Source organism: Trichomycterus rosablanca, chromosome 1, assembly GCF_030014385.1.
Source record: "Trichomycterus rosablanca isolate fTriRos1 chromosome 1, fTriRos1.hap1, whole genome shotgun sequence".
NCBI lineage: Eukaryota > Metazoa > Chordata > Actinopteri > Siluriformes > Trichomycteridae > Trichomycterus > Trichomycterus rosablanca.
In genome coordinates this window covers 52,674,514-52,818,692 of record NC_085988.1, presented here as the reverse complement: position 1 = coordinate 52,818,692, position 144,179 = coordinate 52,674,514, and the positions used below count along the sequence as shown (strand labels likewise).

The window sequence follows — 144,179 nt, the reverse complement described above, 5'->3', positions numbered from 1 at the left end:
GAAGCACTTAAGGCACAGTTCTTTAGTGTATTATTAATTTTGTTCATTCCTATTAATCTGTTAATAATTCAATTAAACACTATATTTCAAGCGTCAGACAAGCTGAAAGACACATATTTGAAGTGTTTAGTGTTTTTGTTTATTTCTAATACTTTGTTGATAGTGACATTGAACAATGCATTTTCAGCGTCAGATAAGCTCAAAGAAGTGCTTTAAGAACAGTCCTGAAGGGTTAAGTGTTTTTAAACATTCATAATACTCTGTTTTTAATGACACTTAACGATGCTTTAATTATGTTCATTACCAATGCTTTGTTTACAGTTAATTTTAACATTTAATTTTAGGCGTATGACAAGAAAACAAAGAAGCACATTTTAAACATTTCTGTAGTGTTTTAGAGATTTTGTACCTGACTATTACTTTGTGGATTGTGACATTAAACTATGCATTTTCAACGTCAGAGAAGCTCAAATAAGCACTTTAGACACAGTTCTTTCGATTCTCATTATTTTTCTTTATTCACATAAATCTGTTTTCAATTATAGTAAACACTATATTTTAAGCGTCAGAAAGCTAAAAGACATGCTGCAAGCACATATTTGAAGTGCTTAGTGTTTTTGAAACAGTTCTTTATACATTGTTTGTAATTACACTGAGCAATGCCATTTTAGCCGCAGTCAAGCTCAAAGAAGTGTATTTTGCACGTTTTTATAGTATCTTGATGAGTTTGTACATTTCTCTTACGTTAATGAAAGCGAAATTTAACAATGCATTGTTATCGTCAGTCAGTCTCACAGAAGCACTTAAGGCACAGTTCTTTAGTGTATTTTGTAAATTCTTATTAATCTGTTAATAATTCAATTAAACACTATATTTAAAGCGTCATACAAGCTGAAAGACATATTTGAATTGTTTAGTGTTTTTGTACATTTCTAATACTTTGTTGATAGTGATATTGAACAATGCATTTTTAGCGTCAGATAAGCTCAAAGAAGTGCTTTAAGCACAGTCCTGAAGAATTGAGTGTTTTTAAACATTCTTAATACTCTGTTTTTAATGACACTTAACGCTGCTTTAAATATGTTCATTACCAATGCTTTGTTTACAGTTAAATTAAACAATGCGTTTTCAGCTTCAGACAGACTCATAGAGGAACTTTAGGCACAGTTCTTTAGTTTTTTATTAATTTTGTTTATTCCTAAAAGTTTGTTAATAATTAAATTAAACACTCCGATCACTTTGCTGATAGTGTACAAAAAGTTTTTTGAACATTTTTGTTACTGTATTGAGAGTGACATTAATCAATGCATTTTTAGCGTTTGAAAAGCCCAAAGAATCGCTTTAAACACATTTCTGCAGCGTCTAATAAGTTTTTTGTACATTCCTATTACTTTGTTGATAGTGACATTGAACAATGCATTTGCAGCGTCTGACAAGCCTAAAAAAGTGCTTTTAGCACAGTCCTGAAGTGTTGAGTGTTTTCAAACATTCTTAATACTCTGTTTTTAATGACACTTAACGATGCTTTAATTATGTTCATTAACAATGCTTTTTTTACAGTTAAATTTAACATTTAATTTTAAGCGTCAGACAAGTAAACAAAGAAGCACATTTTATACATTTCTGTAGTGTTTTAGAGATTTTGTACCTGACTATTACTTTGTTGATTGTGACTTTAAACTATGTATTTTTAACTTCATTTTCAGCTTCAGACAGGCTCATAGAGGAACTGTAGGCACAAAAGTGCTCATAAAAGCACTTAAGACACAGTTCTTTCGATTCTCATTATTTTTGTTTATTCACATAAATCTGTTTTCAATTTTAGTAAACACTATATTTTAAGCGTCAGAAAACTAAAAGACATGCTGCAAGCACATATTTGAAGTGCTTAGTGTTTTTGAAACAGTTCTTTATAAATTGTTTGTAATTACACTGAGCAATGCCATTTTAGCGGCAGTCAGCGTCAGATAAGCTCAAAGAAGTGCTTTAAGAACAGTCCTGAAGGGTTAAGTGTTTTTAAACATTCATAATACTCTGTTTTTAATGACACTTAACGATGCTTTAATTATGTTCATTACCAATGCTTTGTTTACAGTTAATTTTAACATTTAATTTTAGGCGTATGACAAGAAAACAAAGAAGCACATTTTAAACATTTCTGTAGTGTTTTAGAGATTTTGTACCTGACTATTACTTTGTGGATTGTGACATTAAACTATGCATTTTCAACGTCAGAGAAGCTCAAATAAGCACTTTAGACACAGTTCTTTCGATTCTCATTATTTTTCTTTATTCACATAAATCTGTTTTCAATTATAGTAAACACTATATTTTAAGCGTCAGAAAGCTAAAAGACATGCTGCAAGCACATATTTGAAGTGCTTAGTGTTTTTGAAACAGTTCTTTATACATTGTTTGTAATTACACTGAGCAATGCCATTTTAGCGGCAGTCAAGCTCAAAGAAGTGTATTTTGCACGTTTTTATAGTATCTTGATGAGTTTGTACATTTCTCTTACGTTAATGAAAGCGAAATTTAACAATGCATTGTTATCGTCAGTCAGTCTCACAGAAGCACTTAAGGCACAGTTCTTTAGTGTATTTTGTAAATTCTTATTAATCTGTTAATAATTCAATTAAACACTATATTTAAAGCGTCATACAAGCTGAAAGACATATTTGAATTGTTTAGTGTTTTTGTACATTTCTAATACTTTGTTGATAGTGATATTGAACAATGCATTTTTAGCGTCAGATAAGCTCAAAGAAGTGCTTTAAGCACAGTCCTGAAGAATTGAGTGTTTTTAAACATTCTTAATACTCTGTTTTTAATGACACTTAACGCTGCTTTAAATATGTTCATTACCAATGCTTTGTTTACAGTTAAATTAAACAATGCGTTTTCAGCTTCAGACAGACTCATAGAGGAACTTTAGGCACAGTTCTTTAGTTTTTTATTAATTTTGTTTATTCCTAAAAGTTTGTTAATAATTAAATTAAACACTCCGATCACTTTGCTGATAGTGTACAAAAAGTTTTTTGAACATTTTTGTTACTGTATTGAGAGTGACATTAATCAATGCATTTTTAGCGTTTGAAAAGCCCAAAGAATCGCTTTAAACACATTTCTGCAGCGTCTAATAAGTTTTTTGTACATTCCTATTACTTTGTTGATAGTGACATTGAACAATGCATTTGCAGCGTCTGACAAGCCTAAAAAAGTGCTTTTAGCACAGTCCTGAAGTGTTGAGTGTTTTCAAACATTCTTAATACTCTGTTTTTAATGACACTTAACGATGCTTTAATTATGTTCATTAACAATGCTTTTTTTACAGTTAAATTTAACATTTAATTTTAAGCGTCAGACAAGTAAACAAAGAAGCACATTTTATACATTTCTGTAGTGTTTTAGAGATTTTGTACCTGACTATTACTTTGTTGATTGTGACTTTAAACTATGTATTTTTAACTTCATTTTCAGCTTCAGACAGGCTCATAGAGGAACTGTAGGCACAAAAGTGCTCATAAAAGCACTTAAGACACAGTTCTTTCGATTCTCATTATTTTTGTTTATTCACATAAATCTGTTTTCAATTTTAGTAAACACTATATTTTAAGCGTCAGAAAACTAAAAGACATGCTGCAAGCACATATTTGAAGTGCTTAGTGTTTTTGAAACAGTTCTTTATAAATTGTTTGTAATTACACTGAGCAATGCCATTTTAGCGGCAGTCAGCGTCAGATAAGCTCAAAGAAGTGCTTTAAGAACAGTCCTGAAGGGTTAAGTGTTTTTAAACATTCATAATACTCTGTTTTTAATGACACTTAACGATGCTTTAATTATGTTCATTACCAATGCTTTGTTTACAGTTAATTTTAACATTTAATTTTAGGCGTATGACAAGAAAACAAAGAAGCACATTTTAAACATTTCTGTAGTGTTTTAGAGATTTTGTACCTGACTATTACTTTGTGGATTGTGACATTAAACTATGCATTTTCAACGTCAGAGAAGCTCAAATAAGCACTTTAGACACAGTTCTTTCGATTCTCATTATTTTTCTTTATTCACATAAATCTGTTTTCAATTATAGTAAACACTATATTTTAAGCGTCAGAAAGCTAAAAGACATGCTGCAAGCACATATTTGAAGTGCTTAGTGTTTTTGAAACAGTTCTTTATACATTGTTTGTAATTACACTGAGCAATGCCATTTTAGCGGCAGTCAAGCTCAAAGAAGTGTATTTTGCACGTTTTTATAGTATCTTGATGAGTTTGTACATTTCTCTTACGTTAATGAAAGCGAAATTTAACAATGCATTGTTATCGTCAGTCAGTCTCACAGAAGCACTTAAGGCACAGTTCTTTAGTGTATTTTGTAAATTCTTATTAATCTGTTAATAATTCAATTAAACACTATATTTAAAGCGTCATACAAGCTGAAAGACATATTTGAATTGTTTAGTGTTTTTGTACATTTCTAATACTTTGTTGATAGTGATATTGAACAATGCATTTTTAGCGTCAGATAAGCTCAAAGAAGTGCTTTAAGCACAGTCCTGAAGAATTGAGTGTTTTTAAACATTCTTAATACTCTGTTTTTAATGACACTTAACGCTGCTTTAAATATGTTCATTACCAATGCTTTGTTTACAGTTAAATTAAACAATGCGTTTTCAGCTTCAGACAGACTCATAGAGGAACTTTAGGCACAGTTCTTTAGTTTTTTATTAATTTTGTTTATTCCTAAAAGTTTGTTAATAATTAAATTAAACACTCCGATCACTTTGCTGATAGTGTACAAAAAGTTTTTTGAACATTTTTGTTACTGTATTGAGAGTGACATTAATCAATGCATTTTTAGCGTTTGAAAAGCCCAAAGAATCGCTTTAAACACATTTCTGCAGCGTCTAATAAGTTTTTTGTACATTCCTATTACTTTGTTGATAGTGACATTGAACAATGCATTTGCAGCGTCTGACAAGCCTAAAAAAGTGCTTTTAGCACAGTCCTGAAGTGTTGAGTGTTTTCAAACATTCTTAATACTCTGTTTTTAATGACACTTAACGATGCTTTAATTATGTTCATTAACAATGCTTTTTTTACAGTTAAATTTAACATTTAATTTTAAGCGTCAGACAAGTAAACAAAGAAGCACATTTTATACATTTCTGTAGTGTTTTAGAGATTTTGTACCTGACTATTACTTTGTTGATTGTGACTTTAAACTATGTATTTTTAACTTCATTTTCAGCTTCAGACAGGCTCATAGAGGAACTGTAGGCACAAAAGTGCTCATAAAAGCACTTAAGACACAGTTCTTTCGATTCTCATTATTTTTGTTTATTCACATAAATCTGTTTTCAATTTTAGTAAACACTATATTTTAAGCGTCAGAAAACTAAAAGACATGCTGCAAGCACATATTTGAAGTGCTTAGTGTTTTTGAAACAGTTCTTTATAAATTGTTTGTAATTACACTGAGCAATGCCATTTTAGCGGCAGTCAAGCTCAAAGAAGTGTATTTTGCACGTTTTTATAGTATCTTGATGAGTTTGTACATTTCTCTTACGTTAATGAAAGCGAAATTTAACAATGCATTGTTATCGTCAGTCAGTCTCACAGAAGCACTTTAGGCACAGTTCTTTAGTGTATTTTGTAAATTCTTATTAATCTGTTAATAATTCAATTAAACACTATATTTAAAGCGTCATACAAGCTGAAAGACATATTTGAATTGTTTAGTGTTTTTGTACATTTCTAATACTTTGTTGATAGTGATATTGAACAATGCATTTTTAGCGTCAGATAAGCTCAAAGAAGTGCTTTAAGCACAGTCCTGAAGAATTGAGTGTTTTTAAACATTCTTAATACTCTGTTTTTAATGACACTTAACGATGCTTTAAATATGTTCATTACCAATGCTTTTTTTTACAGTTAAATTAAACACATTAAGCACATTTTATACATTTCTGTAGTGTTTTAGAGATTTTGTACCTGACTATTACTTTGTTGATTGTGACATTATACTATGCATTTTTAACTTCATTTTCAGCTTCAGACAGGCTCATAGAGGAACTGTAGGCACAAAAGTGCTCAAAAAAGCACTTAAGACACAGTTCTTTCGATTCTCATTATTTTTGTTTATTAACATAAATCTGTTTTCAATTTTAGTAAACACTATATTTTAAGCGTCAGAAAGCTAAAAGACGTTCTGCAAGCACATATTTGAAGTGCTTAGTGTTTTTGAAACGTTCTTTATACATTGTTTGTAATTACACCGAGAAATGCCATTTTAGCGGCAGTCAAGCTTGAAGAAGTGTATTGAGCACGTTTCTATAGTATCTTGATGACTTTGTACATTTCTCTTACGTTGTTGAAAGCGAAATTTAACAATGCATTGTTTTCGTCAGTCAGTCTCACAGAAGCACTTAAGGCACAGTTCTTTAGTGTATTAATAATTTTGTTCATTCCTATTATTCTGTTAATAATTCAATTAAACACTATATTTAGTGTTTAGTGTTTTTGTACATTTCTAATACTTTGTTGATAGTGACATTGAACAATGCATTTTCAGCGTCAGATAAGCTCAAAGAAGTGCTTTAAGCACAGTCCTGAAGGGTTGAGTGTTTTTAAACATTCTCAATACTGTGTTTTTAATGACACTTAAGGATGCTTTAATTATGTTCATTACCAATGCTTTGTTTACAGTTAAATTAAACAATGCGTTTTAAGCTTCAGAAAGACTCATAGAGGTACTTTAGGCACAGTTCTTTAGTTTTTTATTAATTTTGTTTATTCCTAAAAGTTTGTTAATAATTAAATTAAACACTCCGATCACTTTGCTGATAGTGTACATAAATTATTTTAAACATTTTTGTTACTGTATTGAGAGTGACATTAATCAATGCATTTTTAGCGTTTGAAAAGCCCAAAGAATCGCTTTAAACACATTTCTGCAGCGTCTAATTGATTTTGTACATTCCTATTACTTTGTTGATAGTGACATTGAACAATGCATTTGCAGCGTCTGACAAGCTTAAAGAAGTGCTTTTAGCACAGTCCTGAAGTGTTGAGGGTTTTTAAAAATTATTAATACTCTGTAATGACACTGAACGATTCCTTAATTATGTTCATTACCAATGCTTTGTTTACAGTTAGATTTAACATTGCATTTTAGGCGTCAGACAAGTAAACAAAGAAGCACATTTTAAACATTTCTGTAGTGTTTTAGAGATTTTGTACCTGACTATTACTGTGTTGATTGTGACATTAAACTATGCATTTTCAACGTCAGAGAAGCTCAAAAAAGCACTTTAGACACAGTTCTTTCGATTCTCATTATTTTTGTTTATTCACATAAATCTGTTTTCAATTATAGTAAACACTAATTTTTAAGCGTCAGAAAGCTAAAAGACGTGCTGCAAGCACATATTTGAAGTGCTTAGTGTTTTTGAAACGTTCTTTATACATTGTTTGTAATTACACTGAGCAATGCCATTTTAGCAGCAGTCAAAGCTCAAAGAAGAGTTCATTACCAATGCTTTGTTTACAGTTAAATTAAACAATGCGTTTTCAGCTTCAGACAGACTCATTGAGGAACTTTAGGCACAGTTCTTTAGTTTTTTATTAATTTTGTTTATTCCTAAAAGTTTGTTAATAATTAAATTAAACACTCCGATCACTTTGTTGATAGTGTACAAAAAGTTTTTTGAACATTTTTGTTACTGTATTGAGAGTGACATTAATCAATGCATTTTTTGCGTTTGAAAAGCCCAAAGAATCGCTTTAAACACATTTCTGCAGCGTCTAATTGATTTTGTACATTCCTATTACTTTGTTGATAGTGACATTAAACAATGCATTTACAGCGTCTGACAAGCTTAAAAAAGTGCTTTTAGCACAGTCCTGAAATGTTGAGTGTTTTTAAACATTCTTAATACTCTGTTTTTAATGACACTTAAGGATGCTTTAATTATGTTCATTACCAATGCTTTGTTTACAGTTAAATTAAACAATGCATTTGCAGCGTCTGACAAGCTTAAATAAGTGCTTTTAGCACAGTCCTGAAGTGTTTGGGGTTTTTTAAACATTCTTAATACTCTGTAATGACACTGAACGATTCCTTAATTATGTTCATTAACAATGCTTTGTTTACAGTTAAATTTAACATTGCATTTTAGGCGTCAGACAAGTAAACAAAGAAGCTTATTTTAAACATTTCTGTATTGTTTTAGAGATTTTGTACCTGACTATTACTTTGTTGATTGTGACATTGAACTATGCATTTTCAACGTCAGAGAAGCTCAAAAAAGCACTTTAGACACAGTTCTTTCGATTCTCATTATTTTTGTTTATTCCTATAAATCTGTTTTCAATTATAGTAAACACTATGTTTTAAGCGTCAGAAAGCTAAAAGACGTGCTTGCAAGCACATATTTGAAGTGTTTTTGAAACGTTTTTTATACATGGTTTGTAATTACACCGAGAAATGCCATTTTAGCGGCAGTCAAGCTCGAAGAAGTGTATTGAGCACGTTTCTATAGTACCTTGATGACTTTGTACATTTCTCTTACGTTGTTGAAAGCGAAATTTAACAATGCATTGTTTTCGTCAGTCAGTCTCACAGAAGCACTTAAGGCACAGTTCTTTAGTGTATTATTAATTTTGTTCATTCCTATTATTCTGGTAATAATTCAATTAAACACTATATTTAAAGCGTCAGACAAGCTGAAAGACACATATTTGAAGTGTTTAGTGATTTTGTACATTTCTAATACTTTGTTGATAGTGACACTGAACAATGCATTTTCAGCGTCAGATAAGCTCAAAGAAGTGCTTTAAGCACAATCCTGAAGTTGAGTGTTTTTAAACATTCTCAATACTCTTTTTTTAATGACACTTAAGGATGCTTTAATTATGTTCATTACCAATGCTTTGTTTACAGTTAAAATAAACTATTTGTTTTCAGCTTCAGACAGACTCATATAGGAACTTTAGGCACAGTTCTTTAGTTTTTTATTAATGTTGTTCATTCCTAAAAGTTTGTTAATAATTAAATTATACACTCCGATCACTTTGCTGACAGTGTACAAAAAGTTTTTTGAACATTTTTGTTACTGTATTGAGAGTGACATTAATCAATGCATTTTTAGCGTTTGAAAAGCCCAAAGAATCGCTTTAAACACATTTCTGCAGCGTCTAATTGATTTTGTACATTCCTATTACTTTGTTGATAGTGACATTAAACAATGCATTTGCAGCGTCTGACAAGCTTAAAAAAGTGCTTTTAGCACAGTCCTGAAGTGTTGAGTGTTTTTAAACATTCTTAATACTCTGTAATGACACTGAACTTAATTATGTTCATTCCCAATACTTTGTTTACAGTTAAATTTAACATTGCATTTTAGGCGTCAGACAAGTAAACAAAGAAGCTTATTTTAAACATTTCTGTGTTGTTTTAGAGATTTTGTACCTGACTTTTACTTTGTTGATTGTGACATTAAACTATGCATTTTCAACGTCAGAGAAGCTCAAAAAAGCACTTTAGACACAGTTCTTTCGATTCTCATTATTTTTGTTTATTCCTATAAATCCGTTTTCAATTATAGTAAACACTATGTTTTAACCGTCAGAAAGCTAAAAGACGTGCTTGCAAGCACATATTTGAAGTGCTTAGTGTTTTTGAAACGTTCTTTATACATTGTTTGTAATTACACTGAGCAATGCCATGTTAGCGGCAGTCAAAGCTCAAAGAAGAGTTCATTACCAATTCTTTGTTTACAGTTAAATTAAACAATGCGTTTTCAGCTTCAGACAGACTCATAGAGGAACTTTAGGCACAGTTCTTTAGTTTTTTATTAATTTTGTTTATTCCTAAAAGTTTGTTAATAATTAAATTAAACACTATATTTAAAGCGTCAGACAAGCTGAAAGACACATATTTGAAGTGCTTAGTGTTTTTGAAACGTTCTTTATACATTGTTTGTAGATACACCGAGCAATGCCATTTTAGCGGCAGTCAAGCTCGAAAAAGCGTATAGAGCACGTTTCTATAGTATCTTGATGACTTTGTACATTTCTCTTACGTTGTTGAAAGCGACATTTAACAATGCATTGTTTTCGTCTGTCAGCCTCACAGAAGCACTTAAGGCACAGTTCTTTAGTGTATTTTGTTCATTCCTATTAATCTGTTAATAATTCAATTAAACACTATATTTAAAGCGTCAGAGAAGCTGAAAGACACATATTTGAAGTGTTTAGTGTTTTTGTACATTTCTAATACTTTGTTGATAGTGACATTAAACAATGCATTTTCAACGTCAGATAAGCTCAAAGAAGTGCTTTAAGCACAGTCCTGAAGGGTTGAGTGTTTTTAAACATACTTAATACTCTGTAATGACAATGAACGATTCCTTAATCATGTTCATTCCCATAACTTTGTTTACAATTAAATTTAACATTGCATTTTAGGCGTCAGACAAGTAAACAAAGAAGAACATTTTAAACATTTCTTTAGTGTTTTAGAGATTTTTTACCTGACTATTACTTTGTTGATTGTGAAATTAAACTATGCATTTTCAACGTCAGATAAGCTCAAAGAAGTGCTTTAAGCACAGTCCTGAAGGGTTGAGTGTTTTTAAACATACTTAATACTCTGTAATGACAATAAACGATTCCTTAATCATGTTCATTCCCATAACTTTGTTTACAATTAAATTTAACATTGCATTTTAGGCGTCAGACAAGTAAACAAAGAAGAACATTTTAAACATTTCTTTAGTGTTTTAGAGATTTTTTACCTGACTATTACTTTGTTGATTGTGAAATTAAACTATGCATTTTCAACGTCAGATAAGCTCAAAGAAGTGCTTTAAGCACAGTCCTGAAGGGTTGAGTGTTTTTAAACATTCTTAATACTCTGTTTTTAATGACACTTAAGGATGCTTTAATTATGTTCATTACCAATGCTTTGTTTACAGTTAAATTAAACAATGCATTTTCAGCTTCAGAAAGACTCATTGAGGAACTTTAGGCACAGTTCTTTAGTTTTTTATTAATTTAGTTTATTCCTAAAAGTTTGTTAATAATTAAATTAAACACTCCGATCACTTTGCTGATAGTGTACATAAATTATTTTAAACATTTTTGTTACTGTATTGAGAGTGAAATTAATCAATGCATTTTTAGCGATTGAAAAGCCCAAAGAATCGCTTTAAACACATTTCTGCACCGTCTTATTGATTTTGTACATTCCTATTACTTTGTTGATAGTGACGTTGAACAATGCATTTGCTGCGTCTGGCAAGCTTACAGAAGTGCTTTTAGCACAGTCCTGAAGGGTTGAGTGTTTTTAAACATTCTTAATACTCTGTTTTTAATGACACTTAAGGATGCTTTAATTATGTTCATTCCCAATACTTTGTTTACAGTTAAATTTAACATTGCATTTTAGGCGTCAGACAAGTAAACAAAGAAGCACATTTTAAACATTTCTGTAGTGTTTTAGAGAATATTTTTGTTTATTCACATAAATCTGTTTTCAATTATAGTAAACACTAATTTTTAAGCGTCAGAAAGCTAAAACACGTGCTGCAAGCACATATTTGAAGTGCTTAGTGTTTTTGAAACGTTGTTTATATGGTTTGTAATTACACCGAGAAATGCCATTTTAGCGGCAGTCAAGCTCGAAGAAGTGTATTGAGCACGTTTCTATAGTATCTTGATGACTGTACATTTCTCTTACGTTGTTGAAAGCGAAATTTAACAATGCATTGTTTTCGTCAGTCAGTCTCACAGAAGCACATAAGGCACAGTTCTTTAGTGTATTTTGTTCATTCCTATTAATCTGTTAATAATTCAATTAAACACTATATTTAAAGCGTCAGACAAGCTGAAAGACACATATTTGAAGTGTTTAGTGTTTTTGTACATTTCTAATACTTTGTTGATAGTGACATTGTACAATGCATTTTCAGCGTCAGATAAGCTCAAAGAAGTGCTTTAAGCTCAGTCCTGAAGGGTTGAGTGTTTTTAAACATTCTCAATACTCTCTTTTTAATGACACTTAAGGATGCTTTAATTATGTTCATTACCAATGCTTTGTTTACAGTTAAATTAAACAATGCCATTTCAGCTTCAGACAGACTCATAGAAGAACTTTAGGCACAGTTCTTTAGTTTTTTAATAATTTTGTTTATTCCTAAAAGTTTGTTAATAATTAAATTAAACACTCCGATCACTTTGCTGATAGTGTACAAAAATTATTTTGAACATTTTTGTTACTGTATTGAGTGACATTAATCAATGCATTTTTAGCGTTTGGAAAGTCCAAAGAATCGCTGTAAACACATTTCTGCAGCGTCTTATTGATTTTGTACATTCCTATTACTTTGTTGATAGTGACATTGAACAATGCATTTGCAGCGTCTGACAAGCTTAAAAAAGTGCTTTTAGCACAGTCCTGAAGTGTTGAGTGTTTTTAAACATTCTTAATACTCTGTAATGATACTGAACTTAATTATGTTCATTCCCAATACTTTGTTTTACACTTAAATTTAACATTGCATTTTGGGCGTAAACAAAAGTAAACAAAAAAGCACATTTTAAACATTTCTGTAGTGTTTTAGAGATTTTGTACCTGACTATTACTTTGTTGATTGTGACATTAAACTATGCATTTTCAACGTCAGAGAAGCTCAAAAAAGCACTTTAGACACAGTTCTTTCGATTCTCATTATTTTTGTTTATTCCTATAAATCTGTTTTCAATTATAGTAAACACTTTGTTTTAAGCGTCAGAAAGCTAAAAGAAGTGCTGCAAGCACATATTTGAAGTGCTTAGTGTTTTTGAAACGTTTTTTATACATGGTTTGTAATTACACCGAGCAATGCCATTTTAGCGGCAGTCAAGCTCAAAGAAATGTATTGAGCACGATTCTATAGTATCTTGATGACTTTGTACATTTCTCTTACGTTGTTGAAAGCGAAATTTAACAATGCATTGTTTTCGTCAGTCAGTCTCACAGAAGCACTTAAGGCACAGTTCTTTAGTGTATTATTAATTTTGTTCATTCCTATTAATCTGTTAATAATTCAATTAAACACTATATTTCAAGCGTCAGACAAGCTGAAAGACACATATTTGAAGTGTTTAGTGTTTTTGTTTATTTCTAATACTTTGTTGATAGTGACATTGAACAATGCATTTTCAGCGTCAGATAAGCTCAAAGAAGTGCTTTAAGAACAGTCCTGAAGGGTTGAGTGTTTTTAAACATTCATAATACTCTGTTTTTAATGACACTTAAGGATGCTTTAATTATGTTCATTACCAATGCTTTGTTTACAGTTAAATTAAACAATGCGTTTTAAGCTTCAGAAAGACTCATAGAGGTACTTTAGGCACAGTTCTTTAGTTTTTTTTTTATTTTGTTTATTCCTAAAAGTTTGTTAATAATTAAATTAAACACTCCGATCACTTTGCTGATAGTGTACAAAAAGTTTTTTGAACATTTTTGTTACTGTATTGAGAGTGACATTAATCAATGCATTTTTAGCGTTTGAAAAGCCCAAAGAATCGCTTTAAACACATTTCTGCAGCGTCTTATTGATTTTGTACATTCCTATTACTTTGTTGATAGTGACATTGAACAATGCATTTGCAGCGTCTGACAAGCTGACAAAATTATTTTTGTTTATTCACATAAATCTGTTTTAAATTATAGTAAACACTTTGTTTTAAGCGTCAGAAAGCTAAAAGACGTGCTTGCAAGCACATATTTGAAGTGCTTAGTGTTTTTGAAACGTTTTTTATACATGGTTTGTAATTACACCGAGAAATTCCATTTTAGCGGCAGTCAAGCTCGAAGAAGTGTATTGAGCACGTTTCTATAGTACCTTGATGACTTTGTACATTTCTCTTACGTTGTTGAAAGCGAAATTTAACAATGCATTGTTTTCGTCAGTCAGTCTCACAGAAGCACTTAAGGCACAGTTCTTTAGTGTGTTATTAATTTTGTTCATTCCTATTATTCTGGTAATAATTCAATTAAACACTATATTTAAAGCGTCAGACAAGCTGAAAGACACATATTTGAAGTGTTTAGTGTTTTTGTACATTTCTAATTCTTTGTTGATAGTGACATTGAACAATGCATTTTCAGCGTCAGATAAGCTCAAAGAAGTGCTTTAAGCACAGTCCTGAAGGGTTGAGTGTTTTTAAACATTCTCAATACTCTGTTTTTAATGACACTTAAGGATGCTTTAATTATGTTCATTACCAATGCTTTGTTTACAGTTAAATTAAACAATGCATTTTCAACTTCAGAAAGACTCATAGAGGTACTTTAGGCACAGTTCTTTAGTTTTTTTTAATTTTGTTCATTCCTAAAAGTTTGTTAATAATTAAATTAAACACTCCGATCACTTTGCTGATAGTGTACAAAAAGTTTTTTGAACACGTTTGTTACTGTATTGAGAGTGACATTAATCAATGCATTTTTAGCGTTTGAAAAGCCCAAAGAATCGCTTTAAACACATTTCTGCAGCGTCTAATTGATTTTGTACATTCCTATTACTTTGTTGATAGTGACATTAAACAATGCATTTGCAGCGTCTGACAAGCTTAAAGAAGTGCTTTTAGCACAGTCCTGAAGTGTTGAGGGTTTTTAAAAATTCTTAATACTCTGTAATGACACTGAGCGATTCCTTAATTATGTTCATTACCAATGCTTTGTTTACAGTTAGATTTAACATTGCATTTTAGGCGTCAGACAAGTAAACAAAGAAGCACATTTTAAACATTTCTGTATTGTTTTAGAGATTTTGTACCTGACTATTACTTTATGATTGTGACATTAAACTATGCATTTTCAACGTCAGAGAAGCTCAAAATATCACTTTAGACACAGTTCTTTCGATTCTCATTATTTTAGTTTATTCACATAAATCTGTTTTCAATTATAGTAAACACTATTTTTTAAGCGTCAGAAAGCTAAAAGACGTGCTTGCAAGAACATATTTGAAGTGCTTAGTGTTTTTGAAACGTTCTTTATACATTGTTTGTAATTACACTGAGCAATGCCATTTTAGCGGCAGTCAAAGCTCAAAGAAGAGTTCATTACCAATGCTTTGTTTACAGTTAAATTAAACAATCCGTTTTCAGCTTCAGACAAACTCATTGAGGAACTTTAGGCACAGTTCTTTAGTTTTTTATTAATTTTGTTTATTCCTAAAAGTTTGTTAATAATTAAATTAAACACTCCGATCACTTTGCTGATAGTGTACAAAAAGTTTTTTGAACATTTTTGTTACTGTATTGAGAGTGACATTAATCAATGCATTTTTAGCGTTTGAAAAGCCCAAAGAATCGCTTTAAACACATTTCTGCAGCGTCTAATTGATTTTGTACATTCTTATTACTTTGTTGATAGTGACATTAAACAATGCATTTGCAGTTTTTAAACATTCTTAATACTCTGTTTTTAATGACACTTAAGGATGCTTTAATTATGTTCATTACCAATGCTTTGTTTACAGTTAAATTAAACAATGCATTTGCAGCGTCTGACAAGCTTAAATAAGTGCTTTTAGCACAGTCCTGAAGTGTTAAGGGTTTTTTAAACATTCTTAATACTCTGTATTGACACTGAACGATTTTTTAATGATGTTCATTAACAATGCTTTGTTTACAGTTAAATTTAACATTGCATTTTAGGCGTCAGACAAGTAAACAAAGAAGCACATTTTAAACATATCTGTAGTGTTTTATAGATTTTGTACACGACTATTACTTTGTTGATTGTGACATTAAACTATGTATTTTTAACGTCAGAGAAGCTCAAAAAAGCACTTTAGACACAGTTCTTTCGATTCTAATTATTTTTGTTTATTCACATAAATCTGTTTTCAATTACAGTAAACACTATATTTTAAGCGTCAGAAAGCTAAAAGACGAAGTAGTGCTTAGTGTTTGAAGTGCTTAGTGTTTGAAGTGCTTGAAGTGCTTCATATTTGAAGTGCTTAGTGTTTTTGAAACGTTCTTTATACATTGTTTGTAGATACACCGAGCAATGCCATTTTAGCGGCAGTCAAAGCTTAAAGAAGAGTTCATTACCAATGCTTTGTTTACAGTTAAATTAAACAATGCGTTTTCAGCTTCAGACAGACTCATTGAGGAACTTTATGCACAGTTCTTTAGTTTTTTATTAATTTTGTTTATTCCTAAAAGTTTGTTAATAATTAAATTAAACACTATATTTAAAGCGTCAGACAAGCTGAAAGACACATATTTGAAGTGCTTAGTGTTTTTGAAACGTTCTTTATACATTGTTTGTAGATACACCGAGCAATGCCATTTTAGCGGCAGTCAAGCTCGAAAAAGTGTATAGAGCACGTTTCTATAGTATCTTGATGACTTTGTACATTTCTCTTACGTTGTTGAAAGCGAAATTTAACAATGCATTGTTATCGTCTGTCAGTCTCACAGAAGCACTTAAGGCACAGTTCTTTAGTGTATTTTGTTCATTCCTATTAATCTGTTAATAATTCAATTAAACACTATATTTAAAGCGTCAGACAAGCTGAAAGACACATATTTGAAGTGTTTAGTGTTTTTGTACATTTCTAATACTTTGTTGATAGTGACATTGTACAATGCATTTTCAGCGTCATATAAGCTCAAAGAAGTGCTTTAAACACATTTCTGCAGCGTCTTATTGATTTTGTACATTCCTATTACTTTGTTGATAGTGACATTGAACAATCCATTTGCAGCGTCTGACAAGCTTAGAGAAGAATGGCTTTTAGCACAGTCCTGAAGGGTTGAGTGTTTTTAAACATACTTAATACTCTGTAATGACAATGAACGATTCCTTAATCATGTTCATTCCCATAACTTTGTTTACAATTAAATTTAACATTGCATTTTAGGCGTCAGACAAGTAAACAAAGAAGAACATTTTAAACATTTCTGTAGTGTTTTAGAGATTTTTTACCTGACTATTACTTTGTTGATTGTGAAATTAAACTATGCATTTTCAACGTCAGATAAGCTCAAAGAAGTGCTTTAAGCACAGTCCTGAAGGGTTGAGTGTTTTTCAACATTCTTAATACTCTGTTTTTAATGACACTTAAGGATGCTTTAATTATGTTCATTACCAATGCTTTGTTTACAGTTAAATTAAACAATGCATTTTAAGCTTCAGAAAGACTCATTGAGGAACTTTAGGCACAGTTCTTTAGTTTTTTATTAATTTTGTTTATTCCTAAAAGTTTGTTAATAATTAAATTAAACACTCCGATCACTTTGCTGATAGTGTACATAAATTATTTTAAACATTTTTCTTACTGTATTGAGAGTGAAATTAATCAATGCATTTGTAGCGTTTGAAAAGCCCAAAGAATCGCTTTAAACACATTTCTGCAGATTCTTATTGATTTTATACATTCCTTTTACTTTGTTGATAGTGACGTTGAACAACGCATTTGCTGCGTCTGGCAAGCTTAAAGAAGTGCTTTTAGCACAGTCCTGAAGGGTTGAGTGTTTTTAAACATTCTTAATACTCTGTTTTTAATGACACTTAAGGATGCTTTAATTATGTTCATTCCCAATACTTTGTTTACAGTTAAATTTAACATTGCATTTAAGGCGTCAGACAAGTAAACAAAGAAGCACATTTTAAACATTTCTGTAGTGTTTTAGAGATTTTGTACCTGACTATTAGTTTGTTGATTGTGACATTAAACTATGCATTTTCAACGTCAGAGAAGCTCAAAAAAGCACTTTAGACACAATTCTTTCGATTCTCATTACTTTTGTTTATTCACATAAATCTGTTTTCAATTGTAGTAAACACTCATTTTTAAGCGTCAGAAAGCTAAAAGACGTGCTGCAAGCACATATTTGAAGTGCTTAGTGTTTTTGAAATGTTGTTCATACATGATTTGTAATTACACCGAGAAATGCCATTTTAGCGGCAGTCAAGCTCGAAGAAGTGTATTGAGCACGTTTCTATAGTATCTGGATGACTGTACATTTCTCTTACGTTGTTGAAAGCGAAATTTAACAATGCATTGTTTTCGTCAGTCAGTCTCACAGAAGCACTTAAGGCACAGTTCTTTAGTGTATTATTAAATTTGTTCATTCCTATTATTCTGGTAATAATTCAATTAAACACTATATTTCAAGCGTCAGACAAGCTGAAAGACACATATTTGAAGTGTTTAGTGTTTTTGTACATTTCTAATACTTTGTTGATAGTGACATTGAACAATGCATTTTCAGCGTCAGATAAGCTCAAAGAAGTGCTTTAAGCACAGTCCTGAAGGGTTGAGTGTTTTTGAACATTCTCAATACCCTGTTTTTAATGACACTTAAGGATGCTTTAATTATGTTCATTACCAATGCTTTGTTTACAGTTAAATTAGACAATGCAATTTCAGCTTCAGACAGACTCATAGAGGAACTTTAGGCACAGTTCTTTAGTTTTTTATTAATTTTGTTTATTCCTAAAAGTTTGTTAATAATAAAATTAAACACTCCGATCACTTTGCTGATAGTGTACAAAAAGTTTTTTGAACATTTTTGTTACTGTATTGAGAGTGACATTAATCAATGCATTTTTAGCTTTTAAAAAGCCAAAAGAATCGCTTTAAACACATTTCTGCAGCGTCTTATTGATTTTGTACATTCCTATTACTTTGTTGATAGTGACATTGAACAATGCATTTTCAGCGTCAGATAAGCTCAAAAAAGTGCTTTAAGCACAGTCCTGAAGGGTTGAGTGTTTTTAAACATTCTCAATACTCTGTTTTTAATGACACTTAAGGATGCTTTAATTATGTTCATTACCAATGCTTTGTTTACAGTTAAATTAAACAATGCATTTTCAGCTTCAGAAAGACTCATAGAGGTACTTTAGGCACAGTTCTTTAGTTTTTTATTAATTTTGTTTATTCCTAAAAGTTTGTTAATAATTAAATTAAACACTCCGATCACTTTGCTGATAGTGTACATAAATTATTGATAGTGACATTGAACAATCAATTTGCAGCGTCTGAAAAGCTTAAAGAAGTGCTTTAGCACAGTCCTGAAGTGTTGAGGGTTTTTAAACATTTTTAATACTCTGTAATGACACTGAACTTAATTATGTTCATTGCCAATACTTTGTTTACACTTCAATTTAACATTGCATTTTAGGCGTCAGACAAGTAAACAGACAAGCACATTTTAAACATTTCTGTAGTGTTTTAGAGATTTTGTACCTGACTATTACTTTGTTGATTGTGACATTAAACTATGCATTTTCAACGTCAGAGAAGCTCAAAAAAGCACTTTAGACACAGTTCTTTCGATTCTCATTATTTTTGTTCATTCCCATAAATCTGTTTTCAATTATAGTAAACACTATATTTTAAGCGTTTGAAAGCTAAAAGACGTGCTGCAAGCACATATTTGAAGTGCTTAGTGTTTTTGAAACGTTCTTTCTACATGGTTTGTAATTACACCGAGCAATGCCATTTTAGCGGCAGTCAAGCTCGAAGAAGTGTATTGAGCACGTTTCTATAGTATCTTGATGACTTTGTACATTTCTCTTACGTTGTTGAAAGCGAAATTTAACAATGCATTGTTATAGTCAGTCAGTCTCACAGAAGCACTTTAGGCACAGTTCTTTAGTGTATTTTGTAAATTCTCATTAATCTGTTAATAATTCAACTAAACACTATATTTAAAGCGTCAGACAAGCTGAAAGACACATATTTGAAGTGTTTAGTGTTTTTGTACATTTCCAATACTTTGTTGATAGTGACATTGAACAATGCATTTTCAACGTCAGATAAGCTCAAAAAAGTGCTTTAAGCACAGTCCTGAAGGGATGAGTGTTTTTAAACATTCTCAATACTCTGTTTTTAATGACACTTAAGGATGCTTTAATTATGTTCATTACCAATGCTTTGTTTACAGTTATATTAAACAATGCATTTTCAGCTTCAGAAAGACTCATAGAGGTACTTTAGGCACAGTTCTTTAGTTTTTTATTAATTTTGTTTATTCCTAAAAGTTTGTTAATAATTAAATTAAACACTCCGATCACTTTGCTGATAGTGTACATCAATTATTTTAAACATTTTTGTTACTGTCTTGAGAGTGACATTAATCAATGCATTTTTAGCGTTTGAAAAGCCCAAAGAATCGCTTTAAACACATTTCTGCAGCGTCTTATTGATTTTGTACATTCCTATTACTTTGTTGATAGTGACATTAAACAATGCATTTGCAGCGTCTGACAAGCTTAAAGAAGTGCTTTTAGCACAGTCCTGAAGTGTTGAGGGTTTTTAAACATTCTTAATACTCTGTAATGACACTGAACTTAATTATGTTCATTACCAATGCTTTGATTACAGTTAAATTAAACAATGCATTTGCAGCGTCTGACAAGCTTAAAGAAGTGCTTTTAGCACAGTCCTGAAGTGTTGAGTGTTTTTAAACATTCTTAATACTCTGTAATGATACTGAACTTAATTATGTTCATTCCCAATACTTTGTTTTACACTTAAATTTAACATTGCATTTTAGGCGACAGACAAGTAAACAAAGATGCAAATTTTAAACATTTCTGTAGTGTTTTAGAGATTTTGTACCTGACTATTACTTTGTTGATTGTGACATTAAACAATGCATTTGCAGCGTCTGACAAGCTTAAAGAAGTGCTTTTAGCACAGTCCTGAAGTGTTGAGGGTTTTTAAACATTCTTAATACTCTGTTATTAATGACACTTAAGGATGCTTTAATTATGTTCATTACCAATGCTTTGTTTACAGTTAAATTAAACAATGCATTTTAAGCTTCAGAAAGACTCATTGAGGAACTTTAGGCACAGTTCTTTAGTTTTGTATTAATTTTGTTTATTCCTAAAAGTTTGTTAATAATTAAATTAAACACTCCGATCACTTTGCTGATAGTGTACATAAATTATTTTAAACATTTTTGTTACTGTATTGAGAGTGAAATTAATCAATGCATTTTTAGCGTTTGAAAAGCCCAAAGAATCGCTTTAAACACATTTCTGCAGCGTCTTATTGATTTTGTACATTCCTATTACTTTGTTGATAGTGACGTTGAACAATGCATTTGCTGCGTCTGGCAAGCTTAAAGAAGTGCTTTTAGCACAGTCCTAAAGGGTTGAGTGTTTTTAAACATTCTTAATACTCTGTTTTTAATGACAGTTAAGGATGCTTTAATTATGTTCATTACCAATGCTTTGTTTACAGTTAGATTTAACATTGCATTTTAGGCGTCAGACAAGTAAACAAAGAACCACATTTTAAACATTTCTGTAGTGTTTTAGAGATTTTGTACCTGACTATTACTTTATGATTGTGACATTAAACTATGCATTTTCAACGTCAGAGAAGCTCAAAAAAGCACTTTAGACACAGTTCTTTCGATTCTCATTATTTTTGTTTATTCACATAAATCTGTTTTCAATTATAGTAAACACTAATTTTTAAGCGTCAGAAAGCTAAAAGACGTGCTTGCAAGCACATATTTGAAGTGCTTAGTGTTTTTGAAACGTTCTTTATACATTGTTTGTAATTACACTGAGCAATGCCATTTTAGCGGCAGTCAAAGCTCAAAGAAGAGTTCATTACCAATGCTTTGTTTACAGTTAAATTAAACAATGCGTTTTCAGCTTCAGACAGACTCATAGAGGAACTTTAGGCACAGTTCTTTAGTTTTTAATTAATTTTGTTTATTCCTAAAAGTTTGTTAATAATTAAATTAAACACTCCGATCACTTTGCTGATAGTGTACAAAAAGTTTTTTAAACATTTTTGTTACTGTATTGAGAGTGACATTAATCAATGCATTTTTAGCGTTTGAAAAGCCCAAAGAATCGCTTTAAACACATTTCTGCAGCGTCTAATAAGTTTTTTGTACATTCCTATTACTTTGTTGATAGTGATATTGAACAATGCATTTGCAGCGTCTGACAAGCCTAAAAAAGTGCTTTTAGCACAGTCCTGAAGTGTTGAGTGTTTTCAAACATTCTTAATACTCTGTTTTTAATGACACTTAACGATGCTTTAATTATGTTCATTAACAATGCTTTTTTTACAGTTAAATTTAACATTTAATTTTAAGCGTCAGACAAGTAAACAAAAAAGCACATTTTATACATTTCTGTAGTGTTTTAGATATTTTGTACCTGACTATGACTTTGTTGATTGTGACATTAAACTATGCATTTTTAACTTCATTTTCAGCTTCAGACAGGCTCATAGAGGAACTTTAGGCACAAAAGTGCTCAAAAAAGCACTTAAGACACAGTTCTTTCGATTCTCATTATCTTTGTTCATTCCTATAAATCTGTTTTCAATTTTAGTAAACACTATATTTTAAGCGTCAGAAAGCTATAAGACGTTCTGCAAGCACATATTTGAAGTGCTTAGTGTTTTTGAAACGTTCTTTATACATGGTTTGTAATTACACCGAGAAATGCCATTTTAGCGGCAGTCAAGCTCGAAGAAGTGTATTGAGCACGTTTCTATAGTATCTTGATGACTTTGTACATTTCTCTTACGTTGTTGAAAGCGAAATTTAACAATGCATTGTTTTCGTCAGTCAGTCTCACAGAAGCACTTAAGGCACAGTTCTTTAGTGTATTATTAATTTTGTTCATTCCTATTATTCTGGTAATAATTCAATTAAACACTATATTTAAAGCGTCAGACAAGCTGAAAGACACATATTTGAAGTGTTTAGTGTTTTTGTACATTTCTAATACTTTGTTGATAGTGACATTGAACAATGCATTTTCAGCGTCAGATAAGCTCAAAGAAGTGCTTTAAGCACAGTCCTGAAGGGTTGAGTGTTTTTAAACATTCTCAATACTCTGTTTTTAATGACACTTAAGGATGCTTTAATTATGTTAATTACCAATGCTTTGTTTACAGTTAAATTAAACAATGCATTTTCAGCTTCAGAAAGACTCGTAGAGGTACTTTAGGCACAGTTCTTTAGTTTTTTATTAATTTTGTTTATTCCTAAAAGTTTGTTAATAATTAAATTAAACACTCCGATCACTTTGCTGATAGTGTACATAAATTATTTTAAACATTTTTGTTACTGTATTGAGAGTGACATTAATCAATGCATTTGTAGCGTTTAAAAAGCCCAAAGAATCGCTTTAAACACATTTCTGCAGCGTCTTATTGATTTTGTATATTTCTATTACTTTGTTGATAGTGACATTGAACAATGCATTTGCAGCGTCTGACAAGCTTAAAGAAGTGCTTTTAGCACAGTCCTGAAGTGTTGAGGGTTTTTAAAAATTCTTAATACTCTGTAATGACACTGAGCGATTCCTTAATGATGTTCATTACCAATACTTTGTTTACAGTTAAATTTAACATTGCATTTTAGGCGTCAGAGAAGTAAACAAAGAAGCACATTTTAAACATTTCTGTAGTGTTTTAGAGATTTTGTACCTGACTATTACTTTGTTGATTGTGACATTAAACTATGCATTTTCAACGTCAGAGATGCTCAAAAAAGCACTTTAGACACAGTTCTTTCGATTCTCATTATTTTTGTTCATTCCTATAAATCTGTTTTCAATTTTAGTAAACACTATATTTTCAGCGTCAGAAAGCTAAAAGACGTTCTGCAAGCACATATTTGAAGTGCTTAGTGTTTTTGAAACGTTTTTTATACATGGTTTGTAGATACACCGAGCAATGCCATTATAGCGGCAGTCAAGCTCGAAAAAGTGTATAGAGCACGTTTCTATAGTATCTTGATGACTTTGTACATTTCTCTTACGTTAATGAAAGCGAAATTTAACAATGCATTGTTATCGTCAGTCAGTCTCACAGAAGCACTTTAGGCACAGTTCTTTAGTGTATTTTGTAAATTCCTATTAATCTGTTAATAATTCAATTAAACACTTTATTTAAAGCGTCAGACAAGCTGAAAGACACGTATTTGAAGTGTTTAGTGTTTTTGTACATTACCAATGCTTTGTTTAAAGTTAAATTAAACAATGCATTTTCAGCTTCAGAAAGACTCATAGAGGTACTTTAGGCACAGTTCTTTAGTTTTTTATTAATTTTGTTTATTCCTAAAAGTTTGTTAATAATTAAATTAAACACTCCGATCACTTTGCTGATAGTGTTTAAAAAGTTTTTTGAACATTTTTGTTACTGTATTGAGAGTGACATTAATCAATGCATTTTTAGCGTTTGAAAAGCCCAAAGAATCGCTTTAAACACATTTCTGCAGCGTCTTATTGATTTTGTACATTCCTATTACTTTGTTGATAGTGACATTGAACAATGCATTTGCAGCGTCTTACAAGCTTAAAGAAGTGCTTTTAGCACAGTCCTGAAGTGGTTTTTAAAAATTCTTAATACTCTGTAATGACACTGAGCGATTCCTTAATTATGTTCATTACCAATACTTTGTTTACAGTTAAATTTAACAAAGCATTTTAGGCGTCAGACAAGTAAACAAAGAAGCACATTTTAAACATTTCTGTAGTGTTTTAGAGATTTTGTACCTGACTATTACTTTGTTGATTGTGACATTAAACTATGCATTTTCAACGTCAGAGAAGCTCAAAAAAGCACTTTAGACACAGTTCTTTCGATTCTCATTATTTTTGTTTATTCCTATAAATCTGTTTTCAATTATAGTAAACACTATGTTTTAAGCGTCAGAAAGCTAAAAGAAGTGCTGCAAGCACATATTTGAAGTGCTTAGTGTTTTTGAAACGTTCTTTATACATTGTTTGTAATTACATTGAGCAATGCCATTTTAGCGGCAGTCAAGCTCAAAGAAGTGTATTGAGCACGTTTCTATAGTATCTTGATGACTTTGTACATTTCTCTTACGTTGTTGAAAGCGAAATTTAACAATGCATTGTTATCGTCAGTCAGTCTCACAGAAGCACTTTAGGCACAGTTCTTTAGTGTATTATTAATTTTGTTCATTCCTATTATTCTGGTAATAATTCAATTAAACACTATATTTAAAGCGTCAGACAAGCTGAAAGACACATATTTGAAGTGTTTAGTGTTTTTGTACATTTCTAATACTTTGTTGATAGTGACATTGAACAATGCATTTTCAGCGTCAGATAAGCTCAAAGAAGTGCTTTAAGCACAGTCCTGAAGGGTTGAGTGTTTTTAAACATTCTCAATACTCTGTTTTTAATGACACTTAAGGATGCTTTAATTATGTTCATTACCAATGCTTTGTTTACAGTTAAATTAAACAATGCGTTTTCAGCTTCAGAAAGACTCATAGAGGAACTTTAGGCACAGTTCTTTAGTTTTTTATTAATTTTGTTTATTCCTAAAAGTTTGTTAATAATTAAATTAAACACTCCGATCACTTTGCTGATAGTGTTTAAAAAGTTTTTTGAACATTTTTGTTACTGTATTGAGAGTGACATTAATCAATGCATTTTTAGCGTTTGAAAAGCCCAAAGAATCGCTTTAAACACATTTCTGCAGCGTCTTATTGATTTTGTACATTCCTATTACTTTGTTGATAGTGACATTGAACAATGCATTTGCAGCGTCTAACAAGCTTAAAGAAGTGCTTTTAGCACAGTCCTGAAGTGGTTTTTAAAAATTCTCAATACTCTGTAATGACACTGAGCGATTCCTTAATTATGTTCATTACCAATGCTTTCTTTACAGTTAGATTTAACATTGCATTTTAGGCGTCAGACAAGTAAACAAAGAAGCACATTTTAAACATTTCTGTAGTGTTTTAGAGATTTTGTACCTGACTATTACTTTGTTGATTGTGACATTAAACTATGCATTTTCAACGTCAGAGAAGCTCAAAAAAGCACTTTAGACTCAGTTCTTTCGATTCTCATTATTTTTGTTTATTCCTATAAATCTGTTTTCAATTATAGTAAACACTATATTTTAAGCTTCAGAGAGCTAAAAGACGTGCTGCAAGCACATATTTGAAGTGCTTAGTGTTTTTGAAACGTTCTTTATACGTTGTTTGTAATTACACTGAGCAATGCCATTTTAGCGGCAGTCAAAGCTCAAAGAAGAGTTCAATACCAAAGCTTTGTTTACAGTTAAATTAAACAATGCGTTTTCAGCTTCAGAAAGACTTATAGAGGAACTTTAGGCACAGTTCTTTAGTTTTTTATTCATTTTGTTCATTCCTAAAAGTTTGTTAATAATTAAATTATACACTCCGATCACTTTGCTGATAGTGTACAAAAAGTTTTTTGAACATTTTTGTTACTGTATTGATAGTGACATTGAACAATGCATTTTCAGCGTCAGATAAGCTCAAAGAAGTGCTTTAAGAACAGTCCTGAAGGTTTGAGTGTTTTTAAACATTCTTAATACTCGTTTTCTTAATATTCTTAATGTTTTTAATGACACTTAAGGATGCTTTAATTATGTTCATTACCAATACTTTGTTTACAGTTAAATTTAACAAAGCATTTTAGGCGTCAGACAAGTAAACAAAGAAGCACATTTTAAACATTTCTGTAGTGTTTTAGAGATTTTGTACCTGACTATTACTTTGTTGATTGTGACATTAAACTATGCATTTTCAACGTCAGAGAAGCTCAAAAAAGCACTTTAGACACAGTTCTTTCGATTCTCATTATTTTTGTTTATTCCTATAAATCTGTTTTCAATTATAGTAAACACTATGTTTTAAGCGTCAGAAAGCTAAAAGAAGTGCTGCAAGCACATATTTGAAGTGATTAGTGTTTTTGAAACGTTCTTTATACATTGTTTGTAATTACATTGAGCAATGCCATTTTAGCGGCAGTCAAGCTCGAAAAAGTGTATTGAGCACGTTTCTATAGTATCTTGATGACTTTGTACATTTCTCTTACGTTGTTGAAAGCGAAATTTAACAATGCATTGTTATCGTCAGTCAGTCTCACAGAAGCACTTTAGGCACAGTTCTTTAGTGTATTATTAATTTTGTTCATTCCTATTATTCTGGTAATAATTCAATTAAACACTATATTTAAAGCGTCAGACAAGCTGAAAGACACATATTTGAAGTGTTTAGTGTTTTTGTACATTTCTAATACTTTGTTGATAGTGACATTGAACAATGCATTTTCAGCGTCAGATAAGCTCAAAGAAGTGCTTTAAGCACAGTCCTGAAGGGTTGAGTGTTTTTAAACATTCTCAATACTCTGTTTTTAATGACACTTAAGGATGCTTTAATTATGTTCATTACCAATGCTTTGTTTACAGTTAAATTAAACAATGCGTTTTCAGCTTCTGAAAGACTCATAGAGGAACTTTAGGCACAGTTCTTTAGTTTTTTATTAATTTTGTTTATTCCTAAAAGTTTGTTAATAATTAAATTAAACACTCCGATCACTTTGCTGATAGTGTTTAAAAAGTTTTTTGAACATTTTTGTTACTGTATTGAGAGTGACATTAATCAATGCATTTTTAGCGTTTGAAAAGCCCAAAGAATCGCTTTAAACACATTTCTGCAGCGTCTTATTGATTTTGTACATTCCTATTACTTTGTTGATAGTGACATTGAACAATGCATTTGCAGCGTCTAACAAGCTTAAAGAAGTGCTTTTAGCACAGTCCTGAAGTGGTTTTTAAAAATTCTTAATACTCTGTAATGACACTGAGCGATTCCTTAATTATGTTCATTACCAATACTTTGTTTACAGTTAAATTTAACAAAGCATTTTAGGCGTCAGACAAGTAAACAAAGAAGCACATTTTAAACATTTCTGTAGTGTTTTAGAGATTTTGTACCTGACTATTACTTTGTTGATTGTGACATTAAACTATGCATTTTCAACGTCAGAGAAGCTCAAAAAAGCACTTTAGACACAGTTCTTTCGATTCTCATTATTTTTGTTTATTCCTATAAATCTGTTTTCAATTATAGTAAACACTATGTTTTAAGCGTCAGAAAGCTAAAAGAAGTGCTGCAAGCACATATTTGAAGTGCTTAGTGTTTTTGAAACGTTCTTTATACATTGTTTGTAATTACATTGAGCAATGCCATTTTAGCGGCAGTCAAGCTCGAAAAAGTGTATTGAGCACGTTTCTATAGTATCTTGATGACTTTGTACATTTCTCTTACGTTGTTGAAAGCGAAATTTAACAATGCATTGTTATCGTCAGTCAGTCTCACAGAAGCACTTTAGGCACAGTTCTTTAGTGTATTATTAATTTTGTTCATTCCTATTATTCTGGTAATAATTCAATTAAACACTATATTTAAAGCGTCAGGCAAGCTGAAAGACACATATTTGAAGTGTTTAGTGTTTTTGTACATTTCTAATACTTTGTTGATAGTGACATTGAACAATGCATTTTCAGCGTCAGATAAGCTCAAAGAAGTGCTTTAAGCACAGTCCTGAAGGGTTGAGTGTTTTTAAACATTCTCAATACTCTGTTTTTAATGACACTTAAGGATGCTTTAATTATGTTCATTACCAATGCTTTGTTTACAGTTAAATTAAACAATGCGTTTTCAGCTTCAGAAAGACTCATAGAGGAACTTTAGGCACAGTTCTTTAGTTTTTTATTAATTTTGTTTATTCCTAAAAGTTTGTTAATAATTAAATTAAACACTCCGATCACTTTGCTGATAGTGTTTAAAAAGTTTTTTGAACATTTTTGTTACTGTATTGAGAGTGACATTAATCAATGCATTTTTAGCGTTTGAAAAGCCCAAAGAATCGCTTTAAACACATTTCTGCAGCGTCTTATTGATTTTGTACATTCCTATTACTTTGTTGATAGTGACATTGAACAATGCATTTGCAGCGTCTAACAAGCTTAAAGAAGTGCTTTTAGCACAGTCCTGAAGTGGTTTTTAAAAATTCTTAATACTCTGTAATGACACTGAGCGATTCCTTAATTATGTTCATTACCAATACTTTGTTTACAGTTAAATTTAACAAAGCATTTTAGGCGTCAGACAAGTAAACAAAGAAGCACATTTTAAACATTTCTGTAGTGTTTTAGAGATTTTGTACCTGACTATTACTTTGTTGATTGTGACATTAAACTATGCATTTTCAACGTCAGAGAAGCTCAAAAAAGCACTTTAGACACAGTTCTTTCGATTCTCATTATTTTTGTTTATTCCTATAAATCTGTTTTCAATTATAGTAAACACTATGTTTTAAGCGTCAGAAAGCTAAAAGAAGTGCTGCAAGCACATATTTGTGTTTTTGAAACGTTCTTTATACATTGTTTGTAATTACATTGAGCAATGCCATTTTAGCGGCAGTCAAGCTCGAAAAAGTGTATTGAGCACGTTTCTATAGTATCTTGATGACTTTGTACATTTCTCTTACGTTGTTGAAAGCGAAATTTAACAATGCATTGTTATCGTCAGTCAGTCTCACAGAAGCACTTTAGGCACAGTTCTTTAGTGTATTATTAATTTTGTTCATTCCTATTATTCTGGTAATAATTCAATTAAACACTATATTTAAAGCGTCAGACAAGCTGAAAGACACATATTTGAAGTGTTTAGTGTTTTTGTACATTTCTAATACTTTGTTGATAGTGACATTGAACAATGCATTTTCAGCGTCAGATAAGCTCAAAGAAGTGCTTTAAGCACAGTCCTGAAGGGTTGAGTGTTTTTAAACATTCTCAATACTCTGTTTTTAATGACACTTAAGGATGCTTTAATTATGTTCATTACCAATGCTTTGTTTACAGTTAAATTAAACAATGCGTTTTCAGCTTCAGAAAGACTCATAGAGGAACTTTAGGCACAGTTCTTTAGTTTTTTATTAATTTTGTTTATTCCTAAAAGTTTGTTAATAATTAAATTAAACACTCCGATCACTTTGCTGATAGTGTTTAAAAAGTTTTTTGAACATTTTTGTTACTGTATTGAGAGTGACATTAATCAATGCATTTTTAGCGTTTGAAAAGCCCAAAGAATCGCTTTAAACACATTTCTGCAGCGTCTTATTGATTTTGTACATTCCTATTACTTTGTTGATAGTGACATTGAACAATGCATTTGCAGCGTCTAACAAGCTTAAAGAAGTGCTTTTAGCACAGTCCTGAAGTGGTTTTTAAAAATTCTTAATACTCTGTAATGACACTGAGCGATTCCTTAATTATGTTCATTACCAATACTTTGTTTACAGTTAAATTTAACAAAGCATTTTAGGCGTCAGACAAGTAAACAAAGAAGCACATTTTAAACATTTCTGTAGTGTTTTAGAGATTTTGTACCTGACTATTACTTTGTTGATTGTGACATTAAACTATGCATTTTCAACGTCAGAGAAGCTCAAAAAAGCACTTTAGACACAGTTCTTTCGATTCTCATTATTTTTGTTTATTCCTATAAATCTGTTTTCAATTATAGTAAACACTATGTTTTAAGCGTCAGAAAGCTAAAAGAAGTGCTGCAAGCACATATTTGAAGTGATTAGTGTTTTTGAAACGTTCTTTATACATTGTTTGTAATTACATTGAGCAATGCCATTTTAGCGGCAGTCAAGCTCGAAAAAGTGTATTGAGCACGTTTCTATAGTATCTTGATGACTTTGTACATTTCTCTTACGTTGTTGAAAGCGAAATTTAACAATGCATTGTTATCGTCAGTCAGTCTCACAGAAGCACTTTAGGCACAGTTCTTTAGTGTATTATTAATTTTGTTCATTCCTATTATTCTGGTAATAATTCAATTAAACACTATATTTAAAGCGTCAGACAAGCTGAAAGACACATATTTGAAGTGTTTAGTGTTTTTGTACATTTCTAATACTTTGTTGATAGTGACATTGAACAATGCATTTTCAGCGTCAGATAAGCTCAAAGAAGTGCTTTAAGCACAGTCCTGAAGGGTTGAGTGTTTTTAAACATTCTCAATACTCTGTTTTTAATGACACTTAAGGATGCTTTAATTATGTTCATTACCAATGCTTTGTTTACAGTTAAATTAAACAATGCGTTTTCAGCTTCAGAAAGACTCATAGAGGAACTTTAGGCACAGTTCTTTAGTTTTTTATTAATTTTGTTTATTCCTAAAAGTTTGTTAATAATTAAATTAAACACTCCGATCACTTTGCTGATAGTGTTTAAAAAGTTTTTTGAACATTTTTGTTACTGTATTGAGAGTGACATTAATCAATGCATTTTTAGCGTTTGAAAAGCCCAAAGAATCGCTTTAAACACATTTCTGCAGCGTCTTATTGATTTTGTACATTCCTATTACTTTGTTGATAGTGACATTGAACAATGCATTTGCAGCGTCTAACAAGCTTAAAGAAGTGCTTTTAGCACAGTCCTGAAGTGGTTTTTAAAAATTCTTAATACTCTGTAATGACACTGAGCGATTCCTTAATTATGTTCATTACCAATACTTTGTTTACAGTTAAATTTAACAAAGCATTTTAGGCGTCAGACAAGTAAACAAAGAAGCACATTTTAAACATTTCTGTAGTGTTTTAGAGATTTTGTACCTGACTATTACTTTGTTGATTGTGACATTAAACTATGCATTTTCAACGTCAGAGAAGCTCAAAAAAGCACTTTAGACACAGTTCTTTCGATTCTCATTATTTTTGTTTATTCCTATAAATCTGTTTTCAATTATAGTAAACACTATGTTTTAAGCGTCAGAAAGCTAAAAGAAGTGCTGCAAGCACATATTTGAAGTGCTTAGTGTTTTTGAAACGTTCTTTATACATTGTTTGTAATTACATTGAGCAATGCCATTTTAGCGGCAGTCAAGCTCAAAGAAGTGTATTGAGCACGTTTCTATAGTATCTTGATGACTTTGTACATTTCTCTTACGTTGTTGAAAGCGAAATTTAACAATGCATTGTTATCGTCAGTCAGTCTCACAGAAGCACTTTAGGCACAGTTCTTTAGTGTATTATTAATTTTGTTCATTCCTATTATTCTGGTAATAATTCAATTAAACACTATATTTAAAGCGTCAGACAAGCTGAAAGACACATTTGAAGTGTTTAGTGTTTTTGTACATTTCTAATACTTTGTTGATAGTGACATTGAACAATGCATTTTCAGCGTCAGATAAGCTCAAAGAAGTGCTTTAAGCACAGTCCTGAAGGGTTGAGTGTTTTTAAACATTCTCAATACTCTGTTTTTAATGACACTTAAGGATGCTTTAATTATGTTCATTACCAATGCTTTGTTTACAGTTAAATTAAACAATGCGTTTTCAGCTTCAGAAAGACTCATAGAGGAACTTTAGGCACAGTTCTTTAGTTTTTTATTAATTTTGTTTATTCCTAAAAGTTTGTTAATAATTAAATTAAACACTCCGATCACTTTGCTGATAGTGTTTAAAAAGTTTTTTGAACATTTTTGTTACTGTATTGAGAGTGACATTAATCAATGCATTTTTAGCGTTTGAAAAGCCCAAAGAATGGCTTTAAACACATTTCTGCAGCGTCTTATTGATTTTGTACATTCCTATTACTTTGTTGATAGTGACATTGAACAATGCATTTGCAGCGTCTAACAAGCTTAAAGAAGTGCTTTTAGCACAGTCCTGAAGTGGTTTTTAAAAATTCTTAATACTCTGTAATGACACTGAGCGATTCCTTAATTATGTTCATTACCAATACTTTGTTTACAGTTAAATTTAACAAAGCATTTTAGGCGTCAGACAAGTAAACAAAGAAGCACATTTTAAACATTTCTGTAGTGTTTTAGAGATTTTGTACCTGACTATTACTTTGTTGATTGTGACATTAAACTATGCATTTTCAACGTCAGAGAAGCTCAAAAAAGCACTTTAGACACAGTTCTTTCGATTCTCATTATTTTTGTTTATTCCTATAAATCTGTTTTCAATTATAGTAAACACTATGTTTTAAGCGTCAGAAAGCTAAAAGAAGTGCTGCAAGCACATATTTGTGTTTTTGAAACGTTCTTTATACATTGTTTGTAATTACATTGAGCAATGCCATTTTAGCGGCAGTCAAGCTCGAAAAAGTGTATTGAGCACGTTTCTATAGTATCTTGATGACTTTGTACATTTCTCTTACGTTGTTGAAAGCGAAATTTAACAATGCATTGTTATCGTCAGTCAGTCTCACAGAAGCACTTTAGGCACAGTTCTTTAGTGTATTATTAATTTTGTTCATTCCTATTATTCTGGTAATAATTCAATTAAACACTATATTTAAAGCGTCAGACAAGCTGAAAGACACATATTTGAAGTGTTTAGTGTTTTTGTACATTTCTAATACTTTGTTGATAGTGACATTGAACAATGCATTTTCAGCGTCAGATAAGCTCAAAGAAGTGCTTTAAGCACAGTCCTGAAGGGTTGAGTGTTTTTAAACATTCTCAATACTCTGTTTTTAATGACACTTAAGGATGCTTTAATTATGTTCATTACCAATGCTTTGTTTACAGTTAAATTAAACAATGCGTTTTCAGCTTCAGAAAGACTCATAGAGGAACTTTAGGCACAGTTCTTTAGTTTTTTATTAATTTTGTTTATTCCTAAAAGTTTGTTAATAATTAAATTAAACACTCCGATCACTTTGCTGATAGTGTTTAAAAAGTTTTTTGAACATTTTTGTTACTGTATTGAGAGTGACATTAATCAATGCATTTTTAGCGTTTGAAAAGCCCAAAGAATCGCTTTAAACACATTTCTGCAGCGTCTTATTGATTTTGTACATTCCTATTACTTTGTTGATAGTGACATTGAACAATGCATTTGCAGCGTCTAACAAGCTTAAAGAAGTGCTTTTAGCACAGTCCTGAAGTGGTTTTTAAAAATTCTTAATACTCTGTAATGACACTGAGCGATTCCTTAATTATGTTCATTACCAATACTTTGTTTACAGTTAAATTTAACAAAGCATTTTAGGCGTCAGACAAGTAAACAAAGAAGCACATTTTAAACATTTCTGTAGTGTTTTAGAGATTTTGTACCTGACTATTACTTTGTTGATTGTGACATTAAACTATGCATTTTCAACGTCAGAGAAGCTCAAAAAAGCACTTTAGACACAGTTCTTTCGATTCTCATTATTTTTGTTTATTCCTATAAATCTGTTTTCAATTATAGTAAACACTATGTTTTAAGCGTCAGAAAGCTAAAAGAAGTGCTGCAAGCACATATTTGAAGTGCTTAGTGTTTTTGAAACGTTCTTTATACATTGTTTGTAATTACATTGAGCAATGCCATTTTAGCGGCAGTCAAGCTCGAAAAAGTGTATTGAGCACGTTTCTATAGTATCTTGATGACTTTGTACATTTCTCTTACGTTGTTGAAAGCGAAATTTAACAATGCATTGTTATCGTCAGTCAGTCTCACAGAAGCACTTTAGGCACAGTTCTTTAGTGTATTATTAATTTTGTTCATTCCTATTATTCTGGTAATAATTCAATTAAACACTATATTTAAAGCGTCAGACAAGCTGAAAGACACATATTTGAAGTGTTTAGTGTTTTTGTACATTTCTAATACTTTGTTGATAGTGAGTGACATTGAACAATGCATTTTCAGCGTCAGATAAGCTCAAAGAAGTGCTTTAAGCACAGTCCTGAAGGGTTGAGTGTTTTTAAACATTCTCAATACTCTGTTTTTAATGACACTTAAGGATGCTTTAATTATGTTCATTACCAATGCTTTGTTTACAGTTAAATTAAACAATGCGTTTTCAGCTTCAGAAAGACTCATAGAGGAACTTTAGGCACAGTTCTTTAGTTTTTTAATAATTTTGTTTATTCCTAAAAGTTTGTTAATAATTAAATTAAACACTCCGATCACTTTGCTGATAGTGTTTAAAAAGTTTTTTGAACATTTTTGTTACTGTATTGAGAGTGACATTAATCAATGCATTTTTAGCGTTTGAAAAGCCCAAAGAATCGCTTTAAACACATTTCTGCAGCGTCTTATTGATTTTGTACATTCCTATTACTTTGTTGATAGTGACATTGAACAATGCATTTGCAGCGTCTAACAAGCTTAAAGAAGTGCTTTTAGCACAGTCCTGAAGTGGTTTTTAAAAATTCTTAATACTCTGTAATGACACTGAGCGATTCCTTAATTATGTTCATTACCAATACTTTGTTTACAGTTAAATTTAACAAAGCATTTTAGGCGTCAGACAAGTAAACAAAGAAGCACATTTTAAACATTTCTGTAGTGTTTTAGAGATTTTGTACCTGACTATTACTTTGTTGATTGTGACATTAAACTATGCATTTTCAACGTCAGAGAAGCTCAAAAAAGCACTTTAGACACAGTTCTTTCGATTCTCATTATTTTTGTTTATTCCTATAAATCTGTTTTCAATTATAGTAAACACTATGTTTTAAGCGTCAGAAAGCTAAAAGAAGTGCTGCAAGCACATATTTGAAGTGATTAGTGTTTTTGAAACGTTCTTTATACATTGTTTGTAATTACATTGAGCAATGCCATTTTAGCGGCAGTCAAGCTCGAAAAAGTGTATTGAGCACGTTTCTATAGTATCTTGATGACTTTGTACATTTCTCTTACGTTGTTGAAAGCGAAATTTAACAATGCATTGTTATCGTCAGTCAGTCTCACAGAAGCACTTTAGGCACAGTTCTTTAGTGTATTATTAATTTTGTTCATTCCTATTATTCTGGTAATAATTCAATTAAACACTATATTTAAAGCGTCAGACAAGCTGAAAGACACATATTTGAAGTGTTTAGTGTTTTTGTACATTTCTAATACTTTGTTGATAGTGAGTGACATTGAACAATGCATTTTCAGCGTCAGATAAGCTCAAAGAAGTGCTTTAAGCACAGTCCTGAAGGGTTGAGTGTTTTTAAACATTCTCAATACTCTGTTTTTAATGACACTTAAGGATGCTTTAATTATGTTCATTACCAATGCTTTGTTTACAGTTAAATTAAACAATGCGTTTTCAGCTTCAGAAAGACTCATAGAGGAACTTTAGGCACAGTTCTTTAGTTTTTTAATAATTTTGTTTATTCCTAAAAGTTTGTTAATAATTAAATTAAACACTCCGATCACTTTGCTGATAGTGTTTAAAAAGTTTTTTGAACATTTTTGTTACTGTATTGAGAGTGACATTAATCAATGCATTTTTAGCGTTTGAAAAGCCCAAAGAATCGCTTTAAACACATTTCTGCAGCGTCTTATTGATTTTGTACATTCCTATTACTTTGTTGATAGTGACATTGAACAATGCATTTGCAGCGTCTAACAAGCTTAAAGAAGTGCTTTTAGCACAGTCCTGAAGTGGTTTTTAAAAATTCTCAATACTCTGTAATGACACTGAGCGATTCCTTAATTATGTTCATTACCAATGCTTTCTTTACAGTTAGATTTAACATTGCATTTTAGGCGTCAGACAAGTAAACAAAGAAGCACATTTTAAACATTTCTGTAGTGTTTTAGAGATTTTGTACCTGACTATTACTTTGTTGATTGTGACATTAAACTATGCATTTTCAACGTCAGAGAAGCTCAAAAAAGCACTTTAGACTCAGTTCTTTCGATTCTCATTATTTTTGTTTATTCCTATAAATCTGTTTTCAATTATAGTAAACACTATATTTTAAGCTTCAGAAAGCTAAAAGACGTGCTGCAAGCACATATTTGAAGTGCTTAGTGTTTTTGAAACGTTCTTTATACGTTGTTTGTAATTACACTGAGCAATGCCATTTTAGCGGCAGTCAAAGCTCAAAGAAGAGTTCAATACCAAAGCTTTGTTTACAGTTAAATTAAACAATGCGTTTTCAGCTTCAGAAAGACTTATAGAGGAACTTTAGGCACAGTTCTTTAGTTTTTTATTCATTTTGTTCATTCCTAAAAGTTTGTTAATAATTAAATTATACACTCCGATCACTTTGCTGATAGTGTACAAAAAGTTTTTTGAACATTTTTGTTACTGTATTGATAGTGACATTGAACAATGCATTTTCAGCGTCAGATAAGCTCAAAGAAGTGCTTTAAGCACAGTCCTGAAGGGTTGAGTGTTTTTAAACATTCTCAATACTCTGTTTTTAATGACACTTAAGGATGCTTTAATTATGTTCATTACCAATGCTTTGTTTACAGTTAAATTAAACAATGCGTTTTCAGCTTCAGAAAGACTCATAGAGGAACTTTAGGCACAGTTCTTTAGTTTTTTATTAATTTTGTTTATTCCTAAAAGTTTGTTAATAATTAAATTAAACACTCCGATCACTTTGCTGATAGTGTTTAAAAAGTTTTTTGAACATTTTTGTTACTGTATTGAGAGTGACATTAATCAATGCATTTTTAGCGTTTGAAAAGCCCAAAGAATCGCTTTAAACACATTTCTGCAGCGTCTTATTGATTTTGTACATTCCTATTACTTTGTTGATAGTGACATTGAACAATGCATTTGCAGCGTCTAACAAGCTTAAAGAAGTGCTTTTAGCACAGTCCTGAAGTGGTTTTTAAAAATTCTTAATACTCTGTAATGACACTGAGCGATTCCTTAATTATGTTCATTACCAATACTTTGTTTACAGTTAAATTTAACAAAGCATTTTAGGCGTCAGACAAGTAAACAAAGAAGCACATTTTAAACATTTCTGTAGTGTTTTAGAGATTTTGTACCTGACTATTACTTTGTTGATTGTGACATTAAACTATGCATTTTCAACGTCAGAGAAGCTCAAAAAAGCACTTTAGACACAGTTCTTTCGATTCTCATTATTTTTGTTTATTCCTATAAATCTGTTTTCAATTATAGTAAACACTATGTTTTAAGCGTCAGAAAGCTAAAAGAAGTGCTGCAAGCACATATTTGTGTTTTTGAAACGTTCTTTATACATTGTTTGTAATTACATTGAGCAATGCCATTTTAGCGGCAGTCAAGCTCGAAAAAGTGTATTGAGCACGTTTCTATAGTATCTTGATGACTTTGTACATTTCTCTTACGTTGTTGAAAGCGAAATTTAACAATGCATTGTTATCGTCAGTCAGTCTCACAGAAGCACTTTAGGCACAGTTCTTTAGTGTATTATTAATTTTGTTCATTCCTATTATTCTGGTAATAATTCAATTAAACACTATATTTAAAGCGTCAGACAAGCTGAAAGACACATATTTGAAGTGTTTAGTGTTTTTGTACATTTCTAATACTTTGTTGATAGTGACATTGAACAATGCATTTTCAGCGTCAGATAAGCTCAAAGAAGTGCTTTAAGCACAGTCCTGAAGGGTTGAGTGTTTTTAAACATTCTCAATACTCTGTTTTTAATGACACTTAAGGATGCTTTAATTATGTTCATTACCAATGCTTTGTTTACAGTTAAATTAAACAATGCGTTTTCAGCTTCAGAAAGACTCATAGAGGAACTTTAGGCACAGTTCTTTAGTTTTTTATTAATTTTGTTTATTCCTAAAAGTTTGTTAATAATTAAATTAAACACTCCGATCACTTTGCTGATAGTGTTTAAAAAGTTTTTTGAACATTTTTGTTACTGTATTGAGAGTGACATTAATCAATGCATTTTTAGCGTTTGAAAAGCCCAAAGAATCGCTTTAAACACATTTCTGCAGCGTCTTATTGATTTTGTACATTCCTATTACTTTGTTGATAGTGACATTGAACAATGCATTTGCAGCGTCTAACAAGCTTAAAGAAGTGCTTTTAGCACAGTCCTGAAGTGGTTTTTAAAAATTCTTAATACTCTGTAATGACACTGAGCGATTCCTTAATTATGTTCATTACCAATACTTTGTTTACAGTTAAATTTAACAAAGCATTTTAGGCGTCAGACAAGTAAACAAAGAAGCACATTTTAAACATTTCTGTAGTGTTTTAGAGATTTTGTACCTGACTATTACTTTGTTGATTGTGACATTAAACTATGCATTTTCAACGTCAGAGAAGCTCAAAAAAGCACTTTAGACACAGTTCTTTCGATTCTCATTATTTTTGTTTATTCCTATAAATCTGTTTTCAATTATAGTAAACACTATGTTTTAAGCGTCAGAAAGCTAAAAGAAGTGCTGCAAGCACATATTTGAAGTGATTAGTGTTTTTGAAACGTTCTTTATACATTGTTTGTAATTACATTGAGCAATGCCATTTTAGCGGCAGTCAAGCTCGAAAAAGTGTATTGAGCACGTTTCTATAGTATCTTGATGACTTTGTACATTTCTCTTACGTTGTTGAAAGCGAAATTTAACAATGCATTGTTATCGTCAGTCAGTCTCACAGAAGCACTTTAGGCACAGTTCTTTAGTGTATTATTAATTTTGTTCATTCCTATTATTCTGGTAATAATTCAATTAAACACTATATTTAAAGCGTCAGACAAGCTGAAAGACACATATTTGAAGTGTTTAGTGTTTTTGTACATTTCTAATACTTTGTTGATAGTGACATTGAACAATGCATTTTCAGCGTCAGATAAGCTCAAAGAAGTGCTTTAAGCACAGTCCTGAAGGGTTGAGTGTTTTTAAACATTCTCAATACTCTGTTTTTAATGACACTTAAGGATGCTTTAATTATGTTCATTACCAATGCTTTGTTTACAGTTAAATTAAACAATGCGTTTTCAGCTTCAGAAAGACTCATAGAGGAACTTTAGGCACAGTTCTTTAGTTTTTTATTAATTTTGTTTATTCCTAAAAGTTTGTTAATAATTAAATTAAACACTCCGATCACTTTGCTGATAGTGTTTAAAAAGTTTTTTGAACATTTTTGTTACTGTATTGAGAGTGACATTAATCAATGCATTTTTAGCGTTTGAAAAGCCCAAAGAATCGCTTTAAACACATTTCTGCAGCGTCTTATTGATTTTGTACATTCCTATTACTTTGTTGATAGTGACATTGAACAATGCATTTGCAGCGTCTAACAAGCTTAAAGAAGTGCTTTTAGCACAGTCCTGAAGTGGTTTTTAAAAATTCTTAATACTCTGTAATGACACTGAGCGATTCCTTAATTATGTTCATTACCAATACTTTGTTTACAGTTAAATTTAACAAAGCATTTTAGGCGTCAGACAAGTAAACAAAGAAGCACATTTTAAACATTTGTTTTAGAGATTTTGTACCTGACTATTACTTTGTTGATTGTGACATTAAACTATGCATTTTCAACGTCAGAGAAGCTCAAAAAAGCACTTTAGACACAGTTCTTTCGATTCTCATTATTTTTGTTTATTCCTATAAATCTGTTTTCAATTATAGTAAACACTATGTTTTAAGCGTCAGAAAGCTAAAAGAAGTGCTGCAAGCACATATTTGTGTTTTTGAAACGTTCTTTATACATTGTTTGTAATTACATTGAGCAATGCCATTTTAGCGGCAGTCAAGCTCGAAAAAGTGTATTGAGCACGTTTCTATAGTATCTTGATGACTTTGTACATTTCTCTTACGTTGTTGAAAGCGAAATTTAACAATGCATTGTTATCGTCAGTCAGTCTCACAGAAGCACTTTAGGCACAGTTCTTTAGTGTATTATTAATTTTGTTCATTCCTATTATTCTGGTAATAATTCAATTAAACACTATATTTAAAGCGTCAGACAAGCTGAAAGACACATATTTGAAGTGTTTAGTGTTTTTGTACATTTCTAATACTTTGTTGATAGTGACATTGAACAATGCATTTTCAGCGTCAGATAAGCTCAAAGAAGTGCTTTAAGCACAGTCCTGAAGGGTTGAGTGTTTTTAAACATTCTCAATACTCTGTTTTTAATGACACTTAAGGATGCTTTAATTATGTTCATTACCAATGCTTTGTTTACAGTTAAATTAAACAATGCGTTTTCAGCTTCAGAAAGACTCATAGAGGAACTTTAGGCACAGTTCTTTAGTTTTTTATTAATTTTGTTTATTCCTAAAAGTTTGTTAATAATTAAATTAAACACTCCGATCACTTTGCTGATAGTGTTTAAAAAGTTTTTTGAACATTTTTGTTACTGTATTGAGAGTGACATTAATCAATGCATTTTTAGCGTTTGAAAAGCCCAAAGAATCGCTTTAAACACATTTCTGCAGCGTCTTATTGATTTTGTACATTCCTATTACTTTGTTGATAGTGACATTGAACAATGCATTTGCAGCGTCTAACAAGCTTAAAGAAGTGCTTTTAGCACAGTCCTGAAGTGGTTTTTAAAAATTCTTAATACTCTGTAATGACACTGAGCGATTCCTTAATTATGTTCATTACCAATACTTTGTTTACAGTTAAATTTAACAAAGCATTTTAGGCGTCAGACAAGTAAACAAAGAAGCACATTTTAAACATTTCTGTAGTGTTTTAGAGATTTTGTACCTGACTATTACTTTGTTGATTGTGACATTAAACTATGCATTTTCAACGTCAGAGAAGCTCAAAAAAGCACTTTAGACACAGTTCTTTCGATTCTCATTATTTTTGTTTATTCCTATAAATCTGTTTTCAATTATAGTAAACACTATGTTTTAAGCGTCAGAAAGCTAAAAGAAGTGCTGCAAGCACATATTTGAAGTGCTTAGTGTTTTTGAAACGTTCTTTATACATTGTTTGTAATTACATTGAGCAATGCCATTTTAGCGGCAGTCAAGCTCGAAAAAGTGTATTGAGCACGTTTCTATAGTATCTTGATGACTTTGTACATTTCTCTTACGTTGTTGAAAGCGAAATTTAACAATGCATTGTTATCGTCAGTCAGTCTCACAGAAGCACTTTAGGCACAGTTCTTTAGTGTATTATTAATTTTGTTCATTCCTATTATTCTGGTAATAATTCAATTAAACACTATATTTAAAGCGTCAGACAAGCTGAAAGACACATATTTGAAGTGTTTAGTGTTTTTGTACATTTCTAATACTTTGTTGATAGTGAGTGACATTGAACAATGCATTTTCAGCGTCAGATAAGCTCAAAGAAGTGCTTTAAGCACAGTCCTGAAGGGTTGAGTGTTTTTAAACATTCTCAATACTCTGTTTTTAATGACACTTAAGGATGCTTTAATTATGTTCATTACCAATGCTTTGTTTACAGTTAAATTAAACAATGCGTTTTCAGCTTCAGAAAGACTCATAGAGGAACTTTAGGCACAGTTCTTTAGTTTTTTAATAATTTTGTTTATTCCTAAAAGTTTGTTAATAATTAAATTAAACACTCCGATCACTTTGCTGATAGTGTTTAAAAAGTTTTTTGAACATTTTTGTTACTGTATTGAGAGTGACATTAATCAATGCATTTTTAGCGTTTGAAAAGCCCAAAGAATCGCTTTAAACACATTTCTGCAGCGTCTTATTGATTTTGTACATTCCTATTACTTTGTTGATAGTGACATTGAACAATGCATTTGCAGCGTCTAACAAGCTTAAAGAAGTGCTTTTAGCACAGTCCTGAAGTGGTTTTTAAAAATTCTTAATACTCTGTAATGACACTGAGCGATTCCTTAATTATGTTCATTACCAATACTTTGTTTACAGTTAAATTTAACAAAGCATTTTAGGCGTCAGACAAGTAAACAAAGAAGCACATTTTAAACATTTCTGTAGTGTTTTAGAGATTTTGTACCTGACTATTACTTTGTTGATTGTGACATTAAACTATGCATTTTCAACGTCAGAGAAGCTCAAAAAAGCACTTTAGACACAGTTCTTTCGATTCTCATTATTTTTGTTTATTCCTATAAATCTGTTTTCAATTATAGTAAACACTATGTTTTAAGCGTCAGAAAGCTAAAAGAAGTGCTGCAAGCACATATTTGAAGTGATTAGTGTTTTTGAAACGTTCTTTATACATTGTTTGTAATTACATTGAGCAATGCCATTTTAGCGGCAGTCAAGCTCGAAAAAGTGTATTGAGCACGTTTCTATAGTATCTTGATGACTTTGTACATTTCTCTTACGTTGTTGAAAGCGAAATTTAACAATGCATTGTTATCGTCAGTCAGTCTCACAGAAGCACTTTAGGCACAGTTCTTTAGTGTATTATTAATTTTGTTCATTCCTATTATTCTGGTAATAATTCAATTAAACACTATATTTAAAGCGTCAGACAAGCTGAAAGACACATATTTGAAGTGTTTAGTGTTTTTGTACATTTCTAATACTTTGTTGATAGTGAGTGACATTGAACAATGCATTTTCAGCGTCAGATAAGCTCAAAGAAGTGCTTTAAGCACAGTCCTGAAGGGTTGAGTGTTTTTAAACATTCTCAATACTCTGTTTTTAATGACACTTAAGGATGCTTTAATTATGTTCATTACCAATGCTTTGTTTACAGTTAAATTAAACAATGCGTTTTCAGCTTCAGAAAGACTCATAGAGGAACTTTAGGCACAGTTCTTTAGTTTTTTAATAATTTTGTTTATTCCTAAAAGTTTGTTAATAATTAAATTAAACACTCCGATCACTTTGCTGATAGTGTTTAAAAAGTTTTTTGAACATTTTTGTTACTGTATTGAGAGTGACATTAATCAATGCATTTTTAGCGTTTGAAAAGCCCAAAGAATCGCTTTAAACACATTTCTGCAGCGTCTTATTGATTTTGTACATTCCTATTACTTTGTTGATAGTGACATTGAACAATGCATTTGCAGCGTCTAACAAGCTTAAAGAAGTGCTTTTAGCACAGTCCTGAAGTGGTTTTTAAAAATTCTTAATACTCTGTAATGACACTGAGCGATTCCTTAATTATGTTCATTACCAATACTTTGTTTACAGTTAAATTTAACAAAGCATTTTAGGCGTCAGACAAGTAAACAAAGAAGCACATTTTAAACATTTCTGTAGTGTTTTAGAGATTTTGTACCTGACTATTACTTTGTTGATTGTGACATTAAACTATGCATTTTCAACGTCAGAGAAGCTCAAAAAAGCACTTTAGACACAGTTCTTTCGATTCTCATTATTTTTGTTTATTCCTATAAATCTGTTTTCAATTATAGTAAACACTATGTTTTAAGCGTCAGAAAGCTAAAAGAAGTGCTGCAAGCACATATTTGAAGTGATTAGTGTTTTTGAAACGTTCTTTATACATTGTTTGTAATTACATTGAGCAATGCCATTTTAGCGGCAGTCAAGCTCGAAAAAGTGTATTGAGCACGTTTCTATAGTATCTTGATGACTTTGTACATTTCTCTTACGTTGTTGAAAGCGAAATTTAACAATGCATTGTTATCGTCAGTCAGTCTCACAGAAGCACTTTAGGCACAGTTCTTTAGTGTATTATTAATTTTGTTCATTCCTATTATTCTGGTAATAATTCAATTAAACACTATATTTAAAGCGTCAGACAAGCTGAAAGACACATATTTGAAGTGTTTAGTGTTTTTGTACATTTCTAATACTTTGTTGATAGTGACATTGAACAATGCATTTTCAGCGTCAGATAAGCTCAAAGAAGTGCTTTAAGCACAGTCCTGAAGGGTTGAGTGTTTTTAAACATTCTCAATACTCTGTTTTTAATGACACTTAAGGATGCTTTAATTATGTTCATTACCAATGCTTTGTTTACAGTTAAATTAAACAATGCGTTTTCAGCTTCAGAAAGACTCATAGAGGAACTTTAGGCACAGTTCTTTAGTTTTTTATTAATTTTGTTTATTCCTAAAAGTTTGTTAATAATTAAATTAAACACTCCGATCACTTTGCTGATAGTGTTTAAAAAGTTTTTTGAACATTTTTGTTACTGTATTGAGAGTGACATTAATCAATGCATTTTTAGCGTTTGAAAAGCCCAAAGAATCGCTTTAAACACATTTCTGCAGCGTCTTATTGATTTTGTACATTCCTATTACTTTGTTGATAGTGACATTGAACAATGCATTTGCAGCGTCTAACAAGCTTAAAGAAGTGCTTTTAGCACAGTCCTGAAGTGGTTTTTAAAAATTCTCAATACTCTGTAATGACACTGAGCGATTCCTTAATTATGTTCATTACCAATGCTTTCTTTACAGTTAGATTTAACATTGCATTTTAGGCGTCAGACAAGTAAACAAAGAAGCACATTTTAAACATTTCTGTAGTGTTTTAGAGATTTTGTACCTGACTATTACTTTGTTGATTGTGACATTAAACTATGCATTTTCAACGTCAGAGAAGCTCAAAAAAGCACTTTAGACTCAGTTCTTTCGATTCTCATTATTTTTGTTTATTCCTATAAATCTGTTTTCAATTATAGTAAACACTATATTTTAAGCTTCAGAAAGCTAAAAGACGTGCTGCAAGCACATATTTGAAGTGCTTAGTGTTTTTGAAACGTTCTTTATACGTTGTTTGTAATTACACTGAGCAATGCCATTTTAGCGGCAGTCAAAGCTCAAAGAAGAGTTCAATACCAAAGCTTTGTTTACAGTTAAATTAAACAATGCGTTTTCAGCTTCAGAAAGACTTATAGAGGAACTTTAGGCACAGTTCTTTAGTTTTTTATTCATTTTGTTCATTCCTAAAAGTTTGTTAATAATTAAATTATACACTCCGATCACTTTGCTGATAGTGTACAAAAAGTTTTTTGAACATTTTTGTTACTGTATTGATAGTGACATTGAACAATGCATTTTCAGCGTCAGATAAGCTCAAAGAAGTGCTTTAAGCACAGTCCTGAAGGGTTGAGTGTTTTTAAACATTCTCAATACTCTGTTTTTAATGACACTTAAGGATGCTTTAATTATGTTCATTACCAATGCTTTGTTTACAGTTAAATTAAACAATGCGTTTTCAGCTTCAGAAAGACTCATAGAGGAACTTTAGGCACAGTTCTTTAGTTTTTTATTAATTTTGTTTATTCCTAAAAGTTTGTTAATAATTAAATTAAACACTCCGATCACTTTGCTGATAGTGTTTAAAAAGTTTTTTGAACATTTTTGTTACTGTATTGAGAGTGACATTAATCAATGCATTTTTAGCGTTTGAAAAGCCCAAAGAATCGCTTTAAACACATTTCTGCAGCGTCTTATTGATTTTGTACATTCCTATTACTTTGTTGATAGTGACATTGAACAATGCATTTGCAGCGTCTAACAAGCTTAAAGAAGTGCTTTTAGCACAGTCCTGAAGTGGTTTTTAAAAATTCTTAATACTCTGTAATGACACTGAGCGATTCCTTAATTATGTTCATTACCAATACTTTGTTTACAGTTAAATTTAACAAAGCATTTTAGGCGTCAGACAAGTAAACAAAGAAGCACATTTTAAACATTTCTGTAGTGTTTTAGAGATTTTGTACCTGACTATTACTTTGTTGATTGTGACATTAAACTATGCATTTTCAACGTCAGAGAAGCTCAAAAAAGCACTTTAGACACAGTTCTTTCGATTCTCATTATTTTTGTTTATTCCTATAAATCTGTTTTCAATTATAGTAAACACTATGTTTTAAGCGTCAGAAAGCTAAAAGAAGTGCTGCAAGCACATATTTGTGTTTTTGAAACGTTCTTTATACATTGTTTGTAATTACATTGAGCAATGCCATTTTAGCGGCAGTCAAGCTCGAAAAAGTGTATTGAGCACGTTTCTATAGTATCTTGATGACTTTGTACATTTCTCTTACGTTGTTGAAAGCGAAATTTAACAATGCATTGTTATCGTCAGTCAGTCTCACAGAAGCACTTTAGGCACAGTTCTTTAGTGTATTATTAATTTTGTTCATTCCTATTATTCTGGTAATAATTCAATTAAACACTATATTTAAAGCGTCAGACAAGCTGAAAGACACATATTTGAAGTGTTTAGTGTTTTTGTACATTTCTAATACTTTGTTGATAGTGACATTGAACAATGCATTTTCAGCGTCAGATAAGCTCAAAGAAGTGCTTTAAGCACAGTCCTGAAGGGTTGAGTGTTTTTAAACATTCTCAATACTCTGTTTTTAATGACACTTAAGGATGCTTTAATTATGTTCATTACCAATGCTTTGTTTACAGTTAAATTAAACAATGCGTTTTCAGCTTCAGAAAGACTCATAGAGGAACTTTAGGCACAGTTCTTTAGTTTTTTATTAATTTTGTTTATTCCTAAAAGTTTGTTAATAATTAAATTAAACACTCCGATCACTTTGCTGATAGTGTTTAAAAAGTTTTTTGAACATTTTTGTTACTGTATTGAGAGTGACATTAATCAATGCATTTTTAGCGTTTGAAAAGCCCAAAGAATCGCTTTAAACACATTTCTGCAGCGTCTTATTGATTTTGTACATTCCTATTACTTTGTTGATAGTGACATTGAACAATGCATTTGCAGCGTCTAACAAGCTTAAAGAAGTGCTTTTAGCACAGTCCTGAAGTGGTTTTTAAAAATTCTTAATACTCTGTAATGACACTGAGCGATTCCTTAATTATGTTCATTACCAATACTTTGTTTACAGTTAAATTTAACAAAGCATTTTAGGCGTCAGACAAGTAAACAAAGAAGCACATTTTAAACATTTCTGTAGTGTTTTAGAGATTTTGTACCTGACTATTACTTTGTTGATTGTGACATTAAACTATGCATTTTCAACGTCAGAGAAGCTCAAAAAAGCACTTTAGACACAGTTCTTTCGATTCTCATTATTTTTGTTTATTCCTATAAATCTGTTTTCAATTATAGTAAACACTATGTTTTAAGCGTCAGAAAGCTAAAAGAAGTGCTGCAAGCACATATTTGAAGTGATTAGTGTTTTTGAAACGTTCTTTATACATTGTTTGTAATTACATTGAGCAATGCCATTTTAGCGGCAGTCAAGCTCGAAAAAGTGTATTGAGCACGTTTCTATAGTATCTTGATGACTTTGTACATTTCTCTTACGTTGTTGAAAGCGAAATTTAACAATGCATTGTTATCGTCAGTCAGTCTCACAGAAGCACTTTAGGCACAGTTCTTTAGTGTATTATTAATTTTGTTCATTCCTATTATTCTGGTAATAATTCAATTAAACACTATATTTAAAGCGTCAGACAAGCTGAAAGACACATATTTGAAGTGTTTAGTGTTTTTGTACATTTCTAATACTTTGTTGATAGTGACATTGAACAATGCATTTTCAGCGTCAGATAAGCTCAAAGAAGTGCTTTAAGCACAGTCCTGAAGGGTTGAGTGTTTTTAAACATTCTCAATACTCTGTTTTTAATGACACTTAAGGATGCTTTAATTATGTTCATTACCAATGCTTTGTTTACAGTTAAATTAAACAATGCGTTTTCAGCTTCAGAAAGACTCATAGAGGAACTTTAGGCACAGTTCTTTAGTTTTTTATTAATTTTGTTTATTCCTAAAAGTTTGTTAATAATTAAATTAAACACTCCGATCACTTTGCTGATAGTGTTTAAAAAGTTTTTTGAACATTTTTGTTACTGTATTGAGAGTGACATTAATCAATGCATTTTTAGCGTTTGAAAAGCCCAAAGAATCGCTTTAAACACATTTCTGCAGCGTCTTATTGATTTTGTACATTCCTATTACTTTGTTGATAGTGACATTGAACAATGCATTTGCAGCGTCTAACAAGCTTAAAGAAGTGCTTTTAGCACAGTCCTGAAGTGGTTTTTAAAAATTCTTAATACTCTGTAATGACACTGAGCGATTCCTTAATTATGTTCATTACCAATACTTTGTTTACAGTTAAATTTAACAAAGCATTTTAGGCGTCAGACAAGTAAACAAAGAAGCACATTTTAAACATTTCTGTAGTGTTTTAGAGATTTTGTACCTGACTATTACTTTGTTGATTGTGACATTAAACTATGCATTTTCAACGTCAGAGAAGCTCAAAAAAGCACTTTAGACACAGTTCTTTCGATTCTCATTATTTTTGTTTATTCCTATAAATCTGTTTTCAATTATAGTAAACACTATGTTTTAAGCGTCAGAAAGCTAAAAGAAGTGCTGCAAGCACATATTTGAAGTGCTTAGTGTTTTTGAAACGTTCTTTATACATTGTTTGTAATTACATTGAGCAATGCCATTTTAGCGGCAGTCAAGCTCAAAGAAGTGTATTGAGCACGTTTCTATAGTATCTTGATGACTTTGTACATTTCTCTTACGTTGTTGAAAGCGAAATTTAACAATGCATTGTTATCGTCAGTCAGTCTCACAGAAGCACTTTAGGCACAGTTCTTTAGTGTATTATTAATTTTGTTCATTCCTATTATTCTGGTAATAATTCAATTAAACACTATATTTAAAGCGTCAGACAAGCTGAAAGACACATTTGAAGTGTTTAGTGTTTTTGTACATTTCTAATACTTTGTTGATAGTGACATTGAACAATGCATTTTCAGCGTCAGATAAGCTCAAAGAAGTGCTTTAAGCACAGTCCTGAAGGGTTGAGTGTTTTTAAACATTCTCAATACTCTGTTTTTAATGACACTTAAGGATGCTTTAATTATGTTCATTACCAATGCTTTGTTTACAGTTAAATTAAACAATGCGTTTTCAGCTTCAGAAAGACTCATAGAGGAACTTTAGGCACAGTTCTTTAGTTTTTTATTAATTTTGTTTATTCCTAAAAGTTTGTTAATAATTAAATTAAACACTCCGATCACTTTGCTGATAGTGTTTAAAAAGTTTTTTGAACATTTTTGTTACTGTATTGAGAGTGACATTAATCAATGCATTTTTAGCGTTTGAAAAGCCCAAAGAATGGCTTTAAACACATTTCTGCAGCGTCTTATTGATTTTGTACATTCCTATTACTTTGTTGATAGTGACATTGAACAATGCATTTGCAGCGTCTAACAAGCTTAAAGAAGTGCTTTTAGCACAGTCCTGAAGTGGTTTTTAAAAATTCTTAATACTCTGTAATGACACTGAGCGATTCCTTAATTATGTTCATTACCAATACTTTGTTTACAGTTAAATTTAACAAAGCATTTTAGGCGTCAGACAAGTAAACAAAGAAGCACATTTTAAACATTTCTGTAGTGTTTTAGAGATTTTGTACCTGACTATTACTTTGTTGATTGTGACATTAAACTATGCATTTTCAACGTCAGAGAAGCTCAAAAAAGCACTTTAGACACAGTTCTTTCGATTCTCATTATTTTTGTTTATTCCTATAAATCTGTTTTCAATTATAGTAAACACTATGTTTTAAGCGTCAGAAAGCTAAAAGAAGTGCTGCAAGCACATATTTGTGTTTTTGAAACGTTCTTTATACATTGTTTGTAATTACATTGAGCAATGCCATTTTAGCGGCAGTCAAGCTCGAAAAAGTGTATTGAGCACGTTTCTATAGTATCTTGATGACTTTGTACATTTCTCTTACGTTGTTGAAAGCGAAATTTAACAATGCATTGTTATCGTCAGTCAGTCTCACAGAAGCACTTTAGGCACAGTTCTTTAGTGTATTATTAATTTTGTTCATTCCTATTATTCTGGTAATAATTCAATTAAACACTATATTTAAAGCGTCAGACAAGCTGAAAGACACATATTTGAAGTGTTTAGTGTTTTTGTACATTTCTAATACTTTGTTGATAGTGACATTGAACAATGCATTTTCAGCGTCAGATAAGCTCAAAGAAGTGCTTTAAGCACAGTCCTGAAGGGTTGAGTGTTTTTAAACATTCTCAATACTCTGTTTTTAATGACACTTAAGGATGCTTTAATTATGTTCATTACCAATGCTTTGTTTACAGTTAAATTAAACAATGCGTTTTCAGCTTCAGAAAGACTCATAGAGGAACTTTAGGCACAGTTCTTTAGTTTTTTATTAATTTTGTTTATTCCTAAAAGTTTGTTAATAATTAAATTAAACACTCCGATCACTTTGCTGATAGTGTTTAAAAAGTTTTTTGAACATTTTTGTTACTGTATTGAGAGTGACATTAATCAATGCATTTTTAGCGTTTGAAAAGCCCAAAGAATCGCTTTAAACACATTTCTGCAGCGTCTTATTGATTTTGTACATTCCTATTACTTTGTTGATAGTGACATTGAACAATGCATTTGCAGCGTCTAACAAGCTTAAAGAAGTGCTTTTAGCACAGTCCTGAAGTGGTTTTTAAAAATTCTTAATACTCTGTAATGACACTGAGCGATTCCTTAATTATGTTCATTACCAATACTTTGTTTACAGTTAAATTTAACAAAGCATTTTAGGCGTCAGACAAGTAAACAAAGAAGCACATTTTAAACATTTCTGTAGTGTTTTAGAGATTTTGTACCTGACTATTACTTTGTTGATTGTGACATTAAACTATGCATTTTCAACGTCAGAGAAGCTCAAAAAAGCACTTTAGACACAGTTCTTTCGATTCTCATTATTTTTGTTTATTCCTATAAATCTGTTTTCAATTATAGTAAACACTATGTTTTAAGCGTCAGAAAGCTAAAAGAAGTGCTGCAAGCACATATTTGAAGTGATTAGTGTTTTTGAAACGTTCTTTATACATTGTTTGTAATTACATTGAGCAATGCCATTTTAGCGGCAGTCAAGCTCGAAAAAGTGTATTGAGCACGTTTCTATAGTATCTTGATGACTTTGTACATTTCTCTTACGTTGTTGAAAGCGAAATTTAACAATGCATTGTTATCGTCAGTCAGTCTCACAGAAGCACTTTAGGCACAGTTCTTTAGTGTATTATTAATTTTGTTCATTCCTATTATTCTGGTAATAATTCAATTAAACACTATATTTAAAGCGTCAGACAAGCTGAAAGACACATATTTGAAGTGTTTAGTGTTTTTGTACATTTCTAATACTTTGTTGATAGTGACATTGAACAATGCATTTTCAGCGTCAGATAAGCTCAAAGAAGTGCTTTAAGCACAGTCCTGAAGGGTTGAGTGTTTTTAAACATTCTCAATACTCTGTTTTTAATGACACTTAAGGATGCTTTAATTATGTTCATTACCAATGCTTTGTTTACAGTTAAATTAAACAATGCGTTTTCAGCTTCAGAAAGACTCATAGAGGAACTTTAGGCACAGTTCTTTAGTTTTTTATTAATTTTGTTTATTCCTAAAAGTTTGTTAATAATTAAATTAAACACTCCGATCACTTTGCTGATAGTGTTTAAAAAGTTTTTTGAACATTTTTGTTACTGTATTGAGAGTGACATTAATCAATGCATTTTTAGCGTTTGAAAAGCCCAAAGAATCGCTTTAAACACATTTCTGCAGCGTCTTATTGATTTTGTACATTCCTATTACTTTGTTGATAGTGACATTGAACAATGCATTTGCAGCGTCTAACAAGCTTAAAGAAGTGCTTTTAGCACAGTCCTGAAGTGGTTTTTAAAAATTCTTAATACTCTGTAATGACACTGAGCGATTCCTTAATTATGTTCATTACCAATACTTTGTTTACAGTTAAATTTAACAAAGCATTTTAGGCGTCAGACAAGTAAACAAAGAAGCACATTTTAAACATTTCTGTAGTGTTTTAGAGATTTTGTACCTGACTATTACTTTGTTGATTGTGACATTAAACTATGCATTTTCAACGTCAGAGAAGCTCAAAAAAGCACTTTAGACACAGTTCTTTCGATTCTCATTATTTTTGTTTATTCCTATAAATCTGTTTTCAATTATAGTAAACACTATGTTTTAAGCGTCAGAAAGCTAAAAGAAGTGCTGCAAGCACATATTTGAAGTGATTAGTGTTTTTGAAACGTTCTTTATACATTGTTTGTAATTACATTGAGCAATGCCATTTTAGCGGCAGTCAAGCTCGAAAAAGTGTATTGAGCACGTTTCTATAGTATCTTGATGACTTTGTACATTTCTCTTACGTTGTTGAAAGCGAAATTTAACAATGCATTGTTATCGTCAGTCAGTCTCACAGAAGCACTTTAGGCACAGTTCTTTAGTGTATTATTAATTTTGTTCATTCCTATTATTCTGGTAATAATTCAATTAAACACTATATTTAAAGCGTCAGACAAGCTGAAAGACACATATTTGAAGTGTTTAGTGTTTTTGTACATTTCTAATACTTTGTTGATAGTGACATTGAACAATGCATTTTCAGCGTCAGATAAGCTCAAAGAAGTGCTTTAAGCACAGTCCTGAAGGGTTGAGTGTTTTTAAACATTCTCAATACTCTGTTTTTAATGACACTTAAGGATGCTTTAATTATGTTCATTACCAATGCTTTGTTTACAGTTAAATTAAACAATGCGTTTTCAGCTTCAGAAAGACTCATAGAGGAACTTTAGGCACAGTTCTTTAGTTTTTTATTAATTTTGTTTATTCCTAAAAGTTTGTTAATAATTAAATTAAACACTCCGATCACTTTGCTGATAGTGTTTAAAAAGTTTTTTGAACATTTTTGTTACTGTATTGAGAGTGACATTAATCAATGCATTTTTAGCGTTTGAAAAGCCCAAAGAATCGCTTTAAACACATTTCTGCAGCGTCTTATTGATTTTGTACATTCCTATTACTTTGTTGATAGTGACATTGAACAATGCATTTGCAGCGTCTAACAAGCTTAAAGAAGTGCTTTTAGCACAGTCCTGAAGTGGTTTTTAAAAATTCTCAATACTCTGTAATGACACTGAGCGATTCCTTAATTATGTTCATTACCAATGCTTTCTTTACAGTTAGATTTAACATTGCATTTTAGGCGTCAGACAAGTAAACAAAGAAGCACATTTTAAACATTTCTGTAGTGTTTTAGAGATTTTGTACCTGACTATTACTTTGTTGATTGTGACATTAAACTATGCATTTTCAACGTCAGAGAAGCTCAAAAAAGCACTTTAGACTCAGTTCTTTCGATTCTCATTATTTTTGTTTATTCCTATAAATCTGTTTTCAATTATAGTAAACACTATATTTTAAGCTTCAGAAAGCTAAAAGACGTGCTGCAAGCACATATTTGAAGTGCTTAGTGTTTTTGAAACGTTCTTTATACGTTGTTTGTAATTACACTGAGCAATGCCATTTTAGCGGCAGTCAAAGCTCAAAGAAGAGTTCAATACCAAAGCTTTGTTTACAGTTAAATTAAACAATGCGTTTTCAGCTTCAGAAAGACTTATAGAGGAACTTTAGGCACAGTTCTTTAGTTTTTTATTCATTTTGTTCATTCCTAAAAGTTTGTTAATAATTAAATTATACACTCCGATCACTTTGCTGATAGTGTACAAAAAGTTTTTTGAACATTTTTGTTACTGTATTGATAGTGACATTGAACAATGCATTTTCAGCGTCAGATAAGCTCAAAGAAGTGCTTTAAGCACAGTCCTGAAGGGTTGAGTGTTTTTAAACATTCTCAATACTCTGTTTTTAATGACACTTAAGGATGCTTTAATTATGTTCATTACCAATGCTTTGTTTACAGTTAAATTAAACAATGCGTTTTCAGCTTCAGAAAGACTCATAGAGGAACTTTAGGCACAGTTCTTTAGTTTTTTATTAATTTTGTTTATTCCTAAAAGTTTGTTAATAATTAAATTAAACACTCCGATCACTTTGCTGATAGTGTTTAAAAAGTTTTTTGAACATTTTTGTTACTGTATTGAGAGTGACATTAATCAATGCATTTTTAGCGTTTGAAAAGCCCAAAGAATCGCTTTAAACACATTTCTGCAGCGTCTTATTGATTTTGTACATTCCTATTACTTTGTTGATAGTGACATTGAACAATGCATTTGCAGCGTCTAACAAGCTTAAAGAAGTGCTTTTAGCACAGTCCTGAAGTGGTTTTTAAAAATTCTTAATACTCTGTAATGACACTGAGCGATTCCTTAATTATGTTCATTACCAATACTTTGTTTACAGTTAAATTTAACAAAGCATTTTAGGCGTCAGACAAGTAAACAAAGAAGCACATTTTAAACATTTCTGTAGTGTTTTAGAGATTTTGTACCTGACTATTACTTTGTTGATTGTGACATTAAACTATGCATTTTCAACGTCAGAGAAGCTCAAAAAAGCACTTTAGACACAGTTCTTTCGATTCTCATTATTTTTGTTTATTCCTATAAATCTGTTTTCAATTATAGTAAACACTATGTTTTAAGCGTCAGAAAGCTAAAAGAAGTGCTGCAAGCACATATTTGTGTTTTTGAAACGTTCTTTATACATTGTTTGTAATTACATTGAGCAATGCCATTTTAGCGGCAGTCAAGCTCGAAAAAGTGTATTGAGCACGTTTCTATAGTATCTTGATGACTTTGTACATTTCTCTTACGTTGTTGAAAGCGAAATTTAACAATGCATTGTTATCGTCAGTCAGTCTCACAGAAGCACTTTAGGCACAGTTCTTTAGTGTATTATTAATTTTGTTCATTCCTATTATTCTGGTAATAATTCAATTAAACACTATATTTAAAGCGTCAGACAAGCTGAAAGACACATATTTGAAGTGTTTAGTGTTTTTGTACATTTCTAATACTTTGTTGATAGTGACATTGAACAATGCATTTTCAGCGTCAGATAAGCTCAAAGAAGTGCTTTAAGCACAGTCCTGAAGGGTTGAGTGTTTTTAAACATTCTCAATACTCTGTTTTTAATGACACTTAAGGATGCTTTAATTATGTTCATTACCAATGCTTTGTTTACAGTTAAATTAAACAATGCGTTTTCAGCTTCAGAAAGACTCATAGAGGACCTTTAGGCACAGTTCTTTAGTTTTTTATTAATTTTGTTTATTCCTAAAAGTTTGTTAATAATTAAATTAAACACTCCGATCACTTTGCTGATAGTGTTTAAAAAGTTTTTTGAACATTTTTGTTACTGTATTGAGAGTGACATTAATCAATGCATTTTTAGCGTTTGAAAAGCCCAAAGAATGGCTTTAAACACATTTCTGCAGCGTCTTATTGATTTTGTACATTCCTATTACTTTGTTGATAGTGACATTGAACAATGCATTTGCAGCGTCTAACAAGCTTAAAGAAGTGCTTTTAGCACAGTCCTGAAGTGGTTTTTAAAAATTCTTAATACTCTGTAATGACACTGAGCGATTCCTTAATTATGTTCATTACCAATACTTTGTTTACAGTTAAATTTAACAAAGCATTTTAGGCGTCAGACAAGTAAACAAAGAAGCACATTTTAAACATTTCTGTAGTGTTTTAGAGATTTTGTACCTGACTATTACTTTGTTGATTGTGACATTAAACTATGCATTTTCAACGTCAGAGAAGCTCAAAAAAGCACTTTAGACACAGTTCTTTCGATTCTCATTATTTTTGTTTATTCCTATAAATCTGTTTTCAATTATAGTAAACACTATGTTTTAAGCGTCAGAAAGCTAAAAGAAGTGCTGCAAGCACATATTTGTGTTTTTGAAACGTTCTTTATACATTGTTTGTAATTACATTGAGCAATGCCATTTTAGCGGCAGTCAAGCTCGAAAAAGTGTATTGAGCACGTTTCTATAGTATCTTGATGACTTTGTACATTTCTCTTACGTTGTTGAAAGCGAAATTTAACAATGCATTGTTATCGTCAGTCAGTCTCACAGAAGCACTTTAGGCACAGTTCTTTAGTGTATTATTAATTTTGTTCATTCCTATTATTCTGGTAATAATTCAATTAAACACTATATTTAAAGCGTCAGACAAGCTGAAAGACACATATTTGAAGTGTTTAGTGTTTTTGTACATTTCTAATACTTTGTTGATAGTGACATTGAACAATGCATTTTCAGCGTCAGATAAGCTCAAAGAAGTGCTTTAAGCACAGTCCTGAAGGGTTGAGTGTTTTTAAACATTCTCAATACTCTGTTTTTAATGACACTTAAGGATGCTTTAATTATGTTCATTACCAATGCTTTGTTTACAGTTAAATTAAACAATGCGTTTTCAGCTTCAGAAAGACTCATAGAGGAACTTTAGGCACAGTTCTTTAGTTTTTTATTAATTTTGTTTATTCCTAAAAGTTTGTTAATAATTAAATTAAACACTCCGATCACTTTGCTGATAGTGTTTAAAAAGTTTTTTGAACATTTTTGTTACTGTATTGAGAGTGACATTAATCAATGCATTTTTAGCGTTTGAAAAGCCCAAAGAATCGCTTTAAACACATTTCTGCAGCGTCTTATTGATTTTGTACATTCCTATTACTTTGTTGATAGTGACATTGAACAATGCATTTGCAGCGTCTAACAAGCTTAAAGAAGTGCTTTTAGCACAGTCCTGAAGTGGTTTTTAAAAATTCTCAATACTCTGTAATGACACTGAGCGATTCCTTAATTATGTTCATTACCAATGCTTTCTTTACAGTTAGATTTAACATTGCATTTTAGGCGTCAGACAAGTAAACAAAGAAGCACATTTTAAACATTTCTGTAGTGTTTTAGAGATTTTGTACCTGACTATTACTTTGTTGATTGTGACATTAAACTATGCATTTTCAACGTCAGAGAAGCTCAAAAAAGCACTTTAGACTCAGTTCTTTCGATTCTCATTATTTTTGTTTATTCCTATAAATCTGTTTTCAATTATAGTAAACACTATATTTTAAGCTTCAGAAAGCTAAAAGACGTGCTGCAAGCACATATTTGAAGTGCTTAGTGTTTTTGAAACGTTCTTTATACGTTGTTTGTAATTACACTGAGCAATGCCATTTTAGCGGCAGTCAAAGCTCAAAGAAGAGTTCAATACCAAAGCTTTGTTTACAGTTAAATTAAACAATGCGTTTTCAGCTTCAGAAAGACTTATAGAGGAACTTTAGGCACAGTTCTTTAGTTTTTTATTCATTTTGTTCATTCCTAAAAGTTTGTTAATAATTAAATTATACACTCCGATCACTTTGCTGATAGTGTACAAAAAGTTTTTTGAACATTTTTGTTACTGTATTGATAGTGACATTGAACAATGCATTTTCAGCGTCAGATAAGCTCAAAGAAGTGCTTTAAGCACAGTCCTGAAGGGTTGAGTGTTTTTAAACATTCTCAATACTCTGTTTTTAATGACACTTAAGGATGCTTTAATTATGTTCATTACCAATGCTTTGTTTACAGTTAAATTAAACAATGCGTTTTCAGCTTCAGAAAGACTCATAGAGGAACTTTAGGCACAGTTCTTTAGTTTTTTATTAATTTTGTTTATTCCTAAAAGTTTGTTAATAATTAAATTAAACACTCCGATCACTTTGCTGATAGTGTTTAAAAAGTTTTTTGAACATTTTTGTTACTGTATTGAGAGTGACATTAATCAATGCATTTTTAGCGTTTGAAAAGCCCAAAGAATCGCTTTAAACACATTTCTGCAGCGTCTTATTGATTTTGTACATTCCTATTACTTTGTTGATAGTGACATTGAACAATGCATTTGCAGCGTCTAACAAGCTTAAAGAAGTGCTTTTAGCACAGTCCTGAAGTGGTTTTTAAAAATTCTTAATACTCTGTAATGACACTGAGCGATTCCTTAATTATGTTCATTACCAATACTTTGTTTACAGTTAAATTTAACAAAGCATTTTAGGCGTCAGACAAGTAAACAAAGAAGCACATTTTAAACATTTCTGTAGTGTTTTAGAGATTTTGTACCTGACTATTACTTTGTTGATTGTGACATTAAACTATGCATTTTCAACGTCAGAGAAGCTCAAAAAAGCACTTTAGACACAGTTCTTTCGATTCTCATTATTTTTGTTTATTCCTATAAATCTGTTTTCAATTATAGTAAACACTATGTTTTAAGCGTCAGAAAGCTAAAAGAAGTGCTGCAAGCACATATTTGTGTTTTTGAAACGTTCTTTATACATTGTTTGTAATTACATTGAGCAATGCCATTTTAGCGGCAGTCAAGCTCGAAAAAGTGTATTGAGCACGTTTCTATAGTATCTTGATGACTTTGTACATTTCTCTTACGTTGTTGAAAGCGAAATTTAACAATGCATTGTTATCGTCAGTCAGTCTCACAGAAGCACTTTAGGCACAGTTCTTTAGTGTATTATTAATTTTGTTCATTCCTATTATTCTGGTAATAATTCAATTAAACACTATATTTAAAGCGTCAGACAAGCTGAAAGACACATATTTGAAGTGTTTAGTGTTTTTGTACATTTCTAATACTTTGTTGATAGTGACATTGAACAATGCATTTTCAGCGTCAGATAAGCTCAAAGAAGTGCTTTAAGCACAGTCCTGAAGGGTTGAGTGTTTTTAAACATTCTCAATACTCTGTTTTTAATGACACTTAAGGATGCTTTAATTATGTTCATTACCAATGCTTTGTTTACAGTTAAATTAAACAATGCGTTTTCAGCTTCAGAAAGACTCATAGAGGAACTTTAGGCACAGTTCTTTAGTTTTTTATTAATTTTGTTTATTCCTAAAAGTTTGTTAATAATTAAATTAAACACTCCGATCACTTTGCTGATAGTGTTTAAAAAGTTTTTTGAACATTTTTGTTACTGTATTGAGAGTGACATTAATCAATGCATTTTTAGCGTTTGAAAAGCCCAAAGAATCGCTTTAAACACATTTCTGCAGCGTCTTATTGATTTTGTACATTCCTATTACTTTGTTGATAGTGACATTGAACAATGCATTTGCAGCGTCTAACAAGCTTAAAGAAGTGCTTTTAGCACAGTCCTGAAGTGGTTTTTAAAAATTCTTAATACTCTGTAATGACACTGAGCGATTCCTTAATTATGTTCATTACCAATACTTTGTTTACAGTTAAATTTAACAAAGCATTTTAGGCGTCAGACAAGTAAACAAAGAAGCACATTTTAAACATTTCTGTAGTGTTTTAGAGATTTTGTACCTGACTATTACTTTGTTGATTGTGACATTAAACTATGCATTTTCAACGTCAGAGAAGCTCAAAAAAGCACTTTAGACACAGTTCTTTCGATTCTCATTATTTTTGTTTATTCCTATAAATCTGTTTTCAATTATAGTAAACACTATGTTTTAAGCGTCAGAAAGCTAAAAGAAGTGCTGCAAGCACATATTTGAAGTGCTTAGTGTTTTTGAAACGTTCTTTATACATTGTTTGTAATTACATTGAGCAATGCCATTTTAGCGGCAGTCAAGCTCAAAGAAGTGTATTGAGCACGTTTCTATAGTATCTTGATGACTTTGTACATTTCTCTTACGTTGTTGAAAGCGAAATTTAACAATGCATTGTTATCGTCAGTCAGTCTCACAGAAGCACTTTAGGCACAGTTCTTTAGTGTATTATTAATTTTGTTCATTCCTATTATTCTGGTAATAATTCAATTAAACACTATATTTAAAGCGTCAGACAAGCTGAAAGACACATATTTGAAGTGTTTAGTGTTTTTGTACATTTCTAATACTTTGTTGATAGTGACATTGAACAATGCATTTTCAGCGTCAGATAAGCTCAAAGAAGTGCTTTAAGCACAGTCCTGAAGGGTTGAGTGTTTTTAAACATTCTCAATACTCTGTTTTTAATGACACTTAAGGATGCTTTAATTATGTTCATTACCAATGCTTTGTTTACAGTTAAATTAAACAATGCGTTTTCAGCTTCAGAAAGACTCATAGAGGAACTTTAGGCACAGTTCTTTAGTTTTTTATTAATTTTGTTTATTCCTAAAAGTTTGTTAATAATTAAATTAAACACTCCGATCACTTTGCTGATAGTGTTTAAAAAGTTTTTTGAACATTTTTGTTACTGTATTGAGAGTGACATTAATCAATGCATTTTTAGCGTTTGAAAAGCCCAAAGAATCGCTTTAAACACATTTCTGCAGCGTCTTATTGATTTTGTACATTCCTATTACTTTGTTGATAGTGACATTGAACAATGCATTTGCAGCGTCTAACAAGCTTAAAGAAGTGCTTTTAGCACAGTCCTGAAGTGGTTTTTAAAAATTCTCAATACTCTGTAATGACACTGAGCGATTCCTTAATTATGTTCATTACCAATGCTTTCTTTACAGTTAGATTTAACATTGCATTTTAGGCGTCAGACAAGTAAACAAAGAAGCACATTTTAAACATTTCTGTAGTGTTTTAGAGATTTTGTACCTGACTATTACTTTGTTGATTGTGACATTAAACTATGCATTTTCAACGTCAGAGAAGCTCAAAAAAGCACTTTAGACTCAGTTCTTTCGATTCTCATTATTTTTGTTTATTCCTATAAATCTGTTTTCAATTATAGTAAACACTATATTTTAAGCTTCAGAAAGCTAAAAGACGTGCTGCAAGCACATATTTGAAGTGCTTAGTGTTTTTGAAACGTTCTTTATACGTTGTTTGTAATTACACTGAGCAATGCCATTTTAGCGGCAGTCAAAGCTCAAAGAAGAGTTCAATACCAAAGCTTTGTTTACAGTTAAATTAAACAATGCGTTTTCAGCTTCAGAAAGACTTATAGAGGAACTTTAGGCACAGTTCTTTAGTTTTTTTTAATTTTGTTCATTCCTAAAAGTTTGTTAATAATTAAATTAAAAACTCCGATCACTTTGCTGATAGTGTACAAAAAGTTTTTTGAACATTTTTGTTACTGTATTGAGAGTGACATTAATCAATGCATTTTTAGCGGCGTTTGAAAAGCCCAAAGAATCGCTTTAAACACATTTCTGCAGCGTCTTAATCATTTTGTACATTCCTATTACTTTGTTGATAGTGACATTAAACAATGCATTTGCAGCGTCTGACAAGCTTAAAAAAGTGCTTTTAGCACAGTCCTGAAGTTTCAGAAAGCTAAAAGAAGTGCTGCAAGCACATATTTGAAGTGCTTAGTGTTTTTGAAACGTTTTTTATACATGGTTTGTAATTACACCGAGAAATGCCATTTTAGCGGCATTCAAGCTCGAAGAAGTGTATTGAGCACGTTTCTATAGTATCTTGATGACTTTGATGCGTTTGAAAAGCCCAAAGAATCGCTTTAAACACATTTCTGCAGCATCTTATTGATTTTGTACATTCATATTACTTTGTTGATAGTGACATTAAACAATGCATTTGCAGCGTCTGACAAGCTTAAAGAAGTGCTTTTAGCACAGTCCTGAAGTGTTGAGGGTTTTTAAAAATTCTTAATACTCTGTAATGACACTGAGCGATTCCTTAATTATGTTCATTACCAATGCTTTGTTTACAGTTAGATTTAACATTGCATTTTAGGCGTCAGACAAGTAAACAAAGAAGCACATTTTAAACATTTCTGTAGTGTTTTAGAGATTTTGTACCTGACTATTACTTTATGATTGTGACATTAAACTATGCATTTTTAACGTCAGAGAAGCTCAAAAAAGCACTTTAGACACAGTTCTTTCGATTCTCATTATTTTTGTTTATTCACATAAATCTGTTTTCAATTATAGTAAACAGTAATTTTTAAGCGTCAGAAAGCTAAAAGACGTGCTTGCAAAGCACATATTTGAAGTGCTTAGTGTTTTTGAAACGTTGTTTATACATTGTTTGTAATTACACTGAGCAATGCCATTTTAGCGGAAGTCAAAGCTCAAAGAAGAGTTCATTACCAATGCTTTGTTTACAGTTAAATTAAACAATGCGTTTTCAGCTTCAGACAGACTCATTGAGGAACTTTAGGCACAGTTCTTTAGTTTTTTATTAATTTTGTTTATTCCTAAAAGTTTGTTAATAATTAAATTAAACACTCCGATCACTTTGCTGATAGTGTACAAAAAGTTTTTTGAACATTTTTGTTACTGTATTGAGAGTGACATTAATCAATGCATTTTTGGCGTTTGAAAAGCCCAAAGAATCGCTTTAAACACATTTCTGCAGCGTCTAATTGATTTTGTACATTCCTATTACTTTGTTGATAGTTACATTAAACAATGCATTTGCAGTGTCTGACAAGCTTAAAAAAGTGCTTTTAGCACAGTCCTGAAATGTTGAGTGTTTTTAAACATTCTTAATACTCTGTTTTTAATGACACTTAAGGATGCTTTAATTATGTTCATTACCAATGCTTTGTTTACAGTTAAATTAAACAATGCATTTGCAGCGTCTGACAAGCTTAAAAAAGTGCTTTTAGCACAGTCCTGAAGGGTTGAGTGTTTTTAAACATTCTCAATACTCTGTTTTTAATGACACTTAAGGATGCTTTAATTATGTTCATTACCAATGCTTTGTTTACAGTTAGATTTAACATTGCATTTTAGGCGTCAGACAAGTAAACAAAGAAGCACATTTTAAACATTTCTGTAGTGTTTTAGAGATTTTGTACCTGACTATTACTTTGTTGATTGTGACATTAAACTATGCATTTTCAACGTCAGGGAAGCTCAAAAAAGCACTTTAAACTCAGTTCTATCGATTCTCATTATTTTTGTTTATTCCTATAAATCTGATTTCAATTATAGTAAACACTATATTTTAAGCGTCAGAAAGCTAAAAGACGTGCTGCAAGCACATATTTGAACTGCTTAGTGTTTTTGAAACGTTCCTTATACATTGTTTGTAATTACACTGAGCAATGCCATTTTAGCGGCAGTCAAAGCTCAAAGAAAAGTTCAATACCAAAGCTTTGTTTACAGTTAAATTAAACAATGCGTTTTCAGCTTCAGAAAGACTCATAGAGGAACTTTAGGCACAGTTCTTTTGTTTTTTATTAATTTTGTTCATTCCTAAAAGTTTGTTAATAATTAAATAATACACTCCGATCACTTTGCTGATAGTGTACAAAAAGTTTTTTGAACATTTTTGTTACTGTATTGAGAGTAACATTAATCAATGCATTTTTAGCGTTTGAAAAGCCCAAAGAATCGCTTTAAACACATTTCTGCAGCGTCTAATTGATTTTGTACATTCCTATTACTTTGTTGATAGTGACATTAAACAATGCATTTGCAGCGTCTGACAAGCTTAAAGAAGTGCTTTTAGCACAGTCCTGAAGTGTTGAGGGTTTTTTAAACATTCTTAATACTCTGTAAGGACAATGAACGATTCCTTAATTATGTTCATTAACAATGCTTTGTTTACAGTTAAATTTAACATTGCATTTTAGGCGTCAGACAAGTAAACAAAGAAGCACATTTTAAACATTTCTGTATTGTTTTAGAGATTTTGTACCTGACTATTACTTTGTTGATTGTGACATTAAACTATGCATTTTCAACGTCAGAGAAGCTCAAAAAAGCACTTTAGACACAATTCTTTCGATTCTCATTATTTTTGTTTATTCACATAAATCTGTTTTCAATTATAGTAAACACTATTTTTTAAGCGTCAGAAAGCTAAAAGACGTGCTTGCAAGCTTGAAGTGCTTAGTGTTTTTGAAACGTTTTTTTTACATGGTTTGTAATTACACCGAGAAATGCCATTTTAGCGGCAGTCAAGCTCGAAGAAGTGTATTGAGCACGTTTCTATAGTATCTTGATGACTTTGTACATTTCTCTTACGTTGTTGAAAGCGAAATTTAACAATGCATTTTTCTCGTCAGTCAGTCTCACAGAAGCACTTAAGGCACAGTTCTTTAGTGTATTATTAATTTTGTTCATTCCTATTATTCTGGTAATAATTCAATTAAACACTATATTTAAAGCGTCAGACAAGCTGAAAGACACGTATTTGAAGTGTTTAGTGTGTTTGTACATTTCTAATACTTTGTTGATAGTGACATTGAACAATGCATTTTCAGCGTCAGATCAGCTCAAAGAAGTGCATTAAGCACAGTCCTGCAGTTGAGTGTTTTTAAACATTCTCAATACTCTGTTTTTAATGACACTTAAGGATGCTTTAATTATGTTCATTACCAATGCTTTGTTTACAGTTAAATTAAACAATGCATTTTCAGCTTCAGAAAGACTCATAGAGGTACTTTAGGCACAGTTCTTTAGTTTTTTTTAAATTTTGTTCATTCCTAAAAGTTTGTTAATAATTAAATTAAACACTCCGATCACTTTGCTGATAGTGTACAAAAAGTTTTTTGAACATTTTTGTTACTGTATTGAGAGTGAAATTAATCAATGCATTTTTAGCGTTTGAAAAGCCCAAAGAATCGCTTTAAACACATTTCTGCAGCGTCTAATTGATTTTGTACATTTCTATTACTTTGTTGATAGTGACATTAAACAATGCATTTGCAGCGTCTGACAAGCTTAAAAAAGTGCTTTTAGCACAGTCCTGAAGTTTCAGAAAGCTAAAAGAAGTGCTGCAAGCACATATTTGAAGTGCTTAGTGTTTTTGAAACGTTTTTTATACATGGTTTGTAATTACACCGAGAAATGCCATTTTAGCGGCAGTCAAGCTCGAAGAAGTGTATTGAGCACGTTTCTATAGTATCTTGATGACTTTGTACATTTCTCTTACGTTGTTGAAAGCGAAATTTAACAATGCATTGTTTTCGTCAGTCAGTCTCACAGAAGCACTTAAGGCACAGTTCTTTAGTGTATTATTAATTTTGTTCATTCCTATTATTCTGGTAACAATTCAATTAAACACTATATTTAAAGCGTCAGACTTAAAGACACATATTTGAAGTGTTTAGTGTTTTTGTACATTTCTAATACTTTGTTGATAGTGACATTGAACAATGCATTTTTAGCGTCAGATAAGCTCAAAGAAGTGCTTTTAGCACAGTCCTGAAGTGTTGAGGGTTTTTAAAAATTCTTAATACTCTGTAATGACACTGAGCGATTCCTTAATTATGTTCATTACCAATGCTTTGTTTACAGTTAGATTTAACATTGCATTTTAGGCGTCAGACAAGTAAACAAAGAAACACATTTTAAACATTTCTGTAGTGTTTTAGAGATTTTGTACCTGACTATTACTTTATGATTGTGACATTAAACAATGCATTTGCAGCGTCTGACAAGCTTAAAAAAGTGCTTTTAGCACAGTCACAGTCAGACAAGTAAACAAAGAAGCACATTTTAAACATTTCTGTATTGTTTTAGAGATTTTGTACCTGACTATTACTTTGTTGATTGTGACATTAAACTATGCATTTTCAACGTCAGAGAAGCTCAAAAAAGCACTTTAGACACAGTTCTTTCGATTCTCATTATTTTTGTTTATTCCTATAAATCTGTTTTCAATTATAGTAAACACTATGTTTTAAGCGTCAGAAAGCTAAAAGACGTGCTTGCAAGCACATATTTGAAGTGCTTAGTGTTTTTGAAACGTTTTTTATACATGGTTTGTAATTACACCGAGAAATGCCATTTTAGCGGCAGTCAAGCTCGAAGAAGTGTATTGAGCACGTTTCTATAGTATCTTGATGACTTTGTACATTTCTCTTACGTTGTTGAAAGCGAAATTTAACAATGCATTTTTTTCGTCAGTCAGTCTCACAGAAGCACTTAAGGCACAGTTCTTTAGTGTATTATTAATTTTGTTCATTCCTATTATTCTGGTAATAATTCAATTAAACACTATATTTAAAGCGTCAGACAAGCTGAAAGACACATATTTGAAGTGTTTAGTGTTTTTGTACATTTCTAATACTTTGTTGATAGTGACATTGAACAATGCATTTTCAGCGTCAGATAAGCTCAAAGAAGTGCTTTAAGCACAGTCCTAAAGGGTTGAGTGTTTTTAAACATTCTCAATACTCTGTTTTTAATGACACTTAAGGATGCTTTAATTATGTTCATTACCAATGCTTTGTTTACAGTTAAATTAAACAATGCATTTTCAGCTTCAGAAAGACTCATAGAGGTACTTTAGGCACAGTTCTTTAGTTTTTTTAAATTTTGTTCATTCCTAAAAGTTTGTTAATAATTAAATTAAAAACTCCGATCACTTTGCTGATAGTGTACAAAAAGTTTTTTGAACATTTTTGTTACTGTATTGAGAGTGACATTAATCAATGCATTTTTAGCGGCGTTTGAAAAGCCCAAAGAATCGCTTTAAACACATTTCTGCTGCGTCTTAATCATTTTGTACATTCCTATTACTTTGTTGATAGTGACATTAAACAATGCATTTGCAGCGTCTGACAAGCTTAAAAAAGTGCTTTTAGCACGGTCCTGAAGCGTCAGAAAGCTAAAAGAAGTGATGCAAGCACATATTTGAAGTGCTTAGTGTTTTTGAAACGTTTTTTATACATGGTGTGTAATTACACCGAGAAATGCCATTTTAGCGGCAGTCAAGCTCGAAGAAGTGTATTGAGCACGTTTCTATAGCATCTTGATGACTTTGTACATTTCTCTTACGTTGTTGAAAGCGAAATTTAACAATGCATTGTTATCGTCAGTCAGTCTCACAGAAGCACTTAAGGCACAGTTCTTTAGTGTATTATTAATTTTGTTCATTCCTATTATTCTGGTAATAATTCAATTAAACACTATATTTAAAGCGTCAGACAAGCTGAAAGACACATATTTGAAGTGTTTAGTGTTTTTGTACATTTCTAATACTTTGTTGATAGTGACATTAAACAATGCATTTGCTGCGTCTGACAAGCCTAAAAAAGTGCTTTTAGCACAGTCCTGAAGTGTTGAGTGTTTTCAAACATTCTTAATACTCTGTTTTTAATGACACTTAACGATGCTTTAATTATGTTCATTAACAATGCTTTTTTTACAGTTAAATGTAACATTTAATTTTAAGCGTCAGACAAGTAAACAAAGAAGCACATTTTATACATTTCTGTAGTGTTTTAGAGATTTTGTACCTGACTATTACTTTGTTGATTGTGACATTAAACTATGTGTTTTTAACTTCATTTTCAGCTTCAGACAGGCTCATAGAGGAACTTTAGGCACAAAAGTGCTCAAAAAAGCACTTAAGACACAGGTCTTTAGTGTATTTTGTTTATTCCTATTAATCTGTTAATTATTCAATTAAACACTATATTTAAAGCGTCAGACTATAGCTGAAAGACACATATTTGAAGTGTTTAGTGTTTTTGTACATTTCTAATACTTTGTTGATTGTGACATTAAACTATGCATTTTCAACGTTAGAGAAGCTCAAAAAAGTGCTTTAAGCACAGTCCTGAAGGGTTGAGTGTTTTTAAACATTCTCAATACTCTGTTTTTAATGACACTTAAGGATGCTTTAATTATTTTCATTACCAATGCTTTGTTTACAGTTCAATTAAACAATGCTTTTTCAGCTTCAGAAAGACTTATAGAGGTACTTTAGGCACAGTTCTTTAGTTTTTTATTAATTTTGTATATTCCTAAAAGTTTGTTAATAATTAAATTAAACACTCCGATCACTTTGCTGATAGTGTACATAAATTATTTTAAACATTTTTGTTACTGTATTGTGAGTGACATTAATCAATGCATTTTCAGCGTTTGAAAAGCCCAAAGAATCGCTTTAAACACATTTCTGCAGCGTCTTATTGATTTTGTACATTCCTATTACTTTGTTGATAGTGACATTGAACAATGCATTTGCAGCGTCTGACAAGCTTAAAGCAGAGCTTTTAGCACAGTCCTGAAGTGTTGAGGGTTTTAAAAAATTCTTAATACTCCGTAATGACACTGAACGATTCCTTAATTATGTTGATTAACAATGCTTTGTTTACAGTTAGATTTAACATTGCATTTTAGACGTCAGACAAATAAACAAAGAAGCACATTTTAAACATTTCTGTGGTGTTTTAGAGATTTTGTACCTGACTATTACTTTGTTGATTGTGACATTAAACTATGCATTTTCAACGTCAGAGAAGCTCAAAAAAGCACTTTAGACACAATTCTTTCGATTCTCATTATTTTTGTTTATTCACATAAATCTGTTTTCAATTATAGTAAACACTAATTTTTAAGCGTCAGAAAGCTAAAAGACGTGCTGCAAGCACATATTTGAAGTGCTTAGTGTTTTTGAAACGTTGTTTATACATTGTTTGTAATTACACTGAGCAATGCCATTTTAGCGGCAGTCAAAGCTCAAAGAAGAGTTCATTACCAATGCTTTGTTTACAGTTAAATTAAACAATGCGTTTTCAGCTTCAGAAAGACTTATAGAGGAACTTTAGGCACAGTTCTTTAGTTTTTTTTAATTTTGTTCATTCCTAAAAGTTTGTTAATAATTAAATTAAAAACTCCGATCACTTTGCTGATAGTGTACAAAAAGTTTTTTGAACATTTTTGTTACTGTATTGAGAGTGACATTAATCAATGCATTTTTAGCGGCGTTTGAAAAGCCCAAAGAATCGCTTTAAACACATTTCTGCAGCGTCTTAATCATTTTGTACATTCCTACTTTGTTGATAGTGACATTAAACAATGCATTTGCAGCGTCTGACAAGCTTAAAAAAGTGCTTTTAGCACAGTCCTGAAGTTTCAGAAAGCTAAAAGAAGTGCTGCAAGCACATATTTGAAGTGCTTAGTGTTTTTGAAACGTTTTTTATACATGGTTTGTAATTACACCGAGAAATGCCATTTTAGCGGCATTCAAGCTCGAAGAAGTGTATTGAGCACGTTTCTATAGTATCTTGATGACTTTGATGCGTTTGAAAAGCCCAAAGAATCGCTTTAAACACATTTCTGCAGCATCTTATTGATTTTGTACATTCATATTACTTTGTTGATAGTGACATTAAACAATGCATTTGCAGCGTCTGACAAGCTTAAAGAAGTGCTTTTAGCACAGTCCTGAAGTGTTGAGGGTTTTTAAAAATTCTTAATACTCTGTAATGACACTGAGCGATTCCTTAATTATGTTCATTACCAATGCTTTGTTTACAGTTAGATTTAACATTGCATTTTAGGCGTCAGACAAGTAAACAAAGAAGCACATTTTAAACATTTCTGTAGTGTTTTAGAGATTTTGTACCTGACTATTACTTTATGATTGTGACATTAAACTATGCATTTTTAACGTCAGAGAAGCTCAAAAAAGCACTTTAGACACAGTTCTTTCGATTCTCATTATTTTTGTTTATTCACATAAATCTGTTTTCAATTATAGTAAACAGTAATTTTTAAGCGTCAGAAAGCTAAAAGACGTGCTTGCAAAGCACATATTTGAAGTGCTTAGTGTTTTTGAAACGTTGTTTATACATTGTTTGTAATTACACTGAGCAATGCCATTTTAGCGGAAGTCAAAGCTCAAAGAAGAGTTCATTACCAATGCTTTGTTTACAGTTAAATTAAACAATGCGTTTTCAGCTTCAGACAGACTCATTGAGGAACTTTAGGCACAGTTCTTTAGTTTTTTATTAATTTTGTTTATTCCTAAAAGTTTGTTAATAATTAAATTAAACACTCCGATCACTTTGCTGATAGTGTACAAAAAGTTTTTTGAACATTTTTGTTACTGTATTGAGAGTGACATTAATCAATGCATTTTTGGCGTTTGAAAAGCCCAAAGAATCGCTTTAAACACATTTCTGCAGCGTCTAATTGATTTTGTACATTCCTATTACTTTGTTGATAGTTACATTAAACAATGCATTTGCAGTGTCTGACAAGCTTAAAAAAGTGCTTTTAGCACAGTCCTGAAATGTTGAGTGTTTTTAAACATTCTTAATACTCTGTTTTTAATGACACTTAAGGATGCTTTAATTATGTTCATTACCAATGCTTTGTTTACAGTTAAATTAAACAATGCATTTGCAGCGTCTGACAAGCTTAAAAAAGTGCTTTTAGCACAGTCCTGAAGGGTTGAGTGTTTTTAAACATTCTCAATACTCTGTTTTTAATGACACTTAAGGATGCTTTAATTATGTTCATTACCAATGCTTTGTTTACAGTTAGATTTAACATTGCATTTTAGGCGTCAGACAAGTAAACAAAGAAGCACATTTTAAACATTTCTGTAGTGTTTTAGAGATTTTGTACCTGACTATTACTTTGTTGATTGTGACATTAAACTATGCATTTTCAACGTCAGGGAAGCTCAAAAAAGCACTTTAAACTCAGTTCTATCGATTCTCATTATTTTTGTTTATTCCTATAAATCTGATTTCAATTATAGTAAACACTATATTTTAAGCGTCAGAAAGCTAAAAGACGTGCTGCAAGCACATATTTGAACTGCTTAGTGTTTTTGAAACGTTCCTTATACATTGTTTGTAATTACACTGAGCAATGCCATTTTAGCGGCAGTCAAAGCTCAAAGAAAAGTTCAATACCAAAGCTTTGTTTACAGTTAAATTAAACAATGCGTTTTCAGCTTCAGAAAGACTCATAGAGGAACTTTAGGCACAGTTCTTTTGTTTTTTATTAATTTTGTTCATTCCTAAAAGTTTGTTAATAATTAAATAATACACTCCGATCACTTTGCTGATAGTGTACAAAAAGTTTTTTGAACATTTTTGTTACTGTATTGAGAGTAACATTAATCAATGCATTTTTAGCGTTTGAAAAGCCCAAAGAATCGCTTTAAACACATTTCTGCAGCGTCTAATTGATTTTGTACATTCCTATTACTTTGTTGATAGTGACATTAAACAATGCATTTGCAGCGTCTGACAAGCTTAAAGAAGTGCTTTTAGCACAGTCCTGAAGTGTTGAGGGTTTTTTAAACATTCTTAATACTCTGTAAGGACAATGAACGATTCCTTAATTATGTTCATTAACAATGCTTTGTTTACAGTTAAATTTAACATTGCATTTTAGGCGTCAGACAAGTAAACAAAGAAGCACATTTTAAACATTTCTGTATTGTTTTAGAGATTTTGTACCTGACTATTACTTTGTTGATTGTGACATTAAACTATGCATTTTCAACGTCAGAGAAGCTCAAAAAAGCACTTTAGACACAATTCTTTCGATTCTCATTATTTTTGTTTATTCACATAAATCTGTTTTCAATTATAGTAAACACTATTTTTTAAGCGTCAGAAAGCTAAAAGACGTGCTTGCAAGCTTGAAGTGCTTAGTGTTTTTGAAACGTTTTTTTTACATGGTTTGTAATTACACCGAGAAATGCCATTTTAGCGGCAGTCAAGCTCGAAGAAGTGTATTGAGCACGTTTCTATAGTATCTTGATGACTTTGTACATTTCTCTTACGTTGTTGAAAGCGAAATTTAACAATGCATTTTTCTCGTCAGTCAGTCTCACAGAAGCACTTAAGGCACAGTTCTTTAGTGTATTATTAATTTTGTTCATTCCTATTATTCTGGTAATAATTCAATTAAACACTATATTTAAAGCGTCAGACAAGCTGAAAGACACGTATTTGAAGTGTTTAGTGTGTTTGTACATTTCTAATACTTTGTTGATAGTGACATTGAACAATGCATTTTCAGCGTCAGATCAGCTCAAAGAAGTGCATTAAGCACAGTCCTGCAGTTGAGTGTTTTTAAACATTCTCAATACTCTGTTTTTAATGACACTTAAGGATGCTTTAATTATGTTCATTACCAATGCTTTGTTTACAGTTAAATTAAACAATGCATTTTCAGCTTCAGAAAGACTCATAGAGGTACTTTAGGCACAGTTCTTTAGTTTTTTTTAAATTTTGTTCATTCCTAAAAGTTTGTTAATAATTAAATTAAACACTCCGATCACTTTGCTGATAGTGTACAAAAAGTTTTTTGAACATTTTTGTTACTGTATTGAGAGTGAAATTAATCAATGCATTTTTAGCGTTTGAAAAGCCCAAAGAATCGCTTTAAACACATTTCTGCAGCGTCTAATTGATTTTGTACATTTCTATTACTTTGTTGATAGTGACATTAAACAATGCATTTGCAGCGTCTGACAAGCTTAAAAAAGTGCTTTTAGCACAGTCCTGAAGTTTCAGAAAGCTAAAAGAAGTGCTGCAAGCACATATTTGAAGTGCTTAGTGTTTTTGAAACGTTTTTTATACATGGTTTGTAATTACACCGAGAAATGCCATTTTAGCGGCAGTCAAGCTCGAAGAAGTGTATTGAGCACGTTTCTATAGTATCTTGATGACTTTGTACATTTCTCTTACGTTGTTGAAAGCGAAATTTAACAATGCATTGTTTTCGTCAGTCAGTCTCACAGAAGCACTTAAGGCACAGTTCTTTAGTGTATTATTAATTTTGTTCATTCCTATTATTCTGGTAACAATTCAATTAAACACTATATTTAAAGCGTCAGACTAGCTGAAAGACACATATTTGAAGTGTTTAGTGTTTTTGTACATTTCTATTACTTTGTTGATAGTGACATTGAACAATGCATTTTTAGCGTCAGATAAGCTCAAAGAAGTGCTTTTAGCACAGTCCTGAAGTGTTGAGGGTTTTTAAAAATTCTTAATACTCTGTAATGACACTGAGCGATTCCTTAATTATGTTCATTACCAATGCTTTGTTTACAGTTAGATTTAACATTGCATTTTAGGCGTCAGACAAGTAAACAAAGAAACACATTTTAAACATTTCTGTAGTGTTTTAGAGATTTTGTACCTGACTATTACTTTATGATTGTGACATTAAACAATGCATTTGCAGCGTCTGACAAGCTTAAAAAAGTGCTTTTAGCACAGTCACAGTCAGACAAGTAAACAAAGAAGCACATTTTAAACATTTCTGTATTGTTTTAGAGATTTTGTACCTGACTATTACTTTGTTGATTGTGACATTAAACTATGCATTTTCAACGTCAGAGAAGCTCAAAAAAGCACTTTAGACACAGTTCTTTCGATTCTCATTATTTTTGTTTATTCCTATAAATCTGTTTTCAATTATAGTAAACACTATGTTTTAAGCGTCAGAAAGCTAAAAGACGTGCTTGCAAGCACATATTTGAAGTGCTTAGTGTTTTTGAAACGTTTTTTATACATGGTTTGTAATTACACCGAGAAATGCCATTTTAGCGGCAGTCAAGCTCGAAGAAGTGTATTGAGCACGTTTCTATAGTATCTTGATGACTTTGTACATTTCTCTTACGTTGTTGAAAGCGAAATTTAACAATGCATTTTTTTCGTCAGTCAGTCTCACAGAAGCACTTAAGGCACAGTTCTTTAGTGTATTATTAATTTTGTTCATTCCTATTATTCTGGTAATAATTCAATTAAACACTATATTTAAAGCGTCAGACAAGCTGAAAGACACATATTTGAAGTGTTTAGTGTTTTTGTACATTTCTAATACTTTGTTGATAGTGACATTGAACAATGCATTTTCAGCGTCAGATAAGCTCAAAGAAGTGCTTTAAGCACAGTCCTAAAGGGTTGAGTGTTTTTAAACATTCTCAATACTCTGTTTTTAATGACACTTAAGGATGCTTTAATTATGTTCATTACCAATGCTTTGTTTACAGTTAAATTAAACAATGCATTTTCAGCTTCAGAAAGACTCATAGAGGTACTTTAGGCACAGTTCTTTAGTTTTTTTAAATTTTGTTCATTCCTAAAAGTTTGTTAATAATTAAATTAAAAACTCCGATCACTTTGCTGATAGTGTACAAAAAGTTTTTTGAACATTTTTGTTACTGTATTGAGAGTGACATTAATCAATGCATTTTTAGCGGCGTTTGAAAAGCCCAAAGAATCGCTTTAAACACATTTCTGCTGCGTCTTAATCATTTTGTACATTCCTATTACTTTGTTGATAGTGACATTAAACAATGCATTTGCAGCGTCTGACAAGCTTAAAAAAGTGCTTTTAGCACGGTCCTGAAGCGTCAGAAAGCTAAAAGAAGTGATGCAAGCACATATTTGAAGTGCTTAGTGTTTTTGAAACGTTTTTTATACATGGTGTGTAATTACACCGAGAAATGCCATTTTAGCGGCAGTCAAGCTCGAAGAAGTGTATTGAGCACGTTTCTATAGCATCTTGATGACTTTGTACATTTCTCTTACGTTGTTGAAAGCGAAATTTAACAATGCATTGTTATCGTCAGTCAGTCTCACAGAAGCACTTAAGGCACAGTTCTTTAGTGTATTATTAATTTTGTTCATTCCTATTATTCTGGTAATAATTCAATTAAACACTATATTTAAAGCGTCAGACAAGCTGAAAGACACATATTTGAAGTGTTTAGTGTTTTTGTACATTTCTAATACTTTGTTGATAGTGACATTAAACAATGCATTTGCTGCGTCTGACAAGCCTAAAAAAGTGCTTTTAGCACAGTCCTGAAGTGTTGAGTGTTTTCAAACATTCTTAATACTCTGTTTTTAATGACACTTAACGATGCTTTAATTATGTTCATTAACAATGCTTTTTTTACAGTTAAATGTAACATTTCATTTTAAGCGTCAGACAAGTAAACAAAGAAGCACATTTTATACATTTCTGTAGTGTTTTAGAGATTTTGTACCTGACTATTACTTTGTTGATTGTGACATTAAACTATGTGTTTTTAACTTCATTTTCAGCTTCAGACAGGCTCATAGAGGAACTTTAGGCACAAAAGTGCTCAAAAAAGCACTTAAGACACAGGTCTTTAGTGTATTTTGTTTATTCCTATTAATCTGTTAATTATTCAATTAAACACTATATTTAAAGCGTCAGACTAGCTGAAAGACACATATTTGAAGTGTTTAGTGTTTTTGTACATTTCTAATACTTTGTTGATTGTGACATTAAACTATGCATTTTCAACGTTAGAGAAGCTCAAAAAAGTGCTTTAAGCACAGTCCTGAAGGGTTGAGTGTTTTTAAACATTCTCAATACTCTGTTTTTAATGACACTTAAGGATGCTTTAATTATTTTCATTACCAATGCTTTGTTTACAGTTCAATTAAACAATGCTTTTTCAGCTTCAGAAAGACTTATAGAGGTACTTTAGGCACAGTTCTTTAGTTTTTTATTAATTTTGTATATTCCTAAAAGTTTGTTAATAATTAAATTAAACACTCCGATCACTTTGCTGATAGTGTACATAAATTATTTTAAACATTTTTGTTACTGTATTGTGAGTGACATTAATCAATGCATTTTCAGCGTTTGAAAAGCCCAAAGAATCGCTTTAAACACATTTCTGCAGCGTCTTATTGATTTTGTACATTCCTATTACTTTGTTGATAGTGACATTGAACAATGCATTTGCAGCGTCTGACAAGCTTAAAGCAGAGCTTTTAGCACAGTCCTGAAGTGTTGAGGGTTTTAAAAAATTCTTAATACTCCGTAATGACACTGAACGATTCCTTAATTATGTTGATTAACAATGCTTTGTTTACAGTTAGATTTAACATTGCATTTTAGACGTCAGACAAATAAACAAAGAAGCACATTTTAAACATTTCTGTGGTGTTTTAGAGATTTTGTACCTGACTATTACTTTGTTGATTGTGACATTAAACTATGCATTTTCAACGTCAGAGAAGCTCAAAAAAGCACTTTAGACACAATTCTTTCGATTCTCATTATTTTTGTTTATTCACATAAATCTGTTTTCAATTATAGTAAACACTAATTTTTAAGCGTCAGAAAGCTAAAAGACGTGCTGCAAGCACATATTTGAAGTGCTTAGTGTTTTTGAAACGTTGTTTATACATTGTTTGTAATTACACTGAGCAATGCCATTTTAGCGGCAGTCAAAGCTCAAAGAAGAGTTCATTACCAATGCTTTGTTTACAGTTAAATTAAACAATGCGTTTTCAGCTTTAGACAGACTCATTGAGGAACTTTAGGCACAGTTCTTTAGTTTTTTATTAATTTTGTTTATTCCTAAAAGTTTGTTAATAATTAAATTAAACACTCCGATCACTTTGCTGATAGTGTACAAAAAGTTTTTTGAACATTTTTGTTACTGTATTGAGAGTGACATTAATCAATGCATTTTTAGCGTTTGAAAAGCCCAAAGAATCGCTTTAAACACATTTCTGCAGCGTCTAATTCATTTTGTACATTCCTATTACTTTGTTGATAGTGACATTAAACAATGCATTTGCAGCGTCTGACAAGCTTAAAAAAGTGCTTTTAGCACAGTCCTGAAGCGTCAGAAAGCTAAAAGAAGTGCTGCAAGCACATATTTGAAGTGCTTAGTGTTTTTGAAACGTTGTTTATACATGGTTTGTAATTACACCGAGAAATGCCATTTTAGCGGCAGTCAAGCTCAAAGAAGTGTATTGAGCACGTTTCTATAGTATCTTGATGACTTTGTACATTTCTCTTACGTTGTTGAAAGCGAAATTTAACAATGCATTGTTTTCGTCAGTCAGTCTCACAGAAGCCCTTAAGGCACAGTTCTTTAGTGTATTATTAATTTTGTTCATTCCTATTATTCTGGTAATAATTCAATTAAACACTACATTTTCAGACAAGCTGAAAGACACATATTTGAAGTGTTTAGTGTTTTTGTACATTTCTAATACTTTCTTGACAGTGACACTGAACAATGCATTTTCAGCGTCAGATGAGCTCAAAAAAGTGCTTTAAGCACAGTCCTGAAGGGTTGAGTGTTTTTAAACATTCTCAATACTCTGTTTTTAATGACACTTAAGGATGCTTTAATTATGTTCATTACCAATGCTTTGTTTACAGTTAAATTAAACAATGCATTTTCAGCTTCAGAAAGACTCATAGAGGTACTTTAGACACAGTTCTTTAGTTTTCTATTAATTTTGTTTATTCCTAAAAGTTTGTTAATAATTAAATTAAACACTCCGATCACTTTGCTGATAGTGTACATAAATTATTTTAAACATTTTTGTTACTGTGTTGAGAGTGACATTAATCAATGCATTTTTAGCGTTTGAAAAGCCCAAAGAATCGCTTAAAACACATTTCTGCAGCGTCTTATTGATTTTGTACATTCCTATTACTTTGTTGATAGTGACATTAAACAATGCATTTGCAGCGTCTGACAAGCTTAAAAAAGTGCTTTTAGCACAGTTCTGAAGTGTTGAGGGTTTTTAAACATTCTTAATACTCTGTAATGACACTGAACTTAATTATGTTCATTCCCAATACTTTGTTTACACTTAAATTTAACATTGCATTTTAAGCGTCAGACAAGTAAACAAAGAAGCACATTTTAAACATTTCTGTAGTGTTTTAGAGATTTTGTACCTGACTATTACTTTGTTGATTGTGACATTAAACTATGAATTTTCAACGTCAGAGAAGCTCAAAAAAGCACTTTAGACACAGTTCTTTCGATTCTCATTATTTTTGTTTATACATTTCTCTTACGTTGTTGAAAGCGAAATTTAACAATGCATTGTTATCGTCAGTCAGTCTCACAGAAGCACTTTAGGCACAGTTCTTTAGTGTATTATTAATTTTGTTCATTCCTATTAATCTCTTAATAATTCAATTAAACACTATATTTCAAGCGTCAGACAAGCTGAAAGACATATATTTGAAGTGTTTAGTGTTTTTGTTTATTTCTAATACTTTCTTGACAGTGACACTGAACAATGCATTTTCAGCGTGAGATAAGTTTAAAGAAGTGCTTTAAGCACAGTCCTGAAGGGTTGAGTGTTTTTAAACATTCTTAATACTCTGTTTTAAATGACACTTAACGATGCTTTAATTATGTTCATTACCAATGCTTTGTTTACAGTTAAATTTAACATTTAATTTTAGGCGTCAGACAAGTAAACAAAGAAGCACATTTTAAACATTTCTGTAGTGTTTTAGAGATTTTGTACCTGACTATTACTTTGTTGATTGTGACATTAAACTATGCATTTTCAACGTCAGAGAAGCTCAAAAAAGCACTTTAGTCACAGTTCTTTCGATTCTCATTATTTTTGTTTATTCCTATAAATCTGTTTTCAATTATAGTAAACACTATATTTTAAGCGTCAGAAAGCTAAAAGGCGTGCTGCAAGCACATTTTTGAAGTGCTTAGTGTTTTTGAAACGTTCTTTATACATCGCTTGTAATTACACCGAGCAATGCCATTTTAGCGGCAGTCAAGCTCGAAGAAGTGTATTGAGCACGTTTCTATAGTATCTTGATGATTTTGTACATTTCTCTTACGTTGTTGAAAGCGAAATTTAGCAATGCATTGTCAGTCAGTCTCACAGAAGCTCTTAAGGCACAGTTCTTTAGTGTATTATTAATTTTGTTCATTCCTATTAATCTGTTAATAATTGAATTAAACACTATATTTCAAGCGTCAGACAAGCTGAAAGACACATATTTGAAGTGTTTAGTGTTTTTGTTTATTTCTAATACTTTGTTGATTGTGACATTGAACAATGCATTTTCAGCGTCAGATAAGCTCAAAGAAGTGCTTTAAGAACAGTCCTGAAGGGTTGAGTGTTTTTAAACATTCATAATACTCTGTTTTTAAAGACACTTAACGATGCTTTAATTATGTTCATTACCAATGCTTTGTTTACAGTTAATTTTAACATTTAATTTTAGGCGTATGACAAGTAAACAAAGAAGCAAATTTTAAACATTTCTGTAGTGTTTTAGAGATTTTGTACCTGACTATTACTTTGTGGATTGTGACATTAAACTATGCATTTTCAACGTCAGAGAAGCTCAAAAAAGCACTTTAGACACAGTTCTTTCGATTCTCATTATTTTTGTTTATTCACATAAATCTGTTTTCAATTATAGTAAACACTATATTTTAAGCGTCAGAAAGCTAAAAGACATGCTGCAAGCACATATTTGAAGTGCTTAGTGTTTTTGAAACGTTCTTTTTACATTGTTTGTAATTACACTGAGCAATGCCATTTTAGCGGCAGTCAAGCTCAAAGAAGTGTATTTTGCACGTTTTTATAGTATCTTAATGAGTTTGTACATTTCTCTTACTTTAATGAAAGCGAAATTTAACAATGCATTGTTATCGTCAGTCAGTCTCACAGAAGCACTTAAGGCACAGTTCTTTAGTGTATTTTGTAAATTCTTATTAATCTGTTAATAATTCAATTAAACACTATATTTAAAGCGTCAGACAAGCTGAAAGACACATATTTGAAGTGTTTAGTGTTTTTGTACATTTCTAATATTTTGTTGATAGTGATATTGAACAATGCATTTTTAACGTCAGATAAGCTCAAAGAAGTGCTTTAAGCACAGTCCTGAAGAATTGAGTGTTTTTAAACATTCTGAATACTCTGTTTTTAATGACACTTAAGGATGCTTTAAATATGTTCATTACCAATGCTTTGTTTACAGTTAAATTAAACAATGCGTTTTTAGCTTCAGACAGACTCATAGAGGAACTTTAGGCACAGTTCTTTAGTTTTTTATTAATTTTGTTTATTCCTAAAAGTTTGTTAATAATTAAATTAAACACTCCGATGACTTTGCTGATAGTGTACATAAATTATTTTAAACATTTTTGTTACTCTATTGAGAGTGACATTAATCAATGCATTTTTAGCGTTTGAAAAGCCCAAAGAATCGCTTTAAACACATTTCTGCAGCGTCTAATTGATTTTGTACATTCCTATTACTTTGTTGATAGTGACATTAAACAATGCATTTGCAGCGTCTGACAAGCTTAAAAAAGTGCTTTTAGCAAAGTCCTGAAATGTTGAGTGTTTTTAAACATTCTTAATACTCTGTTTTTAAAGACACTTAAGGATGCTTTAATTATGTTCATTACCAATGCTTTGTTTACAGTTAAATTAAACAATGCATTTTCAGCTTCAGACAGACTCATAGAGGAACTTCAGGCACAGTTCTTTAGTTTTTTAATAATTTTGTTTATTCCTAAAGTTTGTTAATAATTAAATTAAACACTCCGATCACTTTGCTGATAGTGTACAAAAATTATTTTGAACATGTTTGTTACTGTATTGAGTGACATAAATCAATGCATTTTGAGCGTTTGAAAATCACAAAGAATCGCTTTAAAAACATTTCTGCAGCGTCTTATTGATTTTAAAAATTCCTATTACTTTGTTGATAGAGACATTGAACAATGCATTTGCAGCGTCTGACAAGCTTAAAGAAGTGCTTTTAGCACAGTCCTGAAGTGTTGAGTGTTTTTAAACATTCTTAATACTCTGTAATGACACTGAACGATTCCTTAATTATGTTCGTTCCCAGAACTTTGTTTACACTTAAATTTAACATTACATTTTAGGCGTCAGACAAGTAAACAAAGAAGCACATTTTAAACATTTCTGTATTGTTTAAGAGATTTTGTACCTGACTATTACTTTGTTGATTGTGACATTAAACTATACATTTTCAACGTCAGAGAAGCTCAAAAAAGCACTTTAGAAAAAGTTCCTTCGATTCTCATTATTTTTGTTTATTCCTATAAATCTGTTTTCTACGACGGCGTATTAGGGCCACTAAAGAAAATTTTTTTTTTTATTTGTTCTGAGATTAAAGTCGATATTATTCTGAGATTAAAGTCGATATTATTCTGAGATTAAAGTCGACATTATTCTGAGATTAAAGTCGACATTATTCTGAGATTAAAGTCGATATTATTCTGAGATTAAAGTCGAAATAATATGGCCATAGCAGCCGCCTCGTGTTAAAATGAGTGATGTTCATGATTTGGTGAAGTTATACTTTCGCATCGGTTTTACGAATAAAGAAATCCTCAATCTCTTGGCACAACAGCACCGGATTGTTATTAGCATAAGGACGCTGAAACGGATTTGCAGTAAACTGCATTTATTTAGAAGAAAGAACCAGACGGACTTAGAGGAAATCTTCTCTTTTGTTGAAGCGGAACTTGCGGGCAGTGGCAGGCTACAAGGCTATCGGTGGTTACATCTCCGTGCTGTTCGAAGAGGGTTTGTAGTTTCACAGGAGACGATGAGAATGATCATCAAAATGATCGATCCCGAAGGAGTGCAACTCCGGCGCGCTCGGCGTCTGCGCCGTCGCCAGTACTGCAACCGAGGCCCCAACGCTTTATGGCATATGGACTCGTACGATAAACTAAAGCCTTATGGCATTGCTATAAATGGTTGCATTGACGGATTTAGTCGCCATGTCATGTGGATGGAGGCGTACAACACGAATAACGACCCAAAAGTAATTGCGGGTTATTGGATAAGCACAGTAACGCGCATTGGAGGCTGCCCTCAGCGCCTGCGTGCCGATCCAGGTACTGAGAATGGGCATGTGAGGGAAATGCAGATGTTTTTACGCAGAAATCACTCGGACCCTTACGCAGGAGAGAGAAGTTTCATTTATGGATGCAGCACGGCAAACCAACGCATAGAATCGTGGTGGGGCATTCTGCGTAAACAAAGTGGACAGTTCTGGATGGACATTTTCCAGACGCTCAGAGATGATGGACATTTTTCCGGTGACTTCTTGGACAGAAATCTGATACAGTTCTGCTTCCTTAACCTAATTCAGGTAGGCTCTATAGCCACAGGCTACACCTTCTGTATTTATATTCATCAGTTATGTATTGCCAGATTGTTTTCATTAAGCTACCTTCACTACATTTGATCAGAAACAGCTATAGTCTGTAATTAATCTGTCTATTAATCTAAACCATTTATTAATGTAATAGCACCACCAAAAGGTATTATTTTGTTGGCAGACAATTCCAGGCACAAGTCACACTTACAAAAAAGTCCAGCAACATTGCTGTCACATTCAGTTGTACCAGCAAAACACACTACTATGTTAGTGCCACTGCTGTGATGATAATATTCTACCACCAAAATAGCTTTACCAACAAATCAGCTGCGATCTCATCGTACCAGCAGTCTTTTACCACTAATGGTCAAGTTAGGGGTTGGCTGATAAATTGTGGAGCAAGAGACGAGGCACGGTGACTAATTGTAGGTGTGCTTGGTAAACTGGTCATTGAAGCCAGGTATAAGATGTTGACAATATAAAGTTTTGATAATATTTTAATGACGTATATGTTTAACTAAATTTATGACTCAACACAGGCTTTGTAAGCATAAGTGTCCCATATATTGATGGTAAATGTTCTGTGCATATTTTTTGTTGGGACAGTAGTTGAACTAAGTTTTACATATTTATGTTCATGCAGGAGGAACTAGACGAAGTTGTGAGGACATGGAACTCCCATCAAATAAGGTCAAGGCCAGGAATTCCAGGAGGACGCCCAATTTTAATGTACTGTATGCCACAGATTTATGGTGCAGGGGAGGACAAACTCAAATATGTGCTTCCAGAAGAGGTCACTGTTTGCAAAGAGGAATGCACCCCAAAATCCCAGTTCCCCTGTGATGAAAGTCTTTGAGCTCTGTGCTCTTCTTATTGATGAAAATGGCTGGGATGCTCCTGTTGATGCATACCATGCAGCTGAACTGTACATTCTCTTAAGAAATCAAATACTAGATAATATCTAGAACTGAGCTTCTCAACACCAGCTATGGGGACCCACTGATGAGTGGGTTCTCGGAACTGAAGTTACTTTCTAATAGATTGTGTCTGTAGTTATATTAAAATAAATGATGTGTTTATATGCATGCATCTGACAAAATAAAAATTCAATAATTTCACATATATGGTGTCTATCTATAGACAAGGAACAGGCTAGACAAGTATTACATACACAAACTTTTTAATACTAAAATTCAAGGCAAAAACAGGGTAAATGAGAACAACAAAAATCTCCATACAAAAGTAATATACTAATGCCCTAGAAACTTTTGCCTTTTTCAAGTCCTTTGTTTTTTTATAGTAGTTATTATTAATTTTGCAACTTAATACTGTATCAAACTGAACATACTATACTTTTCAAACAACATGTATGTATGTAATTATGCAATAACAACATCATCCAACATAAAATGTTTGCATAAAATTACATTTTCTGTTTGTAGGACATGTCAAAAGCTTTTTCTTTGGACCGGGATGTCTTAATTTTAAACATAGTTTGTATTGACGCATATACACACAAGCAATATTATGTGCAGCAAGAATGCAAACATGCATACTTGCTGCACAGAATATCACTTATGTGTATATGCGTCAATACAATCTATGTTTAAAATTAGGACATCCCGGTCCAAAGAAAAAGCTTTTGACATGTTATTACTACACAATGTCCATCACCCAGATGTTGCTCTCCAGAACAGCATTAAATTCAGAGCGGAAGTCAGGAAAATGATCATAGCTCTCAGAGAGATGTATGAGCATCCCACATGTACGTCCAATAGGCCTCCTTGTGAAATTGCTCTGGACAATGAACTCCACCTCAATAACATCCGACACCACTAAATCAGAGCCTGTGCAGAACCTCAAAAATTTTCCAAGCTTGTTTTCATCAAGTTCTCTGATGTATCGTTTTAAGTGTGTGGCAACTTCTGCTTGCTTTGTTGTCATTTCTTTCGGAAACTTTAACATTTTTGCCACTTTTTTTGGTGTCGGCTTCAGGTCACTGTACATTTTGGTCAGTTCCTCATAACTGAGAGTCATCTCTACCCGTGTTATCTCATTCCAGCAGTCAATGACAAACTTTGGTTTTTGCACAAGCTCCTTATGAGATAGCTCTTTAAGAATTTCTGGCAGAGTGGTGGCAGTAACTCTCCTCCTGCATTCATAACTGTTAAGAATTTCCAATAGGTCATCAAAATCAACAGAGGTAAAGTCATCTAGAGCTTGACTTAGCATATCTCGATCTTGGCAGCTCACAAACTGTAGAAAGTGTGCATTCAGATCACTGAACACAGTACCAAATAAGACCTCTTCAATAAATGGTGGCGCCAGCTTGATTGGTAAATATTTGCAATCTTGAAATCCTTTGACAAGAATTCGCCCAGCTGCTGTCCATTTTGCAGCATTGAAATCATGCCTAAGGAAAGGTACTTTTAAGGTTGTTCCAAGGGTACACCGTTCATAGAATTCCACCCAAAAGCAACTGTAGACATCCCTTAGAACACCGGACCCAGTACCGGCTTCCACTGAGCTGTCAGGAAGAAGGCGTCTTACCGTCATTGATGTTTCCATAATCTCAGGGTCAGAAAAAGCCTCTATCATCTCGTTGAAACTGTTTGAATAGTGTAAGACCAAAATCCTAGTAGACAAAGCAGAAGGGTGGCTTAGAGGTAACTCATCAGGCACGTAGATTAAAGTGTCACTGAGAGAGTCATTGTCTCCTGTTTGTTGTGCACCAAAAGAGATCTCAGGATCAGATAAATCTGCAACTATGGCATGTGAACTGACCTCTTCAGAAGCATACTCTGGTTCTACAGACAAAGTGATGGAATCACTGATGACACCAACAATTGTGCTTGCAACATGATCAGTCCTAGCAGGGAGTTGTGTATTCCTTATGGATTGTGTTTCCCCTGTTTGTTCAGAAAAAATGAACATGTCTGGCAAGGAGTCTTCAGATTCACCTATCTGATCTTGCAGATCTCTGTCTGGTGTGGACATAGATCTTAGCCTGTTACTATGTGCCAAAAAATCAGGCTCTTGGAAGGCAACTTGATCAGGGTTGTTACCAGATTCTTCAGTCAGCGCTGGTTTTGGTCGAGTTGCTATGTAGAAGCGCAACACAGAGAATTTGACAGTGTTTAAAATCATTTCAACAGAGATGTCTTTCAGAAGAGGATTTTGCTTGAAGTCCCAAACTTCAAAGTCAAAGTTGGATTCGGGACCTTTGCTAGATGTGCCATCTGGAAAAAATAAGGCCTTTCCTTCTTTTAGTATCTCATAATAGCCTGCTTGAATGTTAATTGAAACTTTTCTTGTCCCCCCACCTTGTTTTGCTCTGACCTGTTTTGTGACTTCATTGTCATTGTGAACCCATCCAATTTCAATAATGCGTGTTGATTGTCTTGCTCGACCCCTTGTCTTTTTTGAGGTTTGTGGTTCCTCTTCACCTTTATCTTTTTCCTTTCTGAGTTTAAGTTTCTCCCTTAGCTTTTCAAAAAGACCTAACTTTCGTTTTGCAGAGGGCGTCTGGTGCCTACAAAAATTAAACAGAGCAATCCTGTCTCCATATGACGGGAGGTAATTGGCCAGTTCTGCATCTTCCATTAGCATGATGACATCTCTGTCAATCTGTAAAAAAGTTAAGAAAAATGTGTGTTAAAAATTGTGACTAATAAGAATTATTCATTAATTCATTGTCTGTTTCACCACCACTTTATTCACCCCAGACAGGTATCCAGTCCATATCAGGGCAGACCTTTAAAAAATACCTTAAAGACTGGATTGTGAGTGTAAAGAGTTTTAATATTGTCTGCAAAGAAGGATCACATAGACAGAGTCTCACACAGAGGCTCTGTGAATGCGATAACAACTGATAAAATAGATGTCTTTTGATACTGATGTTTTTGGACATCATATAATGCAGTTGACGCACTTGTTATCATACATGTACACCATGTACACATCCAGTAATATTGTATTGTAGCAGTATTCTTGGAATATGACTACTGGCAAAAATGTCCTAAGCATTCGTACAATTTAGTAGTAATTGATTGTGTATTAATACTTCTAGTGTAAATTAATATTTTTCTGACACACAAACACACACTCAGGCAATTTTAGCAGCTTCATTAGGCCTGATTGCATGTCTTTGGACTCCCGAAAAAAACCCTACATGGACTTCAGGGAGAACATATAAACTCCATACAAGGACCCTGTTAGGGTGCATATTTCTGTCAGACCTAACATAGCCAATCATTTAATCATTTAGGATGCTTCTAGGTTACATATGACGTAAATCCTGTTATCCAAAGCAACCCATAGATATTCAGATAGAAATTAAATAACCATATATTGCAATGACAGTGCAAGAGAGTAATGACACAGAATGGAGTCTGAATGTAATTTCCAACACATATACAGTGGATATAAAAAGTATACAAACCAAGTAGATCAGACCAAGATAATTATAACCCTTAATATTATAAACAAAGCACTACCTTTTGCTCTTCCATCAAATGAATTGCATCTTCCGAGACACCTCTATCCCTCAGGAAGGTTAATAAATCTGATAGTTTCTCTGCCATTGGTAACTGCAGAATAAAATACAAATACATGATGACAAAGGCTACAAGAAACCTCACAAAATCTCGGATTAATAAAACCACTGACGAGCGTTTTTAAAGGGGACTATAAATCAGCACGAACAAGGTTTTTAGTGTAGCCTAAAATACTAAAACAACATAGTTTAAAAAAGTTTAGTTGGGTCGTTGTTTTAGTACGAGCGACGTTAAGCTTTGTTTACGTTTACGTTACTTTCTCTCTTTCTCTCTCTCTCTCTCTCTCTCTCTATCTCCGTGACAATTTAAGCGGACAATAGTTACGGCGTATAGGGTGACGTTTCTCTCAGATAAACGTGTGTGGCTTAATTACAGCCTCGCATTAAGTTCATTACAGTAGACCAACTCCCATTATAAACTTACGATTTTGCCTGTGTTATGCATTAGGTCCAAAATATGACGCTAATAGTACGCTAACCATGTAAGAATGATCAGGCTACCTGGGCATTGCATTAACCGGCTATAACATTAATAGAGCATTAAAAAGTACCAGTTTAAGAACGTACCTCTTGACATGGTAATTACAGCAGTCCTCGTCACAACTCGTAGGTGAAACCTAGGATGCGTGCTTGCATTCGCGCTTCTATGAACTGACAAGCCTAGACGGCTGCACATTCTTTGGCCATATTATTTCGACTTTAATCTCGCAGTTATTACGACTTTAATCTCGCAATCATTATGACTTTAATGTCGTAATTATTACGACTTTAATCTCGCAATCATTACGACTTTAATCTCGCAATCATTATGACTTTAATGTCGTAATTATTACGACTTTAATCTCGCAATCATTACGACTTTAATCTCGCAATCATTACGACTTTAATGTCATGACAATTTAAGCGGACAATAGCTACGGCGTATAGGGTGACGTTTCACTCAGATAAACGTGTGTGGCTTAATTACAGCCTCGCATTAAATTCATTACAGTAGACCAACTCCGATTATAAACTTACGATTTTGCCTGTTATGCATTAGGTCCAAAATATGACGCTAATAGTACGCTAACCATTGTTAATGCATTGCATTAACCGGCTATAACATTAATAGAGCATTAAAAAGTACCAGTTTAAGAACGTACCTCTTGACTGATGGTAATTACAGCAGTCCTCGTCACAACTCGTAGGTGAAACCTAGGATGCGTGCTTGCATTCTCGCTATTCTGAACTGACAAGCCTACGACGTACTACGACCTACTCTTTGGCCATATTATTTCGACTTTAATCTCAGAATAATATCGACTTTAATCTCAGAATAATATCGACTTTAATCTCAGAACAAATTAAAAAAAAAAATTTCCTTAGTGGCCCTAATACGCCGTGACACCATATATGTGAAATTATTGAATTTTTATTTTGTCAGATGCATGCATATAAACACATCATTTATTTTAATATAACTACAGACACAATCTATTAGAAAGTAACTTCAGTTCCGAGAACCCACTCATCAGTGGGTCCCCATAGCTGGTGTTGAGAAGCTCAGTTCTAGATATTATCTAGTATTTGATTTCTTAAGAGAATGTACAGTTCAGCTGCATGGTATGCATCAACAGGAGCATCCCAGCCATTTTCATCAATAAGAAGAGCACAGAGCTCAAAGACTGTTTCATCACAGGGGAACTGGGATTTTGGGGTGCATTCCTCTTTGCAAACAGTGACCTCTTCTGGAAGCACATATTTGAGTTTGTCCTCCCCTGCACCATAAATCTGTGGCATACAGTACATTAAAATTGGGCGTCCTCCTGGAATTCCTGGCCTTGACCTTATTTGATGGGAGTTCCATGTCCTCACAACTTCGTCTAGTTCCTCCTGCATGAACATAAATATGTAAAACTTAGTTCAACTACTGTCCCAACAAAAAATATGCACAGAACATTTACCATCAATATATGGGACACTTATGCTTACAAAGCCTGTGTTGAGTCATAAATTTAGTTAAACATATACGTCATTAAAATATTATCAAAACTTTATATTGTCAACATCTTATACCTGGCTTCAATGACCAGTTTACCAAGCACACCTACAATTAGTCACCGTGCCTCGTCTCTTGCTCCACAATTTATCAGCCAACCCCTAACTTGACCATTAGTGGTAAAAGACTGCTGGTACGATGAGATCGCAGCTGATTTGTTGGTAAAGCTATTTTGGTGGTAGAATATTATCATCACAGCAGTGGCACTAACATAGTAGTGTGTTTTGCTGGTACAACTGAATGTGACAGCAATGTTGCTGGACTTTTTTGTAAGTGTGACTTGTGCCTGGAATTGTCTGCCAACAAAATAATACCTTTTGGTGGTGCTATTACATTAATAAATGGTTTAGATTAATAGACAGATTAATTACAGACTATAGCTGTTTCTGATCAAATGTAGTGAAGGTAGCTTAATGAAAACAATCTGGCAATACATAACTGATGAATATAAATACAGAAGGTGTAGCCTGTGGCTATAGAGCCTACCTGAATTAGGTTAAGGAAGCAGAACTGTATCAGATTTCTGTCCAAGAAGTCACCGGAAAAATGTCCATCATCTCTGAGCGTCTGGAAAATGTCCATCCAGAACTGTCCACTTTGTTTACGCAGAATGCCCCACCACGATTCTATGCGTTGGTTTGCCGTGCTGCATCCATAAATGAAACTTCTCTCTCCTGCGTAAGGGTCCGAGTGATTTCTGCGTAAAAACATCTGCATTTCCCTCACATGCCCATTCTCAGTACCTGGATCGGCACGCAGGCGCTGAGGGCAGCCTCCAATGCGCGTTACTGTGCTTATCCAATAACCCGCAATTACTTTTGGGTCGTTATTCGTGTTGTACGCCTCCATCCACATGACATGGCGACTAAATCCGTCAATGCAACCATTTATAGCAATGCCATAAGGCTTTAGTTTATCGTACGAGTCCATATGCCATAAAGCGTTGGGGCCTCGGTTGCAGTACTGGCGACGGCGCAGACGCCGAGCGCGCCGGAGTTGCACTCCTTCGGGATCGATCATTTTGATGATCATTCTCATCGTCTCCTGTGAAACTACAAACCCTCTTCGAACAGCACGGAGATGTAACCACCGATAGCCTTGTAGCCTGCCACTGCCCGCAAGTTCCGCTTCAACAAAAGAGAAGATTTCCTCTAAGTCCGTCTGGTTCTTTCTTCTAAATAAATGCAGTTTACTGCAAATCCGTTTCAGCGTCCTTATGCTAATAACAATCCGGTGCTGTTGTGCCAAGAGATTGAGGATTTCTTTATTCGTAAAACCGATGCGAAAGTATAACTTCACCAAATCATGAACATCACTCATTTTAACACGAGGCGGCTGCTATGGCCATATTATTTCGACTTTAATCTCAGAATAATATCGACTTTAATCTCAGAATAATGTCGACTTTAATCTCAGAATAATGTCGACTTTAATCTCAGAATAATATCGACTTTAATCTCAGAATAATATCGACTTTAATCTCAGAACAAATAAAAAAAAATTTTTTCTTTAGTGGCCCTAATACGCCGTCGTAGTTTTCGATTATAGTAAACACTAATATTTTAAGCGTCAGAAAGCTAAAAGACGTGCTGCAAGCACATATTTGAAGTGCTTAGTGTTTTTGAAACGTTCTTAATACATTGTTTATAATTACACTGAGCAATGCCATTTTAGCGGCAGTCAAGCTCAAAGAAGTGTATTGAGCACGTTTCTATAGTATCTTGATGACTTTGTACATTTCTCTTACGTTGTTGAAAGTGAAATTTAACAATGCATTGTTATCGTCAGACAGTCTCACAGAAGCACTTTAGGCACAGTTCTTTAGTGTATTTTGTAAATTCCTATTAAACTGTTACTAATTCAATTAAACACTATATTTAAAGCGTCAGACAAGCTGAAAGACACATATTTGAAGTGTTTAGTGTTTTTTTACATTTCTAATACTTTGTTGATAGTGACATTGAACAATGCATTTTCAGCGTCAGATAAGCTCAAAGAAGTGCTTTAAGCACAGTCCTAAAGGGTTGAGTGTTTTTAAACATTCTTAATACTCTGAGTGTTAAACATTCTTATTATTTTGTTTTTAATGACACTTAACGATGCTTTATTTATGTTCATCACCAAAGCTTTGTTTACAGTTAAATTAAACAATGCATTTTCAGCTTCAGACAGACTCATAGAGGAACTTTAGGCACAGTTCTTTAGTTTTTTATTAATTTTGTTTATTCCTAAAAGTTTGTTAATAATTAAATTTAACACTCCGATCACTTTGCTGATAGTGTACAAAAATTATTTTGAAAATTTTTGTTACTGTATTGAGAGTGACATTAATCAATGCATTTTTAGCGTTTGAAAAGCCCAAAGAATCGCTTTAAACACATTTCTGCAGCGTCTTATTGATTTTGTACATTCCTATTACTTTGTTGATAGTGACATTGAACAATGCATTTGCAGCGTCTGACAAGCTTAAAAAAGTGCTTTTAGCACAGTCCTGAAGTGTTGAGTGTTTTTAAACATTCTTAATACTCTGTAATGACACTGAACTTAATTATGTTCATTCCCAATACTTTGTTTACACTTAAATTTAACATTGCATTTTAGGCGTCAGACAAGTAACGTGCTGCGTGCACATATCTAAAGTGCTTATTGATTTTGAAACGTTGTTTATACATGGTTTGAAATTACACCGAGCAATGCCATTTTAGCGGCAGCCATATTGAGCACGTTTCTATAGTATCTTGATGACTTTGTACATTTCTCTTACGTTGTTGAAAGCGAAATTTAACAATGCATTTTTATCGTCAGTCAGTCTCACAGAAGCACTTAAGGCACAGTTCTTTAGTGTATTATTAATTTTGCTCATTCCTATTAATCTGTTAATAATTCAATTAAACACTATATTTAAAGCGTCAGACAAGCTGAAAGACACATATTTGAAGAGTTTTGTGTTTTTGTACATTTCTAATACTTTGTTGACTGTGACACTGAACAATGCATTTTCAGCGTCAGATAAGCTCAAAGAAGTCCTTTAAGCACAGTCCTGAAGTGTTGAGTGTTTTTAAACATTCTTAATACTCTGTAATGACACTGAACTTAATTATGTTCATTCCCAATACTTTGTTTACACTTAAATTTAACATTGCATTTTAGGCGTCAGACAAGTAACGTGCTGCGTGCACATATCTAAAGTGCTTATTGATTTTGAAACGTTGTTTATACATGGTTTGAAATTACACCGAGCAATGCCATTTTAGCGGCAGCCATATTGAGCACGTTTCTATAGTATCTTGATGACTTTGTACATTTCTCTTACGTTGTTGAAAGCGAAATTTAACAATGCATTTTTATCGTCAGTCAGTCTCACAGAAGCACTTAAGGCACAGTTCTTTAGTGTATTATTAATTTTGCTCATTCCTATTAATCTGTTAATAATTCAATTAAACACTATATTTAAAGCGTCAGACAAGCTGAAAGACACATATTTGAAGAGTTTTGTGTTTTTGTACATTTCTAATACTTTGTTGACTGTGACACTGAACAATGCATTTTCAGCGTCAGATAAGCTCAAAGAAGTCCTTTAAGCACAGTCCAGAAGGGTTGAGTGTTTTTAAACATTCTTAATACTCTGTTTTTAATGACACTTAAGGATGCTTTAATTATGTTCATTACCAATGCTTTGTTTACAGTTAAATTTTTGTTTTAGAGATTTTGTACCTGACTATTACTTTGTTGATTGTGACAATAAACTATGCATTTTCAACGTCAGAGAAGCTCATAAAAGCACTTTAGACACAGTTTTTTCGATTCTCATTATTTTTGTTTATTCCCATAAATCTGTTTTCAATTATAGTAAACACTATATTTTAAGTTTGAAAGCTAAAGACGTGCTGCAAGCACATATTTGAAGTGCTTAGTGTTTTTGAAACGTTCTTTATACATTGTTTGTAATTACACTGAGCAATGCCATTTTAGCGGCAGTCAAGCTCAAAGAAGTGTATTGAACACGTTTGTGTAGAATCTTGATGAAAGCGAAATTTAACAATGCATTGTTATCGTCAGTCAGTCTCACAAAAGCACATAAGGCACAGTTCTTTAGTGTATTAATAATTTTGTTCATTCCTATTAATCTGTTAATAATTCAATTAAACACCATATTTAAAGCGTCAGACAAGCTGAAAGAATACGGTGGCCCGCTGAGTCAAAACACGAAAACATTTACAAAACAAACAAAAGCTGACAACACAACAACATTAAGGAAACACGAATACAAAAAGAACAACACAACAACATTAAGAATAAACGCGAATACAAAAAGGACAACACAACAACATTAAGGAAACACGAATACAAAAAGGACAACACAACAACATTAAGGAAACGCGAATACAGAAAGGACAACACAACAACATTAAGAATAAACGCGAATACAAAAAGGACAACACAACAACATTAAGGAAACACGAATACAAAAAGGACAACACAACAACATTAAGGAAACGCGAATACAGAAAGGACAACACAACAACATTAAGGAAACACGAATACAAAAAGGACAACACAACAACATTAAGGAAACGCGAATACAAAAAGGACAACACAACAACATTATGGAAACGCGAATACAAAAGGACAACACAACAACATTAAGGAAACACGAATACAAAAAGGACAACACAACAACATTAAGGAAAAACGTGAATACAAAAAGGACAACACAACAACATTAAGGAAACGCGAATACAAAAAGGACAACACAACAACATCAAGGAAACACGAATACAAAAAGGACAACACAACAACATTAAGGAAACACGAATACAAAAAGGACAACACAACAACATTAAGGAAACACAAATACAATTTCTACAACGGAAATGCTCCCGGTCACTAGAGGGCACCTCTATCATTTTTTATCTGTATGAACAGTGCAGCAAAGAAGCAAGAAGCAGAGCAGCATAGTGCAGATAATCTGGCTTCGGTTTAACTTTAATGTTCAGTGATATGATTCTTAATAAAAGTCAGCTTTTAATACATTCATGTCAAGCCATTTTTATACAAACACATCAATGTTTTCCACCTACTACAAACTATTTTATATTAATTTTAAATAAAGATCAATAAATCTGATCATTTTATATTGGAGATGAATTATGCAGGTCTCGTAATTTCATTTATTAGTACAAACATCAATGTTTCTCATTTACTACAAAAACTTAAATTTTTAGTTGTATTTTATTAAAATTTATAGTTAACATAAAAAAATGTATGGTGATTGTACTGCACATCTGTATATGTATACATGACAAATACCGGATATATTACCTTATTTCATATAGGATAATTGTAAATTATAGAATTATTTGACATGATTACATTTATTAATGTAAACTATTTTATATATACACATACAGTACATACCCCTCACCTACAAACTTCTTTACATTATTAAATCATTTATTTTAATTTGTAGTTAAGATCAATAATTGTATAATAATTATATTTTACAGTTGTGTCCATGTATGTGTCTAAAAATGGTTTGACATTAATCTAATCAAATAATACAAGATTTAGATGTATTTATTTGTATTTGCACAATAAATTTTTTATAAAAGAAATACAATTTTTGTATTGTCTTGTACAAGGTTTGTAGTAGGTGAGAGACACCAATGTGTGTATATAAAAATTTGTTTGACATTAATACATTATAATGACACTAATAGATTTCTTTTTCTGAAAAAATGCACAAAATGTTATGAACACGACTCCATTTCCATTAGTTTTTTTTTTTTTTTGTAAATAGACGTAATCTTAAAATTAAAATGAAATTGCTTTTTAAGTATGCTGCCTGTTTTCATGTGTAAGAATTCATAAAATAAGTCTTAGGTGTTTTTTCAAGCACTTATTTAAACCAGAATGCCAAATGTCGAACAAATGTTGAATATTAAACTAATGGGCATGAATATATACGCTTAAAATGGTTAATGATAACTAACTAATACATTGTAAATATACTGTTAAATGGTTTATGACATTAAAACATATTAAACTCTAAAAGCGTGGCACAGTATGTTTAAAGCTCAAGTTAGTTGATTTTGCAATTATATTAGAAATTTGGCAAGCTAGTTGCTGCCTGATGTTTAAAAAACAAAAAGGTGCTATACAGTCAAACTGCCGACACTAAAAAGCTCAATTTTATTAAGAATCATATCACTGAACATTAAAGTTAAACCGAAGCCAGATTATCTGCACTATGCTGCTCTGCTTCTTGCTTCTTTGCTGCAATGTTTATACAGATAAAAAATGATAGAGGTGCCCTCTAGTGATCGGTAGCATTTCCGTTGTAGGAACTGTATTCGTGTTTCCTTAATGTTGTTGTGTTGTCCTTTTTGTATTCGCGTTTCCTTAATGTTGTTGTGTTGTCCTTTTTGTATTCGCGTTTCCTTAATGTTGTTGTGTTGTCCTTTTTGTATTCGTGTTTCCTTAATGTTGTTGTGTTGTCCTTTTTGTATTCGCGTTTCCTTAATGTTGTTGTGTTGTCCTTTTTGTATTCGCGTTTCCTTAATGTTGTTGTGTTGTCCTTTTTGTATTCGCATTTCCTTAATGTTGTTGTGTTGTCCTTTTTGTATTCGCGTTTCCTTAATGTTGTTGTGTTGTCCTTTTTGTATTCGCGTTTTTCCTTAATGTTGTTGTGTTGTCCTTTTTGTATTTGTGTTTTTCCTTAATGTTGTTGTGTTGTCCTTTTTGTATTTGCGTTTTTCCTTAATGTTGTTGTGTTGTCCTTTTTGTATTCATGTTTTTCCTTAATGTTGTTGTGTTGTCAGCTTTTGTTTGTTTTGTAAATGTTATTGTGTTTTGACTCAGCGGGCCACCGTAGAAAAGCATTGTTATATGTCATTATAAACATAGTATTAAGAATGTTTAGAAAAACACTAAACACTTCAAAAATGTGCTGGAAGCACTTCTTTGAGCTTGTCGCTTACATTGCATTGTTTAATGTAATTATCAACAAAATAAAGCAATGCACAAAATCGGTTAAACACTAAAAACTGTAATTAATGTGCTTCTTTGTGCCTGTCTGACGCTGACAAGGCATTGTTCATTGTCTTTATAAACAACGTATTAAGAATGTGCTTCAGGATTGTGCTTAAAGCAATTTTTAAGCTTGTCTGACATTGAAAATGCATTGTTCAATTTCAATATAAAAAGACTGTTGAGAATCTTCAAAAACAATAAAAACTTCAGGACTGTGCTTGATGCACGTCTATGAGCTTGTCTGACACTGAAAATGCATTGTTAAATGTCACTATCAACAAACTAATAGGAATGTATAAAATCAATAAGACCTTACTGAAATGTGATTAAAAGCACTTATTTGAGCTTGTCTGACACTGAAAATCATTGTTTAATGTAATATCATCAAAGTAATAGGGATGTTTAAAATTACTAATACACTACAGAGATGTGCTTAAAGCTCTTTTTGGAGCTTTTATGACACAGAAGAGGTATGGTTTAATGTCACAATCAACAGAGTAATAACAAAAACACTAAACACTTCAAAATCAAAAGTCAAAGTCAGCTTTATTGTCAATACTGCAATATGTACAAGACATACAGAGGATTGAAATTATGATACTTTCAGACCCATGGTGCAGCAATAAACATTAAATAAACACTAAACGTAAAATATATATGAAAAATATATGAATTTAATAAACACACTAAACGCAAAAAAAAAAAAAAAAGCAATTATAAACAGTAGTGCAAATTGAATGAGCTTGTAGACCGGTTAAAGTGTTGGGTTCATAACCAGTTCCTGAGAATGTCAAAGTTTGGTATTGATGAGGTGGTCAGGATCCTGAGGTGTATGTGCAGGATCCAAAGTTAGTAAGTGCAGGGGGCAGAAGGGGGGAGGGGGGTAGAGCAGAAAGAGGGTTGACAGCCTGGTGGATGAAACTGTCCCTCAGTCTGCTGGTCTTGGCCCAGACATTCCGCAGTCTCCTCCATGATGGCAGCAGACTGAAAAAGCTGTGTAGTGGGTGGGATCACCTGCTGAGGACTTTTTAAATGAAACAGGTATTGTTTACCTTTGGAGGGAGGGGAGAGAGGTGGCAACTATCTTCTCAGCTGCTCTCACGATGCGCTAGAGGGTCTTGCAGCAGGAAGTGGTGCAGACGCCGTACCACACAGTGATACAGCTGGCCAGGATGTTCTCGATGGTACCTCTATAAAAGGTGCACATAATGGTGGCTAGTGCTCTAGCTCTTCTCAGCCTGCGGAGGAAGTAGAGGCGTTGATGAGCCTTCATGGCCAGTGATGCTGTGTTGTTGGTCCAGGAGAAGTCCTCTGTGATGTGCACATCCAGAAACTTGGTGCTGCTCACCCTCTCCACAGCAGCACCATTGATGGTCAGAGGAGCATGCTGGGTGCACGTTTTCCTGAAGTCCACAACAATCTCCTTCATCTTCTCAACATTCAGAGAGAGATTGTTGTGTCTGCACCACAAGGCCAGGCTTCTCACCTTGCTCCTATTCTGGACTGCAATGGTGAAAAAAAGTATACTTAAGTACGTATACTAATCTTTAATATACTACAGTGCACTAAAGTGTATTATTGTCACACTAATAATCAATACACTTAAAGAGTGCTAAAATGGAACTATTTTATTCTATTATATTCTACTTAATATACTTTAGTTGTACAAAAATAATACAAAAGCTCGACTTTAATTGTATTAAGTGTACTAAACTGTATTAAATTGATACTATTGTAAGTACAGTATATTTAATTCAACTTAAGTATACTACTGCATGTGTATTTAACTGTTTCACATACACTTAAAGTGAAATTGAAGCACATTTAATAAGTATTCCAAGTGCACTTAGAGTACATTAAAAATATTTTTAAAATAAACTTCAAATACATGATGATTTTTTTAGACTTTAATCTCGAAATTATTTTGACTTTATTCTCAAAATCAAAACTTAAAAAAATAATTTTTTTAAGTGGCCCTAATACGCCGTCGTACTACACACAGCTGTAATATACATACTGTCCCCATAACAGAGGACAGTTGCAACAGTCCATATGGAATGGTTGCAACAATTACTAAAATGTCTTTAACATTATTTTGCAAATACTAATAAAAGAGAAAAAAACATATGCCCTATTTTTAAGTAACAATCATGTTTTTGTATTTAAACTGCAATTGTTTTTTTTAATCAAAATCAAAAACTAAATTTTAACAACAGGCCTACTTTTGTAAACCTTTGGGATAGCTTACTGAACTGTGTGTGTGTGTGTGTGTGTGTGTGTGCATGTGTGTGTGCGTGCACATGCATAAAACAATTATTTGTGGGTTTTGGACAGTTGTAACCCCTGTTTTGCCCATGTTCCACACATATTTTGCATGAAACTGGTGCTTATCTAGCAACTTGCTAAGATTGTCAAAAATTAGGAACTTTTGTGCCTATTAAAACTTGTGGCTTTTGATAAACTGGTAGGTTGTAGGCATACAGAAAGAGAGATTTCTTTTCGTAAAAACCATAAACTAATCATGGCTGGCCATGAAGTTCTCATTCCGGGTTTCGGGATAATTGCACTTATAATGCACAGACAGCTGAAGAGAAAATCGACAAACCTGACAAACAGATGGAAAATGAAGATTTTAATTTAGTCTCTTATTTCTTTTTTACTCTGTCTCACTCTCCCTACTCTTCCTTTACTTTTATGTACAGGCTACATAGACCTACACTGCAGTTTTTAGGTATTTTTTTCCTGGAGCTGAGAACACACTCCTAGTGCCTAGTGTACCTCTCTTAAAAACAAAAAAAACGTGTAGGGTTGTGTTCCTCTCTTGTGGCATAGCTACCCTCTCTCCCCTCTATCTATTACTTGAATGTTAACTCAAATCAGAAAAAAAGCTGAATAGAAAATGCAAATAAAAAAGATGCTGTGTTTCTTACATTTACATTGACTCTTATTTCATTGCAGATATGTACCCAAGACCTTTCATGTTTTGTCTGGTCAACTTTATTTCAACTGTTGATATACACCGATCAGCCATAACATTAAAACCACCTCCTGGTTTCTACACACACTGTTCATTTTATCAGCTCCACTTACCATATAGGAGCACTTTGTAGTTCTACAGTTACTGACTGTAGTACATCTATTTATCTACATACCTTTTTCGCCTGCTTTCACCCTGTTCTTCAATGATCAGGACCCCCACAGGATCACCACAGAGCAGGTATTTTTTAGGTGGTGGATCATTCTCAGCACCGCAGTTACAGTGACATGGTGGTGGTGTTGTGCTGGTATGAGTGGATCAGACACAGCAGCCCTGCTGGAGTTTTTAAATACTGTGTCCACTCACTGTCCACTCTATTAGACACTCCTACCTAGTTGGTCCACCTTGTAGATGTAAAGTCAGAGACGATCGCTCATCTATTGCTGCTGTTTGAGTAGGTCATCTTCTAGACCTTCATCAGTGGTCACATGATGCTGCCCATGGGGCACTGTTGGCTGGATATTTTTGGTTGGTGGACTATTCTCAGTCCAGCAGTGACAGTGAGGTGTTTAAAAACTCCAGCAGCGCTGCTGTGTCTTATCCACTCATACCAGCACAACACACACTAACACACCACCACCATGTCAGTGTCACTGCAGTGCTGAGAATGATCCACCACCCAAATAATACCTACTCTGTAATGGTCCTGTGGGGTCCTGACCACTGAAGAACAGGGTGAAAGCAGGCTAAAAAAGTATGTAGAGAAACAGATGAACTACAGTCAGTAATTGTAGAACTACAAAGTGCTTCTATATGGTAAGTGGAGCTGATAAAATGGACAGTGAGAGTAGAAACAGGAGGTGGTCATAATGTTATGCCTAATCGTACGTATACATGCATTTCAGACATACAGCACATTCCAAAAAGTTTAAAGGCAATTAAAGGCTAGTAATGAGGTTAAAAAATAATTATGTGGTTTCATACAGGTGATGTCAACAGGTGATTGTAATCATGATTTGGTACAAATTATGTTCAGAGGAAAGGAAGAAAATGTATTTTGTTCTATAAATTATTTTGTTGTGAGGACCTCATTTTTCTGTAGGTGTACGGTATATGCTCAGGTGGTTTACAGGAAGAATCTTTATATTTTTCAAAATTCTTATTGCTTGTGTTTTTATTAACAAGCATTTACTACTTGTACTTTTACTTTCAATACTTAAGTACATTTAATATCGGAAATTTACTTTTGATACTTAAGTACATTAAACATCAGATATTTTAAGACTTTTACTCAAGTAATATTTTAAGAGGTGACTAACTTATATCAAATTAAATGTCTGGTAAGATACTTCTACTTTTACTCAAGTATGGCTGTCAGGTACTTTATCCAAATTCCCAAGCAAGGTGGAAAGGGTGACAATTCTTTTTTTAATGTCTTGGCTGATTTATTGGCCTTGAGGGAAGCCTTAAAATACTGCCAAGGGTGCACTTCTAATTAAGTTATATGATGTCAATTAGCCTATCATAAGCTTCTAAAGCCATGGTATTTTTGGAATTGTCCAAGCTATTTAAAGGTAAACGTTGGTGTATTTTGATTCACTGGAATTTTTATATAGTGAATTACAAGTGACATAAACAGTTTGTAAATATTTGTTGCATATGCTGTTACAAAGTAGATATTCTAAACAACTTTTATACAACCTCAACCTAAGTGTTTGAAAACATAAGACTTTATTTGTAACCCTTATAGGCAACATTCTGGAGATCAATCTTTTACAGCACTAAAAAGGACATTTGGGTCCACTGCTTTGAAGAATTGCTTCAATCCTTCCAATTTCAAAACCTGCCTGTTTAAAGTCCTGCCACAGCCTTTCAATGTGGTTCAAGTCAGGACCCTTCTAGACCAGTCCAAAACCTTAATTTTGTTACTTTATTGTAAAACTGTTTTTGGCAAATACAAGCCAAGCCGTTATGCTCTTCCTGGTTAGCAATGGCTTTTGTAGTTTAATTACCCAATAAATAATTTTTTTCTCTTTTTAAGGGTGAAATCATAAAAGCTAAACTGTTTAAGGTAAGCAAGGTCTGTAGTTTCTTAGATTTTGGTCTGGGTTTTTAATGACATAAGGACACTTTTGGAGGAATTTTGGTAAGCTGTCCACTTTTAGGAGTTTATTCCATTTGAAAATAATGGTTTTTACTAATTTGCTAGAGTTTAAGTTCTTTTTAAAACATATTTAAAAGTGAAATAATTAAATAATCTTTTCCTGATTTTTTTTATCATCACAAAATGTGCTGCTTGTGGAGACCTTACACCCACTTCACTATAGCATTTAATTTAATATGTTACAGCAGTCACTAACCACACAAACAATTTATTAAACAGTCGGAAATATTTCTGCAGTAAAAGACAATAATTTGACGAGCTGTGTCAACAATGACAATAAATTAATGATCAATTATCATGCACAAATTAACTATCATGTACAAATGTATTTTTAAAAGAAAATTAATTAAATGAATCAGCATGAATTGCATGTCCAATGGTTATGTATAGGCAGGTCCAAAAAGTTTTAAAAGTTAGTTACTAATTTTAACACAGACCAGCAAACCCTTAAAATGCCATGTAGCATTTCAACGATTTCAGTATATTTTTAAAAGACAAACTTTATTGACTAAAATCAGATTAGAACACAATAACTAGAACAAAAGATTTTATCATATGAATGTTTATATTCTTTTCAATTACACAGTTTTCAACGTTCAGTCAGGAAAAAAACCCAAACACACACTTAGATGTACATACACAATAGTAACATGCATGAAAAAATTTTTTAGGGTAGATTCCTCTGTTGCTAAGCATTTTTACCCACCTAAACCAAACCATTCACAACATTTGAACTTTTCAGATAACAAACACAAAGAATATTTTATGATTAAAACAAGAGGGAAACAAAAATCTTTTTTCCCCCAAACCAAGCTCATGCTGATCGCTTCTCTACACCTTGCTTAATGCCAAGCACTAAGTGTAGGAACCAATTGAACTGCACTGTCCAGCCCTTGTCCCGACAGATCTCAATCTGATCCAAGAGGTGTCTTTGGGCCACATCATCTGTACAGCCCACAGTAAGAGCCTCTCGAATGTACTCTATGTCCTCCTTGCTAGTCAGCTGTGGCATGCCAGTCATCAGCATCATAGAGAACAAAATTATTAAAAGGTTGGTGTGGTGCCGTAGTGCCAGGTAGGCCTTCACGCAAATGTTCTATATTCAAAAGACAAAAATGTGTCTAAAATCAAGCAATAAAGAATGTGTTTTTCCAAATTAATGAAACAGTATATACAGTAATGACTAGTAATATAGACTTTTTTACCTGAAACTTGAGAAAATTAGGACTTATCTTTTTCCCTGTTGTGCCCATCACATAAAGAAAATCAGGTGTTAAAACAAATGGGACCCTTTCTTTGCTTATCCCAAGGAAGCTCTTGTAGTTTCCAAGAATATGTCCAAAGTCAATGTGGAAAAGGTTACCTAAGTGTAGCAGATTGTCAGTTGTTAAAAAAAAAAAAAAAAAAAAAAATAAATATATATATATATATATATATATATATATATATATATATATATATATATATATATATATATATATATATATATATATATATATATATATATATATATATATATATATATATATATATATATATATATATATATATATAATATATACACTTGAGGACAAAATTATTAGCCCCCCTATGAAAAATTCATTGTTTTAAATGTATTTCCCAAGTACTGGTAAATAGAGCAAATAACTTTTAACACAGCTTTTTCAAACATCCCAGTTTTATTTTGAATGATTACATAATTTTACTTTGCCCACAGAAATGAAATTATTTCACAAAATCAAAAACTACCATGGTCAAAATTATTAGCCTCCCTGATGCTAATAGTCAATTGTGTATCCTTTTTGCTGGATAACAGCCTGCAGTCGTTTGCTGTAGTTTTTAACAAGTCTCTGACACATCTCCTGAGGAATCCCAGCCCATTCTTCTTTGGCAAATCTCTCAAGCTCCTCCAGATTTGATGGCCTTCTGGCATGAATCTTCTTCTTCAGTTCACCCCACAGATTTTCAATGGGATTCAAGTCAGGGCTTTGTGCAGGCCAGTCAATAACATTCACTTTGGTCTTCTGGAGGTAGTTCTTCACCAGGCGCGATGTATGTTTTGGGTCGTTGTCATGTTGGAAGAGAAAGCGACGACCCAGACCAAGTTTTGCTGCTGACTGCTTAAGGTTTTCTTTCAAAATCTTCATATATCCTTCTTTCCTCATGATTCCTTCCACCTTGACAAGATTGCCAGGTCCAGATGCACTGAAGCATCCCCACAGCATAATACTCCCACCACCGTGTTTCACTGTGGGGACGGTGTTCTTTGGGTGATAAGCCTCCCCCTTTTTCCTCCAAATATAAGCAATGTCTCTATGGCCAAAGAGCTCTACTTTTGTCTCATCTGACCAAAGGACATGCTTCCAGTATGCATAATCTTTCTCCAGGTTGTCCTTAGCGTACTTCAGTCTGGCTTGAAGGTGTCTTTTCTGCAGGAGTGGAGTTTTTCTTGGTCTGCAACCTCACAATTCATTCCTGTGCAGGGCTCTAGTAATTGTCTTTTTTGAGACAATAATTCCTGACTTGGCCAAGTCATTCACTAGTGTCTTGGCAGTTGTTCTGGGGTCTTTAGACACATCTCTCACTAGTTTCCTTTCCAGGGTCTTTGATATCTTGCGCTTCCTACCTCTGCCAGGCTTGTTCTGTATTGTGTGGCTCTCTTTGAATTTTTTAATAATACTTCTTACTCCAGTTCTTGACACTTGGAAACGCTGTGATAACTTTGTATATCCTTCTCCTGCTTTGTAAGCATCAATGATTCTTTTTCTCAAGTCTAAACTGATTTCTTTAGTTTTTGGCATGATGCTTTCTCAAGTGACAGCTCAAATGCTTACTGAAGCTTTTATACTGTGTGTAAATTGGGAGATAACCCTCAGCTGTGACTTGATTTAATGAGCTTTCATCATTACAAAGTTAAAGCACACCATTGCACAGCAGTGGTTTGTGCTATGGCTCAATAAAAAGTCAGTTCTTAAGGGGGCTAATAATATTGACCCTGGTGATTTTTGTTTCTTTTGAAATAGTTCTGTTATAGTAAGCAATTAAAAATAATTTATGCTTTCTAAAGAAACCTAGTATGTTTAGAAATGCTATATTGAAAAATCCTTGCTCTGTTATAAAAGGACTTTGGGAAATTTTGAAATAACTTTAAATTTCATAGGGGGGCTAATAATTTTGTCCTCAAGTGTATATATACAGTGTATATATATATATGTAGTATGTTTGTGTGTGAGATGCAACGTGCTGTATTTCCGTATAGGTTTAATGTTTTGGGGAAGTGAATATATATATATATATATATATATATATATATATATATATATATATATATATATATATATATATATATATCAAGATGGGTGGTGACCATGGCGGCCATTTTGAAGTCGGCCATTTTGGATCCACCTTTAGTTTTTTCAATGGGAAGAGGGTCATGTGACATCAAACTTATTGAGAATTTCACAAGAAAAACAATGGTGTGCTTGGTTTTAACGTAACTTTATTCTTTCATGAGTTATTTACAAGCTTCTCTTTGTTTACAGCCATTGACATGTCGCAGAGGTTAACACGTGAGGAGCGGATAGAAATTGTGTTGATGTCTGGTGAACGCAGTACCCGGGTCATTGCAGCAGATTTCAATGCAAGACACCCTACGAGACCACCCATCTCCCATGCTACAGTTAGCAAACTGCTTGCCAAGTTTCGTGAAACTGGTTCAGTGTTGGATTTGCCAAAATGTGGACGCATGAAAACTGTCACTAATGAAGAAACATCAGTGGCTGTCCTAGCTTCATTCAGCAAGAGCCCACAGCGTAGCACTCGCCGCATGTCAATGGAGAGTGGCATCAGTCGAACATCCCTTCGGCGGATATTAGCTACTCACAAATGGCACCCTTACAAACTCCAGCTGCTGCAGCATCTCAACGAGGATGGCCCAGATCGGCGCACTGAATTTGCAGAATGGGCAAAACAAAAATTGGAACAGGACCCTCAGTTTACACAGAACATTTTGTTCAGTGATGAGGCAAACTTTTATATGAATGGTGAAGTTAACAAACAAAACCACCGCTATTGGTCTGACACTAACCCACATTGGATAGATCCCTCCAAGACTGTTGGAACACAAAAATTGATGGTATGGTGTGGTATATGGGGTACAAAGATAGTGGGGCCATTCTTCAGCAATGGAAACCTCAAGGCCACTGGATATTTGAAATTGCTACATGATGATGTGTTTCCCTCTTTATGCACTGAAGCTGGCACGTTCCCTGAGTTTTTCCAGCAAGATGGTGCACCACCACATTATGGGTGTCGGGTCCGAGCATTCCTAGATGAACAGTTTCCTGGAAAGTGGATTGGTCGTCGTGGGCCAGTTGAATGGCCCCCAAGGTCTCCCGATCTGACCCCCTTAGACTTTTATCTTTGGGGTCATCTGAAGGCAATTGTCTATGCTGTGAAGATACGAGATGTGCAGCACCTGAAACTACGGATACTGGAAGCCTGTGCTAGCATTTCTTCTGCGGTGTTGCTATCAGTGTGTAAAGAGTGGGAGAAGAGGGTTGCATTGACAATCCAACACAATGGGCAGCACTTTGAACACATTTTATAAGTGATCAGAAACTTGTAAATAACTCATGAAAGAATAAAGTTACGTTAAAACCAAGCACACCATTGTTTTTCTTGTGAAATTCTCAATAAGTTTGATGTGTCACATGACCCTCTTCCCATTGAAAAAACTAAAGTTGGATCCAAAATGGCCGACTTCAAAATGGCCGCCATGGTCACCACCCATCTTGAAAAGTTTTCCTTCTCCCATATACTAATGTGCCACAAACAGGAAGTTAATATCACCAACCATTCCCATTTTATTTAGGTGTATCCATATAAATGGCCCACCCTGTATATATACTGTATATACACATACATACATATATATATATATATATATATATATGTGTGTGTGTGTGTGTGTGATGCAACGTGCTGTATTTCCATATAGGTTTAATGTTTTGGGGAAGTGAAATTGATGTGAACAGGACTGCTGCCAAGAAAATCTTAACATATATGATACGTTTATGTAATAAATAATTAAGAATCCTTTTTTATGAGTTCGAATCTCAGCTGTCAACATGGCTGGGTGTGTAAAAAGCACAGCTGGCCATGCCTGAGAAAGAGAGAGAGAGAGAAGTCAAAGAGCTTCCCCACCTTTGCTAGATGTTCACAGTTGGATAATTTTCAGAGGGAATGTGAGCTAGTCTGTGGCTTTCCACAGTCAGAGAGCAGGTGTTGGAATCGGGAATTGAAAAAGACTAGATTTGATGAACAAAAGAAAAAAAATCTAGACACTGTATTACCAGATTCTGTTATCATGATGTTGTCATTGTGGCGATCACCAATCCCCAGGACATATGTTGCTACACAGTAACCTCCACAGGAGTACACAAAGCGTTCCACCACTTGCTGATACTGGAATTGCAAACATAATGCTTATTAATGTCTTTATTAACTTTTTCATACAAATATGTCATATCAGACATTGTGTATCAGTGTGTAATGTTTTTGTTCAGATGTCAAATAATTGTTTGGTTGAAAACAACAATTCTTAAATCAGAGGCCACAAAAGCTATGCTGAGTCTAAAATTATGCCCACATGTTTACTTCCCTTCTTACCTTCAAACTGAAAAAAACACAAAAAAATAATATACCTTGTCCTCATTAACACAATTGTCTCGAAGCCACTGGTTAAGGATTTCATCTTTAAAAGCACCAGTGTTTCCCACAGTGCTCTGCTGAATGTTAGCAATAGTGGTAGCATCTTTTACAATCTCAATCATTCCTAAAATAAAACGAAAGGCATGCAGGGTGAATGACAACACAAACAACTTTGACTAACCAACTAAACACCACCAAATCAACCTACCAATTTTATTTCCTGTAGAAATACAACCATAAGGCAATAAGGAGAGATCCAATGATTCAGTCTCCCATATAGACTCCATAATCAACAAAATCTGCAATTTTATGCAAGAGATTATTAAACAAGCTTCAAGTAAGTAAAGATAAAACTTGAGTTGATTTACCACTATGCTTAATATACATAGAAACAAATACAATATTTTAACTGGATGATGGAATGATAAGCAGTTTTGTTTACAAATCCATTAATTTCATTTAAGATCCCTTGTGTGTGAACTTTTTTTTTTTTTTTTTTTTTTTTTTACCCCTTTTTCTCCCCTTTTTTTTTTAGCGCATCCAATTGTTCAATTAGCATCGTGCTTCCTCTCTGTCTATGCCGAACCCTGCCCTGACGGAGGTGATTGAAGCTAACCCGTATCCCCTCCGAAACACGAGCAGCAGCCAGATGCATCTTTGCCACCCACACATTGACGAGTTTGGCGCCACCTAGCGTTGCATGCGGAGAGACACACCCTAAGGGCACCCTCTCCCATCTCTGTGTAAGCGCCTCCAATCAGCCGGCAGAGAACGCAATCGCATTCTGACAGAGAGAGACCCACATCCGGTTCTTTGTCCCACCCCCCCGCATGAGCAACCGGCCAATCGTTGCTCATATAGCCACTCAGCTTCGAACCGGTAAAGCAAGGCTGGATTCGATACCACGCTTCTCAGAATCCAGCCCTGGTTGCAGCGCGTTTCTTTTTACCGCTGCGCCTCCTGAGCGGCTTGAACTTTTTATATTAATTCATCAAGATACAATTATTTTGGGCATTTTGCAAGTCCAAATATGCAAGGTAGAACTAAGTGAGAAATAAACAACACACATGTTTAACAGCAATCAATTTATAGGCATTAAATCTTTTAAATCTAAATGACAGAAATAAACAGGCAGATGTTTTTTATATAATTTGAACTGTCACCTGTAGTATTAACATGTCCTGACGAAGATCATCTCCATCCTTAAATATTATCCCAATGGTATCACTTGACAAAGTGGTAGGATCAGCCCGCTTGAACTGCAGCCACAAAGGCTTCTTTTTAGAGGCCATTACTTTGCATTGTTCAATCTAAAAACAGCAACAGATTTACCTTCAATGAACAATATATGTTTAAAGCTATTTATTCCTAAACTATTTTATTGGATACCAATGAAAAATGTCAGTTGCCTATGATTTTACAACTTTTTCTATAACCAAAAAATGTACACTTATTTGTCGAAAAAGATCCTCTTGGGTTTTTTTTATGCGTCCCTCGCTCCCTTTGACGCATACACAGTCCACCGACTCCTTATTCACCCATATTTCAGTGGATTGGTCTTACGTACAGAGAGTGATGCACTCCTCCTCTTCTGTACAGGCTCCTTGGGCTACTAACCAGTGTGGTTACACAGCATCAAAGACCCCTACCCCCTTTTTAATCTGGTCTTTTTCCACCCAGCAGACTAGAGGCCAATTTTGTCTGATGCTGGCACTGCCAGTTGCGCCTGCTAGGGGATGCCCAGCCGACAGATAGCAGAGCTGAGATTCAAACTTGAAGTTCATAATCCCAGTGCTAGTCAATACAATATATCATTAATTTGGTGGTACATTAAACTTTGTTGCATGGTCTTCTGATTCTTTATTAGTGATTTAATTACTTTCTAGATTAAATACATAAGATTAGTTTTATCACACCTGTTAAAAAGTATATAAATACTTCTTTCTCCAATAAAAGAAAATCAGAACTGAAAGAAAAAATAAACTGTTGCAATATGCTTAGAGTAAATCCTAGAACCAATAAAAAGTTGACTGTAAAGCTCATAAAGCATTGCTAACACTGCCTACAGTCAAGCAAGCTTTACATTGCCATGCGATAGGAGGATGCTGCAGAAGAGTTAAAGTAACAATGTTCCATGCACTCTAACAGGTGTCATATTTATATATGCAATAAGAAGTCCCCAGTCAAAGTAAATATTAGTAAAATACAAGTAATTAGGAAACAATGCCACAATAAGCTAATAATCTAAGATGCATTATGTACAGATGTGGCCAAACATTTTGGTATATTTGCACTCTTAAAAATAAATAAATAACTAAAAAACTACTCAAATGGCAGCATATTATTATTTTTGTTGCTGCAACTTCTTGTTCCTTCTATCATTTTTTGTAGCAATTTATTAGCCAATATATAATTTTTCTGTGTGAAGGCTCAGTACAACAACAGTGAATGGATCATGTTGTCTCTGAAGCAGCTATTCGTCTCAACAACCACCTAAAGCTCGGATACTGAGGCAGGAGTCTACAGTTCCCCAGAATATGAAGTAATAAATGTACATCTAGCAATCTTTGTGTCAGTAATAGGGCTGTCGCGTAGAAAGAATTTCCCCTTGCGATATTCAGCCTGTCTTAATATCGCGGTATGCGGTGATATCGGCATTTTTTTTTTTTTTTGAAAATTACTTAATTTATCTGGATTTTAGAGCTATATAAACAAGCTTTATTGTTAGGCCACGATTCGGTATATTATTGCTTTATAATGACAAAGATGAGACAGCTTTAAGACCACTGAAATGCGTGTTTAATGTTAAATACAGAACAGAGCAGGGATGTGCGTCTTTTCTCTATTAAAAAAAGCTTTAAATTAAGCTTCTAGCCTAGGCTAGATATACACTGTAAAACGAAAAAAAAAAAAAGAGTTTAGGCTAAACATTTTAAATGCACATCTAATCAAAATATGGTGTAAAAAAAAAAAAAAAAAAAAAAAAAAGAATAAAGAATCTTTATTCTATTTTTTTTTTTTTTACCATATTTTGATTAGATGTAAGATTAGTCTGTAAGAGTTTAAACCTGCGTTATCATGCGCGCTAGAAGAACCAACATGTTCACCTGATGTGGTTTAGAGAGGATCTGAGTGGGGTAGTGATGTTCCCGACGTTACCGATGTTGCACTAATACACGTGTACTGTACCTGCATGCGACTTTACACAGCAGAGGAAATCTAGCCTGGTTATCACGCCACTATTAACTATCTATTTAGTAGGTATAATTAACATAACAATATATACTACATTTTAAGTTATTATTCGTTTCAATACATTTTTATTCAACGAAAAAAATCATTTAAATCATTCCAGCAAGCCAGCAAGAGAATATTTGCAAGATGCAATGCCATATTAACCGTCATTAAGTGTTTTAGTACGCCATGGCTGTTTGAATATAGTCTAAATTACAAGTATTTTATTGAGTGTGAACTCAATTTAATCATTAATAAACTTGCCTATAATTCATGTTGCGATTGTTTACATTTTAAAACACAAAGCCTGAAACTCAGCAGCAACGGATGCGAACAGTTGGCAGGAAAATGTCGCTCTTAGCTCATTTTCATTATGAATTTATTTAACATTTATTACGCCCGAATGTAAGCGTAAAACAAGATGGACCCTGCAACAAAAAAAAAAAGAGAAGAAAGAAAGAAAGAAAAAACGTGAATATCGCGGTGATGCGGTTGCTTGGCATGCCCTGCGGTTGGCTGGTCTATAACGCGATATTTCAAAATTGCGGTTAGCGCGACAGCCCTAGTCAGTAACAGCATAATAGTCTTAGCAGTCTTTTGAACACAAGTAGACACAGTACACAATAAGTAGACAAAACCAACACAAAGTTCATAGTAAAGCAGTCAAATGACAGGCATTCTGCACTTTTAGGTATATGCAAGTCAACCCAGCATGGTGCTTCTAGTGTTAATGTGTTTTTAGTAAATATCCTACTGGAAAACCAATGACCAGCGACTGAGGCATGGCTTTCCTACACTGGACTTGGCATTAATCACTGAAATGTTGGTCTTCATTGTGCCATACACAGATTCAAGGCATCCAAAGTCTGAGGAAGTAACTTCAAAACATTACTGACCCTCCTCCATGTTTCACAGTTTTTTTCTGTAAACTGAGTTGGTGTGATCTAACCAAAAGCTAAAATTTTGTTCTGTCAAATGCATATTCTCCCAGAAAGACTGGTTTGTTAACATGTATTTTTGCAAAGTCAAATCTGGCCTTTTATGTTTTGCTTGTAAAAGAGGTAGAACGTGCATGTCACTGAGGAATGGTTGTACCTTGAGCTTCAAGTTCCACTTGTGTTGGTGTGTTTCTTGATTATTTCTCGACCATTCAAACAATATGTCTGTCAGTTTTTCTCCTGCAACAATTTCCTGAGATGTTGGTTGCAGTCTCATGGGCCTTAAGCTTTTTTAATAATATTAACAGTTGAAACATAAAAGCTACATGACCACATTAAAAGAGCTTTACATTATCATTTTCAATGTAATACTCACAGTGGCACAAAATAAAAGTGGGCAATTACCTTCTTAAACTTGCTGCATGAGTAATTACTAGATCAGAACAAACTTCAAAAGTTGTAAATTGTTGTGAAACAATAATAAGCTATGTTGGAATAGGCAAGAAAGCTATTTTCAACTACATTTTTGTTTTGTTTTAGAGCAAAAAAAAAAAACAAGCATGCACAGACATAGGATTTGGGGAATGAATAGTTGTTTACTAATGTAAAATGCAAGCCTACCAATGTTTTGGGCACGTCTGTATATTTGGACCCTACGTATTTGAAAAAACCCCACAGTTTTAACAAATTTGAAAATTAGAAACAAATGGAAAAAAATAAATCAATCAGGGAAAACAATTTGCATAGATCTAAACTCCCAAGACCAACATTTACCCTACAATTTTTTTGTAAACATTCATAAAGTGTCACAAGTACAGGTAAAAGCTCTAATAAAAAAAAAATCTTATTGCTTTAAGAAAAATTGTGCTATACTACGTACCACAAGTGACCCAGCCCGTAGACCTGGGTCATAAGGCACTTTAAAGCTTTCAGGCAACCCCATCACATGCAGACTCTCCAGTTTCTGCCGCAGCTGAAAAACAACTATAGAGCGCTCCTTTTAATTAGACAATACAGTAAAAACAAATTATGTAAAAACCACCAGTAATTACAATCACCTTGTGCTGATACATCATACTTGTCAGCAGACATTGCCTTGATCTCCCGGGTCACTTTCTGCAGTGCCTCAGTGATCTCCACCTGCTTTCTGAAGTCCTGCAGCATGACATTTCCACAGCCACGCAAATAAGCCTCTAAAATAACTGCATACCTCTGTTGGTAGTGCATAGACTGAGCTATCTCACTCCGTAAAAACCAGAACAAGAAATGGCCAATTCGCTTACTCTGTAAAAAATAAAAATCAGTGTTAAAAAATTATATATACAGGTGTAAAGTAATTATCCATATTTTAAGAAAAATTGAGGCTTTTTATAAATGCAAAAAAAAATCTCTTTACTTTATTTAGCTGATTAAAGTACAAAAAAAAGATTTGTAATGTTTACACTGAGCAAATTCATTGTATTAGAATTGCCTGCAACACCTTAGAAAACTAAAACATGGTCACTATTTATATTAATTTATATTAATGTACATTATCATTTGGGAACTGTAAATACTAGGGCTGTCGTTAATCGCGTTAATTAACGCGATAATTAACGCGATTAACGCGTTAAAATTTTAATCGCGATTAAAAAAGTTAAAATTTTTAATCTAACTATTTTTATTTGGCTGTTTGTGCCACACACGTGTGTCTCTGTGGTAATTAACTGTATTTCAGATGAATTAGGATGTAAAGCGCATGAACTGTCCGATGATATACTACTTTTAGCGGTTTTCACTTTTTTTACGTGTTGATGAAAAGATGAATGAAATCACGCAAGCTTTGTAACGAGTATTTCCATTGGCTGCTAGAGCTGTCCATCAAAACCGTGTAGCTCCGCCTCCTCCCCCTCCGGTAAAAAGTGAAACTCTGTGTGGTTTCATCTCTACATTTTATTAATCTTATGCTATCACATGGTTATAAACATGATTTATATTTGTGATGTTTGTAGTTTTCTAAAAACACATTCGTATCTGATATTTATATGGACTAAGCGTTTACATGGACTGTTTTAATTAACACTTTTTTTTATAGCTACAGTCAATTACTTATAGATAATGTTTGCTAACTTGACTGTTTCAGGTATTTATAGATGTTTAAATGGTAATTTAGAACAGTATTTCCCAGTATTCTTTCTGCACAAACACAGTATTAAAGGGTTTTCTTAATAGATCTATGAAATAATCATATCTGTGTTTTGATGCTTTATTGATGCCTTATATTAGATCAAATCATTATGGTTGGTGCACCTGTTTTCAGTGTCAGGGTCATGAACAGGAAAAGATCCTCACTTTTGTCAGATAATGTGCTTTCTACAATGAATTTAGATTTAACAATTTTATCATATTTTATGAATGTTTTATTGGTAAACATGTTCTTGCAATAACAATGTGCATAACTGTTCAAATTTTGCTTAATTATTAGTTTGCGATTAATTGAGATGAATACATATATATTAGGGCTGTCACACGATTAAAAATTTTAATCGAGATTAATCGCGATTAATTTTGTTCTTTAATCTCGATTAAAAATTTTAATCGTGTGACCGCCCTAGTAAATACTAATTGTCACAGTGGAATAGTTGCCCATTCTTGATTGACAAAAGCTGCAAAACAGTGGTCACTTCATGATAAGGCAAACATTTTCAGTAGGAGACACATGTTGTAGCACATGCAGAATGAGGCCTACTAACTATAGGCCTCTTACTATATACTGTCTTGATGAAATAACAATACAGTTCCCAGGAAAGGATGGCAGTTTTTGTCTTTCTAAAATCTGAATATACACCTCTGAGCCAATGGTACCCTCATACATTTGCAAGTCACCCCTCCATACCATGATAGATGCTGGATTTTGCATGTTTCGCTAATAAAAGTGTAGATGGTCCTTCATATTTAGCATGAAGAACTTGACGCTTCTTTTTCCAAAAACTCAGCTGAAGCAGGGACTTATGTAATTACAGCGTTTTTCCACTAAGCTCGGCCCAAGATATCTTGATGCAGCAGTAGACTGCAGCTGTAGATAGATTGTCCTATGTGACCAGTAATTTCCTCGGATTCTCTTAATATTAACAAATTATACTTGGTAGATGGTAAAAACCAAATTATTTGTGATATTGCATTGAGAAATAAACTTCAAATATTGTTTAGATTTACAAAATTCAAACAAAATGTTCAGCTAAAACATTTACTTGTACACTTTTGACAGTTAAAGATTCAGGAGAATTAAGAAATAATAGATTATTGTTGTTACTGCATTTTTTTGCATTGTATCCCAGGGTGTTCAGAAACAGGGTTTGTAAATATGCCTAAATATCATTATGTTTTACTCAATTCCCCCCCCCCCCCCCCCCCCCCCCAAAATAGCTGCACTCCTATGCATAAATAACTGCAACAAAGCACTATTTAATCACACTAATAAGAATAATGAGAGAAACAAGCCACAATGTCATCAACGGGATAGAAATGAATAAGTGTGATCACAGCTCAGCAGTGGTAAATACTTTTGGTCATGCAGTTGGTGGCGTCCGAATACTTTTGGTAATGCATTTGATGGTGTCCAATGGGCCGGACGATTTAAAATTCAAAAGATGTATGGAAGAGACTGGTTTTTTTGAAAATGGGTAACAAAAAACAGGTGTTAAATGCATTTTTACATTTGCAACTTCAGCTGCGTTCATAAACAGCCTACCAGAACAACTCTATCACCATTAGAGCCCAAACAGCTAGAAAAACTCAACATTTAAAGTCCATATTCAGCACACCCTTAGATAATGCAGTGGCAATTAAATTGATTAGGGAGAAGAAGCTCCTGTGAAAGCCCTCATGGCTGTGTTGCCTACATTTTAGTTATGCTTTAATAATTAGTGGTGCTGGAGTCTCACTATTAATTATTTTACATTTGACTATTAATGATTTCTTATCACATTTTAACTGTATCTGCTGTTTTTATCACTTCCCTTCTTAACTGGTAAATTTCCAGCAGCTCCAAACTGGCAGAAACCAGTGGGACCCAGGTACACCCACCTACTGTTCAGATACGTCTGGCCAAAAGTGGTCTTTATGGAAGAATTGGAGCCAAAAAGCCACACCGTTGATGTGGAAACAGGGCTAAGCAACTAAACTATGCATGTGTCAAAATTTGAAATATCTAACAGAAGGTGGTTTGTTTGCCGAAAGGCTGAACAGGGGTATAATAATGAGTGTCTGAAGGCAACGTTAAAGCATGGTGGAGGTTCCTTGCAAGTTTGGGTAGAATTAGTTGTGACATCAATGCTGAAAAATACAGGCAGATACTTTTCCATCTTGCAATATCATCAGGAATGTGTCTGACTGGCTCCACATTTTTTTTTTTTTTTTTTTTTTAAATAAATTTTTACCCCTTTTTCTCCCCTTTTTTTAGCGCATCCAATTGTTCAATTAGCATCGTGCTTCCTCTCTGTCTATGCCGAACCCTGCCCTGACGGAGGTGATTGAAGCTAACCCGTATCCCCTCCGAAACACGAGCAGCAGCCAGATGCATCTTTGCCACCCACACATTGACGAGTTTGGCGCCACCTAGCGTTGCATGCGGAGAGACACACCCTAAGGGCACCCTCTCCCATCTCTGTGTAAGCGCCTCCAATCAGCCGGCAGAGAACGCAATTGCATTCTGACAGAGAGAGACCCACATCCGGTTCTTTGTCCCACCCCCCACATGAGCAACCGGCCAATCGTTGCTCATATAGCCACTCAGCTTCGAACCGGTAAAGCAAGGCTGGATTCGATACCACGCTCTTAGAATCCAGCCCTGGTTGCAGCGCGTTTCTTTTTACCGCTGCGCCACCTGAGCGGCATTAAGAACTATCTTTAGCATCAGTAAGAACAAGAAGTTCTGGAAGTGATGATATAATATTGCATGAGGTCCTCTGGGGGATATACAGTCATGCTGGAAAGTCTGCACCCCCTTTCAACTTCTCCACGTTTTATTACATTACAGACTCATTCTACAATAGTACAATAGATTGAGTTCATTTTTTGTCACAAAATTCTACACAAAATAGCTCACAATTACAAAGTGAAAGCAGGTTTTTAGACATTTGTGCTAATTTATTAAAAATCAAAATGTAAAATATCATATGTACACAAGTGTGCACACCCTTTAATATGACACCCAAAAGTGAGCGGAGGTGTCTTGTTTTCACTGATACTGCTTGAGATGTTTCTACGATTTAATTGGAGTCCACCTGTGGTAAATTCAATTGATTGGACATGATTGGGGATTGCCAACACCTGCCTATATAAGGTCCCACAGTTGGCAGTGCATATCAGAGCAAACTCCAAGCCATTGGGTCAAAGGAATTATCTGCAGACCTCAGAAACAGGATTGTGTCAAGGCATAGATCTGGAGAAGGGTACAGAAACATTGCCGCAGCTTTACAGGTCCCAAAGAACACAGTGGCCACCATCATTTGTAAATGGAAGAAGTTTCGAACCACCAAAAATCTTCCTAGACCCGGCCAAACTGAGCGATCGGGGAAGACGGGCCTTGGCCAGGGAGGTGAGCAGGAACCCAAGGGTCACTCTGACAGAGCGCCAGCGTATTCTTGTGGAGATGGGAGAACCTACCAGAAGATCAACCATCCAGGCAGCACCCCACAAATCACACCTTTATGGTAGTGGCCAGACGGAGACATCTGGAGGAAACCAGGCACCGCTCATCACCTGGCTAATGCTATCCCTACAGTGAAGCATGGATGTGGCAGTGACGCATCATGATGTGGGGATGTTTTTCAGCAGCGGGACCAGGGTGACTAGTCCTGATAGAGGGAAAGATGAATGCAGCTAAGTACACCAAGATCCTCGAAGAAAACCTGCTCCAGAGTGCTCTGGACCTCAGACTGGGGCAAAGGTTTACCTTCCAACATGACAACGACCAGAAGTACACAGCAGAGAACAAAGCAGTGGCTTCGAATAAAGTCTGTGAATGTCCTTGAGTGGCCCAGCCAGAGCCCAGGCCTGAAAAGAGGATGGGCCCGGTGAGCTATACAGAATATACTTTGTGCGTGCTCTATTGCTTTGTGTGTCCATTTAAATCTCTTGTAGACAGATGGCTGTATGGTTCAACATTGTCACCTATCGTTGTAATTCTGGATAATTTGCCTTCAAGCCTCTGCAGTTCCACTGTATGATATGATTTCTTGTCATCATATGGATAAGACATGTATGTGTTGTTTTTATGGTTTATTTCTCGGTGATGGGCTTCTTCAGCGTCTTGGTATTGGGTTTAACATTTCTATATCCTTTGGTGCATCTTCTTTTTGTTTGCTGGGTTCCTGATTTGTTCTTATTTGGGAGCTTGGTTTCTTTTTTGTTTGCTACTAGTATCTATCTCTGCTGCCTTGGGTCTTGGAGATTTGTTTTCTGTTTAGTGTTAGTTGTTTCTTTTGTGTTTAATAGGGTTAGGGTTTGTCACCGCATATCCACGATAGATTTGTTTGTGTTTCGGAGTTCGTCATGGATTTGAGTGCTGCTGCATAGGTCTTTTTAAGTTGGAAAGTGGGAATTTGTTCGACTAGTTTTCTAGCTTCAGAATAATTTATCTTTTTGTTGTGCTTCATCTTTTGGATTTCTTTCTCCTTGTTTCATACTGGGCAGTTTTTAGCAGCTGCACTATGATCTCCTTTGCAGTTTACACACCTTGGGTGTTTCGGGTTTCTATTCCATGTTCTGGTTCTCCACAAATGCTACATATGGCGTCGCTTCTGCAGTGCCTGTACTTCTGGCATTTGAAACACCTGAGTGGGTTTGGTACATGGTATGGTTTTGTTTCTTGATGATAATTCGTCTTACATTAGTGACTCCTTGGGCCGACATTTCTTCTGCAATTTCCAAGTTGTCCATTCCTTTAAGCTCTCTGGTGCGTATTACGCCTTTGCTGCCATTAAGGAAGGGGTGTGGTATTGCTCTTATCTTTGTTCCTGCAAGTTCTGTCGGTCAAAGCTAATTTTCCATCTGTACTCTTTTGGTACATTCCACCATAATTTGGCCAGATCTCAGTTTCTTAAAGTCCTTAACTGTTCCAGCTATGCCAAGGATTCCTTTGTTGATTGTGAATGGTGATAATTTAGTTATTGGGGTTTCTGGGTTCATAGATTCTAGTAGCACAAAATGTTGTCCACTGTCTTTCAAAGTTGAGCTCTGTTCCTGTTTCTCGTAATTCGGGTTAAGATCAATCATCTTTCTTTTAGCATTAATTTTATCCATGGTATAAAATTAAATGTTTCGCCATCCCTACTCCCCACCCACCTCGAAGCCCAACTAGGGGATACACAGAGCCGTGGACCTCCAGCGGATGTGTATTAAGAATATATGGATGATATACTCGAGCGGACGCTAGGTGGATTTCGGTTGCTCGATTGACCCTTTGGCAGACACCTTCTGGGGCTCACGGACATGTCTTGACCAGCCAATTAATTACAGTGGGCCTCTCTAAACTCCTGTCTATTTGAAGTAGGAGTCAAAGTGCTGTGTTGGGTTCTGGCCGCCGCAGCCACCAGTTCCCTCAAACACCAGGATCTCTTCCTCCACAGACACAGGTCGCACCTCACGGCAAACAAGGCGCCCCATTTGTTCGCCTCTATATTCCGGGATTCTTACGAAAGGGAAGGGAGTTTGTTCTGTTTTTAAGGTGTCGGGATGTCTACTATTATAGATATCCTATTGCTGTCAAAGGGAGGAATAATCTTGGCTCTTCTCTGGCTGTACCTGCTACTAAGAAGCAGGGCAATCTCCGAGAGGGCCCTCCACTGCCAGGTTGGGCCCTTAAGCAAGGGTCTTTACCCTCAGTTGCTTAGACAATATACTGTCTTAGTACTGTAGGTTACTTTGAATGAAATATATATATATACACACACACACACACACACATATATATATACAGTGTATCACAAAAGTGAGTACACCCCTCACATTTCTGCAAATATTTTATTATATCTTTTCATGGGACAACACTATAGAAATAAAACTTGGATATAACTTAGAGTAGTCAGTGTACAACTTGTATAGCAGTGTAGATTTACTGTCTTCTGAAAATAACTCAGCACACAGCCATTAATGTCTAAATGGCTGGCAACATAAGTGAGTATACCCCACAGTGAACATGTCCAAATTGTGCCCCAAGTGTCAATATTTTGTGTGACCACCATTATTACCCAGCACTGCCTTAACCCTCCTGGGCATGGAATTCACCAGAGCTGCACAGGTTGCTACTGGAATCCTCTTCCACTCCTCCATGATGACATCACGGAGCTGGTGGATGTTAGACACCTTGAACTCCTCCACCTTCCACTTGAGGATGCGCCACAGGTGCTCAATTGGGTTTAGTCCATCACCTTTACCTTCAGCTTCCTCAGCAAGGCAGTTGTCATCTTGGAGGTTGTGTTTGGGGTCGTTATCCTGTTGGAAAACTGCCATGAGGCCCAGTTTTCGAAGGGAGGGGATCATGCTCTGTTTCAGAATGTCACAGTACATGTTGGAATTCATGTTTCCCTCAATGAACTGCAGCTCCCCAGTGCCAGCAACACTCATGCAGCCCAAGACCATGATGCTACCACCACCATGCTTGACTGTAGGCAAGATACAGTTGTCTTGGTACTTCTCACCAGGGCGCCGACACACATGCTGGATACCATCTGAGCCAAACAAGTTTATCTTGGTTTTGTCAGACCACAGGGCATTCCAGTAATCCATGTTCTTGGACTGCTTGTCTTCAGCAAACTGTTTGCTGGCTTTCTTGGGCGTGAGCTTCCTTCTGGGATGACGACCATGCAGACTGAGTTGATGCAGTGTGCGGTGTATGGTCTGAGCACTGACAGGCTGACCTCCCACGTCTTCAACCTCTGCAGCAATGCTGGCAGCACTCGTGTCTATTTTTTAAAGCCAACCTCTGGATATGACGCCGAACACGTGGACTCAACTTCTTTGGACTACCCTGGCGAAGCCTGTTCCGAGTGGAACCTGTCCTGGAAAACCGCTGTATGACCTTGGCCACCATGCTGTAGCTCAGTTTCAGGGTGTTAGCAATCTTCTTATAGCCTAGGCCATCTTTGTGGAGAGCAACAATTCTATTTCTCACATCCTCAGAGAGTTCTTTGTCATGAGGTGCCATGTTGAATATCCAGTGGCCAGTATGAGAGAATTGTACCCAAAACACCAAATTTAACAGCCCTGCTCCCCATTTACACCTGGGACCTTGACACATGACACCAGGGAGGGACAACGACACATTTGGGCACAATTTGGACATGTTCACTGTGGGGTGTACTCACTTATGTTGCCAGCTATTTAGACATTAATGGCTGTGTGTTGAGTTATTTTCAGAAGACAGTAAATCTACACTGCTATACAAGCTGTACACTGACTACTCTAAGTTATATCCAAGTTTCATGTCTATAGTGTTGTCCCATGAAAAGATATAATGAAATATTTGCAGAAATGTGAGGGGTGTACTCACTTTTGTGATACACTGTATACATATACATGCATACATACAAACATATTTTAACAATGTTGATTGGGAAGCAATGAGCTTCAGCATTTTGAATGTAGTATTCAAAGTAAGTCGATGTAGCTTTTTCAGGTGCTAACTAAACATGCTTTTCAGACAACAGAGATGTAGTGTGTATATAACATTTTTGTGACAACATAACTGTATTTATTATAGGAAGCAGGAGAAACAGAGAGGAAAGAGAGAAAGAAGAGAGAAGGAGCTTAAAATTCGACCTACCCTTACAGCACGCTTAAGCAGGAATCTGGCAAGTGCGCTATCATGGTATGGCTCAAACTTCACAGCCTGGGTGGGATTTAAGACCAAAAAACAATACAATTAAATGTTTTAATGCATTTAACATGTTTTAATGTTAAATTAACTATTAAATAAAAGTCCCACCTGAACCAGCTGCAAAAGGTATCGCAGGACATCATCATCACCAAGATTTTCCAATTTTCTGATAGCCATTGTGCGCACATTTGCATCAGAAAAATTGCAGTCTAATAGCTGCATGGCTAAGCCAACATCAAGAGGGCTACAGTCCCAGGTGGTGGTTTTCTCTAGCAGTTTGTGTGTGGCCATTACATCTTCCTGTTTTCCCCAATTCACAGAACTGAAAAATTTTGGAAAGGCAATGGGATGTCGTACACATTCTTGTCTGAAATGCCAGAGAAGTTCCTTGTCCTCAGTAGTTAATGGATGCAAGGGGTCAGTTGCCACTATCTGCTCAAACTGTTTCCGTAAATGGTTAGGCATGTCTCTTTTGCTCCTCTCTACATCCATTTCTGTGGCATCTCGAGAATCTTTGCTTTTAGGCAAAGCAACTGGGTAGCAATACCTGTCCAGCAGCACTGCAATTGCCATTGAACTGCTTTTGTCTGGATTGGTCGCAGAAGTCAGTTTGTCTGCATTTACACTGCTGTTGTCATCACTCTTCTCTGGCAACTTCCACATGTGCATGATGAACTCCCCTTGTCTGAGCAAGGACCTGTGGTCCACCACTAAGAGATTAACATAGTAAAGCAGACGGCTTCTGATTTTGCTGTCATGTGAAGCACAGTCCTTAGAGGTCTGAGCTTGTGCTTTCCCACATGACACTTGCAGATTTAGCCTGGCACCCTTAGGCAGGTCTTTAATCTTAATATTAAAATCAAGCCAAGTATTCCACAGTACCTCCTCAGTAAAAGGCTTAGAAGATGTTCTTTCCTGAGCCAGCAGCTGCTGGCCATGGAAAATGCTAGCCTCTACAAAGACAATCGGTTCTGAATTACGAGGAAGGACTGGGATGTCAATCCCTAAGATTTTAACTCTGAACTTGCGATTGCAGTCCCAGAGAGAGACAGTAAACACCTTTTCATGGTCTTTCTCATTAATAGTTAATTGTTCATGCGTACCAGCCACACCAGTGCAGTCATCCACCTGTGACCAATCTTCCTTTTGGACCGCATCCTGTTCAGGGTTTGGAGGGGATTCAAGCAATAAATGAATATCATCTCCACTTTTTAGACACTGCCTGATCCAGTGGAAGTCTTTCATGGGATAGTTTCCAAAAATATATTCATCTCTTCCACAGACCCTCAGAACAAAGTCTGATTCACTGACCTCCTCTGGTATGCCAAGAAGTGCCTTCTTGTTGGCAGTCTTTGTGAAAAAACTATGGATAACCTGAACAGGTGTGTCGTCTATGGATACCTTTATTGTTTGACTTGACATATCTCTGTGTATCACAAGTAGCATGTGATTGTTATTTATCTTGCTTAGCAAGTAATCAGGTAAAGGCCTTGTGGTTGTCCAAGGATCCATTGAATAATGTTTGGGGTCTCTGTCTGCCAGTTCAGTTTTTCGAGTTGTAAGTAACTTTCTTCTTGTAAACTCCAGCTCATCATCATGGACATTACTGACATCTGTAACATCGTACCCTATAAGGTGATTTAAAAATTGTTGGTACTGGATTGATAACTCACTAGGTTGTGGCCTTAAAACCAGATGAATTCGTCCAACCTCCTTTTTAAGAGCTTTCCAGTAGAGAATGCAATCAAGCGTTTGGAAGACCTGATGCTTATCATAAATCTCACACCAACTACCTTTTTTTTGGTAGAGCAGGATGCAGTGGTCTGGGGAATATTTCTGGTAAAATTCTGAGCACATGCAGGTTGTGACAGCCCTCAGCCACAGCTGAGCTTTCACCTGTTCTACAGTCCAGTTGCCAATTACATCCATCTGCAGGGTATCAGGGTACTTGGTTGTCTTGTTAGTGGTAGGCAGCACAAACTCCAGTGTTAAATGATCCATTGTTACAGATGAGTTTGAGAAAAATGCTTTTATCTTTCTTCTTCGTCTCTTGTTTTCTCCCTTAAAAACTACCGTTGCTTCATCATCACTAACATGCTGCTCCATAGCCAGTGCTGAAATAAAGTAAAATGACCGAAAACGTCATTAGAGAAAACAGCAGAGCAAAGATTTTTATGTTATAGATTAAATATGATAGAAGTAAGATGTAATGGTCTTATTGCAGTGCAATTAAAATATAATTAGCAATTAATTATAATGAAGTAAAATTAACATTGATTTACTGTACTTCTCCTGTCAAGAAACTACTGTACCTAAACTGAAAGACACTTTAGGATATACTATAAAAGTATTTAACCCACCACATACTCTACCACTGCTGGGCAGCAACCACACTAGCATTTTCAGGAAATTGATAGATTAATTGATTGATTGATTGATTTACTTTATTGATCCCGAAGGGAAATTGCGGTGTAGCAGCAGCAATTACAATTATTACAAACATCAAACAAACATCACACAATAACATTACAATGGGGTAGGAAAAAATAAGATATAAAGTCTACAAAATATATAAAAAAGAAAATAGAATATAATAATTTAAAAAATAAGAATATAAAACATCTAACAGAACAAAAAATAGAAACTGAGAAGGAGGGAGCCTAGAGGTGCAGTTACATAAATTGTGCAATTAAAGCTGTGCAAATAAGAACATTACTACGTGTAAATTGTGGAACAGGTAGTACCAAGTGATCAAGTTATTGTCTTTGTGGTATTATTATTATTATTATAGGTTCTGCGTCCTTCTCTTGCACCAGTGAGAGTCATTGTAGGTTGCCACCGCTGTGGGCAGAAATGACTTCCTATAGCGCTCTTTGTTGCAGCGAAGTTGGCGGAACCTTCCACTGAAAGTACTTTGCTGTTTGATCAGCAGGTCATGTAACGGGTGTGTGGTGTTGTCCATTATATTTAGCAGCTTGTGCAAGATTCTCTGCTCAACAACAAGTTCTAGGGGCTCCAGAGCAAAACCCAGCACAGAACCAGCCTTCCTGATAAGCTTGTTAAGCTTCTTGGAGTCTTTGGCTCTAATGCTGCTTCACCAGCAGATGGCTGCATAGAAAATTGCACTTTCCACTACAAACTGGTAAAAAACATGTAGCATCTTGCTGCATACATTGAAGGACCTGAGCCTCCTTAAAAAATAAAGTCTGCTCTGACCCTTTCTGTAGACAGCCTTGGTGTTACACTTCCAGTCCAGTCTGTTGTCAATATGGACACCAAGGTATTTGTAACTGGGGGGCTCAGTTGTGTAAGACGTGGAGGGGGGTGATGATAAAAGAGAATTTAGGTTCAATGTACAGGTGAAGGGTGCGGTGGAGATGTGCGAATTGTTGGTACTGATGGCTGGTAAGGTGTGACAGGGACCCAAGGGTGAGGGGTCTGTGTGGTTGAGGGGGGAGGTGAAGGCTGAAGGATCAGTGCTGAACCTATTAAAAAAAATTGTTCAGCTCATTAGCTCTAATTCCGTCACCCTCTGTCTGATTCATCCTTGCCTTGAACCCCGTGATTGTTCTCATACCCAACCACACATCCCTCACATTGTTTTGTTGAAGCTTATTTTCAAGCTTCCCTCTGTACACCTCCTTGTTCTCTTTCAGCCTCACTTTCAGTTCCTTCTGTATTCTCTTAAGTGATTCAATGTCACCGTCTCTGAAGGCTTTCTTTTTCCTATTTACAGCTCCTTTAGATCACTGGTAATCCAGGGCTTGTTATTAGGGAAGCATCACACTGTCTTGGTGGGTATGATGTTGTCCACACAGAAATTGATGTACCCTGTTATACAGTCAGTTAAAGCATTGATGTCATCACCATGGGGCTCACAGAATGCAACCCAGTTAGTTGCCTCGAAACAATCCTGCAGAGTCTCATTCACTTCCTGTGTCCACCTCCTTACAATATGAGTCGTTGTAGGCTGCTCCTGAACAATGGGTATGTAGGTAGGGGTGAGAAGAACAAGGTTGTAATCTGATTTGCCCAAAGGGGGGAGGGCAGTGGAGCTGTATGCATTCTTGACATTAGCATACAGTAAGTCCAGTGTTTTATGGTCTCTGGTGGAGCATTCCACAAACTGTTGGAAAGTAGGTAGTGTTTCAGAGAGTGAAGTATGATTAAAATCACCAGAGATAGCCAGGAAGGCGTTTGGGTGCCTTGTTTGAAGTCTGGCAGTGACTGTGTTGATGACATCACATGCTTCGTCAGCATCGGCAGATGGCGGTATGTAAACAACAACAATTATGGCGCATGTGAATTCCTTCGGCATGTAGTAAGAACGCAAACTCACGGCTAACAGTTCAATGTCCGGGCTACAAAACTGCTCTTTAACGGTAACGTGTCCTGGATTACACCATTTGTCATTCACAAACACTGCGACCCCCCCTCCTTTCTTCTTACCGCTCAGTCTCTGTCAGCCTGTACAGTCCGAAAACCAGGGATGAAGCCTCAGTAAGACACATAATACTGCAATCCCCATATTCCCGCTGCGTTCGTGTAAAAAATATATTACAGTGGGGCCAAAAAATATTTAGTCAGCCACTGATTGTGCAAGTTCTCCTACTTAGAAAGATGAGAGAGGTCTGTAACTTTCATCATAGGTACACTTCAACTATGAGAGACAAAATGAGAAAAAAAAATCCAGGAAATCACATTGTAGGATATTTAAAGAATGTATTTGTAAATTATGGTGGAAAATAAGTATTTGGTCACCCACAAACAAGCAAGATTTCTGGCGCTCACAGACCTGTAACTTCTTCTTTAAGAAGCTCTTCTGTCCTCCACTCGTTACCTGTATTAATGGCACCTGTTTGACCTTGTTATCTGTATAAAAGACACCTGTCCACAGCCTCAAACAGTCAGACTCCAAACTCAACCATGGCCAAGACCAAAGAGCTGTCGAAGGACACCAGGAAGAAAATTGTAGACCTGCACCAGGCTGGGAAGAGTGAATCTACAATAGGCAAGCAGGTTGGTGTGAATAAATCAACTGTGGGAGCAATTGTAAGAAAATAGAAGACATACAAGACCATTGATAATCTCCCTCGATCTGGGGCCCCACGCAAGATCTCATCCCGTGGGGTCAAAATGATCATGAGAACGGTGTGCAAAAATCCCAGAACTACACGGAGGAACCTGATGAATGACCTGCAGAGAGCTGGGACCAAAGTAACAAAGGCTACCATCAGTAACACACTACGCCGAGAGGGACTCAAATCCTGCAGTGCCAGGCGTGTCCCCCTGCTTAAGCCAGTACATGTCCAGGCCCATCTGAAGTTTGCCAGAGAGCATATGGATTTTTGTTTGTTTGTTTATTAGGATTTTAACGTCATGTTTTTACACTTTGGTTACATTCATGACAGGAACGGTAGTTATTCATTACACAAGGTTTATCAGTTCACACAAGGTTATATCAATAACAGTCTTGGACAATTTAGTATCTTCAGTTCACCTCACCTGCATGTCTTTGGACTGTGGGAGGAAACCGGAGCACCCGGAGTAAACCCATGCAGACACGGGGAGAACATGCAAACTCCACACAGAAAGGACCGCCCCACTGGGGTTTGAACCCAGGACCTTCTTGCTGTGAGGCGACAGTGCTACCCACTAAGCCACCGTGCCGCCCGAGAGCATATGGATGATCCAGAAGAGGATTGGGAGAATATCATGTGGTCAGATGAAACCAAAATAGAACTTTTTGGTAAAAACTCAACTCGTCGTGTTTGGAGGAAGAAGAATGCTGAGTTGCATCCTAAGAACACCATACCTACTGTGAAGCATGGGGGTGGAAACATCATGTTTTGGGGCTGTTTTTCTGCAAAGGGGACAGGACGACTGATCCGTGTTGAGGGAAGAATGAACGGGGCCATGTATCGTGAGATTTTAAGCCAAAACCTCCTTCCATCAGTGAGAGCATGGAACGTGGCTGGGTCTTCCAGCATGACAATGATCCCAAACACACCGCTCGGGCAATGAAGGAGTGGCTCCGTAAAAAGCATTTCAAGGTCCTGGAGTGGCCTAGCCAGTCTCCAGACCTCAACCCCATAGACAATTTGTGGAGGGAGTTGAAAGTCCGTGTTGCCCAGCGACAGCCCCAAAACATCACTGCTCTAGAGGAGATCTGCGAGGAGGAATGGGCCAAAATACCAGCTACAGTGTGTGCAAACCTGGTGAAGACTTACAGGAAACGTTTGACCTCTGTCATTGCCAACAAGGGTTATGTTACAAAGTATTGAGTTGAACTTTTGTTATTGACCAAATACTTATTTTCCACCATAATTTACAAATAAATTCTTTAAAAATCCTACAATGTGATTTCCTGGATTTTTTTTGTCTCATTTTGTCTCTCATAGTTGAAGTGTACCTATGATGAAAATTACAGACCTCTCAAATCTTTCTAAGTAGGAGAACTTGCACAATCAGTGGCTGACTAAATATATATGTATATATATATATATATATGCCCCACTGTATATAATGCATTTCTTTTAACAAGAATTATTATGTTAACTTATAAAGGGTATGGTATGATGTACTGAACAGACTTCATATCAAAATGTACTCATAAGTTTCATCTTGGTACCATTTTGGTACCAAGTTGGTTTGATTGTGACCATTTAATACATGTTGAAAACAAAAACAGAAACATAAATTGATAATTTAATAAATAGAAATGTAATAAATAGATAAAACTAGATAGATTTTAATAGATAGAATTTAATACATCATCAGAAAATGTTGTTCCCACTAAAACTATCTGTGTTTACCCAAATCAGAAACCATGGCTCAACTGTGAGGTTCGTACAGCTCTGAATGAACATACCAGGGCTCTAGACTAACTTTTTGCACTGGTGCGCCAAACTTTTTTTCTTAGGTGCACCAGCACAAAAGTTAGGTGCACCCAAATTTTCGACCGCATCGCATTTAACACCTCAGTTTTACAGGTTCACTTTTTTTTTTAATCACTGTCCATATAGGCAATATTGACTTGTAAATGATTAACTAACCATCTGGTCAACATAAAGTTCTTTATTTGAAGCACAATTCTACAAGAAAGGTAACTTACTGAAAAAGTGTTGGTGCTTAAAGTGCTTCACTGTGCTGAAATTTAAACTCAAGATAAATGAAATAAAAAGAAAATCTAAATTAAAAGAGCAAGTGTTTTAAGGGCTTCAAACTGCACATCTCCTTTAATGATAAGAATATTACATACGGTTAATGCAGTAACGAGACACATATTATTGACATAGGCTACATGACATGATTACATTTTGAGTCAGTTTGCCGCTGATATTTTTAAAGTGCCTTAAAAAAGATGAACTGTGTGATGACGTGGTAAAAGTAACCCGGACAGAACGAACAATGTTTAACGTGAAATAGGGCTGGACGATATGGCTAAAATTTATATCACGATATAACTCCTAATTTCGGTCGATACGATATAATTCTGATATCGATATGAATAATACAAATGTCAGAAAAACTGCCAAGAACACCAAAATTGGATGGCTGTACCTGCAAACCTCTTTTCTGGTTTCTGGCAAGAAATACAAGCTGAATACCCCCCTGAATTAGTCCTTCCTCTCTTATCAGCTATTTCGTCTGCTTCTTTTTCAACTGTGGACAGTGGCGGAGCCAGACAATTTTCATAGGGGTGGCCAGACTGAGACCACTGCTCACAGGGGTGGCACAGAAACTGTCTGATACCTTATTTTTTTATGTGGCAAGTTGCTGTGGATCTAGTAGTGTTTTGGTCACTCACTCATTTACCTATACAGGCAGTGAGTGCCATGTAGAATTACATCAAGCCTAGCATAATAAGCTTTTTATTTTTTCTCATTTCCCTGACAAGTAAAAAGCTAAAATATAGCAACCTTAACATTACGAGGAAGAATTTTAAAGATATTCCAATACTTGATCATTTGACTGCAAACTTGTGTGTACTGATGAGACTCATTTGAACCCCAGAACATGCCAGTGTGAATGCATGGAAAACAAATTTTCTTTCTAGAATATGACACAGACTGACCAACACTATTAAGCCAAATCAGCATTGAAAATTTACTTTACTTTTAATAGCCTTCTACAATGCTGGGGCTTCTTAAAACTGAATAGAATTAAAAGAATAAATAGAAGTGTTATTTAACTGCTATAAAATTTTTATATATTTTTTTTTAAATGCTCAATTTAGAGGAAAACCACCCAATCTGGCAACACTGCAGAGCCCGTTAGTGCCTTTACTCGTAGCGCGCCACAACTACTAAGTAATATTAGTACTCAGTAGTATTAGTACTCAGTACTACTTCTTCTGTAATTGTGTTGGTGGTTGACATTTATGTTAAGTGTATTACTGCACTGTTTTGGTGGAGAACTACTTGCTTGACGTGCGCTGTGTAATTGCGTACCTGTGGGAACACCTGCGCCAAAAAATGCTTCGGCAAAAAAGTAACACCGGCAAAGCGGCCACCCCCTGGCTCTGCCCCTGACTGTGGATGCTCGTTCACTCACAGCTGTTAAACTCATTTTGCCGCTAATATCCACCGTGTTGTAGCGGAGTGTAATCAGAGCGGTAACGCTGAGCACTGGCTTTGTGCCTGTGGCGTACGTCATCACGCACTGACGTAATGTATATCGATCGAATTTGTTTAAAAATCATATCACGATTATTGAAACATTTTCTATCGCGATATATATCGATATCGAATTATTGTCCAGCACTAACGTGAAATATAAACAGCACATGTGAAGTAAATCCAGCTAAACACAGATACATGTGGAGCTGTTAGACTGGATTTGATGGTTATTTCACACAGATGTTTGTTTGTATCATGGAACTTTAATGATGTTTTATCTCTCGAGTCGAGCGCTGAGCAAATCGGTTATTTACGTCGAGAGTCGCGGTGAAAGCGAAGCGCAAAACTCTTCTCACGTCAATGAACTAAAGAAAACAACAACAGACAAACACGTCACGTCTTCTTATCACCGATATTTGATTGATGTTTTTACATAAAAACCAACATCTGTAACAGCAGCACAACTGCTCACACATACCCTACACGCTCCGCCATGATATTACTACACTTAACTTTCACTGTGTAACGCCCACCGTTGATGACCCTTCACTATCTCTGATTGGTTAAGACATATAGATATGATTAGATATGGGCCTAATGTGTGTCTGTTTTTGCACCGGAGACATTCAGTTACAGAGACTTCTTTTCCCCCTCGAACGGCTGGTCGCACCGGTGCAACCTCAGATTTTTTTCAGTCGCACCATTGAGAAATTTGGTCGCACTCTAGAGCCCTGCATATTAGGCTGCTATTAAATTTGGAAATACAGAGGAGTATATAAAAAAAAAAGCCAGCTACGCCCTCCGTAAACCACAAAAGCAGCTAACGGTGAAGAACAGAGACAAAGTTGAATCAGTTTGACAGCACAAACACCATAACAGACTTTAAAGTAAAAACTTGTGGTTAAGTAAACATCAACGCTGCGCTCCCAAACGAGCTAAACGCTTTTTACGCCCGTTTTGATGCAAATCACGCTGAACCTCTGATAAAACCCTATCACCACCAACAGAGCCACAGTAGAGAGGGTCAGCAGCTTCAAGTTCTTTGGGGTCCATATAACAGAGGAACTCACATGGACAGAACAAACCACAAAAGAGGTAAAGGCGGCACAGAAGCGCCTTTACTACCTCAGACGGCTCAAGAGGTTTGGCATGAATCCCTGCATTCTCATGACTTTTTACACTTGCACTGTGGAAAGTGTACTGACAGGCTACTGACATTTACCTTGCCACTTCTGTAAATTCCATTTCCATGGAATCATAAAGCTGACCCTTTTAGGGTGAGTGAGGCCTGCAGTTTCTTATATTCTTGCCCGTTTTTGTGTGACTTCCAAGATAGGTCATCAACATGCTTTTGGAGTAATTTTAGTAGGCCAGCATTCACGGTAGCCTGCTGATGTCCCAGAGCTTAAGAAATGGCAATTTAACTCTCTAGAGGAGATAACAAAAATGGTAAAATCAAAAATCAAATCAGAGCAAATGTGTATGTCAAATCACTTTGTCACAGCTAACGTAAACGCTAAGCTCACCAGCAAAAAGAAAGGAGGACTTGTGCTTTTTGTAAACAACAGATGGTGCAATCCTGGACATGTAACAGTGAAGGAGGTGATCTGCTGTGGTGATATTGAACTATTAGCGGTGAGTCTGCGGACCCTATTATATGCCTAGGGAGTTCTCTCATGCCATTGCTGTGTGTGTTTACATTCCACCACGGGCTGACGCTGAGACTGCGTGTGACGTCACACACGCAACCATCGCGAGACTACAGACACAGCACCCGGACGCTTTCATTGTTATATCTGGAGATTTTAACCACACTACACTGGCTTCTACATTAACTGCGTTTCATCAGTATGTGGACTTCCCTACAAGAAAAAACAGGACAATTGATCTTTTCTACACCAATGCCAAAGATGCATACACCACCACACCACTGCCCCCACTGGGAAAATCGGCTCATAACCTCATCTACTTACAACCACAGTACAAACCTCTTGTTAAAAGACAACCCACAACCACACGCACCTTCAGAAAATGGTCTCCAGAGGCAGATGAGGCTCTTAGGACTGCTTTGCCTCCACTGACTGGAGTGTGTTGCTGGAATCATGGGGTGAGGATGTTGAGGGAATCACAAACTGTGTAACGGACTACATTAACTTTTGCACGGACGTTGCTGTTCCAACAAAAATTGTACGCTGCTATGCTAACAACAAGCCCTGGATAACCAGTGATGCCAAGGACCTCCTGAATAAGAAGAAAAGGGCTTTTAAAAACAAGAACCAGGAGGAGCTAAGGAGCGTACAAAAGGAGCTCAAAGTCTGCTTGCGTGAGGCGAAAGAGTCCTACAGGAGGAAGGTGGAGCGGAAGCTGCAGGAAAATAACATCAGGGAGGTCTGGGATGGTATGAGGACCATTACAGGCTACAAGCAGAGTAATGACAGAGCAACAGATGGTAACGTGGAGAAAGCGAATGAGCTTAAACTCTTCTTTAACAGGTTTGATTGCCCTGTTCCAAAACTTACTGCTGGTGACTGTTCAGTCATCACCCCCTTACCCTCCCTCTGCCTGACGACTACTCCAACTACTACAATCACTACCACTCCTGATGATACAGCCAGTAACCCCTCACCTCCTACCACAGCTATTGATGTGCACCTCCCCTAGGAGGTCAACACAGTCACCCCTTCCCCCTATCATCACTGCAGACCAGGTCAGAGGTGAACTGAAGAAAATTCCTACTAGGAAATCAGCGGGTCCGGATAAAGTATGTTCAAGACTACTGAAGTCCTGCGCTGCTGAACTAGGTGAACCACTTCAGCACATCTTCAACATGAGTCTGCGACTAGGAAGGGTCCCCACACTCTGGAAGACATCTTATTACTGTGCCTAAAAAGAGGTGTCCGGATGTGCTAAATGACTTTAGACCAATTGCGCTCACCTCACACATCAGTAAGACCATGGAGCGTCTGCTACTCCGCCTCCTCAGACCCCAAGTACAACACACTGTAGATCCACTACAGTTTTCCCTACCTGGAAAAGGTGGGGGTTGAGGATGCCATCACATACCTTCTCCACAGAACCCACCCTCATCTGGACAAGGGATGCAGCGCTGTAAGAATCATGTTTTTTTTTTTTTACTTTTCCAGTGCCTTTAACACCATACAGCCTCTCTTACTCAAAGACAAGCTGACTGGAATGCAAGTGGACCCACACCTTGTAACCTGGATCACTGACTACCTCACTAACAGACCACAATGTGTTAGACTGAAGGACTGCACATCAGAGTCAGTGGTCAGCAGCACTGGAGTACCACAGGGGACTGTACTTTCCCCCTTCCTCTTCACACTCTACACATCGGACTTCAGCTACAACTCTAAGACCTGCCACATGCAGAAGTTTTCAGACAACACAGCTATTGTGGGGTGTGTCAGGGATGGCCAGGAAGAGGAGTACAGGAACCTGGTGAAAGACTTTGCTGTATGGTGCAGGGTGAACCATTTGCAGCTAAATGCATCCAAGACAAAGGAGATGGTAGTGGACTTTTGTAGGTCAGGGCAACCCTCACAGCCAGTGTCAATCGAGGGGAGTGATGTGGAGGTGGTCAAGACCTACAAATTCCTCAGGGTGCATCTGGATGACAAACTATACTGGTCTGCCAACACAGACATCTTGTACAGGAAAGGACAGAGCCGGCTCTACTTCCTAAGAAGGCTGAGGTCCTTTAACATTTGCAGGAAACTTCTCCACATGTTTTATCAGTCTGTGGTTGCCAGTAGGGCTGGGCGATATGGATCAAAAATTATATCTCGATATTTTTTTCTGAATGGCGATATACGATATACAGTGTATCACAAAAGTGAGTACACCCCTCACATTTCTGCAGATATTTAAGTATATCTTTTCATGGGACAACACTGACAAAATGACACTTTGACACAATGAAAAGTAGTCTGTGTGCAGCTTATATAACAGTGTAAATTTATTCTTCCCTCAAAATAACTCAATATACAGCCATTAATGTCTAAACCACCGGCAACAAAAGTGAGTACACCCCTAAGAGACTACACCCCTAAATGTCCAAATTGAGCACTGCTTGTCATTTTCCCTCCAAAATGTCATGTGATTTGTTAGTGTTACTAGGTCTCAGGTGTGCATAGGGAGCAGGTGTGTTCAATTTAGTAGTACAGCTCTCACACTCTCTCATACTGGTCACTGAAAGTTCCAACATGGCACTTCATGGCAAAGAACTCTCTGAGGATCTTAAAAGACGAATTGTTGCGCTACATGAAGATGGCCAAGGCTACAAGAAGATTGCCAACACCCTGAAACTGAGCTGCAGCACAGTGGCCAAGATCATCCAGCGTTTTAAAAGAGCAGGGTCCACTCAGAACAGACCTCGCGTTGGTCGTCCAAAGAAGCTGAGTGCACGTGCTCAGCATCACATCCAACTGCTGTCTTTGAAAGATAGGTGCAGGAGTGCTGTCAGCATTGCTGCAGAGATTGAAAAGGTGGGGGGTCAGCCTGTCAGTGCTCAGACCATACGCCGCACACTACATCAAATTGGTCTGCATGGCTGTCACCCCAGAAGGAAGCTTCTTCTGAAGTCTCTACACAAGAAAGCCCGCAAACAGTTTGCTGAAGACATGTCAACAAAGGACATGGATTACTGGAACCATGTCCTATGGTCTGATGAGACCAAGATTAATTTGTTTGGTTCAGATGGTCTCAAGCATGTGTGGCGGCAATCAGGTGAGGAGTACAAAGATAAGTGTGTCATGCCTACAGTCAAGCATGGTGGTGGGAATGCCATGGTCTGGGGCTGCATGAGTGCAGCAGGTGTTGGGGAGTTACATTTCATTGAGGGACACATGAACTCCAATATGTACTGTGAAATACTGAAGCAGAGCATGATCCCCTCCCTCCGGAAACTGGGTCGCAGGGCAGTGTTCCAGCATGATAATGACCCCAAACACACCTCTAAGACGACCACTGCTTTATTGAAGAGGCTGAGGGTAAAGGTGATGGACTGGCCAAGCATGTCTCCAGACCTAAACCCAATAGAACATCTTTGGGGCATCCTCAAGCGGAAGGTGGAGGAGTGCAAAGTCTCGAATATCCGCCAGCTCCGTGATGTCGTCATGGAGGAGTGGAAAAGCATTCCAGTGGCAACCTGTGAAGCTCTGGTAAACTCCATGCCCAGGAGAGTTAAGGCAGTTCTGGGAAATAATGGTGGCCACACAAAATATTGACACTTCAGAAACTTTCACTAAGGGGTGTACTCACTTTTGTTGCCGGTGGTTTAGACATTAATGGCTGTATATTGAGTTATTTTGAGGGAAGAATAAATTTACACTGTTATATAAGCTGCACACAGACTACTTTTCATTGTGTCAAAGTGTCATTTTGTCAGTGTTGTCCCATGAAAAGATATACTTAAATATCTGCAGAAATGTGAGGGGTGTACTCACTTTTGTGATACACTGTATATCTCGATATTTTTTTATTCCATAAGGTAATAACAAAAAGACACTTCTGAGACAAAGCTACATGTTCCAATTTTTTTACAGGCACTTTTACTAATATTCATGCTGGGGAAGCTTCACACAAGAATAATTTTTGCTTAAAAAAAAAAAAAGAGCTATTCTAAGAAAAAAAAAAGTTGTTTTCTAAGGCATCTCCTGTTGTCTAACGTGAATTACAAATATATTGTCTGGCCCTTTAAGAATGTTAAGTGTACTATAGGGCGCAGGGAGCGAGTGTGTAGGGAAGATGTTGGAATGACACGGTTTCCGGCTGAGCTTGAGTGACATTAAAAGTAAAACCCCGTTAAAGTAAACCCCTCGTTAACCCCCCACCCCCCCATGTTTGGACTTTATACATTATTTTATGTATATGTCGCCACAACATTAACATTTACATTAATATTTTCTTTTACTGTATAGAACTCAGTTCTGTAATACAGGCAGAACTAATCGTTCATGTTACTGTGTAACTATTACAACATTTAATGCATTTTAATCAGCGTCATGCACTTTATTATTATTTAACAGCTTTATTTGCTGTTTAATTGCTGTTTGCTCCTTGTTTACTGCAGAGTTAGTTCATGCAATTTAATAATGTTTGGTTGTTTATTGGCCGACAACAAGAAATACTATAATAGAAGATAAATAAATAAATGACGTGTCGGACATCGGGCGATCGTCCAGTATAAACTAACACAACCACGTACAACATCCAGTACAGAAATCCCCATAATGTTTGTTTTTACAGATAGAGCAAATATATGCACATCACATATACAAACACAAGAGTCAGAACAACAGGAGACGCACCGTTACGTTATTATTACTTTCTCAACACTTAATGTGAAGTAAATACGTGCATGTCAGCGCGTGCATGCGCTTGTGTTGGTTTTTGAAACGAATAACGACTCGTTTTCTTGTTTTTTACCTTTGGGATTTGAAGTGAAAAACGAATGAAGGTACACGGAGCTGGAACCTTTTATCTGGACTTGTTTTCGGCATTCTCTACAGAATACATTATTCTGCTGCTCATCTGACACTTTGAATTCGAACCATCTCCAAATAATTACAAAATTAGTCATTATTTTTCTTTTTAGTAAACAGCTCCTCTTCGATAGCTTCTGTCATGTCTTTATCCGTCTCCATGCTATCGCTGCCTGCAGGAATTACTGGTGCCTGGAAGCTGTACACCGACTACTCTAAGTTATATCCAAGTTTCATGTCTATAGTGTTGTCCCATGAAAAGATATAATGAAATATTTGCAGAAATGTGAGGGGTGTACTCACTTTTGTGATACACTGTACATACATACATACATACATACATACAGGGGTTGGACAAAATAACTGAAACACCTGGTTTTAGACCACAATAATTTATTAGTATGGTGTAGGGCCTCCTTTTGCGGCCAATACAGCGTCAATTCGTCTTGGAAATGACATATACAAGTCCTGCACAGTGGTCAGAGGGATTTTAAGCCATTCTTCTTGCAGGATAGTGGCCAGGTCACTACGTGATGCTGGTGGAGGAAAACGTTTCCTGACTCGCTTCTCCAAAACTCCCAAAGTGGCTCAATAATATTTAGATCTGGTGACTGTGCAGGCCATGGGAGATGTTCAACTTCACTTTCATGTTCATCAAACCAATCTTTCACCAGTCTTGCTGTGTGTATTGGTGCATTGTCATCCTGATACACGGCACCGCCATTGGATGCACATGGTCCTCCAGAATGGTTCGGTAGTCCTTGGCAGTGACGCGCCCATCTAGCACAAGTATTGGGCCAAGGGAATGCCATGATATGGCAGCCCAAACCATCACTGATCCACCCCCATGCTTCACTCTGGGCATGCAACAGTCTGGGTGGTATGCTTCTTTGGGGCTTCTCCACACCGTAACTCTCCCGGATGTGGGGAAAACAGTAAAGGTGGACTCATCAGAGAACAATACATGTTTCACATTGTCCACAGCCCAAGATTTGCGCTCCTTGCACCATTGAAACCGACGTTTGGCATTGGCACGAGTGACCAAAGGTTTGGCTATAGCAGCCCGGCCGTGTATATTGACCCTGTGGAGCTCCCGACGGACAGTTCTGGTGGAAACAGGAGAGTTGAGGTGCACATTTAATTCTGCCGTGATTTGGGCAGCCGTGGTTTTATGTTTTTTGGATACAATCCGGGTTAGCACCCGAACATCCCTTTCAGACAGCTTCCTCTTGCGTCCACAGTTAATCCTGTTGGATGTGGTTTGTCCTTCTTGGTGGTATGCTGACATTACCCTGGATACCGTGGCTCTTGATACATCACAAAGACTTGCTGTCTTGGTCACAGATGCGCCAGCAAGACGTGCACCAACAATTTGTCCTCTTTTGAACTCTGGTATGTCACCCATAATGTTGTGTGCATTGCAATATTTTGAGCAAAACTGTGCTCTTACCCTGCTAATTGAACCTTTACACTCTGCTCTTACTGGTGCAATGTGCAATTAATGAAGATTGGCCACCAGACTGGTCCAATTTAGCCATGAAACCTACCACACTAAAATGACAGGTGTTTCAGTTATTTTGTCCAACCCCTGTACATACAGTGGGGGAAATAAGTATTTGATCCCCTGCTGGTTTTGTAAGTTTGACCCCTTACAAAGACTTGAACAGTCTATAATTTTTATGGAAGGTTTATTTTAACAGAGAGAGACAGAATATCAACAAAAAATGCAGAAAAAAAACATAAAAAAAAAGTTATAAATTAATTTGTATTTAATTAAGGGAAATAAGTATTTGATCCCCTACCAACCAGCAAGAATTCTGACCCCCACAGACCGGTTATGTGCACAAAAGGCACACAAATTAGTCCTGTCCCTTTATTAAAGACTCCTGTCACAGAATCAGTTTCTTCCGTTCAAATCTCTCGACCACCATGGGCAAGACCAAAGAGCTATCAAAGAACGTCAGGGACAAGATTGTAGACCTGCACAAGGCTGGAATGGGCTACAAGACCATCAGCAAGAAGTTTGGTGAGAAAGAGACCACAGTTGGTGCGATCATTCGAAAATGGAAGAAATACAAGGTCACAGTCAATCACCCTCGCTCTGGAGCGCCATGCAAGATCTCACCTGGTGGGGTAAGAATGATTCTGAGAAAGGTGAGGTCAGCCCAGAATTACACGGGAGGAGCTTGTCAATGATCTCAAGGGAGCTGGGAGCACAGTCACCAAGAAAACCATTAGTAACACACTTCACCGTAATGGATCGAGATCCTGCAGTGCCCGCAAAGTCCCTCTGCTCAAGAAGGCTCATGTACAGGCCCGTCTGAAGTTTGCCAATGAACACCTGAATGATTCAGAGAAAGCTTGGGAGAATGTGATATGGTCAGATGAGACCAAAATTTAGCTCTTTGGCATCAACTCCACTCGCCGTGTTTGGAGGCAGAGAAATGCCCAGTGGGGATGGTGTTCTTGGGGTCATATCCAGCATTTCTCTGCTCCCAGCTCCCTTGAGATCATTGACAAGCTCCTCCCGTGTAATTCTGGACTGACCTCACCTTTCTCAGAATCATTTTTACCCCACGAGGTGAGATCTTGCATGGAGCTCCAGAGCGAGGGCGATTGACTGCGATCTTGTATTTCTTCCATTTTCGAATGATCGCACCAACAGTGGTCTCTTTCTCAACAAGCTTCTTGCTGATGGTCTTGTAGCCCATTCCAGCCTTGTGCAGGTCTACAATCTTGTCCCTGACGTCCTTTGATAGCTCTTTGGTCTTGCCCATGGTGGTCGAGAGATTTGAACGGAAGAAACTGATTCTGTGACAGGAGTCTTTTATACAGGGACAGGACTAATTTGTGTGCCTTTTGTGCACATAACCGGTCTGTGGGGGTCAGAATTCTTGCTGGTTGGTAGGGGATCAAATACTTATTTCCCTTAATTAAATACAAATTAATTTATAACTTTTATTTAATGTTTTTTTTCTGGATTTTTTGTTGATATTCTGTCTCTCTCTGTTAAAATAAACCTTCCATAAAAATTATAGACTGTTCAAGTCTTTGTAAGGGGGTAAACTTACAAAATCAGCAGGGGATCAAATACTTATTTCCCCCACTGTATATGTACTTAAGTATGTTCATACACACGCATATGTATGCTAATGTATATGTGGCTATATTGGCCCAATTCAATGTGCAATACTCATCACTTACCACTTTATATTTAATATTTAATCTATATTTAATCTGGACCATGTACTGTATACTTGGAACTGCACCTTCCTGCACTTTTAATTCCATTTGTTTATTTTGTTATTTACACTTAATCCATCCACATCATAAATAAATAACTGCTCTGTAGTTATGCAGTATATGTAAAACTCAGGTTACCTTCAATCTGTGGAAGTGTTTGTACTTTTTCGAAATTATATTGTTGTAATTTTTTTATAGCGTGTATTTGACTTTATGTACAATGCTACTGGGAATCTAATTTCCTTCGGGATCAATAAAGTATCTATCTATCTACCTATCTACCTATCTATCTACCTATCTACCTATCTATCTATCTATCTATCTATCTATCTATCTATCTATCTATCTATCTATCTCTCACATTAACACAGGCATAGTCCCTTACAGTTGTTAATACACATTAAATACAAAAATATACACATTAACTTACACTAGCACCCCTAGCCACTAGCACTAGTTCAATATATACAGGTTATTATTTAAGTCTATTAATGTACAGACGTACAAAGATTACAGTATGCCGCACTGTAAGTCCATGATAGAAAAAGGGAATGAGGAATGAAAATTTTTATAGCAGGATATGTATCGGGTAGATATTGTGAAGTCACATTGGACAGGTATCTGTTCAGTTTAACGAATGCGCTCAATGTGCATGTTCATGTAGAAGAACTGTAAATAAGAAAGTTCATGTTTTAAAGTTCACACTTAGATTATGCAACATGACAACAATCTGAAGCAATAGATCAAATCCACCTGTAAATAGCTAAAAAATAGGATTTTGGAGTGTCCCAGTAAACATGCTAAAACCTTTTAGTTCTGTGGAAGAACTGTAAAAAGAAAGTTAAAGTTTTAAAGTCCACTGATGTGACAAAAAAAAATATTCTACAAAAACAATTTGCTAAAATTGTCTGATCAGTCAGCTGATGCTGAACGTGGTTTATGGGGGCATTTACTTGGGCCATTTAAAAAATTTTTTATAATTACAACATAGTTTAAATTATATTGTGTTCTTAGGCTGTCCTTGTCCTACAGAAAACTAAATTTAAATCCTAAATAAAAGTGACCAAAACATCACTAGTAAAAATGCTTCTTTAAACACATTTTTCTTAAATCCATGACTATTATAACAAATCAACTAATTAGATAAAGAATAACGTTAGGAAAAAACTATGAAAAGTTAAAAAAATAAAAATAAATTTAAAATCGCATTGTATTGTAAAAAACACATTTTGCGTTAAGGCACATTAAGCGCATTTGTGAAACTGAACATTTCCTTTAAACTGATTTACTTTAGTTGTTTTCTTTACTTCGATGCTCAAGCATGTGGATTTGAAGCTTCTTAATGTTAACTGATTTGCAGCCATTGTTAACCTAATAGAAATACCATAGCAATGTATTATTGCTAGACATTTTGAAATTTATGTAAATTTTTCATAGATTCAACTTTATACTTAAATTCTTAGAACAGCTTATTAATTAGATAAAACAAGCAAATGAAAGTACTTTTAGAAATTGGCTCCATATATACAGGGGTTGGACAAAATAACTGAAACACCTGTCATTTTAGTGTGGGAGGTTTCATGGCTAAATTGGACCAGTCTGGTGGCCAATCTTCATTAATTGCACATTGCACCAGTAAGAGCAGAGTGTGAAGGTTCAATTAGCAGGGTAAGAGCACAGTTTTGCTCAAAATATTGCAATGCACACAACATTATGGGTGACATACCAGAGTTCAAAAGAGGACAAATTGTTGGTGCACGTCTTGCTGGCGCATCTGTGACCAAGACAGCAAGTCTTTGTGATGTATCAAGAGCCACAGTATCCAGGGTAATGTCAGCATACCACCAAGAAGGACAAACCACATCCAACAGGATTAACTGTGGACGCAAGAGGAAACTGTCTGAAAGGGATGTTCGGGTGCTAACCCGGATTGTATCCAAAAAACATAAAACCACGGCTGCCCAAATCACGGCAGAATTAAATGTGCACCTCAACTCTCCTGTTTCCACCAGAACTGTCCGTCGGGAGCTCCACAGGGTCAATATACACGGCCGGGCTGCTATAGCCAAACCTTTGGTCACTCGTGCCAATGCCAAACGTCGGTTTCAATGGTGCAAGGAGCGCAAATCTTGGGCTGTGGACAATGTGAAACATGTATTGTTCTCTGATGAGTCCACCTTTACTGTTTTCCCCACATCCGGGAGAGTTACGGTGTGGAGAAGCCCCAAAGAAGCGTACCACCCAGACTGTTGCATGCCCAGAGTGAAGCATGGGGGTGGATCAGTGATGGTTTGGGCTGCCATATCATGGCATTCCCTTGGCCCAATACTTGTGCTAGATGGGAGCGTCACTGCCAAGGACTACCGAACCATTCTGGAGGACCATGTGCATCCAATGGCGGTGCCGTGTATCAGGATGACAATGCACCAATACACACAGCAAGACTGGTGAAAGATTGGTTTGATGAACATGAAAGTGAAGTTGAACATCTCCCATGGCCTGCACAGTCACCAGATCTAAATATTATTGCGCCACTTTGGGGTGTTTTGGAGAAGCGAGTCAGAAAACGTTTTCCTCCACCAGCATCACGTAGTGACCTGGCCACTATCCTGCAAGAAGAATGGCTTAAAATCCCTCTGACCACTGTGCAGGACTTGTATATGTCATTTCCAAGACGAATTGACGCTGTATTGGCCGCAAAAGGAGGCCCTACACCATACTAATAAATTATTGTGGTCTAAAACCAGGTGTTTCAGTTATTTTGTCCAACCCCTGTATGTACACACTCAACTCAACTAACTTTGGACTGTGGAAGGAAACCTAAGCTTCCGGAGGAAACATTTGCCGGAAATCTATCGTACCCCGGACTTTCTTGCTGTGAGACGACAGTGCTAACCACTAAGCCACCATTTGGCATGTTTAGTTAGTACATCAATATCGTATACAAAAATCTGTTCCAAACAAAATACTAAACAAAATACCAAAAACTTAAACTATCTTGTCAATGGATTACAATGACAGTCAAAATAACAGGAAAAAACTGCACACTTTTAGAATATCAATAACCTTTGTAAAGGTGCCTTTGTATACATTTCCTGACTAAGCAAAAGCTTTTTAACTGATTAATATTCAGATAAACAGCGAGTATTAATACCGTCTAAACAAGAGTGATAACAATACTGAACATAGAGCTAAAAAATCAAAACAAACAAACAAAAAGAACACAAATAACGTAGACAACAACAGTAGAAAATGCGTTGTTGGTACTTGTGAAATTTTTAAGTAAATAATTAATGGCTAACCATTTAAGACGTAAAACCATCGGTTACAATTCCCCAGTTCTATGAAACGGAAGTCACAAAACAGGAAGCAGTGAAATGCTAACAAACGATAACCCCAAACAACTAGTAAATTAAATAGTAGAAAAGTAGAAATTTGTAGTTTTACAAGAACTTCGTTCTTATTTGATTAAGTAACACAACTGACATTGATTTAGTTAAACAATAACGTGTAATGTGTTCAAATCTATACAAACGCATTGTATACACTCATTAAAAAGACAGAATGTATAAGCAACGCTTATATATTAAAACCCTAATGCGTAGGTATTTTTTAAAACATATTAAACTAATTGCTGACCTTATTTCAAGCAACCTTATTTAAAGTTGATAACTGCAACTTTACCAACCGGGATAAATCGCAAGGTTTCGGAAGTAACTGCTTTTAATTTTGAAGTAATTACATTTCCCGTGGCAAAAATTTAATTCTGATAAAAATTACTTACCGTGATATTGTCACACAACGATATACACAGTCACAGACGACATAATTCCGCCTGATGAACTTAGAGTTACTACAATACCCACAATTCCAAGGTGACGTCATTGCACCAATCAAAAATGAAGTCGCAGTCATGTAGCAACGTTATACATACGGAAAACGGTATTTTGAGTGATACCGCCTTCAGCCGCCATTTGTAGGACTGCGTTTTTATAAATATACCAGAGCGGTAGAGAGAACAGAGTGGTGACACTCCCATAGACCACTGAAGTCGTGCGTCATTCTGTAGTCCTCGTTATGCCCATATTTGGAGACCCGGGTCTAAGTCAGATTTCCGTTGTAACGGGGGCGGGGACATTTTTTTGCGCAGTTTCCGGGTTGTGGAGCTCTGAAAAGTTCCAAACATCCCATAGAGCCCCATTCATTTCCACTACTTAGCAAGCATTTTCAGCTGTATGTTGCTTTGTTTTAAAAAAATAATGAATTTGATGTCATTAATATACTTAATCCTGTTATTGTTTAGCATTTGCTCAGCACTAAATGTTACATGTTTATCTTAATTAATAGGTATAACCCAATTTAGCTTAGTCAGTTAAGCTAAGTTAATGACACTAGAGTCTTTTTACCTAAAATGAGTTGATTAATCAAGAGTTTTGTTACAGAAATAATAATAAAACATAAGAGCCATAATAAAATCATGCTACTTTTACTTTCATAATTAAGTACATTTGAAGGTAAATACTTAAGTGGAGGTAAAGAGTATTTTTACTTTTACTACTACTTTTACTGGAGTAATATTTTACCTTGGATATCTCTACTTTAACTCAACTATATGGTTTCTCTACCTTGTCCACCACTTACATTAGACAAAATGAACTTGTGCATATTCTTAATGAATTCATTAATGTATTACATGTAGGAATCAATTATTAATCACTCATGAAATAAGACATGAATTCATGCTATTTCATGTACCTGCACTATAATGTTAAAGGTACGGTAGTGTGTTTATGAATCTGTTTATTCAGTGCAGGTAAACCTTATGAAACCAGCCACATGGCTTAGTGTTTAGCCAAAATGATTATTATTATGAATCCTCAGGAAAGTGAAGGGAGATTAGTTTATGCAAAAAAAACAAAAAAAACTCTTTAATCTCTGTACTGTATATTGCATCTACTACTTAATGATATCACATTATGTAATGTATGCTAATATAATGCACTGTGTGTTAACAAGAATGACCTATTAAGAAGTCATTATAAACATCAATCTTCCACTTCATATACCAAATTGACATTAAAGCAGGCAGTAAATGTAAAGGCAGTTGAAAATACCCAGAAATTGTACAAATGTTTATTATTTAGCGTTTAATATTTCATTCACTGCTGCTTGTCCCATATGAGAACATGACAGAGCCGGATTTGGTTGGAAAGGTTACATGAACCACGTGACCGAATGGCGAGATCAAGGAGTGTTGCAACTCTCTCTCTCTACGGCTCTGATATATACTTCATGGCCAGCCATCTTTTCTTTATATATATAGTGTGGCCACCATTATTTATATATATTTTGTGTGGCCACCATTATTTCCCAGAACTGCCTTAACTCTCCTGGGCATGGAGTTTACCAGAGCTTCACAGGTTGCCACTGGAATGCTTTTCCACTCCTC

The 144,179-nt window shown here is 34.5% G+C and overlaps 3 protein-coding genes across 3 annotated transcripts; 1 reads left to right on the top strand and 2 right to left on the bottom strand.

Annotated features, from left to right (window-relative positions):
* Positions 1-81,011: 81,011 nt before the first annotated feature.
* Positions 81,012-82,710, top strand: LOC134323741 (uncharacterized). Its single transcript, XM_063005326.1, has 2 exons — positions 81,012-81,845; positions 82,498-82,710. The coding sequence occupies exons 1-2, from the start codon at positions 81,012-81,014 to the stop codon at positions 82,708-82,710; spliced, it is 1,047 nt and encodes a 348-aa protein (XP_062861396.1).
* Positions 82,711-87,820: 5,110 nt separating this feature from the next.
* Positions 87,821-89,749, bottom strand: LOC134322670 (uncharacterized). The gene is made up of 2 exons (XM_063004077.1): positions 88,934-89,749; positions 87,821-88,281 (listed from the first exon to the last, which is right to left on the bottom strand). The coding sequence occupies exons 1-2, from the start codon at positions 89,483-89,485 to the stop codon at positions 87,958-87,960; spliced, it is 876 nt and encodes a 291-aa protein (XP_062860147.1). The 5' UTR covers positions 89,486-89,749; the 3' UTR covers positions 87,821-87,957.
* An 11,417-nt stretch (positions 89,750-101,166) lies between these two features.
* pik3cg (phosphatidylinositol-4,5-bisphosphate 3-kinase, catalytic subunit gamma) lies at positions 101,167-142,580 on the bottom strand. Its single transcript, XM_062994594.1, has 11 exons — positions 142,515-142,580; positions 120,472-122,477; positions 120,310-120,375; positions 111,563-111,788; positions 111,385-111,488; positions 107,496-107,642; positions 106,541-106,631; positions 106,326-106,456; positions 105,975-106,086; positions 101,826-101,983; positions 101,167-101,716 (listed from the first exon to the last, which is right to left on the bottom strand). Exons 2-11 carry the CDS (start codon positions 122,467-122,469, stop codon positions 101,435-101,437), a joined length of 3,315 nt encoding a protein of 1,104 aa, XP_062850664.1. The 5' UTR covers positions 122,470-122,477; positions 142,515-142,580; the 3' UTR covers positions 101,167-101,434.
* Positions 142,581-144,179: the final 1,599 nt, after the last annotated feature.

Excerpts from the sequence above, each read along its gene's own strand:
- LOC134323741 (XM_063005326.1), top strand. The coding sequence starts at position 81,012 with ATGAGTGATGTTCATGATTTGGTGAAGTTATACTTTCGCATCGGTTTT. Across the intron at positions 81,846-82,497 it reads GCTTCCTTAACCTAATTCAG|GAGGAACTAGACGAAGTTGT; the intron begins GTAGGCTCTATA and ends ATGTTCATGCAG.
- pik3cg (XM_062994594.1), bottom strand. The coding sequence starts at position 122,469 with ATGGAGCAGCATGTTAGTGATGATGAAGCAACGGTAGTTTTTAAGGGA. Across the intron at positions 106,457-106,540 it reads TTCTACAGGAAATAAAATTG|GAATGATTGAGATTGTAAAA; the intron begins GTAGGTTGATTT and ends GTTTTATTTTAG. Across the intron at positions 101,984-105,974 it reads CATCATGATAACAGAATCTG|GTAACCTTTTCCACATTGAC; the intron begins GTAATACAGTGT and ends TGCTACACTTAG.
- LOC134322670 (XM_063004077.1), bottom strand. The coding sequence starts at position 89,485 with ATGAGAATGATCATCAAAATGATCGATCCCGAAGGAGTGCAACTCCGG. Across the intron at positions 88,282-88,933 it reads GCTTCCTTAACCTAATTCAG|GAGGAACTAGACGAAGTTGT; the intron begins GTAGGCTCTATA and ends ATGTTCATGCAG.